The 125,635-nt window shown below is 48.5% G+C and overlaps 4 protein-coding genes and 1 long non-coding RNA gene across 7 annotated transcripts; 2 read left to right on the top strand and 3 right to left on the bottom strand.

Moving 5' to 3' along the window:
- Positions 1-5,147: 5,147 nt before the first annotated feature.
- Positions 5,148-18,187, top strand: ZNF514 (zinc finger protein 514). 2 transcript variants are annotated; one of them, XM_020876865.2, is made up of 5 exons: positions 5,148-9,982; positions 10,751-10,839; positions 13,471-13,597; positions 13,899-13,994; positions 16,317-18,187. In XM_020876865.2, exons 1-5 carry the CDS (start codon positions 9,856-9,858, stop codon positions 17,300-17,302), a joined length of 1,425 nt encoding a protein of 474 aa, XP_020732524.2. In that variant the 5' UTR covers positions 5,148-9,855; the 3' UTR covers positions 17,303-18,187. The 2 variants fall into 2 exon arrangements, with proteins under 2 accessions (XP_020732524.2, XP_070330299.1); XM_070474198.1 differs by lacking the exon at positions 13,899-13,994 and having other exon boundaries at positions 5,149-9,982.
- A 6,808-nt stretch (positions 18,188-24,995) lies between these two features.
- On the bottom strand, positions 24,996-28,608 carry LOC139037494 (uncharacterized). The gene is made up of 2 exons (XR_011490355.1): positions 28,484-28,608; positions 24,996-25,368 (listed from the first exon to the last, which is right to left on the bottom strand). It is a non-coding gene; the product is annotated as an uncharacterized lncRNA (long non-coding RNA).
- An 80-nt stretch (positions 28,609-28,688) lies between these two features.
- MRPS5 (mitochondrial ribosomal protein S5) lies at positions 28,689-51,905 on the top strand. Its single transcript, XM_070474257.1, has 12 exons — positions 28,689-28,916; positions 32,489-32,569; positions 34,548-34,685; positions 37,824-37,949; positions 39,237-39,470; positions 41,154-41,188; positions 42,713-42,803; positions 44,041-44,087; positions 44,533-44,590; positions 44,898-44,960; positions 47,762-47,898; positions 50,142-51,905. Exons 1-12 carry the CDS (start codon positions 28,859-28,861, stop codon positions 50,364-50,366), a joined length of 1,293 nt encoding a protein of 430 aa, XP_070330358.1. The 5' UTR covers positions 28,689-28,858; the 3' UTR covers positions 50,367-51,905.
- Positions 49,046-66,247, bottom strand: LOC110126875 (myelin and lymphocyte protein-like). 2 transcript variants are annotated; one of them, XM_020876792.2, is made up of 4 exons: positions 66,125-66,247; positions 56,902-57,069; positions 55,732-55,854; positions 49,046-49,675 (listed from the first exon to the last, which is right to left on the bottom strand). In XM_020876792.2, exons 1-4 carry the CDS (start codon positions 66,215-66,217, stop codon positions 49,628-49,630), a joined length of 432 nt encoding a protein of 143 aa, XP_020732451.2. In that variant the 5' UTR covers positions 66,218-66,247; the 3' UTR covers positions 49,046-49,627. The 2 variants fall into 2 exon arrangements, with proteins under 2 accessions (XP_020732451.2, XP_020732442.2); XM_020876783.2 differs by lacking the exon at positions 49,046-49,675 and adding an exon at positions 52,286-52,874.
- Positions 66,248-96,002: 29,755 nt separating this feature from the next.
- Positions 96,003-117,632, bottom strand: MAL (mal, T cell differentiation protein). Its single transcript, XM_020876760.2, has 4 exons — positions 117,423-117,632; positions 102,974-103,141; positions 101,550-101,675; positions 96,003-96,560 (listed from the first exon to the last, which is right to left on the bottom strand). The coding sequence occupies exons 1-4, from the start codon at positions 117,513-117,515 to the stop codon at positions 96,486-96,488; spliced, it is 462 nt and encodes a 153-aa protein (XP_020732419.1). The 5' UTR covers positions 117,516-117,632; the 3' UTR covers positions 96,003-96,485.
- Positions 117,633-125,635: the final 8,003 nt, after the last annotated feature.

The raw sequence follows: 125,635 nt of genomic DNA, 5'->3' as shown, positions 1-125,635 counted from the left end.
ACCAAGATCAAACCAGCCTTGTTGGGCTTCTCGTTTTCTCTTCCGCTGGGCTAGTCCCTCTCTTACTTTCTGGAGAGATTTTTGTACCACCCCTGAATGGTCGATATAGAAACAGCATTCTTCTCCCAGTGCTGCACATAATCCTCCTTGTTGCAGAAACAACAAATCAAAACCTCTCCTATTCTGTAACACTACTTCAGCCAAGGAGCTCAAGGATTCTTGGCAGTTGGTGGGGACCAAACCCACTACCGTCAGCCGCCAGCATGCACAAATCAAAGGTCAGTACTGGCCACCATGTCCCTTTGGGGGCCACGTTGGAGCTAGAATTAAGCATTTCTCCAGTCTCAGGATTGTAGATCACCCAAGTCAGGTTAGCCGGCTGATGGGGGTTGTGGCTGGTTGCTCCTGGGCCGATGAAAACTGTTACCAGCAGGAGAGTTAAGAGGGCTCTTGTTGTACGAGTTTCAGTTTCAAAGGATTTGACAGGTGAGGTCTTGCCTCTCATTCTGCTTGCGCTTTCTCCTGCTCTTCGGGGGTGGCTTGCCGCACGTGATTGTAGTGAACCTAGGGCCCGATCCCGTCGACCTTAACAGCAGTAGGAGTGGTAAGGAGAACAACATAAGGGCCTTTCCATCTAGGTTCTAATGCTTTAGATTGGTGTCGTTTTACCCAAACCCAATCACCCGGGCCAATATTATGTGAGGGGATGGTCCCCTTGCTTGTTCCCTCGTGTATCTCTTGAATTAATTTCCAAACATGGCTATGCACCTTACTTAATGCCATCAGTGTTTGCTGTAATTGTCTCAAGGTAGGGGGTGGTAGGCATTTTCCCTCGAATATAGGACACACAGGAGGGGGTCTTCCATACAGAATCTCAAAAGGGGTAAGATTCAGCTTATAAGGGGTGTTACGCGCTCGAAGGAGCGTGAAGGAAAGGAGGGTCACTTAGTCCCCGCCAGTCTCTATTGTCAACTTTGTCAAAGTTTCTTTTAGGGTCCAATTCATTTTCTCAACCTGTCCTGAGCTCTGGGGATTATATTTACAATGTAACTTCTATTTTGTCCCCAGAGCTTGGTCCAGCCCTTGTACAATCTGGCTCACAAAGGCAGGTCCGTTATCAGAGCCCATAGTCACTGGCAGCCCGTACCTAGGCACTATCTCTTCTAAGATCTTTTTAGCAACCACTGTTGCTGTCTCCCCCTTAGTGGGGAAGGCTTTTACCCACCCCGAGAAGGTATCTACCAGAACCAACAGATAGCGATACCCGTACTTGCCTGGTCTTACCTTAGTGAAATCTATCTCCCAGTGTTTCCCTGGCTCTTTCCCTCAGTACCTCGTTCCAGTGTGCTGCCTTTTCTCTGTCTTCATCAGCTGGCACGCTTTGTAAGCCTGGATTATCTCTCGTACAGTTACATTTTGTCGAGGGAACCTCAGGCAGGCCATCTGGAGAAGTGTCAAGGTCTTTTTTACTTCCAAGTGTGTAGTTGTGTGAGGTGTTCACATAGGTGACGACCCAGGATGGCAGGCAATATCAGGTTGTTGTTTTGATCTCGGTACCATCCATCTTTGTCATCCTTCTGGAGGGTGGTATCCTCGTTGATCCAAACGAGGTCAGGGAGGGAATAGTCGGGGACTGGCGGCAGAGTCTCCATACCAGGAGGTGGAAGTCCCATGGCTAATATGGGGGCGGCGTAGTCCCGGCTGGCCGCTTCTCGAGCGGCCGCATCAGCAGCCCGATTGCCCCGTGCCCTAGGGTCTTCTTTCTGGTGACTGGGGACATGTATAATTGCTACTGCCCGGGGCAGTTGAACAGCTTTTAGGAGCCTGCAGATCTCAGGCAAATTCTTGGCTTCTTTTCCCTCTGCTGTTCTAAATCCCCTTCCCTGGTATATCGGACCTTGAATATGGACAGTGCTAAAACCATATCGGCTGTCCGTAAAGATGGTGACTCTCTTCCCTTTTGCTTGCTCCAGAGCCTGTATTAGGGCAATCAACTCTGCTTTTTGTGCAGACGTGTTTGGGGTAAGTGTCTCAGCCCATATTGTCTGTCCTGAATCATCAACTATAGCGGCTCCCGCCTTCTTTTGTCCATCTTTTACATAGCTGCTCCCATCAGTGAACCATACTAGCTCCCTGTTGTTTAGCAGCACATCAGTTAAGTCTTTTCGAGCCGCCAGGGCCTCAGCCAGTATCTCACTGCAATCATGGAGAGGGCGGTCTTTCTTTGGGTTAGGTAGAAGCATGGCTGGATTCAGGAAGCAAGGGGTCTGAAAACGCACCCATGGGGCATCAAGCAGCAGAGCCTGGTAATGTGTCAAATGGGCATTGGAGATCCACTTACCCGGCGGCTGCTTTAAAACCCGTTCGATGGCGTGGGGGGGTGTAAACCCAGAGTTGCTGTCCATATGTCAACTTGTCGGCGTCGTGGATGAGGAGGGCAGTGGCTGCAATGATGCGGAGGCAAGGGGCCACCCAGAGGCCACCGGGTCCAATCGCTTTGAAAGGTATGCCACCGGCCGCTTCCATGGTCCCCATTGTTGCATCAAGACCCCCTTTCCTATTCCTTGCTTTTCATCTACAAACAGCTGGAATGGCTTATTTGGGTTAGGCAGGGCAAGGGTTGGGGCTTCTAGTAGGGCCCGTCTGAGTGTCTGGAAAGCCTGTTTCATTGGCTCAGTCTAAGTCCAGTTTGGGGTCTCTTTACTTCCCTCATACAAGGGCCGGGCCTTCTCAGCAAACCCCATGATCCACAGTCTACAATATCTAACAGTCCCTAAAAACTCTCTCACCTGGCGGGGGGTCTTGGGCTCTGGTATCTGCAATATTGTTTCCTTCATAGCCTGAGTTAGCCACCTTTGCCCCTGCCTGATCTTATACCCCAAATAGGTGACCTCTTGCCAGGATATTTGCGCCTTCTTTGCCCTAGCACGATATCCCAAGGTGCCTAGAGCCTGTAAGAGGTCACCGGTGGCACGGCTGCATGCCTCCTCTGTGGTTCCAGCCAACATAAGGTCATCCACATATTGCAGCAGGATGACCTCTGGGTGGCAAGTCCGATATTCATAGAGGTCCTCACTCAAAGCCTCATTAAACAAAATAGGGGAGTTTTTGAACCCTTGTGGGAGGCGGGTCTAAGTTAGTTGTACTACTGGTTGGCCTTCCCCCTCAGTCCACTCAAAGGCAAATATCTCCTGGCTCTGGGATGCCAGGGGTAGGCTGAAAAAAGCATCTTTCAAGTCCAACACAGTGTACCAAGTGTACTCAGGCAACAGACTGCTCAGGAGGGTATACGGGTTGGGGGCAGTAGGGTGTATGTCACTCACCCACTTGTTGATTTCTCATAGGTCCTGGACAGGTCTGTAATCCGTACTCCCTGGCTTCTTCACCGGTAGTAAGGGGGTGTTCCAAGGGATTGGCACCGCTTGAGAATTCTGGCATCCATGAGCCATCGAATGTGGGGAGTGATCCCCCGCCGAGCCTCCTGGCTCATAGGGTATTGCCTCACCCTCACAGGAGTTGGCTCAGCTTTTAGTTCGATGACGACCAGATGGCTCTGTTTGGCCAGTCCCATTCCTGCTGTTTCTGCCCATGCCAATGGGTATTTGTGGACCCACAGTTGTATAGCTGGTGCTATAACCTCTGAGGGCTTAGGCACAAAAAGTCTGTATTCATCTCTTAAAGCTAGAGACAAGACATGTATCGGCTGTCCAAGTCCATCCGTGACTGACATTCCCCCAGGGTCAAAATGGATCTGAGCATTAACTTTAGTCAACAAGTCTCTTCCAAGTAGAGGGGCTGGGCATTCTGGTATCACCAAAAATGAATGGGACACCTGGTGGGTCCCCAGATTTACTTTCCGTTCCGTGGTCTAACAATATCTTTTTGTCCCCGTGGCTCCCTGCACCAAGCTGGTTTTCTTAGACATTGAATCCAGTTTTTGATTTAAAACAGAGTGTTGGGCGCCAGTATCTACCATGAAGCCAACGGGTTTCCCCTCCACATGTATGGTTACCCAGGACTCGGGGAGGGGTGCCGAGTCTTGACTCCCCTAGTCACTGTCTTCCCCCACATATAGAACTCGAGTTCCAGGGGAGATTCCCTCTCTCTGGGTTGTTCCTTTCTTCGGGTCCCTCTTAGGGCACTCGTTTTTCCAGTGCTCCCGTTCTTTGCAGTAAGCGCACTGATCTTTAGGGCCTGCCTTTTTGGTCTCTCTTTTTCTCCCGTCTGGGGGTCTCGAGGCTCCCTCAGTTCTGTTTCGGCCTTCATCCCTGCAAAAAGAATCTGGGCCAGCTCCCTCTGGTTCTTCCGGTTCTCCTTCGCCCTATGCTCCCTATCTTCTTTCCTGATCTTCTCGGCTAGTTCCCTTTCCTCCCGACGAAGTCGTTCTTCCCTTTCTTCTGGGGTCTCCCTATTATTAAATACCTTTTCAGCTGCTTTCAGTAAGTCTTGTATTGTCTGTTCTCCTAACCCCTCTATCTTTTGTAATTTCCTCCTAATATCTGGGGCTGCCTGATTCACAAACGCTAGTAGAACTGCAGCGCGTGACTCCTCAGCCTGGGGGTCCATAGGTGTATACTGCCTAAAGGCTTCCATCAGCCTCTCTAGGAAGGCTGCCGGGCTCTCCGCGGGCTCTTGCCTTACTAAATTTACCTTTGCCAAATTTGTCGGCTTCCTAGCATAGACAGACACATCGGGAAAAAAGGGGCCAGACCCCGAAGGTTCCCATTTCAGGGCCCTACCAGGGTCACTGTTCCCAGCTCGGAGGGAGTTCCTTCAGCAGAAATAGCCTTCCACTCCTGGGTTCACCCGTGAACCGCCAATCCTCCCTATGTTCCTACATATCTCCTTCTTCCGGGCCTCGGGTTTCCCTTTCCCTCCTGATCACGGGGGGTGTTCGTCTTCCCCTTTCCGAAAGAGCGTCTGCCTGGAGAAGGGCATACGGACGGAGCCCTAATTTCTGCCCATAGTCATCAGGTTCGGAAAGAGGATTCCTGAACAATGCACTTGTATTGGGAATTTATTCTACTCGACCAGGCCTCCCGCTCACCAAGGGTGTGAGGCGAAGGCCCGATACCCAGTTCTCTCGGGTATGTAGATTAAGAAAGCAGGAGCCGTGGAACTATTTGAGTGCCTTAGTCGTTGCACAGAAGTTTTCTTGTTGGGGGCGGGCACCCTAAGGGTTTCTAGCCCGTCCCGTGACCCCCTTATCCTTTCATGGGAGTCTTCCAATGGCAGGCGCCCTATCGGCTCTTAAGTGCCTGTCCCGTGCCCACACAGACTTGTTTTTATTTGGCCAGATTCTCGGTTTAGAATACGAGAAAAAAGAAAAGAGTTTCACCCTCTTGGGCTCCTGTTTCTGGGGCTGACTTGTTGGGAGGCCTTCAGAATCTGCCAGGGAGTAGCCCTGGCCGGGACTCATCAGTTGCCCTGACAACTGTCTGCCTGTTCACTGAAACTCTCAGAAACAGAAATGAGGCTCCAAGGCTTTATAGGAGGAAGTAGACAACGACACACCAGAGAACAACGAGACAGGAGACAATGCCAGCAGTCATACAGACGCGAAAGGGCGTAGAAAAACACATAGACAGACACACATCAGCCGACAACACAGAACTGGGGGGCAGGACCCACTGAGTCTCCCTATCCTCTGGAACAAGGGTCACCTTACCGAATGGTGTCCACTGTTCCCCAGATTCGGGCTTAGGAGAGGAGGTCTCCTTCCCGCAGAGCCAGCTTCCATCCAGCATGCTCGCTGGCCTCGGCTTCACGCCGGCTGGAACGGCCAATCCGTTCCCTCATGGAAAGCTTTCCCTCACGCCAGATACCTTCCTGCCTTTTAGCAGGGCCTCGGATTTACACTGGACTTTTCCAGACCTGCCTGAGCACCGGTGCTATTACCTGTCCTTTTTCCCCTTTGTTCCAAAGAGCGTTCTTCCCTGGTCAAGGGATCCCGGACGAGCCCCCAAATGTTCTGCCCATAGTCCGAGTCCCCGGTTGGGAAAGAAGACTCCTCGAAACAATGCAACTTGTAATAGGGGAATTTATTACTGACTCGAGCCAGGGCCTCCCGCCCTCACCAAGGGTGTGAGGATGAAAAGGCCCCGAACCCCAGTTCTCTCGGGTATTTATTAGGTCAAAAAAAGCAGCAGGTAGTTGGCGCAAGCGGATTGGTTACACAGCGGGTAGTTGGCGCAAGCGGATTGGTTACACAGTTGCAAGGCAATTTTTGTTGGCCCAACATGGGGCTTTCAGCTTTCCCCTGATAGGTTCCCTTTTTCTTGCTAGGCACATGTTGATTGGCTAGCTCCAGGAGAAAGGCCTGATAATTATGTTACCCCAGGAAACTAGGCCCACTCCTAATCTAGGCTGCCTGTCATGGCGTTAGCCATGACAGCCTCACAAGAAGAACCCAGGATATATGTGTATTTGATTGGGCAGCAGTGCGGACTCCGACATTTTGAGCATACAGGAGCCTGACTTCCATGGTACTACTGGAAGGACCCTCGTTGGAGACATCGTAGGGATTCTCAACTGTAGCTGCATGCCAGAATCTCCTGACGAGCTTTAACATATTGATGCCCGGGACTCCCTCTGAGGAGTGAGAGTTTGAAAAGATCTGCAAGTGATCCTCAGTTCAGTTCAGTTGCCCAGTCAAGTCTGACTCTTTGCGACCCCATGGACTGCAGCACACCAGGCTTCCCTATCCATCATCAACTCCCAGAGTTTACTCAGATTCATGTCCACCCAGTCGGTGATGCCATCCAACCATCTCATCCTCTCCTCCCCTTCTCCTCCTGCTTTCACTCTTTCCCAGCATCAGGGTCTTTTCCAATCAGTCAGTTCTTTGCATCAGGTGGCCAAAGTATTGAAGTTTCAACTTCAGCATCAGTCCTTCCAATGAATATTCAGGACTGATTTCCTTTAGGATTGACTGGTTGGATTTCTTTGTAGTCCAAGGGACTCTCAAGAGTCTTCTCCAACACCACAGTTCAAAAGCATCAATACTTCGGCGCTCAACTTTCTTTACAGTCCAGCTCTCACATCCATACATAACCACTGGAAAAACCATAGCCTTGACTAGATGGACCTTTGTTGGTAAAGTAATGTCTCTGCTTTTTAATATGCTGTCTAGGTTGGTCATAACTTTCCTTCCAAGGAGTAAGCGTCTTTTAATTTCATGGCTGCAATCACCATCTGCAGTGATTTTGGAGCCCAGAAAAATAAAGTCAGCCACTGTTTCTGCATTTCCCCATCTATTTGCCATGAAGTGATGGGACCAGATGCCATGATCTTAGTTTTCTGAATGCTGAGCTTTAAGCCAATTTTTTCACTTTCCTCTTTCACCAAGAGGCTCTTTAGTTCTTCTTCACTTTCTGCCATAAGGGTGGGATCATCTGCATATCTGAGGTTATTGATATTTCTCCTGGCAATCTTGATTGCAGCTTGTGCTTCCTCTAGCCCAGTTTCTCATGATGTACTCTGCATATAAGTTAAATAAGCAGGGTGACAATATACAGCCTTGATGTGGATGTACTCCTTTCCCTATTTGGAACCAGTCTGTTGTTCCATGTCCAGTTCTAACTGTTGCTTCCTGACCTGCATGCAGGTTTCTCAAGAGGCAGGTCAGGTGGTCTGGTATTCCCATCTCTTGAAGAATTTTCCACAGTTTATTGTGATCCACACAGTCAAAGGCTTTGGCATAATCAATAAAGCAGAAATAGATGTTTTTCTGGAACTCTTGCTTTTTCAATGATCCAGTGGATTTTGGCAATTTGATCTCTGGTTCCTCTGCCTTTTCTAAAACCAGCTTGAACATCTGGAAGTTCATGGTTCATGTATTGCTGAAGCCTGGCTTGGAGAATTTAAAGCATCACTTTACTAGCGTGTGAGATGAGTGCAGTTGTGTGGTAGTTTGAGCATTTTTGGCATTGCCTTTCTTTGGATTGGAATGAAAACTGGCCTTTTCCAGTCCTGTGGCCACTGCTGAGTTTTCCAAATTAATTACCTTTTTACTTTTCTTTAAGAAGAAAGCAACTTAGCCAGAGAGTATAGGACCAGTAAAGGTATAGACTAGAGGATAAAAGTGCAAAGAATCAGTAGCATTTGAAGCAGTTCAATTTCTGGTTATGTCAGCCACCATTGAGAGGACACTCTTCTCATGTGTTCATACCCTCACCTTTTTTGGTTCCAGAGCATAGGAGAGAACAGAAACTTCTGTGCCAGCCATGGTTTCCAGGCAGCCCTGCCCGCCTTTCCTCACTCTGGCTCCGGAGAAGGAGGGCTTACTTGCTGGCACTTGCTGAACCATCTTGGCCATCTGTGTCACCAGAAGTGCTGGCAGAAAGGCGAAACATTAAAAGAGCAAGAACGGAGAAAAGGCCTTTTGCCTCGATAGGTTATTTGTCCCAACTGTAGGGTGTAGTTAGAGACGAGGCAGTGAAGAAAGGAAGATGACCTCAACGGAGACAGGTTACCATTATTCAGGCTAGGAGGGGCGGCAGTCGGTCTAACGACCAGGCTGAGCATGTGCAGGATCAGGGAGGCTTCATATTTAAGGGGAGGTTTTGCAGAAGCGATATGGGAAGATTTAGTTAGGCGGATGAACAGGGGTGGGAGGTCCCGGGAGGACGCAGTCTGCCCGGAGTATCGGGGTGGGACTTAGAGTTCAGTTTTGTCAGTAAAGTCAGGTGGTTCAGCAAGGGCCCTTGAGGTCTTTATTTTCTTTTCTAGGCCCGAGGACTCCTTCACCAACCTCTCAGTCCTCAAAAGTCTCCTCTGGTTGGAGTGCCTCCGGAGAACCATCGTTTTAATATCCAGATCATTTCTCTCCTTCTCTTAGGTCTGAAATGATCCTCGCTTCTAGAGGAGGAAGGAGTCCAAAGTCCTCTCTTTGAGTTCACCCTTCGCTGAACTTAAACTTGGGGGGAGGCGGACGGGGAGCAGTGGGAGAAAGACGGAGAGGTAGGGAACAGACTGTCAGGATCTCCTGGACACTTTATAAGAAATTCACATGTCCGGAGAGCCTCCTAGAAATTCTTATTTGTCAGGTTCGGGGTTTAGGCCAGGATTCTTTTCTTTTTTTAAACTCCAGTGGCTTCTGTTGAACTGCTCCAAACCCGGCTGTTGGGCCCAGTTACTAAAGGCACTTCCAATACGGAGGTTGCTTCCGGGGGTGGGGGGGGGGGGGCAGAGTGAAACCTCTGTCCAGGTAGCTGGTGCGCACTTGCCCAGCCTGCAATCGCCAGAGCAGAGCACCCAAGGTCCCCAAGCCGCCAGTGCGCAGGCGCCGCTCGTTCGACGCCCCCCACCCCCCACCTCCGCAGACCCGCCTCCGACGCTTGTTCTGGGGACCCCAGCGTGCCGGCCTTCCTCTCGCGCAGGCTCAGGACGGGTCTCGCGAGGCGGGGCTGGAAACTGGGTGTTGCTTGGATCTCTGTGGGTTCAGCTACTCCTGGTGCGCAGGCCAGCCATGGGCATTGCGCCCTGAGCCAGAGAAAGTGCGAAGTGTCTGTCCGTCTGCCCTCCTGCGAGAGGCCTGGAACTGGGCGCAGAGTTGCAGGGCCGATCGGTTCCCTGTGAGCTCTCCAGAAGCGATTCTAGACGAGGGCGGGGCACCGAGATCTCAGGTGTGGCTGTGGCCATTTCCTGGTGGTCTCCGTGGGAGCTGGGTCCTAGAGTTCGGTCTCCAGAAGGAGGCGGCGGCCGGTCCTCTGAGGTGCCTGGGAGTGCAAGAGGGGATAGAGCATCGCTTCCCGCAGCCACAGCCGCCTTGCGCTCAGCTGGGACGCCAGTCCGGGTTTGACAGCCCTGCTCTGGCTCCTGCGGATCGGCTGGGCGTTGCTGCGCGAAGTGGGGATGCCCGGTGTCATCCGGCTCGCTCCCCACTCCCTGAGCCCCGGGAGGATCGCAGGGCCGCCGCCGAGTGACAGAGATTTGGACCTAGTGAAAGGACTAGCCCCAGCTATGGACTCCAGAGCTTCAGGTTTGGCTCTCGGTGCCGCGGGCCGGAACTCTCCTGGGGAGTTAGTGCTGGTCTCGGAGGAGAAGGAGAACCATGGGGTGGGGGCAGGGAGCCCACTGGCGGGCAGAGCCTGTCCTTGGGATTTCCCAGGCAACGATATTGGAGTGGGTTGCCATTTCCTTTTCCGGACCCAGGGGTTGAACCCGAGTCTCCTGCATTGGCAGGCGGATTCTTTAGCACTGAACCACCTGGGAAGCCCTGGCCTTATAATAAAACGGCTCTTAAAAGACGCTTCAGAGACCTAATGACGCTTTAAAACACTCAGGATAGCTCTCAGGAAGCCCTGGCCTCTGCACTACTTCCCAAGGAGAAGGGTAGAGGTGTGACTTCCGCAAAGTCCCATGTCTTTATGTGGTCTTGTCCTAGGCCTTATTTTGTCTTGTTAACCTGTCTTATTCCCTCAGGTGACATTTAAAGTTCCTTGAAGTTCTTCTTCATGTTTGTATTTTCAAAAGGCCTAATATAGGACCTGCATATTGGAGGCCCATTGACCACAAAGGAGTGGCCAGACTGTGGTCCCCCTCCGGCAACCTGCAGCTTGTTGTGGCCTGTGGACAAGTGGGGGCCTCACGCAGCAGTGAGCACAGGCAGCCTGTGGCCTGTCCCCCAGCTGCCTTAGGTCCAGCCTTATCCCCGGAAACCATGGGGGCGACGCGCTGGCCTGGGGAGTCTAGGGGCTGTAAATCTCATGGGGGCTAGCCTTCCTCATGGCTCCTTTTACCTTCCTAGTTCTCCCTTCTCGGGAGCCTGCTTTTCCTCCGGAGAGATGCCTGGGAGAAAAGGGAACAGCCAGCTTATTCCTGAAAGCCAGACCTCAGGTGAGTTGGGGTTCTCTTTAAGTTTCTCTCAAATGCCTGAACTATGGAGAGTTCTGCCTCCTTTTCTCTGGAGCCTCCTCGTTTGCCAGAGGGACCTGGCCCCAGTTCCTGCTCTGCAGGAGGCTGAGCCCATCAAGGCTGTTGCTGGCCTCCTTGCCCCAGGGCCCTCTGCCCAGGGAGACTGGGCCCCTGTGCACGAGTTGTCTTCCTGGATTAGTGTGGGGACCCACTGAAGACCCTGCCTTGGGACTGGGGGGCCTTTCATGTGTCCTGGTTTTGCTGTCTGGGTGCAGCTCCCAGTCCAGTGTTCTTGGCTCTTGGCTCTGCCCTCCAGAAGTGCCTTCATTTTGCAGTATCTCCCTTGGTTGCATATGAAGATGATACTGGAGAATAAACTTTTTTTTGAGGGCTAAGCAGCTTTTTTATCCTGAGTAGTTTGATGGCCCAAAGATTGTTTCAAGTCTTGCACCTTAAGTGTGACTCTTAAAAACCTGACCAGCTTTTTGTGCATTTGCTTCTATTAGCTCCGTATATATTAGCTTTCCCCACAGTTGTTATTGAAATATGCTCCTCTCTTTAGACTTAATTGTGGAGCTTCTGGCAAAATCTTACTTTTAGTCACTCTGACAAATTTGGTCCCACTGAGAGGATTTACTGGGAGCCATCTGAAATTATTAAGAGGCTTAAACAAAAGGTCTGACAATCACACTCATGACTTAGTCCTTGCCATTAGGCTGGGTTTTAATTATCTTTTGTTATGCAAAAGCTGTATGTATTTTGTCTTTGACCAGTTGGAAATGAGAATTCATTAAATCTCCAACCTTGCAAGTCCTGGTATTTCTGGGACACTTTCTTCTTCTTCTTTTAAAACATTAAAAAAAAATTTTTTTTTTTTTTTGGCTATGCCATGTGGCATGTGGGATCTTAGTTCCTCAACCAGGGATTGAACCCACTTCCCCTGAATTGGAAGCCCAGAGTCTTAACCACTGGACAGCCAGGGAAGTCCCTCTGGACACTTTCTCTTTGCCTTAGATTTTTATCTTGCAAATCAGCGAACTCTTAGACTAATTTGTGTGTGTGTGTGTGTCATACTTTTGTCAAATGTAGCCAGTGACAACCAGCTCATACTATTGATGTTTCCTTCGTCTCATCACAGCACCAGCTCATCTTGCATTGTTCCTCTTTCAAGTTATTGCATCAAGTGTTACCACACAGTTCACCACCAAATTACATGGGTTGTTGTTTTGCCAATGTTTTCTACTGCCCAGCCCTGAAGCCACTATCACATATTTTGGGCTATTTTATTATGGCAGAACTTCACCTGGAGTACCAGCTCTTTTAATGAGTCAGTTGAGGCTAGTTATGCTGTGATAACAACAGCAAATCCTGAGAGGCTTACAGCAACAACGGTTTGTTTCTTGTCCATGTTACATGCAAGCTATGGTTTTGCCCCACATCTTCACTCTGGGATCATTTGCCATTCTCAGAGCAGCAATTGTCGAAGCTGACTGTGAAAGCTTTTGCTCATAAGTAGCTCATGTCACTTGCTTCACATTCCAAATGTGAAAGTGAATGAGTTGACTACACCTGAGTCAGTGGGGTAGGAAAATCAATTCTGTAGGGAGGGCCAATGAATATTTTGCACAAATAGTACAATCTATCATTTGGGCCCCTAAGGTAGTGAGTTTTCCACATTTGATTATTTTAGACTGCCTTTAATATAAAATTATTAGTTTGGCTTATTCTGTGGAATCAGTATCTAAATGGGATTTGACTTTCAAACATTTTGAGGGGAAAGTAAAAGGAGTTTATACTACCTTCGCTTATTTGCTTTTTAGTTCATAGTTTATGGTTATTGTACAATGTAAGTCGAGTATTGTCGTTATAGAGGCTGACAGGATAGTTCTGGCTGGGACCCATAGAATGGTTATACCTTGTGAGGCCCTGAGATCTGGGGTTCTCACTCTCAACTTTACACATTTAGGAACTGAAAAATGATTAGGCTTTTTGGGGAGATAATTTATATTAATCAGACTCACAAAAGACTTACTAATTCACTGTAAGGCCACTTGACATCCTTTCACTGAACTGTGTGCTGGCAGCTGTTAGGGGATACGTTGTTCTAAACCCCAAATGATTTTATTTGGCCTTAGTAAGAATTATCATCGAAATCCTAGGCCACAAGTTTCAAAAATACTTAATTAGAAGACTATTGACACTATGATATGCTCAGAATGCAGAGTTTATCAGTTTGTTATTTTTAATAGATTCTATTTAAATGTCACTAAATTATAAGCCATTCTGAAAACTGAGGAAATGGATTGTATATATTTCTGTCACGTAAGTGGAGTGTCTCTAAAGGTTTGATTCTCCTGAGGCCCTGATTATATTTCTAAGCAGTTTGATGTTGAGATCTGTGGGTACTGCATGGGATATCGAGTAGTAAGGATGACATAGTCCCTGGAGCAGCTTAAAATATTTTTCAGATGATAAAACCTGGCATTGCGATAGCCGGGAACTCTTGGAATCCCTTCTTGTACACCCTAAGGTTCTATTCAGACACCTGTCTCCTCTTCTCCCAGGGCCATGAGTGTGCTCCCCGAGTGTGCAAGATTGTCTTCTGTGTTTCAGGACCTGTTGACATTTGAGGATGTGGCTGTGGAATTCACCTGGTGGGAGTGGGGTCAGTTGGACCCTGCTCAGAAGGACCTGTACCGGGAGGTGATGCTGGAGAATTTCAAGAACCTGGCCTCCCTGGGTAAGCTCAGCTCCTCCAAGGCCCAGAGCCTGACCATCAGGCCATCTTTAGTTCCTTGGTGTTAAAAGCTAGGGTGTCTGGGCCTGTTGGCTGACTTTTGCCCTGAAATTCCAGAATTAGACATTTATTTTCTCTTGGGGGCCAGGAGATTCAGTATTTCTCCTTGTTCCTAGGAGAGTCCTGCTGTATGCGAGATCAGAGTAAGAAGCTTCATGACTTCACCATGCTTAGTTGCAGGCTGTCCACAAGGCTTGGCCTCTTCTATACCCATACCATGATTCTTTTCCTTCTCTACCACCAGGGTTTCCAGTGTCCAAACCATATATGATCCGCCAGTTGGAGGAAGGGGAAGAGCCCTGTATTTTAGAGAGAGAAATCTCAACAGGTGTTCACTCAGGTGAGAGTCAGGCCAAAACAACAGTACACATCATAAGGGCCAACTGTGACTGGAAAGTTCCTTTAAACCCTTGGTCAGGGGCCTCTTCTTTGAGAAGGTGCGGTCACTTACCAGGAGCCCTTTTCTTTGAGAAGGTGAAGTCACTTGCCAAGAGCCCTCCACTCCAGTCTTTTGAATACCTGTAGGCTTCCATAATGTTTTCTAGTATGAAAAGATGTTCATTTTCTTCTCTAGTGTTTATGTGTCCTTTGTTTATTTCTTGCGAGTAATGTGGATAAGAAATAAACATCTGCCCATCTCTACCCACCCTTCAGGGTCCTTGGGACTATGCGTCATCACTAGATGTCACACGATCAGTGTTAGATGGAATCTAAGGACCAATAGTTGTTAAGTCCTGTATCAGCAGGGATAACAGAGTTAGCAGCAGATCAAACAGAACAGTTAAGTAGCCCAGAAATTAAAGGGCTACTGGCAAGGACATCCTGACAGATGACATCAGGAAGACCAAGGTGAGGACACTTCAGGCTTGGTTGAGTTGTAACTACAACAGAGGGGGTTCTAAGAACAAAGACCACTTCTTACCAGCTCTTGATGGCATCTCTTTGAATTCCTAGGTGACTTGAGACCTTGGGGTGGTAGGCTCCACCCCTTGGGGCAAAATTCTGGACACAAAGCTCTCCTGCCTGCCATGTGCAGCCCAAGCATACTGCAGGAGGTGACAGTCTGTATCCATGTCCATCTCTGAAACAGAATCAGCCTCAGGCCAGAGCTGAAGCTCCCCAAAGCAGGGCTCAAATCCTGAGAGTGCAGGCTGGGCCTCAAGACTGTCCAGAAGAGGAGAGACAGGGAAGATGCTGATCTCTGTATTGGTACTCTCTTGATCGTGTTTCCTTCCAGAATGAGGGCAAGGGTGTGACATCTGGATCTAGTCTCATCATCAGTATCTGTCTGTTTATAGTGTTCTACAAATATGGTGTGTTTCAGAACCTCTACGGGAGCTTGTTAAACGTTCAGGTCCTCAGGACCCCACAAGACCGACTGGCTCAAAATCTGGCCTGTGGGGGCCCTGCTTAGGCACTGACAGTCATTTCTCTCTTCAGAAGGGTCACTGTTATCACATTACTTTCTATTGTTGCTGAAACAAATTGTCACAGACTTAGTGGCTTTGATCAACACAAGTTTATTATCTCATAGTTCACAACTCAGAATCAAGTATTGGTCTCACACTGTTGAAACCAAGATATCAGCATGGCCGAGTTCCTTTCTGGAGTGTCTAGGGACAGTCTATTTCCTGTTCATCTCTGTTGTTGGTGGAACCAATTCGTGACAAGGATCAGACTGAGTTTCTTGTTTTCTTGCTGGCTATAAACTGAGGAGCATTCCCAGCTTCTAAAGACTGCTACATTACTTGGCCCATGGGGCCCTTCCTCCATCTTCAGAGCCAGAAGTGATGGGTCAAATCTTTCTCACACTACATCGCTCTGACTCAGCCAGGAACTGGTCTCTGATTTTGAGAACTCATGTGATTAGACTGGGCCCACCTAAATGACTCATGATAATCTCCCAGCCTCAGGGTCTGTGCCCTTAATCATATCTGCAAAGTCTCTTCTGCCATGTAAAGTAACATGTTTATGTGTTCCTGGGATTTGAATATATAAATATGTTCAGATGGACTTGGACATCTTTGGGGGATAATTATTCTGCTGTCACAGTTACATGCAATAATAGATGTTAAATGTATACAGTATTTATATTATAATATGTACATAATACGTAATAATGTGTGGTGTGGACTGAGGTGTTGAGGGAAGATTTTGTGGAGGGCATCTTCCTATCCTCCTCTCATCTTTACAGTCTTTGGATTTACCTTGTGTTACTGTTGTTCAGTAGCTAAGTCATGTCCGACTGCAACCCCATGGACTATAGCCGTCAAGGCTCCTCTCTGTCCATGGGATTTCCCAGGCAAGAATACTGGAGTGAGTTGCCATTTCCTTCTCCAGAGGACCTTCCTGCCCAGGGATTGAACCTGCATCTCCTTCACTTCAGGCTGATTCTTTACCACTGAGCCACCAGGGAAGCCCTTACCTTGTGTACTGGAGTCCCAACGCTGTTCTCTCAGGTTTTTCTAATCTCAAGTTACCTGCTTATCTTATTCCTGGCACTTCCAAAATGTTCTTCAGACATACACCATTCTTGGAAGAGACTGTACACCTCTTTTAGCTATTATTTTAAAGGTTAATTATCTTACATCTATCATAGGACTTTACTTCCTCTTGGCACATAGAACAGGTAATACCAGCCTGTCTTTTTTGTTTTTTCCAGACTGGGAGAGAAGGCCTCAAGCCAAGGAAGCTATGCTAAGTCAAGGACTTTCCAAAGAAGAATTATTGCAGAGAGCATCAGTGGAGAAACATATTAGAGATGAACTCAGGTCCTCCAAACTGAAAGCAACCTGTGGTTGGGATGACCAGGTAGAGATGCATCCAAAAAAACAGGAGAGATATCTGAAAGAAATGTCACTCACTCACAAACCTCCTCCCACCCTTAAGAGAGGTCATGAATGGAGTGAATTTGGGACCGGTTCAGGTTTAAGATCAGTCCCTATTAACCAACACTGTGTTCCCACAGGAGAAGGATACTATAAATGTGATACAGCATTCAGACAGACTTCAGGGAGAAGTACCTCTCGGAGAACTCAACCAGGGAAGAAATCTTGCAAATGCAATGGATGTGGGAAGTTGTTCCATTTCCAGTCAGAACTTCGGCGCCATCAGAGATGTCACACTGGGGAAAAGCCGTATGAGTGCAGTGAATGTGGAAGAGCCTTTGGTCATATTTCATCCCTTATTAAACATCAGAGAACTCACACTGGGGAAAAGCCCTATGAATGCAGTGAATGTGGGAGAGCCTTCAGCCAGAGCTCCTCTCTTGTTCTACATTACAGATTTCATACAGGAGAGAAACCCTACAAATGTGATGAATGTGGAAGGGCCTTTGGCCATACTTCATCCCTTACTAAACATCAGAGAACTCACACTGGGGAAAAGCCCTATGAGTGCAGAGAATGTGGGAGAGCCTTCAGCCAGAGCTCCTCTCTCATTGTACACTACAGATTCCATACAGGAGAGAAACCCTACAAATGTAATAGGTGTGGGAGAGCCTTCAGCCAGAGCTCATCTCTCACTCAGCATTATAGACACCATACTGGAGAGAAGCCCTACAAATGTAATGAGTGTGGAAGAGCCTTTGCTCACACTGCCTCCCTTATTAAACATCAGAAAAGTCATGCTGGGGAAAAAGCCCTATGAATTCAGCCAATGCAGGAAGGTTTTCAGCTGGAAAACATACACCACTAAACCTCAGAGGATATACTGAATTATATATTAGAAAGAGATCCTAGGAGTGCAGCGAATGTGGGAAGACCTTTGGTCAGAGGACACATTTTGCTCAACATCAGACAGGACACACCAAACCGAAGCTCTATTAAGAGGAGGTGGGCTTTCATCATACCACCTCCCTTATCAAACACAAGAGAATTCAAACCAGTAAGAAACTATGTGAATATAATGGATTTGGAAAGGCTTTAGTTAGTGGGTCACACATTCAACATCAGTTTATTATTTTTAAGATTTTTTTTTGGATATGAACCATTTTTGGAGTCTTTATTGAATTTGTTACACTATTGTTTCTGTTTTATGTTTTGGTTTTCTGGCCATGAGGCATGTGGGATCTTAACTCCCAGACCAGGGATCAAACCCACACCCCCTGCTTTGGAATGTGAAGTCTTAACCACCTGGACCACCAGGGAAGTCTCCATACACGGGAGAATGTATACTTCGGAGAAGCCTCATCAGTGTAATGTGTATAGCACAGCCTTCAGTTACATATTGTTTCAAAAGCAAACAAAAATCCCCAAAACATCTCCAGATAACTCATACATATTTTACATTAGTAACAGCTTACGTTTTCTTTCAAAGGGCAAAGTGAAGTGAAAGTCGCTCAGTCGTGTCCGACTCTTTGTGACCCCATGGACTATATAGTCCATGGAATTCTCCAGGCCAGAATACTGGAGTGTTACCCACTTTCCCTTCTTCAGGGGATGTTCCCAACCCAGGGATTGAACCCAGGTCTCCTGCACTGCAGGCGGATTCTTTACCAACTGAGCCACAAGGGAAGCCCCATATATATATATATATATATATATATATATACCCTCCCCCCCCCCCCCCCCCAGTGTCCTTCTCTAACCCTCATTCAGGTCACTTTATATGCCTGGCTGCCTGCAACTTTGTAGCTGGTTTTTGCCTAACATAGTCCCTTTCTCTTGTGTATCTCTGGCCATGTTAATCATTCTCATCAGTGGGCATCTATCCTGCCTCCCCGTTCTGCCCCCAAAGCCTGTTTTGCCTATAGGATAAAGGCTCACCTCTCAGTTTGACATTCAATGCCCTCTTCAATCTGCCCTAACCTCCTGCTGTTCCTGACAAGAAGCTCCACTTCAGACAAAGTAGCTTGCTTGCCACACCTCAAACATGTGTCCACACTTCCCAGCCTGGGCTGTTCTGCCTAAGCTGTTCCACCAGCCTGGAATGCGCTCTCCACTGTCTAAAGCCTGGTGATCAGTCAGAACCCTATTCAAATGTCCCTTCATTGGCAAAGAATTCTCTTGAATACCAATGGGAATTCTCTTACTCATTTCCAATTGTAAAAGCATCTATTTTTCCATAAGTATTATTTTTAATTACTGATTTCTGCTTGTTCTGGATCTTCATTGCTGCACACAGGCTTTCTCTAGTTCTAGAGAGTGGGGGCTACTCTCTAGTTGCGATGCACAGGCCTCACACTGTGGTGGCTTCTTATTGTGCAGCATAGGGTCTAGGGGTATGGGCTTCAGTGGTTGCAGCATGACAGCTCGGTAGCTGCGCTATGAGGGCTCCAGGGCATGCAGGCTTCAGTGGTTGCAGCGCTTGGGCTCAGTAGTTGTGGCTCTCAAACCTGAGAGCGTGCACGCTTCAGTAGTTGCAGCGCTTGGGCTCAGTAGTTGTTGACTCTAGAGCATGGGCTTAGTAGTTGTGGTGCACGGGCTTAGTTGGCATGAGGCATCTTCTCATTTCAGTCCCCTATAATGAAAAGAACATCCTTTTTGGGTGTATATGAAAAGGACATCTTTTTTGGGTGTTAGTTCTAGAAGGTCTTGTAGGTCTTCATAGAACCATTCAACTTGAGCTTCTTCAGCATTACTGGTTGGGGCATAGACTTGGATTACCATGATACTGAATAGTTTGCCTTGGAAACAAACAGAGATCATCCTGTCATTTTTGAGAATGCATCCAAGTTCTGTATTTCAGACTCTTTTGTTGACTATGATGGCTACTTCATTTCTTCTAAGAAATTCTTGCCCACAGTAGTAGATATAACGGTCATCTCAGTTAAATTCACCCATTCCAGTCCATTTTAGTTCACTGATTCCTAAAATGCTGACGTTCACTCTTGTCATCCATCTCCTGTTTCAATCATCGAAAAAGCAAGAGTTCCAGAAAAACTATTTTTGCTTTATTGTCTATGCCAAAGCCTTTGACTATGTGGATCACAACAAACTGGAAAATTCTGAAAAGAGATGGGAACACCAGGCCACCTGACCTGCCTCTTGAGAAATCTGTATGCAGGTCAGGAAGCAACAGTTAGAACTGGACATGGAACAACAGACTGGTTCCAAATAGTATATTTGACATGTATATTGTCACCCTGCTTATTTAACTTATATGCAGAGTACATCATGAGAAACTCTGGGCTGGAGGAAGCACAAGCTGGAATCAAGATTGCTGGGAAAAATATCAATAACCTCAGATATGCAGATGATACCACCCTTATGGCAGAAAGTGAAGAAGAACTAAAGAGCCTCTTGATGAAAGTGAAAGAGGACAGTGAAAAAGTTGGCTTAAAGCTCAACATTCAGAAAGCTAAGATCATGGCATCTGGTCTCATCACTTTATGGCAAATAGATGGGGAAACAGTGACAGACTTTATTTTGGGGGGCTCCAAAATTACTGCAGATGGTGACTGCAGCCATGAAATTAAAAGACGCTTACTCTTTGGAAGAAAAGTTATGACCAACCTAGACAGCATATTGAAAAGCAGAGACATTACTTTGCCAACAAAGGTCTGTTTAGTCAAGGCTATGGTTTTTCCAGTGGTCATGTATGGACGTGAGAGTTGGACTGTAAAGAAAGCTGAGTGCCGAAGAATTGATGCTTTTGAACTGTGGTGTTGGAGAAGACTCTTGAGAGTCCCTTGGACAGCAAGGAGATCCACCAGTCCATCCTAAAGGAAATCAGTCCTGAATATTCATTGGAAGGACTGATGTTGAAGCTGACACTACAATACTTTGGCTACCTGAGTGAAGAACTGACTCATTTGGACCTGAACATCATTTGATCCTGATGCTGGGAAAGATTGAAGGCGGGAGGAGAAGGGGAGGATGAGGTGGTTGGATGGTATTACTGACTCAATGGATATGAGTTTGAGTAAACTCTGGGAGTTGGTAATGGACAGGGAGGCCGGGCGTGCTGCAGTCCATGGGGTCATAGAGTTGGACACGGCTGAGCGACTGAACTGGAATCTTCTTGGACCAGGGATCAAACCTGTGTCCCCTGCACTGGCAGGCAGATTCCCATCCACTGTGTTACCAGGGAAGTCCTCCATCATATTTGAAAGTGAAAGATATCTCGACTTGGAATAGTTCTTATCACTGTCTTAATCTATTTAAATCATTGGTTGTTTATTATCTTGCCATTTTCTTGTCTCCTGAACCAGATTATTGGCTGTTTCAGGTCATTTCTCATACTTCCTCTCAGAAATGAGCACCCAATAGATGCTTACTGTTGCTGCTGCTGCGTCACTTCAGTTGTGTCCGATTCTGTGTGACCCCATAGATGGCAGACCACCAGGCACCCCCCCCCCCAACCCCTGGGATTCTCCAGGCAAGAACACTGGAGTGGGTTGCCATTTCCTTCTCCAGTGCATGAAAGTGAGAAGTGAAAGTGAAGTCGCTCAGTCGTGTCTGACTCTTCGAGACCTCATGGACTGCAGCCTACCAGGCTCCTCCATCCATGGGATTTTCCAGGCAAGAGTACTGGAGTGGGTTGCCATTGCCTTCTCCGAGATGCTTACTAATCATATTTTAACTTGAAAAACAACTTGTATTGCCCACATTTTCTTGGTACTCTGACTACAAATTTTTGTACTAGATAAAAATCTTTCCTTCTAGAAAACTACTAATTAAATATTTTCTTAAAAAAAATACAATATTGTTTCCTGTAATTATTTTTCAAATTCAAGTATAGGTTAGCATTGTTCTGCATTCTGTGGGTGGCTTGTTGGATTTGTCCATGAAAATTTATTGCAGTTTTATTTATAAATTCTCATTCCAACTATCCAGTGTTGGGCTAAACTCCACAGGTTAAGGATATAGTCCCCCTCAGGACTGGGAGAGAGGGACACTAGGAAAGTCACAGGTCAGTTTGTTTAAGATCATTTGTCCCGTAGATGATAATGGAAGAGCCACTGGCTTTAATTCTTCATAGTGTCATTTGGTGAGACTAGACTGTTCATATATATTTATCATGGTGATCTGCCAATGGATGGCATACCCAGAAGTTGGTAAGATTTAGAGCAGTGGCAACTATTTAGGATAATCTAAGAATGGGAAGATCACCTGGGGGAGGAAATGGCACCCCACTCCAGTATTCTTGCCTGGAGAACCCTATGGACAGAGGGGCCATCCATGTAGTTGCAAAGAGTCAGACATGACTGAGTGTGTGAGCATGATATAAGCATGAAAAATGGTGTTAGAATGAGTATGCTCTGACCTAACAAAGAGGAAAGGAAAGAGAAAACAGGTCATTATGGATGGATGACAACTAGGGATCAATAGAAATGAGAAGAATAACTGGCCAAGCAGATGAAAAATACAACAGGACTTATTTGGGTTCTTTTTTTTTTTTTTTTTTGAAGTACAGTTGATTTACAGTATCGTGGTAGGCAAAACAGGGCTTTGCCACAGGTCTCGGTCTGACATCTTGGGCAGAAGCTATCCCTTATCTGAAGTCATCAATTTATTCCGAAGGTCTTCGGTCAGCTGGTCTAGAGACCAGCTGCTTTAGAGCATCTTGGAAAATCCTCAGTTTGAAGTCCTCTGCTGGAATAGGCTTCCAGTTGTGTCAATTCTGAGACTCTTTAGTTGTAAAATATGTTCGGAAGAATTGACACCCTGGAGTTTCACTGCTGCATTAGTTAACAATATCTGATAAGGTTCTATACAGTAACGCTCAAGAGCAGTTTTCCTCTGCTGTCTTACACAAAAATCTCATGGTTGAGGATCACAAAGAGCCTATTTAGGAGGAGGCTGTGGGAAGCTGTCCTCAACCTATTGATGACAGGACAGGGTATACATGAATCCCCTGTAATATTTTGCCATGTCTGCATGATTTAGTATTGGAAGTGGAATCTCCAAATAACTGTTCAGTTCTTAGACAACTGATGTATTCCCAAGGGAGTGAACCATATACCCACAAGGTGCTTATGAGAGTACCCTTGGCCAGGGAGCTAAAGGGTTCTGAGATTTTTGGTAATGTTAATAATGTCACTGATTTCTGTAAAGTGTGTGCCTTGACCACTCAATATAAAAAATGGGATGTCCTAGGTTGGAAACAAAAAATCAAGCTGTTTTTAGGAAGGACTATAGCTTTTTCATTTTGGAGAAGGAAATGGCAATCCATTCCAGTGTTCTTGCCTGGAGAATCCCAGGGACGGGGAAGCCTGGTGGGCTGCCATCTATGGGGTCACACAGAGTTGGACATGACTGAAGTGATACAGCAGCAGCAGCAGCATAGCTTTTCATGGCAATTAGATGCTTCAGTCCATCATTAAAACAGACATTAAGAAGTAAAACACTCGTGGGACCTACCCAGGAGAGGACTGGCAGATGGACTTCACCCAGATGCCAGTTTCTCAAGGGTATAAATACCTATTAGTCATGATAGATACATTCACAGGATGGATTGAAGGCTTTCCCACCCAGACTGAGAGGCTGAGGAAGTGGTTAAAAAAAAAACTGCTCCATGAAATCATTCTGAGATTTGGTCTTCCCAGGTCATTACAAAGTGACAATGGGACATCACTTACTTCTAAGGTCCTCCAAGGGGTCTCTAAAGCATTGGGCATTACTTCTTATCCCCATTGTGCCTGAAGGCCTCAGTCTTCAGGAAAAGTAGGAAGAGCCAACTAATCCTTAAAATCAGCAATAAAAACCATAACCCAGGAGACCTCCCTGGGACGGAAGCAGGCTTTCCCAGGAGCTCTCCTCCGCACCCGTATTGCCCCTAAGGAACAGGCTGGCCTGAGTCCTTACGAGATGCTGTACGGGAGACCTTTTGTTTATGTCGGTGACCTCTTCCTAGAGCCAGAGGTTCGGACCCTCCAGTCTTATGCCATGGCCGTTCGGCAATTCCAACAGGATATACGCTTGTGGGGTATGAACCAGGACCCAAAAGACTCTAAAAGACTCGCCACTATATGCTTCAGGGACTCCAGTCCTAATTAAAGTCTGGAAAGATGGGTCCCCAAAGGCTCAACTCCAGCCCACATGCAAGGGCCCCTACCCTGTAATACTTCCTTCCCCCACAGCAGTCTAGATGCCAGGACACAACTCCTGGATTCACTACTCATGAGTCAAGCCAAGGAAGAAAACTGAAGAGGATACTTGATACACCTGTGAGCCCCTGGGAGGTCTCAGATACCTATTCAGGACTACAAATGAGTGCCATTCTAATGAACACCCCCAAAATCAAGTTTCTTGGGGTAGGATTTCTCAGGATAGCTCTAAAGAGCCAACACAGCTTGGTAGGGGTTGTACCCCAAAATAGACAGGAGATAGATCTGATCCCTGAGCAAGGAGGGACCTGGTCCATCTTGAATGAGACGTGTTGTTTCTGGGTAAATACCTCCAGCTAAGTTAAAGCAAGTCTCACAATCTCAAGAAAACATGCAGATCTACAGGATCTCAAAGAATGAGCTGGAGAGATCTTGGGGTGGCTACAATCTCTCTTTGGGGGATCCTTCTCCTGGCAATGGGGAATTTGGCATTGGCTAATGCCCATACTAATCCCTGTTATCACCATATTGATGCTGCTTATGGTTGTTCCATGTATTATCAATTGTCTAACTTGTTTTGTCTCTGCCCAGGTCAACAAGCTACAACATGCAGTGCCAGTTCAACAAGAATATATAAAACTACAGTCGACCATGGAAAATGTCACTCACCCTTAGGTGAACAGCGCTATAAGGACTCTGAGGCTTGAGATTTGCAAGAGGGGGAGGCCCAATGCCCCTCGCTGTCCCAGTTCAGCAGGAAGTAGTCAGAGAGACCTCAACACCACTACTCCCAAAGAATTGGGCCTCCCCTCTCTTGAGCGGGGAATGTAAGGTAGTTAGAATAGGAAAAAGGAGTCCCAAATAGCAGTGGCTAGAAGACAAAGAAAGGAAAAAGCCCGTGAAAGTACAACAAAGGAAGAAGGTCCAAGGACCAAGAGAGAACTTCAGGTGAAGCAAACAGCCCTCCAGGATAGCCCAATTTACATAGGGCAGGCTCAGGGGAAGAAGAAAAAACAGAAAAAGAGGAGCCAAAATTGAGCCGTACTTCTTTTGGGTTGGCCCGCCCTCACGCCTTGGGGATGTATTTTCCTTTGCTTGCCAAATAAAACTGAGCTGTAACCAAAAAAAAAAAAAAGAAGAAGAAGAAATAAAACACATTCGAATTTCATGAAAGGTAGATGCTGGATAAAATCCATCTGAAGGTGTTCAGGGATCTTTGAGGCCTTGGTTGCTGGCCATGGTCCACATTTATTTATTTATTTATTTATTACTTTTTTTCATGGTCCACATTTAGTTCTTCAAAGATTATGTTTACAGGTGTCACATGACCTAAAAATAACTTGTTAAAAGTTTGTTTTTTAAAGTTTATTGATCAACGTCAATTTAAGATAGTAACCAATTTGTCTGTATCATAAAGGATAGTTTTAAGGGGGGAAAAAAATTTTAGCTGATATCCATCTGAAATCATCTGGCGCCACCAAGTGGCCATCTTGGGAGCGCCAGCAACGACCTGAGTGAAAGTTGCCTGCGCGCTCAGTCCTGTTTGACTCTCTCAATTTCACGGACTGTAGCCCACCAGGCTCCTCTGTCCATGAAATTCTCCAGGCAAGAAAACTGGCGTGGGTTTCCATTTCCTCTTCCAGGGCATCTTCCCGATCCGGGGATCGAACCCGCATCTCCTTTGTCTCTGCCTGGGCAGGTGGATTCTTTCCCATCGTGCCATCTGGGAAGCCCATGAGTGAAGGTTACATTTTTAAAAAAACATTCTTCTTTTTCAGAATCAGAGGATAAATGCTGATATTTCATAATGGTCTCTCTGAATTCCTCCAGAGATTAGCCCTTTGAGGGTTCAGGTTAACCTCACCTAGGTTAAGGCAGTTTGTTTGACATCATGATCTGCGCATTTCCTTTCACCTCCATATTATATTTTTCACGTGAACTGAGGCCATTATAAGAGCTACTTCTCTAGGCAACAGGAGGGACTCAAGTTCTTTAGCTTGTAGTTCATTTTAAAATTACTTTTTTATTTGGCTGTGCTGGGTCTTAGTTGCGGCATGTGGGATCCCTCACCAGGGGTCAAACCCATGTCTCCTGCATTGGCAGGCATTCTTTACCGCTGAACCACCAGGAAGCCCACAGAAGCAACTCAACTGTTCATCGGCAGATGAATAAACAATGCAGTGCACAGTGGAACATTATGCTGCGCTGTGCTTAGCTGTTTCAGTCGGGTCTGACTCTCTGTGACCCACAGACTGTAGCCCACCAGGCTCCTCTGTCCATGGAGTTCACCAGGCAAGAATACTGGAGTGGGTTACTGTGCCCTCCTCCAGGGGATCTTCCCGACCCAGGAATAGAACCTGTATCTCCAGCGTCTCCTGCATTGTATGCAGGTTCTTTACCCACTGAGCCACCTGAGAAGCCCCACAGTGGAATATTATCTGGCCTTAAAAAAGGAAGGAAATTCTAACACATGCTACACATGGATGGACCTTGAGGACATAATGCTAAGTGAAATAAACCAGTCACAAGGACAAACACTGTATAATTCCACTTATATGAGACAATTAATCCAATTCATAGAGACAAAGAATAGAATGGTGCTTGCTAGAGACTGCAGAGAAAAAGGAATGGTGAATTACTGCCTAATAGGTACAAAGTTTCTGTTTTTCAAGATGAAAAGAGTTCTGGAGATGAATCATAGGGATGGCCACAGAACAGTGTGAATGGACTCAATGCTTCTGATGTGTTCACTTAAAAATGGTTACGATAGTAAATTTTACATTATGCATATTTTGTAACAAAATTTTTTAAATGTCAAAAATGTACATGAGTGTTCATAGCAGCTTTGTTTGAAATAGCCAAAATCTTAAGATAAACTATATACGTATTCTATAATGATGAATGGTTAAACCAAAAGGAAGAAACTATTGACGCATTTAACAACTTGGAAAGACATCAAGGGTATTATGCTGAGTGAAAAAAACTCGTCTCCAAAGGACATGTAACTAATTCCATTTACATAACATTCCCAAAATGACAAAATTTTAAACATGGAGAACATATTAGTGGTTGCCAAGGGTTAGGGATGGTGGAGGAAGACAGAAGAGGGAGAAAGTGACTCTTAAGAGAAAGCACGAGGGATCTTCGTGATGACAGTTCTACCATGATTGTGGTGGTTACCGAAATCCACATGTGATAAAAACTGTATAGAACTACACACACACCCACCTCCACAAATGCATGCAAACTGATAGAATCCAAATGAATTGTGAATTTTATCAATATGTACAGGGGTTTTGATACTGTATTATGGTTGACCCTTGAACAACATGGGTTTGGACTGCATGGACCCACTTATACGCACAATTTCTCAATAAATATTGTCGTACTACATGATATGCTTCCTTGGTGGCTCAGTGGTAAAGAATCTGCCTGCCAGATGTGGGTTTGATCCCTGGGTCGGGAAGATCCCGTGGAGAAGGAAATGACAACCTGCTTCAGTATTCTTGCCTGGGAAATCCCATAGACAGAGGAGCCTGGCAGGCTACAGTCCATGGGGTCACAAAAGAATGGGACATGACTTAGCAACTAAACAACAAAAACATGATAGGCAATTGGCTAAATCCATGGCTACGGAACCATGAATTCAGAATACCGACTATGGGACCTGAGCACCCATGGATTTTGGTACCCATGGAAGGTCCTAAAGCCCATCGTCTGTGGCTACTGAGGGACGACTATAGAAGATGCTACCGTTGGAAACAACTGGGTCAAAGGTACAGGAGCCCTTTCTGTACTATTTCTGCAGCTCCCTATAAATCTATCATTATTTTAAAATAAAAGAAAAAACAAACCAGAACCCGAATGCTTGGCGATGGGCCAAATTCCCCAGCAACCTGAGCTGTCCCTCATGAACTGGGTGCCGTCTACTCTTGAGTGCCATGACCATGGCCTGTACTTTTGCTGTATTATCTTCTCCCTTCAACCCCCACCTACAGCTTCACGGTAATTTCCATGCGACTCATTGCCTGAAGAACAAAACTCTTGGGTTCTGCAAGGTATGTAGGCATGGCCTAAAAGGACACAGCCGCACCACATTCCACTTTGGGAAAGCGCTGAGAAACAGAGAAGGAGGAAAATCCTCTCAGTGGACAGAACTTTGAGCAGCGCACTTTGTTCTTCATTTTGCCTGATCAGGTGTATAGATCCATACTTTTTCATGGACCATGGCTAATGGCTTGGTTGGATGATCAGGTACTTGAAAGGAATGCGATTAGAAAATTCAAGGAGTTGTGGGGAAGAGGATATGGACAGACTTCTCTAATTTAGCACAGAATGTGAACTTGATTATGTTCCATATGAATGCTTACCAAATAGGAGGATTTTAATGAGGTGGACAGAATAACCAACCTGAGAATGTCGGTCTGCTTCCTCCCCCAGCCAAATGGACTCAAGAGCAATGCACTAGGGATGGAAGTTATGTTTGAGCTCAACGACACAGACTTTCACTTACTAGGGCCAATATGGCTATAGCCAGCGTTCAATATTCTAAGAGCAGAGACCAACACTGAGCCCCCCATATGACAGAACACCCCGAAGGATCAGTCAGCTACCTTACTGCAGACTGACTACATCGGGCCAGTTCTACTCAGGAAGGAGCAGCCCCTTGTTCTGACGCTCTGGATACGGATTCGTCTTCATCGCCCGCAATGCCTCTACCAAAACAGGCGACTATCCAGAGCGTTACTGGAGTTGGGTATGAACGGCTTTTTTATTCTTCCGTGTGCACCACTCCCCGCTTCGACCTTCACTTAGACCCGATCCGTGCTGGTCTGTACCTCTCATTTCGGTTTGGGAAGAGTTCACAGCTTCATTCAGAGAGAGGATTATGTCAGCGGTGCGCGCGCCCGCCGCTCTGGAGATCCGGAGAGTCCCGCGGGGAGACGGCGGCCAGCCCCGCCCCCCAGACGGCCAGCCCAAGCCCCGCCCCTGGGTCCTAACGCGAAGACCCCCGCTGGGGCTGTCCGCGGCGAGGCCGGATTCATCCCACCCGCTGCCTGTGTGGACACCGCCTCACCCGGGCTTGCGCTGCAGCGCGGCCCCCGGACCTTGGGTACTCAGTCTCGGGCCGAGGTCCGCGGCCGTTGGATGAAGAGCAGTCACGACAGGCGGTAGGAAGGCTGCTCGGCCGGAGGCGCTCGGGGGCCTCCGCCATGGCGGCTGCGGTACGCGCTGCGGGCTTCCTCCATGCTCTGTGTGGCGCTTCGGCAGGTGAGAGCCTGGACGCTGGGAGCTGGAGCTTTGAGCCGAGCGGGAGCGGGGGTGCGGGTGGGGGCGGCTCTCCCGGGGCCTGCACTCGCCCGGGCGAGAAAAAGCAAGAAGCCGCAGCTCCTGGCCCCTCGCGCCGGGTTGCCGGCTCACTGGGGTCTGCTTTGTGACCTTGCGTGCGTTCGCACCCTTTCTGGGTCTCAGGGCCTGGGTGTGTAAAGCGAGGATGGACTGGACGCGGTCCAGGGTCCTTTCCAGTTCACCACACGGCTCGTGCATGCTCGGCTAAGTGAGGAGGATAGTAGCAAGGCAGCATAGCCTTCCCCGCGGGCGCGACTTTCGAGTAGATCGAGGCAAGAGAAGCTCGAAAGGGAAATAGGCTGTCCTCCAGTTTGAGTAGGATAGGATTAGTGTCAGTTATTTTAGATTTCGGGCTGATCAATGCTCTTTGTTAAAAAGAAGGATGTTGGTATTGTCCCCCACCCCATGTTCGTTGTTTGCAGCCCGAGGAGAGGCAGCCTACTATCCTCCAGCGCAACGTGTATCTCTAGGAACCAGTATAGGATTGACCTGACCTCTGATTGCTCTATTTTATTATAAACCTGCAGTCCAGCATTCGTAATTCTGAAGTGTAAAGATCTGTGAAAATCGAAAAGTTCTTTTTTGTAACTTGTTTTGTTAGGAAACTTGACCTGAAATCCTTTGTCGGAAAATCTGACCTGAGAAATATTTTTACTTTTGTTTATGTTTGTGACCACCTCCTCTTTTTTCAAAGCCCTGTTCAAATAGCACCTAGCATCTGCAGCTTTCTTCCATGAGTTCTTAGGTGTAGCAGGGTCTATCTTAAACTCTTTATGCTTTTTTCCTTTATCTTCACAATGTCTTTATGAGATAGATACCTTTACATTCCCATTTTACAGATTAGGGAATTAGGACACACAGGTTGAGAAACTTGTTCAAGGTTAGAGTGGAAGGACGTCAGGTTTTTGCAGCCATACCACCTGGTTCCAGAGCCTTTTTCTTTCTTTTTCTAGTGTATAACTTTTTTTTTTTTTTTTTGATAGTGGTTTTATTGGGATGTAACTTACACACCATATGACTCACCTTCTCAAACTATACATCTCAGTGGTTTTTAGTATATTTACAGAGCTGTGGGAAAAAGATCTTCATGACCCAGATAATCACGATGATGTGATCACTCACCTAAAGCCAGACATCCTGGAATGTGAAGTTAAATGGGCCTTAGGACGATTATTACAAACAAAGCTAGTGGAGGTGATGGAATTCCAGTTGATTTATTTCAAATCCTAAAAGGTGATACTATGAAAGTGCTGCACTCAGTATGCCAGCAAATTTGGAAAACTCAGCAGTGGCCACAGGATTGGAAAAGCTCACTTTTCATTCCAGTCCCATAGAATGCTCAAACTACTGCACAGTTGGACTCATCTCACATGCTAGTAAAGTAATGCTCAAAATTCTCCAAGCCAGGCTTCAGCAATATGTGAACTGTTAACTTCCAGATGTTCAAGCTGGTTTTAGAAAAGGCAGAGGAACCAGAGATCAAATTGCCAACATCTGCTGGATCATCAAAAAAGCAAAAGACTGTTTTATTGACTGTGCCAAAGCCTTTGACTGTGTGGATCACAATAAACTGTGGAAAATTCTGAAAGAGATGGGAATACCAGACCACCTGACCTGCCTCTTGAGAAATCTGTATGCAGTTCAAGAAGCAACAGGTAGAACTGGACATGGAACAACAGACTGGTTCTAAATAGTATATTTGACATGTATATTGTCACCCTGCTTATTTAACTTATATGCAGAGTACATCATGAGAAACTCTGGGCTGGAGGAAGCACAGGCTGGAATCAAGATTGCCGGGAACAATATCAATGACCTCAGATATGCAGATGATACCCCCTTATGGCAGAAAGTGAAGAACTAAAGAGCCTCTTGATGAAAGTGAAAGAGGACAGTGAAAAAGTTGGCTAAAAGCTCAACATTCAGAAAACTAAGATCATGGCATCCGGACCTATCACTTTATGGCAAATAGATGGGGAAACAGTGGCTGACTTTATTTTTCTGGGCTCCAAGATCACTGCAGATGGTGACTGCAGCCAATGAAATTAAAAGACGCTTACTCCTTGGAAGGAAGGTTATGACCAACCTAGACAGCTTATTAAAAAGCAGAGACATTACTTTGCCAACAAAGGTCCGTCTAGTCAAGGCTATGGTTTTTCCAGTGGTCATGTATGGACGTGAGAGTTGGACTGTAAAGAAAGCTGAGTGCTGAAGAATTGATGCTTTTGAACTGTGGTGTTGGAGAAGACTCTTGAGAGTCCCTTGGACTGCAAGGAGGTCCAACCAGTCCATCCTGAGGGAAATCAGTCATGGGTGTTCATTGGAAGGACTGATGTTGAAGCTGAAACTCCAGTACTCTGGCCACTTGATGCGAAGAACTGACTCATTTGAAAAGGCCCTGATGCTGGGAAAGATTGAAGGCAGGAGGAGAAGGGGATGACAGAGGATAAGATGGTTGGATGGCATCATCAACTCAATGGACATGAGTTTGGGTGGACTCCGGCAGTTGGTCATGGACAGGGAGGCTTGGCGTGCTGCGGTCCACGGGGTTGCAAAGAGTGTGACACGACTGAGCAACTGAATTGACTGACTGACTGACAGAGCTGTGTAACCGTCCCCATAATCAATTTTAAAACATTTTAATCACCTCAAAAAGAACCTTAGCTATCATCCCCCCCAGTTCCCTATTCTTCCAGCCCCTGGAAACCACTAATCTACTTTTTTTCTTTATAGTTTACATGTTTTGTATATGTCATATAAATAAAATCATGTAATACATGATCTTTTATGACTGTCTTTTTTCATTTAGCATAGTGTTTTTCAGATTTGTCCATGTTGTAGCATAAATCAGTACTTCCTCTTTATGGCAGAATAACGTTTTATTTTGTGTATGTACATTTTTGTTTATCCATTCATCACTTGAGCGTGTGGGTTGTTTGTACCTTTTGGCTATTATGTTTAGTGTTGCTGTAAGTATTTGTGCGCAGTTTTGTGTGTCTATTTTTACTTCTCACATGTATTTACCTGGGAGTGGAATTGCTTGATAGAACAGAGACTGCATGTTTCACTTTTTGAGGAACTGCTACACTGTGTTCTAAGGTAGCTGTACCTTTTTACATTCCCACCAGCATGAGGATTTTTATTTCTCTACATCCTTGTCAATATTATTGATTTTCTGTCTTTTTAACTATTGTGATCTTAGTAGATGTGATGTGGTATAAATTCGTAGTTTTGATTTGTGCCTCCCTGATGGTTAACAAATGCCTTTTTTTGAGCATGTGTGAGGCTTGGTAACAGGTCGGGTGAGAGTGTGAGGCAGCCAGTGTGGTGTGATGTCAGCTTCTTGGGCAAGGCGTCATGGTGCCCAGAAACTCTGCATTTACTTGTTCTGGTTCTTTAATACTGTAGATATTGCTGTTCCTTAGGTGTTAAAAATGTTCCTTTTCATGTAGAAATATATCTTAACCTGTGTTTTTTTTTTTTTTAATTTACAGGTCATTTATGGTCCAGGCAGCTTTACCTAAACACCTTTCCAGCAGCTTCCATCTGGGCGTTGAAGGCTGTTCCCAGCAGTGGTGAGATTATTTATCTAACTCCCTTTTCTTCTAAGATCCGATGTTAAGAGTACTTTGTGTAGTTTCCAAAATGTAAATGAATGAAGTACATTCTTTGTAATAGAAATGGGTGAGGTCCAAAGAGTAGTTTTCAAATTTTTAATGATAATGGCTGTTATAATTCAAGGCTCTAAAACATAATAGCCACCATTTATTGAGTGATGATTTGTGTGCCAGGCTAGTAGTATGTTATCTTGGGTTAATCCTCACAGCAGTTTTTAGTGACGGAGTTGTTATTCCCATTTTACAGATGCTAAAGGGAGTCTCTTAGAGGCTGAGTGGCGTGCTTAAGGTCACACAGCCAGTAATGGCAGGACTGGGTCCTGAGGTGTTTTGAGCATTGTGACGCCTCCTCGGGACACAGTGTTTGCAGAAGGTTTTTGTCTTTTCCTGACAGTGCCAGGCGCCCTCTTCACTCCCTTCCCAAAAAGGACGGAAAGCAGCGCTTGCTGAGCCCATGCTGTGCCTTCTTGTTGTTGTGTCTGGGTCTCTGTGACCACGTGGACTGTAGCCCGCCAGGCTCCTCTGTGCATGGGATTTCCCAGGCAAGAATACCGGAGTGGGTTGCCGTTCCTTCTCCAGGGGTCTTCCTGACCCAGGCGTTGGCCTCCCATCTCCTGCGTTGGCAGGCAGGTTCCTTACAGCTGAGCAGGCCTGGGAACATCATGTTGTGCTTACGGCCAGGTAAATCCTGCCTCTTCCGCACGGCCTCTGCTTAGGGCAGGGCTGAAATCTCCTTGTGTCTTCTCCGTGCTGGACTCGACCGTTGGTCTTCTTCCTTTCATCTTGTGAAGCCTGCAGTTGAGGTGCCTTTGTGCTTGTTCAGGTGGTCGGCACAGGAGTCTGGGGTGCCTGGCTCTGCCTACATTTGCTTCTTTGTTATTCACGTGATGCGTTCAGTCATAAACTACTTACCCTGCCCTTGACTCTGAGCCAGGCAGTGTCCCAGCCGGAGCCGATGTGGGGCCTAGAGAAGGGTTCTGTGAGGAAGGCCAGAGAGGAGCCCTCTTGCTGGGGGGCCAGCCCCACAGGAGGCTCTGGGGTGAGGAAGGTAATGACTGGTGGAATGAAGACACACTTCTCCTCCACCTTTTCTGCCTGTGCCACCGTGACCAAATGACGCCCTCAGTCTCCTTGTGTGTAAAATCAGGAGAGTAGTTCCTGCCTTGGAGATTGTTATCTTACAATACTACGCTTCCAAGGAATACCACGAGATTTATACCTTAAGCCATTTCCCTTTGCTAGGCCATCTCAGCTTCCAGTGACACTTTGTTTTAACTTTATTATTTTGGTTATATTATATTTGGTTATATTTCCAAATAGATAGTGTATATTGTTCTTTTCCCTGTTAACATCGTTATGCTAATTAAAGATTTAACTGAGCCCCACATCTGCTTTTTCTGAGCATAGATACAAGCACAGTTTTGATAAGATCTAAGTCCCATGGACAGAGGAGCCTGGTGGGCTACAGTCCACGGGGTTGCAAGAGTTGGATATGAGTGAGTGACTGAGCTGAGCTGAGTATTTCAAGGATTGCAGCATTAAACAGCAAGAATAAATTAACGTGTACTTGGTATTTTGTTGAAGATTGAGGGGGGTTACAAGAAAAACTAAAATGTGTCCAACGTAATGGGATTTAGAGTGATTATTGAAGACCTGAATTTATTTAAAATGAAAAGCCAGTAGTTTCTATTTACTTTTAATTGAACCATTTACTTAGTAAGCTGACAGGTCCGGCGAGATCTCCCTGTGTCATCTGAGCCAGCGTCCAAAAGTTTGCTTTTATTTTTTAAAGAAAGACTGTCCTCAAAATATGATTCTTAAAAGTTCAGCATTTTACTGACTTGTTTTTATCAGTCAGAGTTAATTTGACGGCGCTGGCAGTGTTTCTGCACAGGCGTGGAGCATCTAACGAAGTTTTGCTCTTGTCTACCTACAGGCCCTTTGTCATCTGCAGGAGCCAGAGACCGCCGCCATTTTGCCAGCTTGGCCCGCGTGCTACAGACACAGTGCTGCCTTTCTGCTCCCAGCAGTTTGGCGGCCCAACAGCACAGATCCTATAGTTTCTTCACTAAACGTACGTAGTCTGGCCACAAACTTCCCATTTCATGAAACAGGAAAATAAAAGGTGCTTTGGTTTCTTAATTTTTCTTCTTTTTCTTCTCCTTAAACGAATTTACACTTCAGGTGTTAATATATACAGGCATACCTCGTTTTATTGCTCTTTGCTTTATTGTGTTTTGAGGATATTGCATTTTTTGCACATTTAAGATTTGTGGCAACCCTGTGTTGAAAAAATATGTCTGCACCATTTTTTCCAACACTCTCTGCTCACTTTGTGTCTCTGTGTCATATTCTGGTAATTCTTGCAATATTTCAAACTTTTTAGTTATTATTATATTTGATATGGTGATATGAGATCAGTGATCTTTGATGTTGCTACTTTGACTTGCTAAAGATGAACATTTTTAGCAGTAGAATACTTTTTAAATTAAAGTATATGCTGTTTTAGGCATAATGTTTTAGACATAATGCTTTTAGACATAATGCTATTGTGTGCTAAAGACTATGGTATAGTGTAAACATAACTTTTGTATGCACTTGGAGACCAAATATTTGTGAAACTCACTTGATTGTGCTAGTTGCTTTGTTGCAGTGGTCTGGGGCCAAATCCAGATTGTTCTTGTTGTATTGATCAGTTGCTTAGTCATGTCCGGTGATCCCATGGACTGCAGCATGCCAGGCTTCCCTGTCCTTCACCATCTCCCAGAGCTTGCTCAAAATCATGTCCATTGAGTCGGTGATGCCATCCAACAATTTCATCCTCTGTCGTCCCCTTCTCCTCCCGCCTTCAGTCTTTTCTAGCGTCAGGGTCTTTTCCAGTGAGTCAGTTCTTTGCATTAAGTGGCCAGAGTATTGGAACTTCAGCTTCAGCATCAGTCCTTCCAATGAATATTCAGGACTGATCTCCTTTAGGATGGACTGGTTTGATCTCCTTGCAGTCCAAAGTACTCTCAAGAGTCTTCTCCAACACCACAGTTCAAAAGCATCAGTTCTTTGGCGTTCAGCCTTCTTTATGGTTCAACTCTCACATCCATACATGACTACTGGAAAAACCACAGCTTTGACTGGATGGACCTTTGTTGGCAAAGTAATGTCTCTGCTTTTTAATATGCTGTCTAGGTTGGTCATAGCTTTTCTTCCAAGGAACAAGTGTCTTTTAATTTCATGGCTGCAGTCACCATCTGCAGTGATTTTGGAGCCCCCCCAAATAAAGTCTGTCACTGTTTGCATTGTTTCCCCATCTATGTTCCATGAAGTGATGGGATTGGATGCCATCATCTTCGTTTTTTGAATGTTGAGTTTTAAGCCAACTTTTTCTCTCTCCTCTTTCACCTTCATCAAGAGGCTCTTTAGTTCCTCTTTGGTTCCTGCCATAAGGGTGGTGTCATCTGCATGTCCAAGTTTATTGATACTTCTCCCAGCAAACTTGATTCCAGCTTGTGCTTCATCCAGCCCGACATTTTGCATGATGTCCTCTGCATATAAGTTAAATAAGCAGGGTGACAGTATACAGCTTTGATGTACTGCTTTTCCAATTTGCAACCAGTCCATTATTCCATGTCCTGTTCTTACTGTTGCTTCTTAACCTGCATACAGGTTTCTCAGGAGGCAGGTAAGGCGGTCTGGTGTTTCCATCTCTTGAAGAATTTTCCACAGTTTGTTGTAATCCACATAGTCAAAGGCTTTGGCACAGTCACTTAAGCAGAAGCAGGCGTTTTTCTGGAATCCAGATTTATCTCCATTAAAAGTGCTTGCACTGTGAGCTTTCAAGTTTTTTATGGCATTTATAGATACCATCTTTTTTAAGGAATAAAGAAAGAAACTCAGTGTTTAGTGAGAGTTTAGTTTGAGATTGGTAATTTTATTTCAAACCTGTGGTTCTCTTAAATGAATCAGTGTCCATCTAAAGTTTGAGTTTATCTCTTTGCTTTGATCAGGAATACACAGAGCAGCATGTGATGCGGAAACTGACCTATTTTTCTGAGCTTCAGTTACAAAGATTAGTTCTAACGTGTATCTTGAAAAACAGGGTACTGTATAGACACAGAATATTAAAAAATACTGTAAATCCAAAACATTTTCCCCTTTTCATGTTATCAAACCAAAGGATCAAAGTGTAAGGCCTTTCAGGAAGTAAGCAGGTAGAACCTTTAAAGCCAACGGGCTCATAAGAAAGGTAAGATGAAGATACTCATTTGACTTCTGGAATGTGCTTAGTATTTCAGGCATGTAGATATATGTGTCTTAGATTTTTTACTAGTACAATGTTTGTATAGCTCTGATTCTTTATTAAATTGGTAATGGAATAATTGGTCGTCATAAAATCAGTTGGTGATAACGTGAAAGGCAGAGTCCTTGTGAAGGCAATTTAAATCTAATAAACAATGTGGCTATACCAATAAAATTAAGTAGTCAGAAGTACAGAATCTGAATGTTCTACAAGTACAGAGGGGAAAATACTCTCTGCAATGTATGGTAGGAAAGATTGGGGGAGCTCAGAAGTTCACAGATGGAAACAAATCAGTGGTGTCAGGGTCTGTACATTAAAGTAAAAGATAATCATCTAAGAAATACACAGAGGCATGTGCACGAATTAACTGTCAGACCCCACACATGCTCATTCTTTCCCAAGTATTGGTTAGGTTTTCATTAGAGTTGAAGATGAATTTGGGCATCTTGTTTTGAAGGATATACAGAAATATAGGGCATTTTCAGAATAGAGCAAACAAATAAATGATTAAGATTTATGAGTTCAGATTGCAGAGTTGGCTTTTTGGGCTGAGAGACTGTATTGGGAAGGCTAGTTATTGATTATGTCAACAGTTACAGTGGAGGCAAGAGGGCAGAGAAGAGCCCTGTCACATAGGTGATAAACTGTTCAGGAAACACATCTGTAGGAAAGTAACTGGGATGTAAATGTTGGTTGTCTTTTGTGCTGGGGAGGCCGTATTTTGTAAAAGGAGTAGCATCAAATCTTGGGCTTTTCAAATGGAAATCATTTGGAATGTGCAGAGGCTGTTTTAATTTTGCTTTCATTGCCATAATGATGCAAGTGACCCACCTTCTTCCAGCCCTTTTTGCTCAACAGGAATAAATCACTAGGCCCTGAATCACTGCTTGAGGAAATTCTGTAACACCTGTCTCCTTACAGTGACAGCAGATGAGCTGTGGAAAGGTGCTCTAGCAGAAACTGGTGCCGGAGCAAGAAAAGGAAGAGGCAAAAGAACCAAGAAGAAAAGAAGGAAGGATTTGAACAGGGGTCAGATCATCGGTGAAGGTAAACTTAAAACAGCTATTGTGCTTTCTAAGATTTTTTTTTCTCTGCAAAATTTTACAGATGTTTTACGAACTAGAAGCATCAAAACAATTCTAATGAGGGGCATTAGGAAATTTGGTTTTAGAGTCCAGCCAAATGGCTTACTGCCCCATGATTCAGGGGAAGGAAAATCCCGTAGAAAGAGATTCATCCCACACGCCTCGAGTACCCTTGTGTGGCACCTGCTCTGAAAGGCCCTGGGCTCGGAGAGTTTACAGTTCAGTGGTAGGAAATCAGAGTTAGCGAACTTCTCTGCTGAGGGTCGGGAAGTGAGTGTCTTCAGCCTTGTGGCGAACTTCTCTGCTGAGGGTCGGGAAGTGAGTGTCTTCAGCCTTGTGAGCCGCATGGTCTCTCTCCAGCCATTCCACTCTGCTCTTGTAGCGGAGGAGCAGCTACAGGTAATACGTAACTGAATGGGCACAGCTGTGTTCCGGTAAAACTTTATTTACAAAAACAAATGTGTGGGAGTCTCAGTGCGCGGACTGGGGCTCCCCTGAATTGAAAGTGAGGAGTCTTAATTGCTCGACTGCCAGGGAAGTCCCTTGATGCCTTTTTTATTGTCCTCAATTCCAGTTGCCTCCACTAAGGAAACCACTGATTTCATTTTGATGTGTTTCCTTCTTCTGACATTTATTTTTTTTTTTAATTTGAACTTTTTATTTTGTATTGGGTTATAGCTGATTAACAATCCTTCTGACATTTCTAATGCTTTTGTATACATAAAAACCCTAAGAGGAATATACATTTTCTTTTAAAAATAATTAGATTATATCACATGGTACATGTTCTCTTAGACTTCACTTTTTTTTTTCACTCAATAATAGGCCTTAGAAATTATTCCGTATCAGAACCTACAGGGCAGCCTTATTCTTTGCGTTTAATGCAGCATATTTCATAGGTTGGATATGCCATAGTTCATTTTGCTGTTTCAATATTGCTAGACAGTTAGATTGTTTCTCTTTTTGGCCTTTACAAGTAACACCTCAGTGGACATCCTTGTCCAAGCACACATATGCTTCATAACCGAGTGGCAGTGTTTCTCTAGGCAGTACCGTTAAATGGAATTATTGACTGTTACAATGGGTATGTTTAAAATTTTAGTAGACGGTGCCAAGTGGCCTGTAAAGTGAGTATGTTAGTTTAAGCTCCCACAGCAGTATCTGTCTGTATGCCCATTGCCTGGCATTTTAATACTCGAGAAATGAATGCTTTTAAAAGAATTATTTCTGTGTGTTTTTAAACCTTCAGGGCGTCGTGGCTTCCTATGGCCTGGTCTGAATGCCCCACTTATGAAAAGCGGAGCTATACAGACTATCACTCAAAGAAGCAAGGAAGAGCAAGAAAAGGTGCAGGCTGATATGGTACAACAGAGAGAAGAGTGGGACCGGAAGAGGAAGATGAAGGTTAAACGGGAGCGAGGATGGAGCGGAAACTCATGGGGCGGTGTCAGTCTTGGCCCCCCTGACCCTGGTCCCAATGGAGGTAACAGAGTCCTGGTTTCACTAACATTGTGATGGAGAGGGCACTCCTAGGTTCTGGAATTCTTTAATACGGTTCTATTTACTCCTCTGTTTAGATTGCCCTTTTCTAAAACAAGGATTTGAATATCACTGGAATAACTTCACATTGTTAACCAGCTGTATTTGATGAACCACTAGAGGCCTGTAAACCAAGAGGTACTCCACAGATAGGATGCAAAGCGCTGGGCTCTGGCATCTCCCTTGTGTGGCTTCCCAGAGCCTTCGAGCGTGGCGGTGTGCATTACGCTGCTCCGAGTCGCCCATAGCATGCAGCTCCCCAAGTGCTGTTGGTCATGGGGTATGGAGTAACATGCCTTGGGAGTGCTGTTTTGATAACAGAAGAAACCAAATAATTGTCGTTAAGCTTCCTAAAAGAACACATGAGATAAAAGTTGATAATATTTATCAGATGAAATTAGAAAACAAAGTCATCTCCCCCACTGTTTCCTGAGTATGTAAAGAAGTTAAAATCATCTGAAAAATTTGTTCTTGTCTGTGAACAGGAGATGAGAAAGTAGGCAAGAGTTTGGCTGCTTTCTTAAGTTTGGCTTAAAGAGGAGAGGAGAGGTTGAGATGGAGAGACTCAGGCTAGCACACGGAGGGCTTAGAAGAATGCTTCCATCGGGAGAATGGCGATAAGGCGGGGAGAGGGAAAAAAACCCATGAACTTAAGTCCCTCCTAGGGGCCCAGATTTAGCCTGTAGATAAACGGGTGTACTTGTGACAGAAGAAAGGGCAGTGGACAGAGTCAGGTGAGCTGTGTTTTGACAGTGAGTGTCGTCTCTCCGGAGGCTTCATTGAGTCTTTGAGAAGGAGATGGGAACGTGGGCGAGTGTGGCCACCAGAGTGTGTTGATGAAACCATAACGTATCTGGGACTGGCCTCAAGAGTTACCCAGTGAAGTGGGAATTGGACCGAATTTAGAGGAAAGGAGGTTGACGTGAGTTGATGATCACTGAAGCCAGCTCATGGTACGTAAACTTAGATTTTGCTGGTTGTTTTGTTGTCTATGAAGGTAAATTTCCTATAGTAAAGTCAAAATAAAAGAACAGGGAGTGTTTGAAATGGCTGCTGTGGTGAGAAGAGAGGGACCTAAGTAAAAGGATGTAGAAGGCCTGCAGACAGCAGAGAGGACCCAAGCGTGTGCCACGCGCTGACTTCTGTGCAGTAGCGCCCCGCAGGTCCGCTTGGGCAGACAGCAGCACTGACTGCATCCTGGATGGTGTGGTGGGCGGGAAGAGGTGAGCGAGTCGAGCACATGCACAGGACCTAGCGGAGGTGGTGGACGGTAGTGTCTTGACTGCGTGGGAGAGGCTGGAAGACCAGAGGGGTGATGGAGAAAGGGCGCAGTGGTCAGGAGTCTGGAGATGCTGGCCAGGCCCCAAGAACCATTGCCTCTGAGTCACCGCGTGAGAGCGGGAGGGGTAGGAGGATGCATTCAGGAAGATGGTGGCCGAGTTTATGAATTTAGGGGTGGAACAGTTTCTGGTAGTGATGAGGACCAGGGTGTGGCCTTGAGAGTGGCACCAAAATATCTGAGATTGTTAGTGAAAAGTCAGTGATGGTGCCAATGTTAAAAAATGCTGTCATACACTAATTACATGGACACATTTATCTATGTTCCTATTTTTTTTCCTCCCTGCAGAAACATATGATGATTTCGATACCAGGATACTTGAGGTAGGCATGCTGAACTAAATACCCAGTTAAGCCTTCAGAGAAGTGGGGATAGTAGATATTGAGGGGATGCAGCAAGAGGAACAGTGAAGAAAAGCCTTTGATGTGTGACTTTCTGACCTACAGGGCTGCTTTGTGTAAGGAAATGATGAAACTTCAGTTTCATTTCTCTTCCGACTCCTGCCCTTTTGGGGGGCTGCTCATCAGGGCCTCGTGGCAAGATGGCTTCTTGGTATTGTTGATATCAGAATTTGGAGATTGCATTAAATTTCCTCCTTCTTAAAGCAAAGGTTGCAGTAGCAATTTCTCTCGGAATCAGCTGTATCTGACACTTAGTTCAGGAAGCAGAGGTTGGGGGCAGACATGGGGAGGGGTAAAAGGCTTGGAGTTACTGTGAATGTCCAGCTCTTTCTGGGAAGAGGTTCTGCTGGACTGCTTATAGGCTCTTGAAACTGAAGTCTGTATCAGGTCAATTTCAGTCACTTTTTCCAGGGCATTTCCTAAAATCGTCAACTTCCCTTTGAGCTCACACTTGGTGTTAAATGCCATGTGGAATGTGTTGAGTTTGTGATTGATTGTGTACATTATTTCTTCAGTATCAATGGCATTCAAGTTTAAAATATATTTACAAGTACTTTATGTCTTTGGGTCCTGGTGTACCCCTTGTGGAAGTTAGTTCTTTCAAGAATTTTGTCCGTGGGAGTCATTTCCAGTGAGAGGATCCGCAAGAGTGGACTTGAGCTCCCTTTTTCTTAACTTCACTTTACGGGAAAGGGGCCACCATGTAAGCAGTTAACAGCTTGGTAGTTCTTGGTGAATTTATAAATATGCCCTCAAATGTAGATTTTTCTACAGTGCATGACAGTCAGGTATTTCAGAAGTTTCTGTCTTTCTCTTGAGTCTAATCCATAGAGATCCACTTCTGTGCTGATTATTTCTGAACCCTGCATTTTATCATTTATAAGATTCAAACTTTTTCATATTTTAGCATTTCTGCTATTGGGATGTGTCAGTCAAGTCAGTTACCAACTGTGTTAAAGTTTAATCAGCAACCTTTCTTTCTTGTGGTGCCTTCGTTAAAATAAGGTAGACTGTGTTTTATGGTTTCAAATCTCTTCAAAAGTTATCTCAGTCAGATCATCTAACCAGCTTGTAAAGTAAGAAGAGAAATCCTATTTCCATTTTACTCCTGAAGATGGAGGTTTCCTTTGGAGGAAGTGTGCTGTTTGTGCTTGTGGGAGTGAGCAACGATGTGTGTGTTCAGCGTGTGTGTGCGCGCGTGTGTGTATGTGTATGTGTGCGTGTGTGTGTGCGCGCGTGTATGTGTGCACGCGTGTGTGCACGTGTGTGTGCGCGCGTGTGCGCATGTGTGTGCGTGTGTATGTGTGTATGTGTGTGCGCACATGTGTGTGTATGTGTGTGCATGTGCTTGTGTGTGTGTGTGTGTGTGTGTGTGTGTAGGTTCCTCCGGTTCCCTACTGCAAAATTTCCTTAAGGGATGACATTTGTGAACATTTTGTCCTCGAGGTGAGAAATGTTTTCAACATGACGGCCAAAGAGGGCAGGAAGAGATCCGTCCGTGTCCTGGTCGCCGTGGGGAACGGCAGAGGAGCCGCAGGTGAGTCGGGGAGGACACGAGGAGCTGGCGGCGGGGGTGGACCGGCGTGGCCTGGGCGCAGCTCTGCACTCAGTGGCTTCAGGCTTTCCCCACTGCTTGTCTTTCAAGGTGGCTTAGGCTCACAGACCTTGTGGTGAACTCAAGCAATTCCTTAGAGGGAAAAGAAAGATCTTCCTATACCTGCTTTTTTCCATGAGGACAGTGAACGTTTTAAAAGGCTTAAGACACTGTTGTATTATGTATAATAGTAAAAAAAACTGGGAGTGGGGAGAGAGACAGTAAATATTCTACAATAGGGACATAGTTACCAGAAGAGTATAACCAAGCATTTTGATACTCTATCGCCATTAAACAATTATGGGAAATTACTTATAAAATAATCATTAGGTCAAACAGACAAACTAAAAACCACTTCATATAAGGCTATAATATAATCCAATTTTTAAAAAGTAGGCTTATATGCAAAGAAAAGCCTATAAGGATTGGAAGAGTATACACTGAAAAGGTTAAAAATGTTTAATTAGTATGTTTGCCAGTTCTTCACATTTCTTCTTGAGACTCTTCAGTAAAGTTTCCACCTTGAACACCTGTTTTTGAAATGTATACGTGAATGTGTGAAGGAAGGAAAGCTGGGAAACTGCCTCCTTACACCCACACTGACACTATAAAACAGGCGTTTGTGACGCCTGTAGGTAGTATGTTGCCACAGGAAACGACTCTTTAACAGTCAGTTTTCTTCCCAGGAATTCTTTGTTCCTATGCCACCGCATATCTCCTGTAATAATCTTATTCATTATTGTGGCTGTCCTGGGTCTTTGTTGCTGACTTTGGGCTTTTCTCTAGCTGTGTTGAACAAGGTGCTCAGTTGCAGAGCGTGAGCTCCTCATTGCAGCGGCTCCCCTGTTGCAGAGCGTGGGCTCCTCATTGCAGCGGCTCCCCTGTTGCAGAGCGTGGGCTCCAGGAGCGGAGCGCTCGTGCTTGTGCCTCCCGGGCTGTAGAAAACTGGCTCAGCAGGTGTGGTTCGCGGGCTCAGTTGCTCCACCACCTGTGGGGTCTTCCCAGATCAGGGGCCGAACCTGTTCTTCTGCAGGCAGATTATTTACCACGGAGCCACCGGAGAAGCCCAACAGCGAGCTTCTTGTACATGTCATTTGTTGTACTTTTGCAAGTATGTTGATAGGGGAAATTTCTTGCAGTGAAATTGCTACCTCAAATATTTTTACTTTTTCTTTTAAAGGTTTTGCCATTGGGAAAGCCACTGAACGGGCAGATGCTTTCAGAAAAGTATGTACATTTTTTTCTTTGTTAACAGTAAAAGATCAGTAATGTCTGTGCTAGACTTCGTGGGAACCACAGAAAAATACTTACTGTCAAATGTTACTGATCTCATAAGAGGCAATTTCAGAAGGGCCTGTATTCTTGCATCATTTCTATTAGCCTTGTGATTGTTTACCAGAACTATGAGACAGCGGGGAAACTGAACAGAATGTTAAACAATATTAAGGAATTATTGATTGGGTTTGGGTTTGGGGTTTTTTTTTTTTGGTGTGATAGTGATGTTATATTTTTTTTTCAAAATTAAATCCTTGACTTTTGGAAGCATCTACTGAAATTTTGCTGTAAATTTGCAGTTTTCCATAATAAATATTTTATAAAAGGTATTTTTTGAATCTCTGAGAAAATGTAAATTCCAACAAGAGATTTAAGAAAATTATTTTCCTTCTTTCAGGCAAAGAACAGAGCCGTTCACTATTTGCATTACATAGAACGATATGAAGACCATACCAGTGAGTGTCAATCTTTTCTTTTAAAATTTTCAGGCTTATACTTCTTTCTTTATGTGTGGTAATATATCTCTGTGGGTATTTTTGTGTTTCTTTGCATGTTACTACCTTCTTTCATATAAATATATAAAAATGTAGAAACAAACTTACTCTCACGAGAAGATTAGTAGTGAGTGAAATCAGAGCTGGTTGCCTGTCCTTGGCCGGCGCGTGGTGGCTGCGTAGGGCCATGTTGCTTGCTTTGCGTTATTGGCGAGGGTGTTAAAGCTGTGCCCCTAACCCTTCTTGTGTTTCTGTTTTTACCCTCCAGTATACCATGATATTTCATTAACATTTAAAAGGACACATATCAAGATGAAGAAACAACCCAGAGGTAACTAAAAAAATTCTTACGATGTGCTAGAGGTAAAGCAGAGAAACTGTACCAGTTTCATCCTGCCCCCTGTTTTTGCTCACCTTTGCCTGAACTTATTTTGAAAACACTAAAATGGACAGGCCTAAGTTAGATTTAAGTAGATTGAGGTTTTTGGGGAAGTAAAAAGCAGTCAGCCTTGGGACTTCCCTCAGGCTTCTAATGCAGCAGGTCCAGGTTCAATCCCCATTTGGGGAACTGAGATCCCACATACTGCAAATCATGACAGAAAAATAAATGAATTAAATGTATAATTCAATGATTTTTTTTTTTTTAAGTAGTCAACCTACTTAGACTCACATGATTATAAACACATTCCAGGGGTAACTGTAGGTGGGAAGAGCACTTAATGAATAGGAAACAGCAACTGAGTGAGTAGTTGAGTTTGTAGTGGGAGCATTGGTTCAGTCAGTTCAATCGTGTCTGACTCTTTGCAACCCCGTGGACTGCAGCACGCCAGGCCTCCCTGTCCATCACCACTCCTGGAGTTTACTCTGTCCTTTGAGTCGGTGATGCCATCCAGCCATCTCTTCCTCTGTCGTCCCCTTATCCTCCCGCCTTCAATCTTTCCCAGCATCAGGGTCTTTTCAAATAAGTCAGTTCTTCGCATCAGGTGGCCAAAGTATTGGAGTTTCAGCTTCAGCATCAGTCCTTCCCATGAATATTCAGGGCTGATTTCCTTTAGGATGGACTGGTTGGGTCTCCTTGCAGTTCACGGGACTCTCAAGAGTCTTCTCCAACACCATAGTTCAAAACCATCAGTTCTTTAAAAGCATTGGTTGCTCCTAGAGAATTCATGGTGGATGCTACAGATGGTTGTTTTCTAACAGCGTATCCAGTTCCATTCATTTGCTCTCAGCAAGGGTGAACTGAACAGCTTTGGTGAGTCTGGTGCTGCACCAGGCTCTGAGGATCTGGAGATGGGCCTTCGTCCTGTCTTGGGAAGAGCAGGCAGGCAGAGATTAGGGTCATGGCTCTATGCCATTTATGCCCGGTGGACTCAGGCAGTAGAATTCTTAAACATTCTGATGTGTTTCACCTGTGGTTCTATAGTAAAAATGGTTTTGTATAACTCTAGGTAATATCTTAAAAAGTCTGGTTCAGAAGATAGAACATACACAGTATTTAAATTTTTCATGCCAAAGCTTCTAATACAACTTTGCTAGAGCCATGGCATGGAAATAAGAAAGAAAAAAAGTCAAATACAGTACCAGTTATATTAGTGCACCTGAACTTGGCTTCTGCTTCAAAATCATAAGTAATCATTCATATGCCAGATAATAAAAACATTTATCATTAGAAAAAGTATTGAGTTGAACACTTGGACATTAAGGTTTAGACCTGTGCTATCCCATTTGGCTTTTGGGTACTTGAAAGGTGGCTTCTGGGAATCCCTGTGTCAGATACCACCAGATTTCAGAGCCTCCATATTAAAAAAAAAAAAAAAGAATAAGGAATGGCTAAAAAATATTATGGTATTGAGGACATGTTGAAATGATAATGTTTTGGACATACTGGATTAAAAACAGTTTTACCTCCTTTAAAAAAATCTTTTAAAACTATATCTGCAAGATCATTTGAAAACATATATATGGCTTGCATTTGTGGCTTGTGTAATGTTTTTGTTAGACATGTTACTTTGGATACATCTTTATCTAAATGATTTTTGAAAGACTGCTGGTTGTAATTGCAGAAGTTACTCTTTTTTTTAATCCTCACTGTCTTCTGATTAAAGCTGCTCAGCTTTAAGGTATGTGCTGAGTTTTATGCCTGGCTAATCAGAGTGCTAGAGAACTTCCCAAGTGGTACAGTGGTAAAGAATCTGCCTGCCAATGCAGAAGCCACAGCAAATGCGGGTTCAGTCGCTGGGTCCAGAAGATACCCGGGAGGAGGAAATGGCAGCCCACTCCAGTGTTCTTGCCTGGAGAAGCCCATGGACAGAGGAGCCTGACAGGCTGCAGTCCATGGGGTCATGAAGAGTTGGACACGACTGAGCAACTAACCAGCAACACCATGGGAAGGGATTACAGGTAGACAAGAGGAGGGTGAGTGGCTGGGGAGGAAACCGCCGAAGATTTAGAGGCCAGCCTGGAGGTGAGAAGGGCGGGCCAGTAACTAGGAGGCAGTCTGAGGGAGGGTGTGTTACTGAAGCCAGGAGTTTCTCCAGAAGGAGGAAGTGGATGATTCAATGCAGCTGACCATTCAAGGAGGGTGAGAACAGATGTCTGGTGGGCCTTAGGTAAGATGGGCATGGGGTGCCTTAACTTCAGGCATCTCTGTTAATCTTAAGAGCCCTATTTTTTGTCCATGTGTTTAACAAACTTACAGGTATTTTAAAATTAATCAGTTCATTAGCTTTTGGCTGTGCTGGGTCTTTGCTGCTCCTCAGCGGCTTTCTCTAGCTGCTGTGTGCGCACAGGCAGTTGTGGGGCACGGGCTTAATTGCTCCGAGGCACGTGGGATCTTCCTGGACCAGAGATCACAGCCATGTCCCCTGCACTAGCAGGCAGATTCTTAACCACTGAGCCAGCAGGGACGTCCAGAAACACATATATTATTTATTTAGTCCGTATAACATCTCATTTAAATCAGAGTCATCCTTGAAGTTCAGTAAGTTGTGAAGGGTCACCCAGCTGGGAAGTGATGAAGCCAGAATGTGGACCATCTAAACCCAGAGCTGGAAGCCATGGGAAGCCAGCAGGTGGCGCCACCTGCATAGTGGGCGAGCAGGCAGGCGTTTGACTTGATTTTCCTCTTTCTAGGCTATGGCCTCCGCTGCCACCGAGCCATCACTACCATCTGCCGGCTCATTGGCATCAAAGACATGTACGCCAAGGTCTCTGGCTCCGTCAACATGCTCAACCTCACCCGGGGCCTCTTCCAGGGGCTCTCTCGCCAGGTAGGTCAACCCTGCGCTCAGAAACTGAGGAGCCAGTTTGTATTTCAGCGGTGTGCTCTGAGACCAGCATCTCCTGGGCCGTCCTGGAGTTGCTCTTGGGCCACCTGAGGACCAGGCATTCTTTGTCTGTGGGTGCATCAGGTTAGTTAATCCAACTGAAGAGGTAATTCATGAGGGTTATCCTTTAAAAAAAAAACTGCATGGGTTTTTGAAGTTTTAAAATTAAGTATTTTTAAAAGCCAGTAATTATAACCTTTTATTATGGAATGAATATGTGCTTGTTTGAGAACTCCAACAACATAAAAATGTTAACTAAAAAGGGAAAGTCCTCTCCTAATCCTGTCCTTTCAGTGGGAACCAGGGTGAAGGCTCCGGGCACCTCCACTCGAGAGCGGTCTCCAGTCCGTTTGATGTCACCTGCATCGGTCGTTCAGGGGGACATCTGAGTCAGCGTGAACTATGTACTCAATAGTTGAGGTTTTCTCTCCACATAGATGGGGCCTCCAGGCCCCTGCCCAACTCACCCCCGCAGCCTGGGCTGGGCTCGCAGTCACACCAGCGGCAGGGAGGAAGGTCTGTCATCGCAGGGGCCCCTCCCCCAGCTCTGCGGGGCTGGCTTGTCCCTTGAAAGAAAGGCCGGGTGGCCCTCAGCAGAGCTGAGTGAGCAGAAAGACAGCCGGGTTCAAGAGGCATTCACGGACCTCCGTTTGCTCAGACTTTGGCAGGCTCTCTGACAGACTGCGCTGGCTGTTTCTGAATAAAGTGATCCATGGAGTAATTGTAGCAGTCACTGTTTAAAATGGGAAAACTAATTGAAAGAAAAGTTTTGCCTAAAAGAACTTTTTTGATCAGCTGTGTCTTAGTACTATCTAAAAACATCTTTCAAAAGCACTTCTAAATTTAAACTTACTTTTAGAGACTTAATTGTTTGATGTAACTTAAAACATTTGTTTTTAGGTTATATTTATGGTCAGGTAGACCTGTTCTTTTATGTGATGTTTTGTGTGTAGTACTTCGAATCTTTGGCTACAGTGACTACGTATCATCTCTTCTAAGACGGCATCAGCTATAAGAAGCTGCATTATGCTACTCAAAAAATGACACCAGTGTAAGCGACACACCACCAATTATAAGACACTCCAATTTATTTATTTATGAATTAGCTCTTCTCTCTTCCAGTTTCAAATATATGCAGAATTAGAATAGTACAGGGTGTACTATCCTCACGGCATGTTAGATATTTTAATATATTATCTGTAAACCATCTATTGAGTTTACTCACTGTGTCCGGACTTTTATAGCTACCCTCTGTTACGAATCCTCACGGCTGTTACACACCAACAGTTAGCTGCTCATGCACCCCAGTCAACCCCAGTCATTGTGAACCAAATCTCAGACATCAGTTTAACTCACTCACAAGTATTTCATCATGTATCTCTAAAAGATAAGGATTAAAAAGTACCAGACAGTATTACCATCATGCCTAAAAAATTACCAGTAACTCAATATCAAACCTCTAGTCAGTGTTCATAGAAATGTATCCATTTGTCAGATTAAAAAAATTTTTTATATAGTTTATTTGAATTAGATGGCAGAAAAGAGCAATACGTTTAAAATCTTTGCTGTGTCTTTTACATCACTTTGAATCTGGAAGTTCCGTTTTTCTTTTTTCTCTTAGTTTTCTGTTGTTGAAGAAACCAGGTTGTCTGTCCCAGTCTGGTGCTGGATATCAGGATGCTTGACATCCTGTCTCCCTGCATGTCCTGTAAATCGGCAGCTAGAACAGGGGCATGATGAGATTCGAGTTCAGTCTGGGGCACGGCATGGCACATGACTGGGAGGTTGATGAAGACAGGAGACCAGAGGCCAAGGCCCTTTCTTCATGCCCCTTGGGGGTGGGGAGGTGGGGTGGGATGATTCTGCACCCAGTAGGTCACCATTAGTATAGCCGCAGGAAGTTCCTGCTCTTAAAGACTTCAGATTTTTTTGTGTTTTGTGTTTGTTGTTTTTTTTTAAAGTAAAATCTTACTTTCAATCACGCTTACATAAATTCAGTTAGCTAATAAACTTGATATTACATTACCTGGGCTATGTTTCCTGCTGTAATAATCACCTTCAGTTAATGAACTCTTAAGAGTTGCTCCATTTTAATCAGCCAGACGGTTCTGCCATGTCAGAGGCCGACACCATTAGACCAGCCTCACAGACCTAACCTGGTGTTCCCTCCGTTTGGTTGTGCCCAGGAAACCCACCAACAGCTGGCTGATAAGAAGAGTCTCCATGTTGTGGAATTCCGGGAGGAATGTGGCCCTCTGCCCATCGTGGTTGCCTCACCACAGGGGGCCTTGAGAAAGGATCCGGAGCCGGAAGATGAGGTTCCAGACATCAAATTGGACTGGGACGATGTCAAGGCTGAGCAGGGAATGAAGCGCTCTGTGTGGTCAGGTTTAAAGAGAGCTGCCACGTAGGCCTCCCTCCTGCCTGGGCCAGCCTGGCACTGGGTGCTTCCAGCACCTGGGAGAGACTCATCCTCTCACACTTTAGATTGTCTTTTTTTAAAAAAAGGAAAAAGGAAAGGCCAACCTTACATTTGTTTATTTACAAATAATAAATAATGCAGATGTAATTGATGGAGCATGTCATACATACCAGTCACTGTGATAGGAACTTTACATAGGTGTCTTAGTTAAAAACTACTTCAAATATTTATTTAAACTAGTAAAAATCAAATGAACTGGGGAGGCAGAGCTCCTTGTCTGACCTGATGAAAAATAATGTGCAGTCAACTTGCAGTTACTTGACTGTAACACACAATTGGAAAGCAGAGGAAAATATGCAAACTTATTTCTTTTTGACTCTAGAAGTTCTCTTTTTAGTAAACCTCTTTGTGTCTGGGTTTTGGTGGTTGCTCTCGGGATTAACAGTTCAGCGGTAAAGAATCTGCCAGGAGTGCGGGAGCTGTAGGAGTTGCCGGTTTAATCCCTGGGTTGGGAAGATCCCCTGGAGGAGGGCCTGACGGCCCACTCCAGGATTCCTGCCTGGAGAATCCCAGGCACAGAGGAGCCTTGGCAGGCTACAGTCCACAGAGTGGCACAGAGGTGGACAGGACTGAGGCGACTTAGTGCGCACACACTAGGTATTACATTATACCTACATCACTTACTGGTGATGACCTTGTGCTGGTTTGAGTGAAGTATACAAACCTTGCCTCTCTTCAAATCCCCTTTCTCCTCTGTTTCTATAATTGCTTTAATTTCCTCTGCCTGCATCGAGAGGTCCCAGCACACAGCAGGTGCTCCGTCGTCACCCAGTCTCTCTGGTCTGAGGACCTTCTGCTGTTGCTCAGCTTCTCCCATGCCCTCCTCGCCAGGCCACGTGGGTTTCCTGGGAGCACTGCACTTAGCAGGGAGGACTGCCCACGGGCCAGACTTGTACCTGCAGATACTTGCTAAACAGCTGGATGCAGGCAGAGCTGAGCAGTGAGACGCACCAGCAGGAAGACTGGACCAAGGTTTGCTAGGGGTAGGGAGGAGAGTGGTCTGGGTGAAGGAAAACAGGAAGGGCATTTTTTGAGGCTTCCCATCCTCATTACATCCAGTGCGAAGAAGATGCAAATCAAATGCCCAATGAAAGTGCACATAAAAATGACTCAGAATATGAGGAATGAGAAAGTCATGTCAGAGAATCTTCTGCAGACTTGGGACTAACGAGGCTTTAGTGTTACTGGCAACTGAACAGGGAAAAGAGAGAAAGCATGTCACAGCTTCTTTATAAAGAGAATGACTGAAGTTTCAAAACCTTGAGAAGACTTGGGAAATTCAACTAAGCCTGCAGTTTCTTTTTTGTTGTTGTTGGGGTTGAACATGAGTCTGTGTTAGCATCATGGGTGCTTTATGAAAAAAATGAAACTTTCTCGGTCAACACTTGGTTGCAAATTTTGTTAAACATGTGACAAACTTCCTATCATTTCTTTGTATTTAAAATTTTCAATATAAGCCCCGATCAAATCTTTTGCTCCTAATTTACTGCAACATTTAAAAAAATTTATTTGGCTGTGCTGGGTCTTAGTTGTGGCATGTGGGATCTAGTTACCTGAACAGGGATTGAACCTGGGTCCCCTGCATTGAGAATGTGAAGTGTTAGTCCCTGGACTACCAGAGAAGTCCCTACTGTAACATTTTAACTGAAGTTTTAAGTAGACTCAGTGAAAGTGGCCTTTTTTGGTACAGTTACTCTGGAATAACAAACAGCTGTCATCTGAACTGCCCTTTGATGCTGCTTCTGAGATTTGGTCTAAGCAAGGATTCCTTAGAAAGCAAGCTGACATGATGGTGTTGCTCACATGGGAGAATAAAAAAAAAAAAACAAACAAGAAATAGCCCCATGAGAGGATTGACCATGAAGGCACTTTATAAATTTTTGAAGAGTTTATCATGTTTTATCCTGCACATCTATAAATATTTGCTGGGAGCATTTTATTCTCTATGACAACTAGAATATCCTTGAAGATGTAAGGTATCCATGAAGAGCTAGAAACATGCTGCAAGATTGATACTCAAAAGAGCCCATGGACAATAGCAATCGACAGCAACAAAGACTCAGTCCAGGGACCAGTGGGGGATCCTTGTTTTGTGGTCTTTCAGATCACAGTCCCCACTTCCCACTCCACCACCCCCTTCAATAGGAAATGACCCTAGAAAGACTTCTCAACTCTTGGAGGCTAACAAGCCCTTTACCCTGACACGAAGGTACATGAACAGTCAACATAGCACCCACAGAGAATGTCGCTTTTTGTTTTCTTTTTCCACCATCAAGAGCAATTCTGCATCCTCAAATGTTATGCTGGAAGGCAGCCTGATTAGTGACCATTGTCTGTGTTTTCAGGAATGTTCTCTGTTCCTGTAGGAAACCTTGCATCTGATTAAAGAAAACACGGCATGGACCATGTACAGCAGTGTGACTATGATTGAAAACACCTGAAACCAAGAAAAATAACCATTACTGGGGGTGCCTGGTGAGAGGGCAAGTCCTGGGCCTTCCAAGCTGGGCTGGCGGCTTGCATGACACTTGGCCCTGAAGTGTGTGGCTGCTGTTGCTTCCCATCACTCACACAGTCATCCTTACCTGCAGAGGCCAGGTGTAGCCCAGAACGCTCTAGGCAGCGACTCCAGGTGACCTATTGCATCTCCTGACCTTAGCATGCAAAGTCAGCCATCTGCCATCACACATCTCCATTTGGTGCCACCCAGTTGGAAACGAGGGCCCTCAAGACCCCTCCAAAGATACTTGCAGGCGAATATCCCCTGCTCTTCATGGAAAACTCCCTTCCTGCACACCAGGGCCACCCGAGTCTGCCAGCTGTGATTCCAGCAGCCTTGGCTCAGAGAATATGACCGTGTGGGTTTGGTGGCTCTGCTTAAGATCTCATTGCTGCCTGGACATCCTCAGACCCCCACTAGAATTTTACGCTAAGATCCTGAATTTCACAAGCATAGGCCAGGAAGCCAGGACACAGGAAGTGAGGGACTGGCATGGGGAGAAGGAATTTTGAGCTTTTGCTGAAAGGAGGGGGCTTACTGAGAAAGCTGCTGGAAGCAGAGGCTGAGAAATGTGGCAGACGGTCACACTGTGCCTGGTCAAGGCCCTGACCTGCCATGTTTTCACCGGGGCACCGTCTATCCTATCATCCAGCTCGGAGTGGCTGGCCCTGAGGGCTGCCTGCCCACAAGCAAACATCTGCATCTGGCTTGACCTAGGGTGTGGGGTCAAGAGTTTCCAGCTGCTGGGGTTGGGATGAGGGAGGTACTGATGGGTTCTCTACTGTGGGGGGTGAAGAAACAGTCCCTTGAAGGTGATGGAGGAGGCGGATGACCCTCCCAGGGGAAGGAGAAACAACCAGGTGCTGCGTTGCTGTAGTTGGGAGCCATCTTGGGAGATGAGCTAATATGGGGGAGGCTCCCGCACTGTGGGACAGTTGAGGGGGTCCCAGGGACCATGAGGGGCCCCTGCTCATGGAACTGGGGAGCGGCTGGGAGCTGAGGGGAGTGTGTGGCTTCCCCCGGGCAGGGGATGGGCCCCTGGGGACGGGCAGACAGGCTTCCAGGCTCTCTGCCCGAGGCCCCTCCCTCTGGGCGCAGGAAGGGCACCCACACTAACCCCTCCCCAGAGCCCAGTGGCACCCCCCGCCCCCGCCGTGGATTTCATTTCAACCTCTGCTGTTCAGTCACTCAGGTGTGTCCGGCTCTGTGACCCCATCGGCTGCAGTACGCCAAGCTGCCTTGTCCTTCACCACCTCCTGTTTGCTCAAGTTTGCGTCCACTGAGTCAGTGATGCTGTCTAACCATCTCATCGTCTGCTGCCCTCTGACCTACGCTTCCCAAATGGTGTGCGGGGGCACAGCTTTGGCACCCAGGATGGTCATGTTGTGGCCTGTCGTCACATTTGACCTCAGGGTTTCCTAGAAGTCTAAGTAAGGAGTAACATTTCTTCAACTTTTAAGCAGTGTTCATGGTTAGAAACACATCTGATATGAATCAGCATGCTGATGCAAGCCTACACCAGCACAACCCTGGAAAAGAGTTCTGGGAAACAATGCATTCTCATTCCTTGCCATTCTTTCTTTTTAATTTATGCCTTTTTAATTGGAGGGTAATTGCTTTACAATATTGTGTTGGTTTCCGTCATACATCAACTTGAATCAGCTGTAGGTTATACATATGTCCCCTCTCTCTTGAATTCCCTGTCATTCTGATCCATTTCAGCAACGAGAAAATTAAGTCATGAACTCATGGCCCACTAAGGGGTCTTGTCCCCACAGTTCCTTTTAGAGCTTAGGGACCTGCAGGCAAGGTGCCCCCGGGACACAGTCTCACCCCATCTATTCTCCTAATGGGGTGAGGGAGGTTCCAGCCCCTGTCCTACCCATTGCTACCTGGGAAGTCTTGGGAGGAAGGGGTTTAATAGCTCTCTCATCCTCCAGGGAAACAAAAAGAGTTGCTGTCTCATTTTATAGGTGAGCAAACTGAGGTTCAGAGGCACAGGAGACTTGCAGAAAGAGGGAGTGTGAAGTTCACACCGTCTTACTGCACAGGTTCTCAGAGCTGTCAGGAAGGAGGCGCCTTTGACAAGAGACAAAGGTCTAATCCCAGAAGCAGACACCCACAGCTGGAGGCCTGGACGTGCTGTGCCTGGAGATGCCTCCCCGCAGCCCCCGAGCCAGGGCCTGGGAGCCACTGGCAGCTCAGTTTCCCGTCCCTGGTCTCAACGCTGTCCCCGCCCTGACCGTGAACTTCCCGGGGAGGACCTCAGGGACAGCCTGGAACCCAGGTGGCCAGACTCTGCTCACACTTGTGCTAAGAGCGTGGGTGACAGAGCAGTCGGCCTGGACCCCAGGCTCCCCCAGTTCCTGGTCACCCCAGGGGGACTTGTGCACGCTCCTGGGGCCTGGTTCCCCATCTGTGAAATGGGTGTGATAACAGCACCTGCATCCTCGGGCTGCTTTGAGGGGAAAATGAGATGGTTCACAGGAGCTCCGACAGTGCAGGCCCTCACGGTCACGCCCCCTCCCGCATCTGCCCCCTGAAAGCCTGCCCAGGCTCAGACCCCTGGCCAACCCGGGCCCGGGCACTGCAGCACTGACTGCCCGAGGGGATCTGGGCGCATCAGTTCCCTCCTCTGGGGCTTTGTTTTTCCAGAAATCGGGGGGGAAGCTTTACATGGTTGAGAATTACGTGAACTAAGAACCTCCAGGGAGGACTCAGGAACCCTTCTGCTCAGAGCCCCCATCAGTGGGCAGTGGGAGCTGTGAACACTGAGGTTGAACTGAGGACTCACCACAGCGGAGATGTTTTCACTGTAGTGTTGGTATATGTCGTCTTGCAGGCCGATAGTGACCAGAGTTTCCAGGGCAGAAGCGCTGAAGTAAAACAGGGCGGCGAGGCAATGGTAGGCTGTGTCCTGCAGGTCAGAAAGGGCCGTCAGAGAGGCGGGGTGCCCGTGCTGCTGTGGGCAGCTGTGGCCCCAGAGGGCCCATTGACCCCACCTGTCCCTGCCTGGCCAGGCCCCTCTGTTACCCCTTCCCCGCCCCAACCTCCGATCCAGCCCCAGCCCCCTCCTCACAAGGACTGATTAACTAACCAGGGCTGCTCACTGGTTTGGGAGGCAGAGTGAGGACCTTAAAGGAGGAGGGGCTTTCACCTGAGATGAGATCTAGTAAGGGCCGGAGAGGGCCTCTTGGATTGTTGGAAACTGGTTTTGGACATGGGCTGTGTTATCCGTGGTCACAGTCCGGAGTTTGGGTGCGGTCTTGGCGCCAGTGCAGAGGGAGAAGGTTAGGCCGTGTCCATTGTTTTGCTGTTCATTTTGGGGGGTAGTCTAGTGGGGCTCCAGGTATGGTTAAAAGGAAAAACGTACTAGAACGGGGCTTTGAGTGGTTGTGAATGGAGGGGGTTTCTAAGTCTAGGCTGGAGGCCTTGGGAGAGTACGGGGCCTGGCTAAGGGCCCCACCCCCGTCCAGAGGAGGTCAGGGCAGGTGACCCAGGTATAAGTTCCCCCCTTCACGGGCCTCAGGCAGAATTCATGCGAAGAGCGATCACAGGCCATCCCTCTTCCCCGCCCGGTTCCTTCTGGTGACCCCGCGTTAGAGGCGGGGACAGGAGCGGGGCAGTGAGCACTCCTCACACGGGCAGCAGGACCGCCCTGCCCCTCCCGGAGGTGAAAGCCGGTCCCGCTGGGCGGTGGGAGATGCCGACCGACCCCTGGCAGGTGCGGGAGGGACAGGGAGGGATGTCAGGCTGCTGGTTTCCAGGAGAGGGGAGATCGCAGAGGAGAAGGCAGAGCAGCCCCTGGAGAACCAGGCGGGGACAGTCAGCCTCCTGTGTGGGAGCCCTGGGCTGCTGTGGGCCGCTCGGCCTTGGAGGGCTCCTCACCCAGCACTGGAAAAGCCCGCCCCCCAGGGGAGTGTCCATCACTACCCGCTGCCCCCAGACACGCAGGGCGACTCACCAGGGTGATCCAGAAACTCCAGTTCTTATGGGCACCAACAATATAGAGGCAAAGCAGGAGAGTGGTGACTATGAAGCAGGACACAGACACGAACAGGACCCAGCCCTGGACCAGGGGGACAGGCACCTGGGCCAAGAGGATGAGGATCCACACCAGCCCCCCAGAGACCTGCGGGGGGGGGGAGAAGGGGCGAGGGTCGGACCAGGAGAGCCCAGGCCCAGAGTCTACAATGGAGAGCCGGGCCCTTTACAAATGTTAACCCACTTCATCCTCATACTGAACCATTTGTGAGATGGGCAAACTGAGTCATATACAAGGTAAAAATTCATTAGCAAGAGAAAGGATTTATGCCATCCAGTTTTATCATTAGAAGAGCTAATTCTGAGGTTATATCCTTCCTAACTTTTGGATGGCAGAAAGCAAAGAGGAACTAAAGAGACTCTTGATGAAGGTAAAAGAGGAGAGTGAAAAAGCTGGCTTAAAACTCCACATTCAAAAAACTAAGATCATGGCATCTGGTCCCATCACTTCATGGCAAATAGATGTGGAAACAATGGAAACTGTTGTAGATTTTGTTTTCTTGGGCTCCAAAATCCCGTGACTGCAGCCGTGAAATTAAAAGATGCTTGCTCCTTGGAAGAAAAATTATGACAAACCTGGACAGCATATTAAAAAGCAGAGACATCACTTTGCTGACAAAGGCCCATATAGTCAAAGCTGTGGTTTTCCCAGTCGTCATGTACAGATGTGAGAGCTGGACCATAAAGAAAGCTGAGTGCCAAACAATTGATGCTTTTGAACTATGCTGCTAGAGAAGACTATTGAGAGTCTCTTGGACAGAAAGATCCAACCAGTCTATCCTAACGGAGATCAACCCTGAATACTCATTGAAAGGACTGATGCTGAAGCTCCAATATTTTAGCTACCTGATGCAAAGAGCCAACTCATTGGAAAAGACCCTGATGCTGGAAAGATTGAAGTCAGGAGGAGAAGGGGATGACAGAGGATGAGATGGTTGGATGGCATCGTTGACTCAATGGACATGAGTTTGAGCAAACTCCGGGAGATGGTGAAGGACAGGGAACCCTTGCGTGTTGCAGTCCATAGGGTCACAGAATCAGACATGACTGAGCAACTGAATAACAGCAAGTATTTTTGATATAAAAATATCCTTTCTTTTATAAAATGGTAGTGACTAGTTGATCCTTTTGGTCTTTACTTTGCAAAATGAATTAGTTACACTATGTTATTAGCATTAAAAAAAATTGGCCCCTAAATGTCCAAGTCCAGGACCCAAGAGGGCCTGGTAGGACAGGCATGAGAGAAGTACTCTCTCCTCGTCATTATCCAGAAGACACCCTGCTTAGCGTCCTCAGGGTCGGGGAGCCCCCAGGATGGTAAGGACAGACATAGGGGTCGTGACCTCAGTGCCCCAGTCCAGCTCCCCCTGTGGAAAAGGCACAACCGCGCTGGGAGTCTCTGCACCTGCCTCCCCTTCTCCTGGTCCATCTCCATTCCAGTGAAGTCACCTCAGCCTCTCCCAGCATCCCTAGCCAGAAAAGGCCTGGGCTGGGACACAGGTGGATACAGCTTTGCAGTCAGAGGGTCCAAGGAGCTGCAGAACTTGGCACCATCCTCCTGAGGGTCTGCGGGCTGAGGATGGGAACTCTTGCCCCTCTCGTTATCCAGAAGACACTCTGCTTGGTGTCCTTAGGGTCAGTGAGCTCCAGGAGCGTACGGACAGATGTAGAGGTCATGACCTCAGATCCACAAAGCCAGGGGCTTGTAGACGGGCTTGCCCTCGTTTGGACGGACCTTCTTCTCTCCCTGTGCCCACTGGCTTTACCCAGCAGGATACAGAAGAATAAGGAGGTTTCATGAAAAATATGAATGTCAGCCATAAGAGACAAAAATCCTTGGACGCTTAGATCAGACAGGAGTGGGTTCTGTGCAAGAAAAACAGGAGATCTGGTGGGAGGCACCCAGGGGGCCAGCCGTGCGGCGAGCTCACAACAGCGCGCGTGCCGCAGTGAGCAGAGCGCCCTCAGCCAACGGCACTGCTCTGCAGGGCCTCAGGTTCTCTCTTTGGGAATGGGTGTGGTTGTCAGTTTTACCCTTTTTCTGCCCTTGTGGTCGAGGATTCTCTTCTGATTCACACACATTAGCCAGGTGGGAGATAAACGCCAGTCCCTTTCCTGTGGACGCAGGCTGAGAACTAGTGTCTCAGAGAGCCCCGTGCATGCCAGGGGCATGGGCAGCCTTGCATCAGGCAGCGGACAGACCCCGCCTGGCCTGCAGTGCAGGAGAGGGTGCTCTCAGAGTGGGCTTCCAGGTCAGCTGCGTACGGAGGACTCAGCCGCACCGGCACCCGCACCAAAGGGGCACCATGAACGGAGACCACGGAGGGGCTGGTCTGTCTTAGGGAGGAGTCCTCAGACGTGAGAGCTGGTTGGGTGGTCCCCTTCTGGCCAGGTCCCTCGATCAGCAGTGTCTGGCTTATCAACAGGCATCTGGAGGACACGATGGAGGCTGTGGGAGATTGGCGGCAAGGTTTTGTGCCAGCAGGTGCCCTCGCCCTGAAACAGTGCGCTGCCAGACAGTGATAAACTGACACGATGACAAATCATGTTTGAAAAGTTAAACCAGGCCCAGTGGTAACTGCTCCTATGCCTTCTGGCAGATATAGCAATTTGTTATTAGTATGTGCTCAGAATTCACAAAGCTTTCCCCAGGGTCCTGGCACCATGCTGGTGCCACCCTGAAGGCACAAGACAGGAAGGGCAGCCACAGCATCCTCTGCTGCTTGGTCACCACCCCTGGTCAGGCTGGCCAGAGCGGCTCCCAGCAGAGGACATACCCACTTCTGCCCTCCGTTCCCCCCTTTGGTGAGAAGAGTCTTTGGGACGCCCCTATTGAGATAGGCTATCTGAGTGGTACTTGACCCCAGAGACAAGTTAAATGTTCCCTCAACAGCCTCACCCACTCCCAAATCTACTCAACGTCCTGCCTGAGAAGGGCATCTAAAGAAAAGGTGGATCATCCTTAATGCCCCTGCCCCCTCCCCGCTTGCCTCCTTTCAGCACACACTAGCCAGGTGATCTCAGACCATGCATTTGAGGTATTAATAAATTAATAATTGCACCTGATTGCTACTGAACAGTAACTGTGTGCATCACTTTGTTTATATGACGTTCATTTATTCCTCACAGCATCCCACAGGTTTATACTGTCATGTCCCCATTTTATTGATGCAAAAACTGAGGCACAGTTGCCTGCTCACATCCTCACAGCTGCTGAGTGCCAGCTTCGACAGGGTGGCTGTGGAGCCCAGGTCAGGACCTCTGTGTGTGTGTGACAGTCACACAGCGTGACGCAAGAGCAGTTCACCATGACACCGCCCTCGTATGTAGGGTCGGCTTGAGAAATGGCCAGAGAAGTCACACTGGTGGAGAGGAGGCTGGCTGCCCCATGAGCCTTGCTCCTGCTCCCAGCGGTCCTGCCGCCCTGGGGCTGGTGAACTGCAGAGGAATTGCCCCTCCCCCAGCCCCCCCTGGTTCAGCATGCCCTGTTCTGTGACCCCACTTCTGGCAACAGCTGCGTGGTGTGTGTGGCTCACAGACAGGCTTACACCACCGGGTTGTGCCTGCCTTCCTCTTCCTGTGACGACCCTGCAGCCTTCAGAGGTCAGGGGCTCCAGGGTAGGGGTGCAGACCTGGGGGAGAGCGGCCACGCTGCACCCAAGATAGCACTCTTCCCTGCTCCTGGGCGGTGTCCTGGTCTTGGGAGGGGAGTGGTGTCCACCCTGCTGACCTGGAGGCTGAAGGTCTGGCACCTGCAACTCCCAGGCTATTGGGAAGTCAGGTATGGGAATACAGACTGGGAGTAGAAGCAACAACTCACTGGACCACAGATTTAAAAAACTGATCAAGCCTTTCACACCCGTTGGACTAGAAGAAAATTACGAAGTCTGACTCTACCAAGTGAGGCAAGGTCTGGGAACAACGGAGACTTTGATAAGCTGCTGGTGGGAGTCGGGAGGGTTATACAGTATGGGACCCTTCTTTCTAAAAGAATGCAAAGCAAGCCAGAGTCTTAGAAGGGACCTGAGCAAGCAAGGGTCCTGAGCTTAATTAATATTTATTAGCTTCCTGGTAACGCCACTCCTGGGCTGTGTAAGGTAGAATAACCCTTTTGAACAGTGATGTGCTAACATCTGGGAATAGGAGGATGTGCAACCCCTATGCCCCAGCAAGTCAAATCTCTGTGTGTTCCTGAAAGAAATTCCCAACATACAAGTACAGGGAATACAAGAATGTTCTTTGGCAGTGCCGTCTGTTATCAAAATGAAGCAGATTGGAAATCACCCAAATACCCATCAACAGAAGATGGATAAAGAGTGTCAAGATGTATTAATCTCAGAACAAGGCTGCATGAAAAGCCTGTTGCAGAAGGATACGTACAGGGCAACAAAACTTTCATAAAGTGAGAAAACATAAAACCACACCATGTGTAGTCATAGGTAGTTAGGGGTGCAGTCAAGTTTTAACCCTGAACACACATTCAGCCCTGGGCTGGTTCTGTAGCTGGAAGGAGAAGAGACAGTAATAAGCAGAAGATCCAGGGGGCTTGGATGTCATCTGAAAGTTATATTTCCTTAATACTGAGAGGAACATTAAGATTTGACAAAGTTGAGTGATAATTACATGGGTATTCATTAAAGTATTATATATAGTGTAGTGTTAGTCACTCAGTCGTGTCCGATCTTTGCAACCCCATGGACTGTAGCCCACCAGGCTTCTCTTTCCATGGAATTCTCCAGGCAAGAATACTGGAGTGGCTTACCATTTCCTTCTCCAAAAATATCATATATACTTTTCTGTAATATTTGAAATAGTTCTTAAGTTTTAAGAGGCTGAAGTGGAGGGGTCTCCCTGGTGGCTCAGTGGTAAAGAATCCCCCTGCCAATACAGGAGAGGCCAGTTTGATCCCTGGCCTGGGAAGATCCCCCGTGGCCCAGCGCACTTAAGTCCGTGGGCCACTGTTGAGCCTGTGCTCCGGGGCCCATGTGGCTGAGGCCCACGCGCCCTCGAGCCTGTGCTCTGCGAGGAGAGAAGGTGCCCACACCCCACAGGGGGAGCAAGCCCACTCTCCATAACTAGAGAGAAGCCTGCACAGCAACGACGGCCCAGCACAGCCAAAGTGAATAAATTATTTAAAGAAGCAAATTGACGGGGAATTGGCACAACAGGAAATGAACCATTTCACCTTGACCAGTTCAGTGGTATTTAATACATTCATGATGTGCAGTCCACCATCTCTAGCTCTAAAACATTTTATCACCCCAAAAGGAAACACCATGCCCATTAAACTGCTCCCCATTTCTCTCTCTTCTCAGGCCCTAGGAAACCACTAATTTGTGTTCTGTGTCTACAGATTTATCTATTCTGTGCCTTTCATGTAAATGGGATCCCGTACCATGTGACCTTTCATGTCTGGCTTCTCAGCATAGCGTTTTCAGATTTATTAACTCTGTAGTATGGATCAGTGCTTCATTCCTTTCTATGGCTGAGTAATATTCCAATGCATGGAATATCACAATTTCTTTATTAATTCACCCACTGATGGGACACTTGGGCTATTCCTACCTGTTAGTTATTGTGAATGGAGCTGCTATAAACATGCATGTTTATGAACCTATTCAGGTCTCTGTATTCAATTCTTTTGGTCTTAAATGTAGGTTTGGAATTGCTGGGTCATGTGGTAATTATTATTAGTTTTTAAAATTTTAATTAAATATTTTAATTTCATGTTGGAGGATGGTTGATTAACAAAGTTGTGTTAGTTTCAAGTGTACAGCAAAGTGATTCATCTATACATACACATGTACCTGTTCTTTTTCAAATTCTTTTCCAACTGAGGTTATTAAATATATTGAGCACAGTTCCCTGTGCTATACAGTAGGTCCTTGTTGGTTATCTATTTAAAATATAGCAGTGTGTACATGTCAATCCCAAACTTCCAATCTATCCCTGCCCCCCACCCGTCCCCCGGGTAGCCGCCGTATTGTATTCTCTGTGAGTCTGTTTCTGTTATAAATAAGTTCATTTGTATAATTTTTAAAAGACTTGCATATAAGCAGTATCATATGATATCTGTCTGACTTACTTCGCTTAGTATGATAATCTCCAGATCCACTGATGTTGCTGCAATTGGCATTATTTCATTCTCTTAAATGGCTGAGTAATATTCCATTGCATGTATGTGCCACATCTTCTTTATGGATTCATCTGTCAGTGGACATTTAGATTGCTTTCATTTCTCGGCTATATTAAACTGTGCTGCAAAGAACACTGGGGTGGATATTTCCTTTCAGACCGTGTTTTTCTCCAGATATACACCCAGGAGTGGGATTGCAGTATCATATGGTAGCTTTATCTTAATGTTTTAAGGAATCTCCATACTACTGTTCTCTATAGTGGTTGTACCGATTTACATTTCCACCAACAGTGTAGGACATGTTTCCTTCTCTCCACACCCTCTCCATTATTGTCGTAGATTTTTGTGATGACGGCTGGTAATTATTTCTGAGGAATTACCAAACTGTATTTCATAGCAGTTGAACAAATTTACATTCCCACCAGCAGAGTCTGAGGGTCCCAATCTCTCCACATCCTAGCCAGTACTTATTTTCCAGTTTTTTGACAACAGTAGTCCTAATTTCATGTGAAGTAGTAGCTCGTTGTTGTTTTTAACATCTTACTAATTTAATTTTCATCGCTGTGCAGGCTTTCTCTGGTTGCGGGCAGCGGGGCCCCTCTCCACGTGCAGTGCGCAGGCTTCTCACTGCAGGGGTTTCTCTAGTTGAGGAGCACGGCTCCAGGGCCTGCGGGCTCAGTAGTTGTTGCACAGCGGGTCAGTAGTCTCGAGGCTTTGATTTCACTTTCCTAATGATTAATGACGATGAGTATCTTTTCACATGCTCATTGACCATTTGCATGTCTTCTTTGGAGTACTGTGTATTCAAGTCTTTTGTCCATTTTCTTAACTGGGTTGTGTATGTTTTGTTGTTGAAACAGTTCATAATTAAAAAAACATAAACAACCCTCCCAGATTGGCCAGCTGCTTCTTAGGCCCTTTAGTTCTCTACTCTTTCCACACATCAAAACACATACAGCTTTGTATGTGCACAACTTGTACAGACGAAAATATGAAGAATGGGCATCTGCTTTCTTTTCTGCCCTCCCAGGCACCCTATGAGCCCATCCCCAATTCAAGGAGGAAGTAAAAAATTTGAGATGACACTGAGGCATCCAGGGCCCTCCGGAAGTGGGAGGGAGGTGAGCCAGAAAGCAGGGGAGGAGAAAAAAATTCCTTCTAAGACAGGTGTGAAAGGAGTATTTGGGGCAAAGGAGACATTTCTCCTAGAAGCCCCTACTATCTGCAGGCATCAAAATGACTCATTTCAGGTAGCCCATAGATCTGAGATTTCCTACACCTGGTTTTCTACTTTTACTTGTTGATTTAGTGGGGATCCTCCTCATCACCAAAGACTCCCCCCAGCAGGCTGGGCTCGTCCTTCACTCCAGAGCACTCCACCCACTAAGCGGTGATGACAAAGGAGGCAGAGGGCGCTGGGAGGCTGTCCCTTCTGTGACGCCAGGATCCCCCTACCCCAGCACACACACCTGCCGCCACCTGCGCCAGACCTTGTCCGGGTGCACCAGAGTCTTCTGCATGAAGCCCAGCTAACACACACTCTCGTGACTCTTGTTATAATGCTCCCCAAACAGTTACAAAGGTAGATCAAGCCACTCATCAGGGCAACCTACGAGATACTAGCAAGTCCTTTTGTTGCTTAAAAAATCTCTCTGCCCCACCACACCTCACCTTTAGCCAGCGTCCTTTGTATATACAGTAGGCTCTGAAGGAACCACCCATTCACTGCTTATTCCCTGGTCATAGGTTCTACAGGATCATTTCCAGAAACCCAGCCTCGAGCAAGCACAGGCTCAGTGCTGAGTGAAAGCACAGAGATGAGTGGTCTGGGAAGGAATATTCTAGTGGATACCAGTCCTTTCCACTCTGGGCCTGAGTGTCCCCACCTACAAATGGTGTGGCTAGGTCTAGAGGTGTCCAGGGTTTCTCCTAGATGCCAGTTCCTCCACAGGGGTGCAACCAGGCTACCCTTCTGCCATCTCCCCCAACCCTCCATGGAAGACAGAACCTGCTCCCTTTTCTGTTCACATCTCCTTGACAAGAAGCTGGGGACCCGTTTCTAAACAGGTTTGGACGTTTTCTTTTCCAACAGACTCTCCAGGTGGCCATTTCTGCGGTGGGGGTGCAGGGAAATGCCTCTCATAGCTTCTGGCGTTAAAGCCACAGAAGAAATACAGCCTGCCTACCACCCCACACCCATCCCCGCCTCCCTGCACCGCCTTTAGGCGAGGCCCTGGGAAGTTTAGGCTGAGTCCCCCAGGGAGCACTTCACAGGAGCCCAGAGCAGGAAGCGCTTTCCTGCAGCCTCGAAGCCTCCGGTTGAGGCTGTGCGGCTCCAGTGTAAGGAGGGACCAACCGCAGGGGCAGGAGTCCTTGGATGCTCAAGGTCAGCCAAGTCAGGGCCCGACTCTCACAGGCCCCTCTCCCTCCCTCCATCCCTCACACTGGGCACAATGACTGTGGCGAGCAAATGACGGCCGGTTTTATCATTTCCAGATTGCCACAATTCGTTCACTCACCAGAAACGTCCAAGAGAACATAATCCGGATTCGGTTGCTCCTACAACACCAACCCTATCTCCACACCTCTTTTGGTAATATTTAATTTTTCTTTTGCCAATTTTTATATTTTTTTAAACAAAATCCTAACCATGGAGAGAATTGGGCGCCTCTACAAGGACGTCGATCGCCAAGAAGCCCATGGGAAGCAAGTTGGGAGCGAAGCTTTGGTACCGGCGCGCTGCCGGTGGACCCGGGCCAGCTTCCGACCACTGAGCCGTGTGAATTTGGTTTCTCCACCTAAGCCCCGGTGACGGTCTTCCCGTCGTCGTGGGCTAGAAGGGGCCGGAAGACTGCATGTGGCGGCGGGGAAGAGACAGTCCTCACCGGCCTTTTCTATCCCACCCAGTGGTCCCGGACCAGTGCGGCTCCGGGACGGGCGGGCGGGCAGAGCGCGCGGCACTGCCCACCCCCTCCCACCCCGCCCTCCCTGGCGCATAGCTACTCACAAACTCGAAGACGAAGAGCAGGTCGGGGAAGGTGGTGAAGACCGCGGAACCCCTGGGCAGCCAGTGGCCGCCCGAAGCCGTTCCGGTGGCCATGCAGGCGCGCGGGTGTCCGCCTCGGGATCAGAGGCGCGCGTCTCTGGCTCCGCGCTGACCGAGCACGTGCTCGGGGAGCCCGGTGACCCGGGTGCAGCCGCGCGGCTGGAGGCCGGGATTTCGGGGCCAAGGAAAGAGGAGCCCCAGGCTGCTGCCGGCGGGGCCCTGCCACCGCCCTAGACCGTCGGGCTTCGCCCTGAACCACCCGGGAATAAGGGCGGGGACTTGGCTCCTGCGTCCCAGGTCTGCGCTCCACCTCCAAACCCGAGCCTAACAAAACCACTTCGGCTAGGCGCTTTGCACACTTTGAGTCTTCGCAAGTGATGATCGTCATCCCTTAAGAAATCATCTCTGTCAGAAAGCAGCACTCAAAACTCCTTGTCTTCGCACTCCTCCAGTCATGCTCCAGCTGTTCTTAAGGTGAACTACTTTCGTCTTTCTGCTGGGTGAGTTAGTACTTGGGACCTCTGGTTCCAGGCTCCGGGGTGGGGGGGGAGGGGCTAGTTCCCAGGCCTGCCCACAGCTGCAGGGGTGGTGCTGAGACTCGCTCTGGCTTCCCATCCCCTTTCTCTGAGCCCTAGGAGCCAGCACCGGGAACCCTGCCCCTCGTGGGTGGGCCCCGCACTCTTGCTGGAGCTGATGTGCGATGGATTAAGGGCAGCCACAGTGGCCTTGAACCTTGGAGCAGGGAGGGAGCCAGCACTGCCCAGCGCTTGCTAAGTGCCCAGCACCCCATAGGTTCTGTGTTCACATGACCTCATTTGATCCTGGGATGAGAGTGCAGGGAGACCCGAGACCACCCACCAGCCCAGCCTGGCTTGGGCTCGGGGTTCAGGGAGCTTGTGGAAGAAGGGACCCTTGCGGAGTGAGCAGTGGTTACCTGGAGAGAGGAGGCAGCCTTCCCTACGGAGGAGCAGCAGGCACGGAGCCTTGGAGGACGGTCAGGCCCTGCTCCTCACGCTGCGAGGCTGCCGAATAAATATGGGAATCCCTGAGGGGGTCAGAGCCACTCTGCCGGGCGGGGGAAGAGCCGAGGCATCCAGGGCAGAAGGAAACAGGCACAGAAGGGTTCTGGGAGAGGACAGGGAGGACAGCCTGAGCAAGAAAAGGGGGGCAAGGTGCGCCTGGAGAGTCCTGCAGGCTGGAAAGGCTCTGGGGAGCTGAGTGGCTCTTGGGGCAGAGCTGAAAGGCCAAGGGCAGGCTGGGCTCAGGAGGAAAGAGGCAAAATTTTGTATATGTTGTTGTTGTTCAGTCGCTAAGTTGTGTCCAACTGTTTGCAACTCCAGGGACTACAGCACGCCAGGCCTCCCTGTCCCTCACCATCTCCCAGAGATTGCCAAGTTCCTGTTCGCTGAATAGGTGATGCATCCAACCATCTCATCCTCTGTCGCTCTCTTGTGGATGTTAATGAGCCTCATCATAAAATCAGAACTTTAAAAATTGGTGTTAGTTGCCTTGAAGATAAACCTAAAGAAACACAGGCCATGGCGGTTTGAATTCTGGATGTAGAAAAAGAAAAACTTAAGAGTTTTCTCCTCTTCTCATATAAGATTAAAAATACTTCCCCTTCTTTTGTCTTTAAAAGTAACTACATCAAACTAAATAGTATAAAGCTTATCTCAACTTAGTCTTGTCCCCCCATTCAGCCCTGAGACCAATCTCACTCAATCTCTCTGTCCCAAAGAGGGGCGGGACCCTATAGCCCTGCAGCAGAATTTGCCATCTGCCCAGCAAGTTGCACCTGGAATCTGACCCAAATCAAAGGCGGATCTGAGCTTACCAGGTAGCGCTGGTGGTAAAGAACCTGCCTGCCAGGGCAGGAGACACAGGAGATGAGGATTCGATTCCTGGGTTGGAAAGTTCCTCTGGAGAAGTGGCAACCCACTCCAGTATTCTTGCCTGAAAAATCTCATGGACAGAGGAGCCTGGTGGGCTACAGTCCATGGGGCTGCAAAGGGTGGGACTGAAGCGGCTGAAGCGACTTAGCACCCAATGCATGGAGCACCATGCTTCCAAAGGATGATGTGTGTACATCACCACTGCCTCACTTTGAACTAAAGGGGTCCTCATGACCTTGCAATCCTAGGGAAGGAAACAGTTTCAAAAAGAAACTAGAATTTTCATCAGCAGATAAAATCTCTCAGCCCAGGAGAAACCCACCCTTGGTGGATTCAGTCCTCCGGGGTTCACCCCATTGTGCATAGAGTATCATCGGCTAGTACCTTGTCAGGATGTGAACCAAGGCCACATCCTCCCCACCCTGGCCCTTAGGGGGCAGTGGGCTTACTCTTCCCTTCCCTCCCCACCTCAGTCACCCAGCTAGCCTGCTGTGGACGTTCCATCCTGGGTGGCTTCCTGGGACTGTGGGGTGAATGAGGTCCACCCAGCTCAAACATAGTACAGAGGCAGCAGCCCCTTCGGGTTTGGACTGGGGTCAGCCATGGTCACTGAGGTTCTGAGCAGCTGCCTTCAGCCCAGAAGGTTCCATTTCTTCCCCAAGAAAAGCTCAGGCCTCGGGTCCAGCACCTCCAGCTCAGAGGGCCTGGGTCCTCTCACCCTCCGCACACCTGCATCCAGCTAGTGTCCGAGTCCTGGCCCAGGGAGGTGGTGAGGGCAAGCATGACCACCCGCGCCTCTCCTGACCCCTGGGCTCCCCACCCCCACGTTCTCCTCACTCTTTTCCTGCCCCTCCATCTACAGGAGCCCCTCCCTGCCCCCAGGCCCCTCCTGCAAACCAGCCGAGGCCCAGCTCAGTCAATCTTTCTGTGCCTCTCTGGATCTCTCTTGTAGTTCATGCAATAGGTTTGCATCTGTCTTCCCAGGACACTGTGTGGGAGTGCGCGTACCTAGTTGTGCAAACAATGAGGGATCCTTTTTGCTCAGCTAATTCCCTGGGCTCACTGTTTTACACATGTTCTCTCATTAATCGCTCTACAATTCTACTTGGAACACAATTTTTAAATGATGGTAAAATCACTCAATACTCACCATCTTCACCACTTTTACATGCACAGTTCAGCGCAGTCCATTCACACTGTTTGCAGCCATCAGCACGATCCATCCCTGTACTCGCTTCCTCTTGCGAAACTGCATCTCCTTACCTACTAAGCAATAAATCCCCGTTCTCTCACCTCAGTCCTGGCAATCACTGTTGTATTTACTGTTTCTAACTTTGATTATTCTAAGTACATCATACAAATAGAATCAAGCAGTATTTATCCCTGTCCATTGGACTTACTTCCCTTTGCATAATGTCCTTTAGGGTCATTTGTGCTATTACTTGTATCAGAATTTCCTTCCGTTTTAAGACTGAATAGTATTTCATCATACACATAGACCACATTTTCCTTGTCTACTTATCTTTAGATTGAGACTTCAGTTGTGCTATGAATAGTTCTGCTACAAGCGTGGGTGTACAAATATTTTTGTGAGACCCTGATTTCAATTCTCTTAGGAATATACCAAGAAGAGAACTTGCTAGGTTGTATGGTCATTCTAATTTTAATTGTTTCAAGAACCCACCATATTGTTTTCCATAGCAGCTGAACTATTTTACATTCCCATCTACAATGTGTAAGGGTTTCAATTTCTTCACATCTTTGCCAACACTTTTTATTTTCTGCTTTTTTAAAAAATACTAGCCATTCTATTGGATGTGAGGTGGTCTCTCTTCATAATTTTCATTTGCATTTTCTTAATGAAAATTATGTTGAGCATCTTTTTATGTGCTTATTAGCCATTTATACATCTCCTTGGATAATGTCTATTCAAGTCCTTTGTTCTTTTTCTTTTTTTGGCTGCACTGCATGGTAGGTGGGATCTTAGTTCCCCAATCAGGGATAGGATCCACACCCCCTGGAGTGGAAGTGCAGAGTCTTAACCACTGGACCACCAGGGAAGTCTCTATTCATTTTTGAATCAACTTGTTTGCTTTTTCATAGTCAAGTTTCCACAGGCCTGTATATTCTGGATACTAATACCTTGTCATTTATATGATTTGCAGACATTTCCCACTGTTCTTTAGGTTGCCTTTAGACTCTGTGAATAGAGTTGCTTGATGGACAAATATGAGAAACTTTCATCAAATCCAATTTGTGTTTTTTCCTTTTAATACTTGTGCCTTTGGTTCCTATCTAAGACTTCATTCCCAAATCCTTGTTTGATGCTTCTGGCATTTGTTTTCTTCTAAGAGGTTTATGTTTTACATTTAGATTCAAAAATATATAGGACACTTACCACTATGGTCCAGAAGACAAGTTTCAGTCAGTATAAAAGGATTCAAGTCATACAAAGTGTATTTCTGATCAAATGTTTTAAATTAGAAATCAATAATATCTGAAAAATCAAAATATTTTCCAAATACTGTAAATAACACGAGGATGTGAGAAAATTAAATGGGGCAAATTAGAAAATATTTTGGATTAACTAGACTATAAAGCTGGCCTTCCCTGGTGGTTCAGATGGTAAAGAATCTGCCTACAATGTGGGAGACCTGGGTTCAATCCTCGGGTTGGGAAGATCCCCTGGAGGAGGGCATGGCAACCCACTCCAGTATTCTTGCCTGGAGAATCCCCATGGACAGTGGAATAGAGTTGGACACGACTGAGTGACTCAGCACAGCACACAGCAGAGACTAGAAAGTTACAGAAATTGAGATGTATGATATTGGCATCAATAGAGACACATAGATCAAAGGAAGAGAATGCAGTGTATAAAAATACATCCACCAAATGTGATCAGTTGAGTTTCAACAAAGATATAAAGTCAATTCAGTGAAAAAAAGATATAACCAACAGTTTCGGAATAGTTGGATCAGTTCAGTTCAGTCGCTCAGTCCTCTCCGATTCTTTGTGACCCCTTGGACTGCAGCACGTCAGGCTTCCCTGTCAATCACCAACTCCTAGGGCTTGCTCAAACTCTTGTCCATTGAGTCGATGATGCCATCCAGCCATCTCATCCTCTGCCGTCCCCTTCTCCTCCTGCCTTCAGTCTTTCCCAGCATTAGGGGCTTTTCTAATGAGTGGACTCTCCGCATCAGGTGGCCAAAGCATTGGAGCTTTAGCTTCAGCATCAGTCCTTCCAATGAGCACCCAGGACTGGATGTTAGGATGGACTGGTTGGATCTCCTTGCAGTCCAAGGGACTCTCAAGAGTCTTCTCCAACACCACAGTTCAAAAGCGTCAATTCTTTGGCACTCAGCTTTCTTTATAGTCCAATTCTCACATCCATACATGACTACTGGAAAAACCATAGCTTTGACTAGATGGACCTTTGTCAGCAAAGCAATGTCTCTGCTTTTTAATATGCTACCTAGTTGGTCATAGCTTTTCTTCCAAAGAACAAGTGTTTTTTAATTTCATGGCTACAGTCACCATCTGCGGTGATTTAGGAGCCCCCCAAAATAAAGTCTGTCACTGTTTTCCTTATTTTCCCATCTATTTGCCATGAAGTGATGGGACTGGATGCCATGATCTTCCTTTTTTGAATGCTGAAAAACCAGCTTTTAAACCAGCTTTTAAACCAGCTTTTTCACTCTCTTCTTTCACTTTCATCAAGGCTCTTCCCTTTCTGCCTTAGGGGTGGTGTCATCTGCATATCTGAGGTTATAGATATTTCTCCCTGCAATCTTGATTCCAGCTTGTGCTTCATCCAGCCTGGCATTTTGCATGATGTACTCTGCATTTAAGTTTAATAAGCAGGGTGACAATATACAGCCTTGACATACTCCTTTCCCAATTTGGAACAAGTCTGCTGCTTTTTGGCCTGCATACAGATTTCTCAGGAGGCAGGTAAGGTGGTCTGATATTTCCATCTCTTGAAGAATTTTCTACAGTTTGTTGTGATCCACATAGTCAAAGGCTTTGGTATAGTCAATGAAGCAGAAGTAGATGTTTTTCTGGAACTCTCTTGCTTTTTCAATGATGCAGCGGATGTTGGCAATTTGATCTCTGGTTCCTCTGCCTTTTCTAAATCCAGCTTGAACATCTGGAAGTTCACAGTTCACGTCCTGTTGGAGAATTTTGAGCATTACTTTGCTAGCATGTGAGATGAGTGCAATTGTGCGGTAGTTTGAACATTCTTTGGCATTTCCTTTCTTTGGGATTGGAATGAAAACTGACCTTTTCCAGTCCTGTGGCCACTGCTGAGTTTTCCAAATTTGCTGGCATATTGGGTGCAGTACTTTCACAGCATCATCTTTTAGGATTTGAAATAGTTCAACTGTAATTCCATCACCTCCACTAGTTTTGTTTGTAGTGATGCTTCTTAAGGCCCACTTGACATTGCACTCCAGGATGTCTGGCTCTAGGTGAGTGATCACACCATTGTGGTCATCTAGATCATGAAAATCTTTTTTTGTACAGTTCTTCTGTGTATTCTTGCCACCTCTTCTTAATATCTTCTGCTTCTATTAGGTTCATTCCATTTCTGTCCTTTATTGAGCCCATCTTTGCATGAAATGTTCCCTTGGTATCTCTAATTTTCTTGAAGAGATCTCTAGTCTTCCCCATTCTATTATTTTCCTCTATTTCTTTGCATTGATCACTGAGGAAAGTCTTCTTATGTCTCCTTGCTACTCTTTGGAACTCTGCATACCCAAAGATGGGTATATCTTTCCTTTTCTCCTTTACCTTTAGCTTCTCTTCTTTTCTCAGCTATTTGTAAGGCCTCCTGAGACAACCATTTTGCCTTTTTGCATTTCTTTTTCTTGGGGATGGTTTTGATCACTGCCTCCTATACAAGGTCACGAACCTCTGTCCATAGTTCTTCAGGCACTCTGTCTATCAGATCTAATGCCTTGAATCTATTTGTCACTTTCACTGTATAATTGTAAGGAATTTGATTTAGGTCATACCTGAATGGTCTAGTGGTTTTCCCTACTTTCTTCAATATAAACCTGAAGTTTGCAATAAGGAGTTCTTGATCTGAGCCACAGTTAGCTCTCACTCTTGTTTTTGCTGACTATATAGAGCTTCTCCATCTTTGGCTGCAAAGAATAAATCAACAAAAGGGTCCGAAATGCTGTACTTGGATGCAATCTCAAAAATGACAGAATGATCTCTGTTCATTTCCAAGACATACCATTCAATATCACAATAATCCAAGTCTATACCCCAACCAGTAATGCTGAAGAAGCTGAAGCTGAATGGTTCTATGAAGACCTTCCAAAACTAAAACCCAAAAAAGATGTCCGTTTCATCATAGGGGACTGGAATGCAAAAGTAGGAAGTCAAGAGATACCAGGTGTAACAGGTAAATTTGGCCTTGGAGTACAAAATGAAGCAGGGCAAAGGCTAACGGAGTTTTGCCCAGAGAAGGCACTGGTGATAGCAACACCCTCTTCCAACAATAGTTGGATGTCCGTATACAAAAAATGAACTTTGATTCATATTCCAAACCATATACAAAAACTAACTGAAAATATTTCCTAGACTTATTTGTAAAACCCAAATCCAAAATTTGTAGATGGAAACAGAGGAACAATCTGTGACCATGGGTTAGGCAAAGATTTCTCAGATATAATATCAAAGGCATGATCCATGAAATACTGGTAAATTAAGCTGCATCAAATTTAAGAATTTTATCTCCTCAAAGACTGTTGAGGATGTGAAAAAGATAAGCCACAGACTGGAGAAAATATTCACAAATCACTCATCTAATAAAGGACTTGTACTCAGATGCATATAGAATTATGAAAACTCGCAGTAAGAAGACAATCCCATAAAAAATGGACAGGACACATAAACAGACACCTCACCAAAGAAGATATAGCACTGGTAAACATGCTTGAAAAGATGTTTATTAAGAATTGTTTAGTTGCTAAGTTGTGTCCAACTATTTGCAACCCCATGGATTATATAGCTCACCAGACTCCTCTGTCCATGGGATATTCCAGGCAAGAATACTGGAGTGGGTTGCTTATTTCCTTTTCCAGGGGATCTTCCCGACCGAGGGATCGAACCCACGTTTCCTGGATTGGCATCATTGGCAGGCAGATTCTTTACCACTGAGCCACCAGGGAAGCCCTTATCAATAATTAGGGAAATGCAAATAAAAACCACTAAGATACCACTATGCCCCAATTAGGATGTCCCAAATTAAGATTTAACATCAAATGTTGGTGAGCATCTGGGACAACTGAAACTGTTGTACGTTGCTAATGGGAATGCAGAATAGCACACCCACTTTGGAAGTAATTTGACAGCTTAAATGTCAAAGATACACTTACAACTTGGCCATTCTCCCTCTAGGCGTGTATTCAAGGGAAAGCAAGCCTTACCAAGACTTGAGTATAAATGTTCATAGAAGCTTTATTCATAATAGGCAAAACCTGGACCAATACAGGTATATGTCAACAGGTGAAAGTATACACGCCCTGGACTATGTCCACATGAGGATTACTGCTCCGAGATAAGCAGGATACATACCCAACATGGATGCATCTCAAAATAACCATGTTGAGTAAAACAAGCCGGACAAGATTTATCTCATTGTATGATTCCTTTTTTGTAATAATCTATAAAGTGCAAGTTAATGTATAGTAACAGAAAGTAGACCAATGGTTGCCTGGGGATAGGAGAGGGTGGGGAGAGGTGGGAGGGAGGGATGACACAAGGGTTTGAGCAACTTTTGAGAACAACAGGTATGTTTATTATCTTGACTGTGGTGATGATTTCACTGTACATGCAACGTCAACATTTTCCAAAGTGTATACTTTAAACAGGTGCCCTTTGTTATTGAAACGTCATTAAAATGGTTAAAACTTATAGTTATGAGACTTCCCTGGTAGTCCAGTGGTCAGGAATCTGGCTGCCAATGCAGGGGACACGGGTTTGATCCCTGGTTTGGGAAGCTTCCGCACGCTGCAGAGCAAGTAAGCCCTGGGCCACAGCTACTGAGCCTGAGCTCTCGAGCCCCGCTGTGCAACAAGAGAAGCCACGGCAACCGGAAGCCCATGCACCACAACTGGAGAGAGCCCACGCGCAGCAGCAAAGACCAAGCTCAGCCAAAACTAAAAATAAAAATAAATTTAAAAAATTATAGGTACAACCACCAGGGGGCAGGCAGAGCTCCCCCAATAGCCCCCGTTCTGTTTACTGAGTGAGGCAGTACCTGCTACCCTGTAGAAATTGATCATTCTAGTAGAAAGTCATCTCTCTCCTCAAAGAAATATTGTGCAGCTGGAAATGCTTGCCTACTACACAGGTAAATCATTCCAACTTGGACTGCTGGATGTGGGATTCCTAGGAGCTATAATCACCTACTAGCGTCCCAGTTCAAGTTAAACATATTCCAGATTTGTGCTACCAAGACTAGTCTTGAAAGAATCCCATTTGCCTCTCTTCCTCTCATGCAGGGTTTGCAAACGGTGATTAGGTGGCATTGGAAAGCTTCAGAAGGTTCTTTCTTTGATTAGTGATGCAAAGAGAGAGCCTATGGACTAAGGGGCAGAAAGAAAAAAAACCTTTTCTTGTTCAACTGATGGAAGACTCAGTCCAACCTCTGCCATATGGTCAATGAGGAAGTCAGAAAAAGCCAGCTGTGTGGGCTGGGGCCGCTCTTACTTCTCAGGGTCTCTGTTTCCTCCCGTCTAAAACAAGGAGATACGGCTTCCCTGGTGGTCCAGTGGTTAAGAATTCGCCTTCCAGTGCTGGGGCCGTGGGTTCGATCTCTGGTCGGGGCACTAAGATCCCACATTCTGAGGGCCACCAAAGCCCATGCGCTGCCACTGCGGAAGCCACGTGCTCTGGACTAGCATGCCACAACTAGTGCGAAGCCTGCACCCGCAAGGACAGTCCCACGTGCTGCAGCTAAAAGCCAACGCGGCCAAAAATAAACGGACACATAGTTTTAGAATAAAGTAAGTTAAAAATTAAAACCTAAAAGAAGGGGATAGACCAAGCGGCTCATTAACTGGGCTGAGACTGCTGCTCGAGGCTCATGGGGAAGAGTTTCTGACACTCAGCAGGCACAGCCCCGGGTCCCCGGCCGCTCACTCCGGAGACTGACACACCCGTGAGACCCTCGCTGGCAGCGCTGCCTGAGTAAGCAGCGGCAGTCCTGAGCTCAAGTTTCTCTTTGGACAGTGGTGATTTCTTAGAAAATTGTCCTGCCTCTGGGGGGATCCGTAGGGGCCCACACAGCAGGGTGGTAGTATTTTTGTCTCATCTCATTCCTGGGGATGAGCTCAGTGTCTGGTAAACTTAAACTAGGAGTCCCTCTCTTTGGGAGCATCGCAGATACAAGCAAACCATCAGGGTAAGATTTTTCATCTTACAAATGGAGCTGTTGCTATGGAAGTGGTGATGACCTCTGGTTCATAGGAGCTCAGTTACTAAGATTCATGTTAACAAATACTCTTTTAAAAAAAGAACTAATTTATTTGTTTGTGGCTGTGCTGGGAGGTCATTGCTGTGAGGGCCCTTCTCGAGCTGCAGCGAGCGGGGTTATTCTAACTGGGGTGCACAGGCTTCTCAGCGCAGTGGCTGCTCTCCTTGCAGAGCTCCAGAGCGCAGCCTCAGCAGCTGTGGCGCATGGGCCTGGCTGCTCTATAGCACATGGGATCTTCCCAGACCAGGGATCAGTCTCTTGCACCGGCAGGTGGAGTCTTCACCATGAGCCCCCAGCAAACACTCTCAAAAGCATGTCATCCTGAAGGCCGGGGAGAGAGGCCAGTACACGTTCCGTCTGCCTCCTGAGCCGGGTCTGGGACACGTCTTCTGGGGCAGCTGCCAGGGAGCGTCATGGGTGAGGGGGATTGCCGTCCACACAGCCAGGGTCATTCCTTGAAGCCCATGAGCCCTCAGGAAACCCAAGTGTGTCCTTTTAAAGGGGACTTTAACCTCAGGCCCTCTGCCAATGCTGGGACCACAGCAGTCCTCAGAAGAGACCCCCACGGCCGTGCCCCTTCCTGAAGTCCCGCCTGGTGACGTGCTCTCCAGCCATCTACGTCTTCCTGAACCTGTCCTGCCCTTTCCAGAGGCCCCATGGGGATGTGAGTAGCACTCCCCTTCTGAGTCCCAAGCTGCTAGTGGGGAGCAAGACTTCCCTCCAACCTCCAGCTGTCCTCACCCACCACCCTGGGGGTTTTATTCCTGTTTACTGTAAGCCTACCAGCTGTGAGCAGGCTTCCAAGAGCCCTCACCCTCTGCTCCCAGGGGTGGCGAGAGCCTCCCTCCTACCCAGAGCCTTCTTGGTAGCCCTCCTTGGCAGCTTCTGCCCAAAGCTGGCGGCCTCCAACAGAGCAAGAAACCGCTCCCACCACCGGGTCCCATCCAGTCCCTCCTTCCCTTCTACCGAGATAAAAAGATCCTGAAGGAATTCCTGTTACTAAGCTGCACAGCAGGAAGGCAGCTTCCAAAGAAGCTGCTCCAAAGTGCTAGGGCAGGAAGGGTATTTCAGGATTTGGGAATGGAGATACTCGGAGACCAAACGGCAAAGCTTCTGAGAGTGGACACAAGAGCAGCGATCTGAGCACGTGTCACGTCAGCTTTAGCAGAACAGAGCACTGGCTGGCAGGAGGGAGAACAAGAAGACCTGAGCTTCCCTTGAGAAGGTCGGAGGGATGATTTTTCAGAAGCTCAGCAGGACAAATAGGATTTCCCAGCTGGAGCGAGGGGGACTTGCAAAAGCTGTGAGAACAGGGTGGAGGTTCCAGACAGTTCAGGAGGGACTTCCCGGATGGTCCAGTGTGCTCCCAATGTTGGGAGCTGCGCTTCAATCCCTGGTCAGGGAACTAGATCCCACATGCTGCAACTAAGAGTTTGCATGCTGCAACTAATGATCCCGTGTGTGTGTGTTCAGTCACTTAATTGTGTCCAACTCTGGGACTCTATGGACTGTAGCCCATCAGTCTCCTCTGTTCATGGAATTTCCCAGGCAAGAATACTGGAGCGTGTTGCCATTTCCTACTCCGGAGATCTTCCCGACCCAGGGATCAAACCCGGGTCTCTTGCATCTCCTGCATTGGCGGGCGGGTTCTTTACCATTCGTGCCACCTGGGAAGTCCAATGATCCCACGCTCACTCAGTCGTGTCCAACTCTGACCCCGTGGACTGCAGTCTGCCAGGCTCCTCTGTCCATGGAACTCTCCAGGCAGCAATACTGGAGTGGGTTGCCGAATGATCCCATATGCCCCAACAGAGTTGGAAGATCCTGCATGCCACAACCTAGATCCGGCATAGCTAAATAAGTGAATAAATATGTATTTTTGAAAAAAAAAGATAGTTCAGGAAAATACAGCCTTTTACTTACACACATGTGTGCAAATGTATACACATACACACTCACGCACTAGACTTCTGCATACTCTCAAATGGCAGCTTTGTCAGGGCTTCTGTGTCCTGGGATTCATAGGAACAAAGTCTGCCCTCCCCTCAGCAGGAAGCCAGGTGGGGCTTCCAGTGGTCAGGACATCTGATGTGAGCCTGTGAGCCTGCACTCACTAGGCCTCTCTGAATTAACCGCTCGGTCACACCTAGAGAGGGGCCTTGAGTCTGTCTCGGCAGCGGGGCTTGTTCCCAGCGCGTTTGGGGCCTCAGGGCTCTGAGGCTGCTAGTGCTCAGAAGCTGGGTGTGCTGAGAAACCCCTAAGAGTGTGAGTCACTCAGAATGTGAGTTGGGCAGAGAGGCGTCCTCTCGGACGGCCGCCAGGGTGCCTCCCCCTCCTGCAGGGGTCTAATAGCTCCCTCCCTTCCTACCAAGCCCTCACTGTCACAGACTGGTGTGGCTCAAATCCCTGATGGCATCTGGCCAGTGGGGCACCCCAGGGGTGGAGCTGGGGGGGATGGCTGCTGGTCACACAGCTGCTCCTTAGCTCAAAGGCCATTGCTGGTTCTTGGGAGACCCTCTCCCCTCGAATCCCCAGCCTTTCCATGGATGAAGATCTCTATTTAGAATCTGGAAAAATAAAAAATAAAAACCATATACTGGCTCCTTCCCCAAGGTATATCTAAGAATAGATGTAGTTCTATTGATTGCTGATAGAGAAAATAAAAACCAATAGAAAGCTGCTCTGAGTTTGGTTATGTTTTTAAATGATGCTTGCTAGCATCACAAACACATCTACACATATCTGGAAAAAAAAAAAACCCTGAAGGGCATGTAGGAGCTTGAATTACAGATGATGCTCAGATCCAGTCCCCAGCGTCCTCAGGGTGTTTTATAGGTTTATAAAATCAGAAAGTCCCCCAGCTCTCTAGGAGAGCTGGACTTGGCAGTGTGCATACTCGCGCGCACTCACGCACACACTCACACATTCCTGCTTCACTCCAGCTAGAGCTGGCTCTAGAGGATCAGGCTGTAAGGTGTCCAGGTGATCTCTGAGACCCTCTGTGAAACTCCAGGTTTCAGTGATAATGATACTGAGGTCAGAGCCTTCCAAAAAGGGTGTGAGATATATGTATACACAAACACCCACAATGGAATACTACTCAGCCATAAAAAGAAATGAAGTAATGCCAATTGCAGCAACAGGGATGGCCTTAGAGATTATCATATTAAGTGAAGTAAATCAGACAGAGAAAGACAAATATCATATGGTATCACTTATATGTAGGAGCTAAACAAATGATATAAGTGAACTTATTTACAAAACAGAAATAGACTCACAGAGATAGAAAACAAATGTATGGTTATCAGAGAGGACAGTAGAGGGTAGGTGGGGTAGATAAATTACGAGTTTGGTCTTGACATATTCACACTACTATGTATAAAGTAGGCAAACAACAAGGACCAATTGTCTAGCACAGGGAACTATATGCAATGTCTTGTAATAACTTATAATGGAAAAGAATCTGAAAAAGTATATATTGGGTTAGCCTAATAGTTCAAGTTTGTTCGGGTTTTTTGTAACATCTTATGGAGACTTTTTGCCCAACTCCACATATATACAGACACACACACACACATGTGTACACACACACACAAATGTGTGTATATGTGTATACACATACACAAATGCATATATAATGGGATCACTGTGCTGTACTTCTGAAGCTAACTCAACATTCGTAGATTAACTCTACTTCTCTTAGAAGTGGTTAAAAATGGACTTCACCGGTGCTGCAGTGGACAAGAATCCGCCTGCCAATTCAAGGGACATGGGTCTGATTCCTGGTCCGGGAAGATACCTCATGCCACGGAGCAGCCAAGTGTGTGTGCCTCAACTACGGAGCCTGTGCTCTAGAGCCCGAGAGCCACAGCTGCTGAGCCCACATTCCGCGGCTCCTGAGGCCCGCCTGCCCTGGAGCCCGTGCCCTGCAACAGGAGAAGCCACCGCAATGAGAAGCCCGCACACCACAGTGAAGAGGAGCCCCGCTCTCTGCAGCTAGAGAAAGCCCACGCGCAGCATTGGAGACCCAGTGCAACTAAAAATAAACCTTTAAAAGTGGTTAGAAAATGGTAACTCTCTAATCAGCTTCTTAAAAGTACAGATTCTTGCATCAACCCTGGGGCAAATGGATGAGAATCTCCAGGGCTTGGGCCCAGGGCTGTATTTCTTTAAAGCTTCCCAAGTCTGGGCAACACACAAAAAGACAACTCTATCAACCCCACATGTGCATCCAAAGAAAAATCCCAAATAAATATGGCTTACATAAAGAACATTACAGCATTAGTGTGTTGGCTCCTGCTGGAATTATTCCTCTTTCTGTGTACAGCTTTGCTTTGATTCCTTTGCTGTCTGGGAGCAAAGTTTCAAGACAACAAGACACGGAGCCGAAGGACCGCTCATCCCTAGCCATCTCTGTACCCAAGGCGCAATGTCCCCTGAGCCTGAATGTCCTGGACTCCAGCCTTGGTGGCACCCTCGGTCCAGGGGTGGACAGGGAGGGCTTTGGCCACAATGCACAGCCAGGTCTCAAGGGCAGGACTGAGGGTGGGGCTGGGGTGTTCCCAGTGCTAGCTTTCTGAAAGCAGAGATCACAGGTCTGGAGCATAGCCTACCTTGGCTCCTTCCTCCTTCAGAACATGGAGAATGAAACTGTCCTCTAAACAACAAGCAAGCCTGATCTTCAAAGACTGGTCGGAAATGGAAAGTGTGCAGACCTGCACCGTGCTGCTACGCGCACTTCACAGATCCCGGTGAAGCTAGCCTGAGAACATGAGCCCTGATTTATTCTCTCTGTCTGAGCCCCTGAGAAGGGGAAGTCATCACATGGTGGGGTTAGGGTGTCCAGGAGGCTGCCAGAACAATGGCTTCTGAATTGGTTCAACACTAGTCTATCAGTTTAATTGAGTAGTGCGTGCTTAATTTAGTTGCTTCGGTAGTGTCTCTTTGTAACAAGTAACAGCTTAAAAGGGAAAACCCTGGGATTGCTCCAAGAGAGGCCCAAAACTCTGATCAAAGTTACACACACTCTTGAAAAGAATCTCTTGGCAAACTAGGAGGAAAGAGAATTTCCTTAATGTGATTCATCGTACAGACCAGAGTAAACCTGTAACTTAAGGGTGAAGCCTTAGAAACATTCCTTCCATTTAAGTATGAAATAGGACATGCATGCCCACTCCTCCACCTTTAGTTATGTCTCTGGGGTTGACCCAGCCTTCATTTGTAGTGGACATGATCCTCCTACATAGTCCAAGAAGATCAATGGACAAACTCTTAGAGCAAATACAAGGGAGGCTTAGGATGGCCAGATACAGGCAACCCCATAGGAAATTGTCAAGTGGCCAGCGTCCCAGAATGACCAGTAACATAGAAGAGATTCTAGCCATGATACCAACACAAATTATAAGGAACACAAGAACACACATAACAGACAACGTGCAAAATTCCTAAGGGGGAAACAATAAATCTCTGCTGAAAGATAGAAACAGCTCAACCAAATGGAGACATGCCTTTCAGGGGTTGGAACACTCTGTAGGCAATTGTGTCCATAGATCTGGAGGTGAGATAAAGGGAGGTGATAAATGGACTACGGCGTCCTTGCCACGGGTGTGAGTGATTTCTTCAAGGAAGAATGTGGACACAGAGCAGAAAGCAAGGTAGCTTCACGTGGAATGTTGCAGGTCGCCAAGCCAGAGAAATGGATGGGAGACAGGACAGTGTGAAGTCGCTGCAGCCCAGGACAGAAGCAGTGTCAGAGCAAGGAGGCCCAATGGGAGGTCGAGGAAGACTGGGCTTGACCCCAGGTCAGCTATGTTCAGTAAGGAGGAGTTAACTACTGACCTGCAAAGGAGTAGCTTTCTCGGGATAGATAATGATGTTGTGATTCCTTCACCAAACAGCCCACCCATATTACCCTTCAGTGACCCTCCAGGGGATTCCCCATTTGAACTTCTAGACCACATTTTAGAACTGCCGAGCAGCTTTTAGACCTCCTTATAGATGTGAGCTATCACACAAATAAAACTTCAAGTGTAGATTAATTTAACCAAACATTTTAAAAAGAAAATAATACCAATCCTGCACAACTCAGAAAATGGGAGAGAAAACTTCTCAACTTATTCTATGGGACAGGCCTTACCCTAATATTCAAACTAGACAAACACATTGCAAGACTATTATAGAACGACAAACCTTATAAGCCAAGACACAAAAGACACAAAATCTTTGGCAAATATTAGAAGGTTGAATTCAACAAAAAGCATTTTTCTACAAATCCATTAAAAATGCATCATGACCAAATGGAGCTTATTCTACAATGTGAAGTTAGTTTAACATTTAAAACTCAACTGGTGTAATTCCCCATGTTAACAGACTAAAGAAAAACCATTTGATTATCTCAACAGATGATGAAAAAGCATTTGACAAATCTGACTAAATTCAGCAAACTTTCATGATTAAATCTCTCAGAAGATAAAAAACAGAAACTTTAACAATTTTAACCTGACAAAAACCATCTGTGAGATACCTCCAACAAGTACCTTGTTTAGTAGTGAAAGACAGGATGCTTTCTCTCTGAGATTGGAGACAAAGCAAGAATACTCACTCTCACTACAACTGTCCAGTGTTTCAGTGGAGGTCCTAGACAGGGTCGTAAGGCGAGGAAAATAAATGAAAGGCATCCAAATTGGAAAGGAAAAAATAAAGTGTCTTTACTCACAGACGATATGATTGTATCTGTATAAAATCCTACAGAATTTATGAAAAACTACTAGAATTATTAAATGAGTTTAGCAAGGTCATACACGATCAGTATAGAAAAATCAATTCCATTTCCACATATAGCACCAAGCATTTAAAAGTGAAAATGTCATTTACAGTAGCATAAAAAGGAAGGATATTAACAATGTGTGTAAGATCACGAAAAAATAGTTGCTGAGAAGTTAAAGAAGATTAAATAAATGGAGAGATATGCCACATTTAAAGATTAAAAGACTCATGCTGTTAAGATGTCAGTTTTCCCAAAACTGATCTGTAGATTCAGTGCAATCCCAATCATAGACTCATTAGGTAGAAAATTGATATGGAAATGTAAAAGATCTAGAAGAGTCAAGAAATTTTGAAAAAGAAGAAAAAAGAGGGCTTACAATAGCTGATTTCAAGGCTTATTATAATAAGTACAACAGTGTGATATTGACTAAAAGACACAAATCAAGGGGTACACAAAAGAGAATCCAGAAATAGACCTACACATATATTGTGAAACCATTTTTGACAAATATGGCCAACTGATTTTGACCAAGGCTCCAAGGTAATTCAATGAGGAAAAGGATAGCCTTTTCAACACGTAGTGCTGGAAGCCTTGGATATTTGTACTGAAGAAGGAATTCATAGGGCCTGGACTCCATCTGAGGCCTGTCCATGCTGATCATGCTCGGCCACTTCTCCAGTGGACTCTAAACTCTCTGCTTAGTGCCTGTGGGAACGACAATGGAAGGATAAGACCCCCTCCGGACAGGGGAACCTTGAAGGTCGTATCCAGGTTACTCATCGCCTAAGAGGAAACAGACACTAATCACCCCTGCCTCCGGACAGTATCTATCAGAATGTAAGCACAGGCTTATCGGTTATTAACTTGTTGGAATGTAACCACGGGCTTATTGATTATTAACTGTTTGAACACATAACACATGAATGATGGGGTTATTGTGATTGCATTTACCCTTCCTTTGTAAGCACCAGGGGATTGGGGTGGTGGGTTTAGACACATACACATGGGGTATAAAAGATTTTCACAAATGCTGGTCGGGGTCCTTGGCTAAGAGGAGACTCTGCCTTGGGCCCGCCGGTGTAATAAACTGCACTCCACTATCTGCACTCTGTCCTGAGTGAGTTTGTTTCCCGGAAAGCGTGGCTATAACAGTACAGGAAAAAAATATCAACCTTACTTTAAGCTACACACAAAAATTAACTCAAAATGAAACATAGATCTAAACATAAAAGTTAGATCAATAGAATTTCTAGAAGATATTGTAGGAAAAAGAATCTTCAAAACTTTCGGGTAGGCGCGCGACCGGGACAGTCGGCGTCGCCACGGGCCGCTCCTTGAGTTCGAAGCTCGCGGCCAAGAGGGGTCGGTAGGGGAGAGGGGGACTGTAGCGCTACCCCACCCCCGCTCCGGTGCGCGCTTGCCGCGCAGTCTGCGCACTGGAGAAGAGCGCGATTATCCGCGTGACTCATCCAGCTCGGGTCCGTCATACGCACGCAGGAGCCCTGGTCTAGTCCCCGAGCGCCAGTGCGGGCATTTGGCCTGGCCTCGCATAGTCCTTCTTGGGCTCGTCTGCCCGGGTGGGGGTTGGGAGTAGAAGGGAGGTGGGTGCCCTCACCTGCGTGGCGAGGACCCGGAGACTGAGAAAGCGGGAGGGGTGTTCCCCGTCTGAAAAAGGCGGAAAGAGGCCGGAATGGGAAATGGAGCTACGGCTTTGATAGCTGAAGGAGCGAGGAAGGGACTGAAAGAGATTTCGCTATGTGAGGTGGGGGGAGGGGAGGGGCGTGAGGCGCGGGGACACCTTTCAACCGGGAATCTCAAAGCACTTTGCAAAGCACGCAACTCTCCACTTTATGGATGAGAAAACCGAGTCATAAAGAGGTGAAGTGGCGAGGTAAAGGTCAAACGGCAACTCGTTCCCTTGGCTCAGGCTCTAGAGCGGCCAGACCCACCGAAAGGGGCTCGGCTGGAAAGTGGCCCGGTGCCAGAACGTGGAACGATGCGGTGGGACCCGGGTGCTGGAACAGGGCCCACGGAGCTCGCGGCAGCCGTCCCTGCCCACCAGGAAGAGAAGAGGAAACGGCAATCGTTATTTCAGTCTTATAACTCGGCCTCCCCACCCCCACTCCCCCTTGGTTTGTGATCAGTAATTTTCCAGCCGGGAAATGTTTTTCGCCGTCATCTTCTCTGCAAACAGTGCCTTTTATTTAAAAAAAAAAAAAAAAAACGTGAGTGTGGTGTTCGGTATCGCTTTCTAAACGTAGGCTTGCGAGGTGTTTTGTTTGGATTCAGGCGCGCCTTGGGCTCAGACCGCCCTCTGCACCAAGCCCCCTGGTCTGTAAAGGCGGCCGGGTGTCAGCCCAGGAGAGAAGAGGGAGGAGATGCAGAAGGATCGAAGCCCCAGCCCTGGGCAGTAAAAAAAAAACAAAAACAAAACAAAACACTTTCGGGTAGGCAAAGACTGAGGTGTCTTAGAAACACAAACAGCACAAAAGATACATTGGTAAATCAGTCTTCATAAACATAAAATCTGCTTTTCAAAAGACAGTATTAAGAAAACAAAAAGCCAAACCACAAACTGGGAGGATAAATTCACAAAGGTCTTGTATCTGCCAAATGTCTTGTATCCAGCTTCAGCCATGTATTCCTCAAGGATATGTACAATTATCGTTGTTGTTGCTCAGCTGTGTCTGACTTTTTGAGACCATGGACTGTAGCCTGCCAGACTCCTCTGTCCGTGGGATTTCCCAGGCCAGAGTACTGGAGTGGGCTGCCACTTTCTTCTCCAGGGGATCTTTCTGACTTAGGGATCGAACCTGTGTCTCTTGTTTGGAAGGTGGATTCTTTACCACAGAGCCACCAAGAAAGCCATATGTACAATTGCCTCTCATTAATTCTGGTTCTGTATTGTGAGTTGACCCACTTGCTGATATTTACCTGTAACCCCCAAATCAACCCTCATGGCACTTCTACAGTCGTTTGTGGACATGTGCAGACTACTTAGGAACTTGATTTGCCTGATATACAATTTTTGGCTGAGGTTGAACAGGGTGATGCTCTGCCTTCAGGTTTCAGCCCTTGTCCTGATATCAAGCATCCTTTTCATGGTCCATTTAGTGCCATGTGTTTTGCATTTTTGTGCTTTGTGTTGGTGATTTTGCTTTTTCAAATAGTGCCCAAGCATAATGCTGGCTGCTATTGATTAAGTACCAAAAAGCTGCAATGTGCCTTACAGAAAAAACGCCTGTGTTAATAAGGTTCATTTAAGAATAAATTAGAGTGCTGTTGACTATGAGTTCAATGTGAATGAATCAACAAATTACATTAAACAAGATACCTTTAAATAGAAACAGATAGAACGAATGATGTATTTGCCAGCTGGTGAAATGTAGTGACCACAGGCTTACAGAACCCGATCCTATAATTACCCTAGGAGAAGTAGTTCATTATTTACTAAGCCAGTGTCTGTGGTGGCTTTACCAAAGTAACTACTGCAAATAATGAGATTCAAATATGTATCCGATTGTGTGTGTGTGTGTGTGAAGCATTGTCCTATTGCATTAAAGATTTCAGAGTTGCAACTTCTTTCATGTTGGCAGGGAAATAATTTTCAATAAAGGTGGGACTGCTTTACAGGTTCGGGGCTATGGAGGGCGGTGTGTTCCTGGAGGTGTGGCGCAGGCGCACTGCTCCCGGAACCTCAGCCTGATGGGCGGGGCAGCGTCTGTGCACACGGCCCACTACCGCCACCTTGGGTTGGCTGTGGGGCGCAGCTTCTCCTCAAGGTGGCTGCCGGTCAGGGTGTCGGTGATGTGTTAGGTGCCAGGCATCTGCACACGGCTCCCTGTAAGCCACTGAAACTAGGTTTCACACAGAAGAAGAGGTTAGACCTTGTCCTATCACCTACTGCTGCTGCTAAGTCGCTTCAGTCGTGTCCGACTCTGTGCGACCGCATAGACGGCAGCCCACCAGGCTCCGCCGTCCCTGGGATTCTCCAGGCAAGAACACTGGAGTGGGTTGCCATTTCCTTCTCCAACGCAGGAAAGTGAAAAATGAAAGTGAAGTCGCTCAGTCGTGTCCAACTCTTAACGACCCCATGGACTGCAGCCTAACGGGCTCCTCCGTCCATGGGATTTTCCAGGCAAGAGTACTGGGGTGGGGTGCCTATCACCTAAATTCCAGCTTATTTGTCTTGGGGAGCTCATAGGTTGGTAGTGCCCACTGTCGTGCTCTAAGCGGCTCAGCTCTGAACGGGCCTGGAGCCTACTCTCCCGAAAGTCTGGCTGTGAAGGGGAAGAGCAGAGTGGGCGGAGAGCTTTGGGGTCTTTTTGGTTTGATCGGGGCTGTTGCTGGTTTCTTGTATTTGGGTCTTGCTGTTATTCTGTGGCTCCATCGGTGTTGACCTTGGTCTTGTTTGGAGGGGCGGGACCCGAGCAGGAGCTGAGGTGTAAACCAGTAAGGAGCAGGTGGTGGCTGAAGGGTGTGGGCCGCAAGGGATGCTGGGAGGGGGGCGGGGCTTGGGCGGGGGAAGGCCCCGCCCCATCCCTCCCCGCCCCCCGCCCCACCACTTCCTAGGGCTCAAGAGGATGGTGGTAGGTTTGTATTATGGGAAGGACCAGGAGAAAGCAAGGAACCCAGCGAGGGCAAGCAAGCGGGAGATTCCTCTAAACTTCTTCCCTTTTTCCTTCTCCTCCTCCCTTTTTATAAGTAGGAGGTGAGGTCACTCGCTGTGCTGGAGTGGGTAACCAATAGGGACGTGAGAAGAGACCTGAGTCTCAAATTTATTTCAATTCGTGGATGAGCTTCCATGGCTGGCTGAGGCCCTGGTGTCTCTGGAGCCAGGCAGGTCGGCGGGACCCAAGAACACATCTGCTGGCGTGGCTGTGAAAGTACAAGGACCTTGTAGCCGTCCTGGTCCAGCTGGTGCTTCTCCCCGCTCCTCAAGATTGGGGGTTTGAGGGGGTGTCCACTCCCTGGGGGTCTGTTCTCTCATGCCGACTGGAAGAGCAGTCTCCTTGAGGGAAGCGTATCCCGGGTGGGAAGGACAGGGTCCTGGTGCCCACACATACTCTCTGGTAGCACAATGATAAAATAATCCTCCCGCCAGTGCAAGAGATGGGGGAGCCTTGGGTTTGATCCCTGGGTCAGGAAGCTCCTCTGATGAAGGAAATGGCAACCTACTTCAGTATTCTTGCCTGGAAAATTCCATAGACAGAGGAGCCTGGTGGGCTACAGTTTATGGGGTAGCAAAGAGTCAGACACGACCAAGACACATGTATGCATGTGCTGAAATGCAAGCATCTTCAGGGGACACTGGCCCTTTGAAACTCCAAAGGTGAACGGGGGCATCTGAGAACCTGTATGTAGCTGGGGGAGTTGGGGAGACCCATCCTGGAGGGGACATGGGACTGTGGGGGGTGGAACATTTCTGCAGGGGTGGTTCCCCTGCCTGGGCGCTGGCTCAACCTGCCTGGTTCAGGACTGGTCTCAGCCTCTTAGCAGTGACCTCAGCGGGCTGTGATCCAGAGTCTGTACAGTGGAAGTGGTAATAGCATTTTCCTGGTAGGATCGCTGTGAGATGACAGTGGAGAATGGGTGGGAAGCCCTTAGCTTCAGTCCCATTGAGAACGCATGCCGGCCACTGGGGCCCCTAGTGTTTGACACAGGAATGACAGAGCTGGGCAGGTGAGGGGCAGGATGGGCCATACGGTGACCACGGGGCAGCTTTCTCACCCATCACCCCTCCCCACCTGCCTGGTGGTGAGGCCAGAAACCCCTGTTCCTTCCAGTACAGCTAGGGGGCTGTGCATACAGGACACCCTGTGGGGAGACCCTCTGAGAGGGTCAGGGACCCTCCCTCGGAATCAAAGGCTGGAAACCCACCTGACTCAGGTGAGTAGGGTGAAGGGCAGGCTGCCCTATCTGAACATCTAAGCGACAAGGCCAGCTCCCCAGGCAAGCTGTCTCAGGGTGCATTCTGATCACTGTTTGCCCAAGGCAGGGTGCAGGCTGAGACTGGAGGCCCCTGCCCCACTTTCAGGAGCCAGGGCTTGGCTAAAATATGTGGTCTGTCTACCTGCACTCCCCCTGCCTGCCAGCCCTTCCTGGCCTGGGTGATAGGAGTGAGTCACAGGAGGGGCCCTCGGGGCCTGTGCCTCCCTCTGCCACTGGCCCTTGGCGAGTCCCTTGGTCCTTCTAGCCTCACTGTGTCCTGTTGTGGGCTGGTTCTGCAGAGAAGCAACCAGTCAGGGCGTCTGCTTGGGCGAGGTGCTTGCTGGCTTAAAAAGCAGAGGCTGGGGGCGCAGAACAAAGGACACCCGAAAGTTGGAGCTGGCTGGGTGTGGGGACACATTGTCATCACACAGACACTCATGGTGCATGGTAGGAAGATAAGTGATCTGTACCTGATTCTCAGGGACGGCCATGCCCTCTACCAGCTGCTGCTGGACGTGGTCTTAGGTGATCCACGAGGTTGTCATCAGTTCTCACCCCAGAGACTGAAGGCCTCGGGGTCTGCTAGTGGCCCCAGAGCCTGGGCGCTGTCCCCTGCACTCACAGGGATGGCTCTTCTTGACCTCTGGCTCTGCCTTCAGTGCAGGTTGCTAACTTAGCTCCTCCCTGTCTGTCCTGCCTCAGTGCCCTTGGCAGAAAGCAGTGGAGGCACCCTAAAAGAGGAAGGTGGAATGCCCTCAGTGTCCTGTCCACAGTCAGTTAGGTTGTTCCTGTGTCTTGGCTCCTGCCATGAACAGGTGGGTGCCGGTATTTCTCTGAGACAGTGATTATCTATGCTAAGGGAAGTTAAATCAGAGAAGAACACATCTGTATCATCTCACTTATATGTGGAAACTAACAGGGAAAGAAAAGGAAATAGTAGAGATCAGATTTATGGTTGCCAGCAGTTGCGGGGGTAGAGGTGGGAGAACTGGGTGAAAATGGTCAAAGGTAGAAATTTCCAGTTAAGAGATAAATAAGTCCTAAGCATGTATTGTACAGCATAATGATGATAGATGACAGTACACTTCTGTATATCTGAAAGTCATTAAGAGAGTAAATCTTAGAAGTTCTCATCCCCAGGAGAAAAGATTGTGTTAACTGTGTGAGTAGATAGATGTTAATTAAGATGTTAATTAAACTAATCGTGGTAGCATTTCACGGCATATAGAGAGAGCAGTCATTATGCTGCACACTTTAAACTTCTCCAGTGTTGTATGTCGACTGTATCTTAATAAAACTAGAAGGGAGAAGCGGCGGGCAGCGGAGGCAGGAAACAAGGTGGACAGCCGGCGGAGGAGGGTGACCGGTGAGGCCTGTGGCCGAGTGCAGCTCCAGCGCCAACTCATTGGGTGCACTGGGCCAGTCTCTTGGCTTCTGCAGCCTCCCACTGAGGCTTCTGAGGTCTGGCTACTCATGCCAGGGCGACTGAGGGACTGAAGGGTCTGGTCAGATGACTCTGACCCTTTCTGGCCTTCCCAGTGCCCCTCGCTTAGTGGTCAGAGGGCTCTGGCAGAAGTGACTTCCTTCCCAAGGGATTAAAATCTGGTTTACTATGTTAACCAAAATTTGGGGAATGAAGACTTAATTGGAAAAATGTGTGTTAGTTGCTTAGTTGTGTCTAACTCTTTGCGACCCCTTGGACTCTAGCCCACCAGGCTCCTCTATCCATAGGATTCTCTAGAAAAGAAGACTGGAGTGGGTAGCCATCCCCTTCTCCATGGGATCTTCCCAACCCAGGGATTGAACCCTGGTCTTCTGCATCGCAGGCAGATTCTTTACTGTCTGAGCCACGGGTGAATTGGGAAAAAGAGGCATTTATTTGTTGTTTATTTTATTTTTTAGGACTGAAGCCCAGGAGACCCAGATTCAAGAAGCAGTTGAATTGTGTTGCACCACAAAATGGAGAGAACTTATAAAGGAAAGCCCACAAGGCCACAGTTTAGTTACGTGAGCTGTTGATCAAGAATTGTAATTGGAGCTGGCAAGAAGTAAGGATCAGCTGGAGTCGGAAATGATTGTGTAGTTAGAAGGGGAACAACCTTGAGTCCACAGGTTTGCAGCTGGCGGATTCTGTTTAAAAACAACTGGTGTCCTTGGTTTGATACAGTTCAGAAACAAGTTGAAGTCGTCAGTGGTGCAAGGCTGTGTCTGAGACCAGATCCTTGATGGCCATGGGCCCTATTTAGTACGCTTGAACTGTGATTACTTCCTTATGATTTCAATCTGTCATAAACTAGGTGAAGCTATTTTAAAGTGCATCATTACTGACTGAATGTTCACTTTTGTGGGGAAAAGCAAAAGTATCAACCCAAATTTATGACAATGTCGGGGGAACATGGTTAATTAATAAACACAATGCCAATAAGCATCATCTGCCCTGGTTAGAAACACGATCATTCTAGATCTTTCCCTCCTTTGTGCCCATCATGATGAGCCCAGCTGGCACTTCCCTCAGCCTTCCTGAACCAAGTCCTTGAATCCTTCCAACAACCTGTGAGGCAAGACGAATATTCCCGTTCTGCAGGCAAGGGCCGTGAGGCTGAGTAAGAGGCCATAGTCGTGTGCTGGCTCAGGGTCTGTGCCGTAAGCCACTGTCTTCCATGGGATCACTGTTCACCAAAGCCTGGTCAGGTCTATACCACTCTCCCCGCCTAGCCTGTCTGTCCACCCCTCTTCTCTTACCACCCCCTCTACTGCCCAGACCCACAGCATCTCTCAACAAGTATCCCTCTTCCCCCACCTCCTCCACCACTGCCCAGACCCATAGCATCTCTCACCAGGAGAGCTGCCACTGTCCAGTGGGTACTCACCTTCAGGGCCATGCCTTGGCTCTCCTAACCTCCGGAGATCTCACCTCTTCCCCCTCACCTGGCTGGATCACCGGCCTGGCTCTGCCTGGAGAAGCCTCCCTGCCTCCAGGTGCTCCCGTCTCAGACACACCTCCTTGGCAGGCTGGGCTTCCCCCTGGGTTCCCCGACACTCCCTGTGTGGTTTGGAACCTTCACTATGGTCGGTCAATGCTGTGGGTTTGAGGGACTTGCCTGGCAGCTCTGCACCCCCTGATCCTATGAGATGTGGCGCATGACAGGTGACACCCGGGGTGTGGAGCTAGGTCCTTGGGACTCGAGTCACACCTGCTTCATCTGTGACCTTGGGTAAATCCTTTAACCTCTCCGTGTGTAGAGTCCTCATCTGAATAGTGTCCACCACACAGGGTTGTCGTGAGGACTAAGTGAGTGAATAAAGAGCTTCAAGCAGCAGAGGGCACCCAGTGTTGTTGGCACGTCTTGTCCCATCGTATCCCTGGGTGCCTGCCTCCTTCCAGGCTCTCCTTGACTGCAAATCAACTGAAGGACATCTTGGAAGTTGAACTCCCTGCATGTATCAAACCTCCCTGGGTACTATGTAGAGAGCCTGGCACTCTTATTGTGCCAGGTCACCTGTGAGAGAAGAGAGAGGTCACAGCTAGAAGCCCTGGCATGTGCCTTCAGAACCCCAGTTCTTAGAAGCTGCCAAGACCATATGATGGAGACAGAACAAAGCCCATGGATCATGCGGTGAGAGCGGGGAAAATCACTTTACATCTTTTTCTAGAGTCACGCTATTTCAAATGCCTTGGGCAGATGCCCATGTGTGCAGGAACACTTGGCACGGCCGCAGGCGCTTTGTGCCCTCAGAGGCCCCATTGTGACCCCAAGCTGCCTCGAGCAATTCCGTGAACAACAATCCCTTGTGTGGGCCTGAAGGCTGCACCAGCCCACAGCCCACGGCTGGCAGTGGGAACCCTCTGTCCCGCTAAGGTCACCATGAAGAGGCCTTCAATCCGTCATTTGGGGTGTTGTGGGGATTCTGAGATTCTCGAGAGTCCCTTGGACTGCAAGGAGGTCAAACCTTTCCTAAAGGAAATCAACCCTGAATATTCATTGGAGGAACTGATGCTGAAGCTGAAGCTCCAATACTGTGGCCACCTGATGTGAAGAGCTGACTCACTGGAAAAGGCCCTGATGCTGGGAAAGACTGAAGGCAGGAGAAGGAGGCAACAGAGGATGAGATGGTTGGACAGCATCACCAGCTCAAGGACATGAATTTGAGCAAGCTCTGGGAGATAGTGGAGGGCAGAGGAGCATGGCATGCTGCAGTCCATGGGTCGCAAAGAGTCAGATATGACTTAGCGACTGAACAACAGCAACCACAAACCAGGCATGTAATGTGAATCTCAACTCCTCGAAACCGTGTCCTCTCCAGAAGGGCAGATCTGTTGCGACTGACTGCGCAGAAGGGGGTGGGGGAGGGGAAGGGTATTAGAAGATAGTTCCCAGAGGGGAACTATATGTGGCTGAAGCCCCTCTCAGGCCACCTGCTCTCCATAAGAAACACCTTCAGGATGTCCCCCAGAGTCCCCAAGAAACGCGGGGTCTACAAGACTGGAGTCACAGGTGGAAGCCTCCAGACTGTCCGGGTGGGATGTGATCCAGAGCAGCCTCTCCTTCCTTTGGTTTGTGATGCAACCCTCACCCACGTTTATAGTCACCATGGCTTGTTCTGTGTTGCCAGCTTTGGCTCTCGGTCATGTACAAACATTGGCTTCTTCTTACCCCTTTCTCAGGTCCGTGGAGGGTCTTAGCCCTTTGTTCTATGAACTTAAAGACACCCAAGGTGTCAGCTGGACTGGGGTCCTTGGCTTCATGGGGGCTGCAGCGTGGAGCTCGGTAGTTGCCTGAACGGGCCTGGCCCTGACTGTGGAGCTCAGAGCAGGCAGCCCTTTCCGGAAGCGCACTGTCCCCAGGACCTGGGCTCAGCTGCGTGGCCTCCTGCAGACCCCGACGGTGGTCCAGGGCTGCCCTGTGCCCGATGTCACCCCCATCTGATGTCCTCTGCCCACCGGCCTCAGGTCCACCACAAGGTCTTGTCTCATTGGCGCTTCCTGAGAAGCGAGAGGACAGACCTTCGTGGGGACAGGTCTGGGCTCCTGAGGGCAGGGGGTGACTGCGGAGCTTCAGGGACAGAGGAAGCCAGCCCCGCCAGCTCCAGTTCTCACCAGCCGAGTGCACCCATCCCCTGCCTGTGAAAGGACAGCCGTGGCCCGCTGGGAGGACAGCAGCAGCCTCTCTATACGGCAGGTGCCTGGCCCAAGGCAAGAGCCTTATTACACCCATTGCAAAGAGGAGGCAAATCAAAAGTGCAATGAAACTGCAAGTGATAAAAATGACTCAGGATAGGAGGAATGAGAAAGTCATGTCAGAGAATCTTCTGCAAAGCTTGTAACTAGTGAGGGTTTAGAGTTAGACAACTGGCAACTGAAAAGGAAATAGCATGTCAAAGTTCCTTTAAATTGGGTAATTGAAAAAGCATTCAGCTAAGCCTCTGGTATCTCTTTCTTTTTTGCTGGGGTTGAATATGAGCTTCTCTTAGCATCTTGGCTCATCATGAGAAAAATGAGATTTCCCTCAGTCAACACTTAATTGGAAATTTTGTTAAATATGTGACAAACTTCGGATCATTTCTTAATCTGTATTTGTATTTTTCAGGATATAGCTCCTATGTCCTTTTGTTCCTAATGCTATAAAATTTTAACTTAAATGGGCCCAGTGAAAATGACCTTTTCTGGTACCATTACCCTGGGATAACAGCTCCTGAAGCCACCCCTGAGACCCAGTTTAGTCACAGGTCCCTATACCAGAAGGGGAGTAAGAGGTCAACCTGTTAAACTTCTGCTTGAGGTCTGACTCTTTGTTCTGCGTGCCCACTCAGAAGTGATTGTCCAGCCTCTGCCCCTTGGCCTCCACGCTGGGACCTGACCAGTCTCTGAGGCACCTGTCGTGGTGTCCCAGCTCGGGAACATCATTAACATCTCTGATTGAAGTGATAATGGCGCATTTCATCACAGGAGCTGAGCTTTCAGTATTTCTAGCTGAGGGCCCTCCTTCCTCATCATCCTCTTTCCTTCTGACCCAGACAACTCATGCCCAGCATGGTACTGACACTTGTCATCATGCTTCCTTTCGCATGGCAGCCCAGTCCCCTTTATCTCTATGGAGTGGCCCAAGGAAATTCTAAATGCAGTTTCTAATTCGCATTCCTAATGGGCATAGAACACAGAACATTGTTGTTTACTCGCCAAGTTGTGTCCTAATCTTTTGGACCCTATGAACCGTAGCTTGGCAGGCTCCTCTGTCCATTGGATTTTCCAGGCAAGAATGCTGGAATGGGTTGCCATTTCCTTCTCCAAGGGATTTTCCTGACCCAGGGGTTGAACTCGTGTCTTCTGCCTTGGCAGGAGGACTTTTTACCACTGAGTCACCAGGGAAACCTGACATAGAACATACTGCCCGGAAAATTTCTGATCAGTTTCGTATAGAGTGAGAAGAAACTTCAGCCTGTTTTCTTTTGGTGTAAGGACTTTCTGACCGAGCACAGACCCCTCTGTTTTGTAGGAAAAAGAAGGGGTCCCCCAGGCTGATACTTGGTGAGTTTCTAGAAAGAGTGAAGCCATCTGACCTCCCTGTTAGCTGGGGAGAATGGGATACCCTCTCTGGGCTCTCGGAGATGCAGGGGCCAGGCACACACAGCTGTCATTGGAACTGCCCTTTGCAGCTGCCTCTGAAATTTGATCTAACCCAACAAGTCCTCAGAAAGTAGGCTGACATGATGGTGTTCCCGTGCTGGAGAATTAAAAAATAAAACACTCCCACAAAAGTATTGAACATAAAGACACTTTATAAAGTATTTCGAGGATTTATCCTGTCCCACCGTGGACATCTGCGAATATTTGCTGAACGACTTTTATTCCCCAAGATAGGTAGATTATCCTTGAAGATGCAGAATATCCATGAAGATGGAGAAACCTGCTGCAAGATGGACACTCAGAAGCGCCTGAGGAAAATTCTAGTAGGCAGTCCTCACGATCCGGTCCAGGGGCCAGCAGTCCAGTGTCACGGTCTCTCAGGTCAGTCCTCACTCCCCACCCCACTGCCCCCTTTCAAACAGGAAACGATCTTGGAAAGACAGCTCGACAGTTGGAGGATAAACGTAGCAAGCCCCCTTAATCTGACATGAAGGTATACAGGAGAATAAACCTCTCTCTTTATCCGTTCTCAAGAACATTCTGTATGCTAAAGTGTTATGCTGGAAGGCTGGCCGATCGGCAAACACCCTCTCGGTGTTCAGTTAAGTTCTGCAGCTCTAGGAAGACTTCCATCTGATTAAGGAAAACATGGCATGGACCACGTACAGCAGAGTGGCTACATATGAAAACACCTGCAACCGAGATAAATGACAATTAACTGGCTGTTCACGGGAGGAGTTTGGAAAGCCACGGGCTGTCCACGCTGGGCTGGCTGCTCTCGTGGTGCTCTGGGTTGGCAGCCCTGGAGCGTGTGGACGCCCCTGCTTCCCATCACACATGCAGGTGTGCTCTGTGTGGAGCCCTGAGCACAGACTCCAGGTGACCTCACTGAAAGGTCACGCTGACTGTCCCCGCTGAAAAGTACCAGATAAGTCCCAGGGACAGACATCCACCAATTAGCAGCCCGTTGCCAGGCAGACTGATGGACGCGAAGGTGCCAAGACTCCGGCCAATCAAGAAAAACCGACACGGGACAAAAGGCCAATCAGCACCCTAGAGCCTGACTCCAACCATATTCGAAAAGGTCCCGCTGCTTCCGTATCCACCAGGGTATATAGGTGCCTCCCCGCTTCCCGCAGGTTGCAGACCCCTGCTTCTCCCCCGCCCGTGCCTGGGAGCTCTGCCTGGGAGCGATTGCCCAATAAAGCCTATTAATACTCTGGCGCTTTCTTTGTCTTGCCGCGGCGTTCTTACACTCACGACTCGTTGGACTTGCGTGCCTGCACATGTCATCACGTCAGCGCTGCCTAACTAGAAACGAGAGCCCCCAGAGACCCCTCCAGTGATAACTGCAGGCGAATATGCCCTGCTCTTCATGGATAACTTTCTTCCTGCTCACCAGTAGGACCAGAGTCCACCAGCTGTGATCCCAGCGGTCTTGGCCAAGAGAGTTTGAACACATGGGTTTGCCACCTGGATATCTTCTAACCCCGACTGGAATCTTATTCAGAGGGAGCCAGGCCATAGGAAGTGAGGGGCTGGGATGGGGAGGAGGGATTTTTGAGCTTTTGGCAAAAGGAGGGGGCTTACTGAGAGAGCTGCTGGGAGCAGAGGCCAGGAAATGCAGCAGAAAGGTCACTCCGTGCCCTTTCAAGGCCCCAATCCACTGTGTTCGCTTGGGGAGTATCACCCAGCTCTGGGTGGCTGGCCCCCAGAGGTTTCCTTCCCCTTAGCAAATACCTGCACCTGGCTTGTGACCCTGGATGTGAGGATCAAGAGTTTCCAACCCAGGCACAGCATCCTACTGGCTGCAGTCCCGTGACTTGAAAATCCTCATAAAACCAGCAGTCATGGTGCCCCTCTCGCCCTGCCGCCACACCTGGGCGAGCCCTCACCCTCATTGCCAGGGGCGGCGAGTAACTTGAGTTATTTAATAACCAGGCAAGAGAATCCATCTGGGAATCAGACACCCTGTCCAAAGGGGGCAGTCACACATGAGTAGGAAGCCCCTCAGAAGAGGCCTCTGCCTATCAGGAGGAGCAGTGTACCAGGTGGGGGACTCAGGGCCCAACAGAGACCCTGGCAGAAGCCCCTCAGAAGAGGCCTCTGCCTATCAGGAGGAGCAGTGTACCAGCTGGGGGACTCAGGGCCCAACAGAGACCCTGGCAGAAGCCCCTCAGAAGAGGCCTCTGCCTATCAGGAGGAGCAGTGTACCAGGTGGGGGACTCAGGGCCCAACAGAGACCCTGGCAGAAGCCCCTCAGAAGAGGCCTCTGCCTATCAGGAGGAGCAGTGTACCAGGTGTGGGACTCAGGGCCCAACAGAGACCCTGGCAGAAGCTCCTCAGAAGAGGCCTCTGCCTATCAGGAGGAGCAGTGTACCAGGTGGGGGACTCAGGGCCCAACAGAGACCCTGGCAGAAGCTCCTCAGAAGAGGCCTCTGCCTATCAGGAGGAGCAGTGTACCAGGTGTGGGACTCAGGGCCCAACAGAGACCCTGGCAGAAGCTCCTCAGAAGAGGCCTCTGCCTATCAGGAGGAGCAGTGTACCAGGTGTGGGACTCAGGGCCCAACAGAGACCCTGGCAGAAGCTCCTCAGAAGAGGCCTCTGCCTATCAGGAGGAGCAGTGTACCAGGTGGGGGACTCAGGGCCCAACAGAGACCCTGGCAGAAGCCCCTCAGAAGAGGCCTCTGCCTATCAGGAGGAGCAGTGTACCAGGTGGGGGACTCAGGGCCCAACAGAGACCCTGGCAGAAGCTCCTCAGAAGAGGCCTCTGCCTATCAGGAGGAGCAGTGTACCAGGTGTGGGACTCAGGGCCCAACAGAGACCCTGGCAGAAGCTCCTCAGAAGAGGAGCAAGAAGACAGACCCTCATTTTAAAGGGAGGCCAAGAGACGGCACACCGGGGGGAGAGAGCCAGGACCAGCAGTGGACGTGAACTCAGATCCTCAGAAACCCCTCCCCGTGAGCAATGGCCATTGCTGTCCACCACGGTTAAGACCCCGGAACCACCAGATTTCTCCGGAAATTTCCAGCTACTTTCAGGCCACTCTCACCAATCCTCGGGATCCCTGTGGTGCAGCCTCTCTGCTGCCAGCCCAGGAGAGAGCGGGAAGCTGAGCTCCTGAGGAAGGTGTGGAGAAGAGAGTGAGGGGTGGTCAGATGCTCGAGAATCGAGGCCAGGTGCGCGGGGGAGAGGTCTTGACATGCCTTCTCACATCCTCGGACCACCCCCCCACCTCCGCCGCCACCCCACCCTAGGTTGTGGGAAGGGCCTGTGCGGTCCGGGCAGGGTCTGGGGTTAAATCCTGAGCCTGTATTCATGATCCCTTCTCCCGCGGGCTTGGACACGATTGATATTTTGAATACAAAGATGTGACTTTACATGAAAACTGGCTCATATTCCCCCTGGTTGGTGGGGGAGGGGCGTGTGTTCAGCTCAGCGTGTCCGCCCTTAGGCAGCACTTAGATTCCTGATTCTGCCCCGGTGACTTTGCCAGAGTCTCCTCATGGCTCTCCAACTGAGCTCGCAAAGATATGGGGACATGATCAGTCACGGAACGGATAAATAGATGATGCTGGTGTAGTCATCAGTGGAACAGTAAACAGCAAAGAGAACAAACCTCTGCTTCCCCGCCCAGCGATGTGGAACAGCCTCACAAGCCTGATCTGGGGAGAGAAGCCGGACATGGGGGAAGGCAAACAGCTCATGAAGACCCAAAGCAGGTGAAGTGGACCCCAGAAGCCAGACATCAGGACAGGGTTTATCCTGAGTGAAGGGGCATGGTGGGGCAGGGCACGAAGGGACTTCTGGGAGCTGCTTATTATGTTCTGTTTCTTAGTCTGGATGTTTGTTACATGGAGGGTTGTGAACTATGAATAATGGATGGATTACAGAAATTCATCAAGCTGTACCCCTGTGTCCTCACCTCTCTAGAAGCCTATTTGTGCTGTTATTTAGTTGCTAAGTCGTGTCTGACTCTTTTGTGACCCCGTGGACTGAAGCCCACTCGGCTCCTCTGTCCATGGGATTTCCCAGGCAAGAATACTGGAGTGGGTTGCCGTCGTTTCCTTCTCCAGGGGATCTTCCCCACCCAGGGATCAAACCTACATGTCCTGCATTGGCAGGTGGATTCTTTATGGCTGAGTCACCAGGAAAACTCAAGATATCTATGCTGTATTTTGATAGAAAGTAAAAAAGTCAGAACATGGTGGAGCCCAGTGGTTTTCAACTAGAGATTAGACCAGTGGACAGGGTTATTAACTCACCCCACTTGGATTGGTCAGTCAAGTGCTGACCCGTTATCCACATTCCATCTAGGTTTCACTGCCCTTGTCTGCAGTAATTCTACAGAAATGGTTGTCAGATGCCTTGCTGATGTCTGTTCAGAGAGAAGGCTTCTGGGGTTGGGTTGGGGGTGGTACCTGTGGTTTTTCTAGTGAGGGGGCAATGAAACAGTCATCTGAAGGTGATGGAGGAGGCGAATGACTGTCTCCCAAGGGAAAGAGAACCTGCTGTGATTCTGTTTAGAATCCAGCCATCTTGGGAGATGAACTAATATGGGGGAGGCTCCCACACTTTGGGACAGTTCAGGGGGTCCCAGGGGCCATGAGGGGCCCCTGCTCATGGAACTGGGGAGTGGCTGGGAGCTGAGGGGAGTGTGTGGCTTCCCCGGGGCAGGGGATGGGCCCCTGGGGACGGGCAGACAGGCTTCGAGGCTCTCTGCCCGAGGCCCCGGGGAAGGGGATGGGCCCCTGGGGACGGGCAGACAGGCTTCCAGGCTCTCTGCCCGAGGCCCCTCCCTCTGGGCGCAGGAAGGGCACCCACACTAACCCCCTCCCCAGAGCCCAGCGGCACCCACCCTGGGGGCTTTCTTTGAGCCTCTGTTCTGCCTTTCCCCACAGGGGTGGGGGTAGCACAGCTTTGGCACTGGGGGAGGGCATGTCGTGGTCTGTCATCACATCTGACCTTGGGATTTCCTTAATTCATAGGGTGCTGATGAGAAATCTGGGCGCTGTTTCTAAAGCTTTCTCTTAGTTTTTAAATAATATCCACAGTTAGAAATGTATCTGATGTAATGAGTCAGCATACTGGGGCAAGCCCACACATGCATAACTCTGGAAAAGAGTTTTATGAAATGATATATTCTCTTATTCCCTGTCATCCTGACCCATCCCAGCAACAAGAAGATTCAGATTATGACCGCACAGCCTGCCAGAGGGTCTGGCTTCTCAGGTGGAGGACGTTCCTTTCAGAGCTCAGAGACTTGCAGGCAAGGTGCCCCCCAGATATACAGTCTCATCCAGTCTGTCCTCCTAATGGGGTGAATGAAGGTGGTTTCAGCCCCTGTTCCACCCATTGCTCACTGGGAATCTTCAGGGGGGTAAATAAGGTCGTCCACAGGGGCTCATATACTGCCCGGCCCCGCGGTCACGTGCCCTCCTGCGCCTGCCTTCTTGAAGCCTGCCCGACCTGGGCAATACGGCATTGACTGGCGGTCACGGGAGCCCGGGCACACCAGTTCCCTCCTCCAGGGCTCTGTTTCTTCAGAAATGAGGGGGAGGTTTTAATTGAAATCTAGTGAACTAAAAAATAACAGGGAGGCCTGGGCAGCCTTCCACTCAGTACCTTTGACAGTGGGCAGCGGGAGCTGTGTGAACAGGGCACCTTGACGGTGGACTCACCACAGCAGAGATGTTTTCATGGTAAAATTTATAGTAGAAGCCTTCTTGCAGCTGGATGGTGGCCAGAGCTTCCAGGACAGAGGCGCCAAAGTAAAACAGGGCGGCGACAGAGTGGTAGGCTGCATCCTGTGGGGTCAGAGAGAGCCATCAGAGAGACGGGGAGGCCAGCTGGGAGACCGGGGGAGCCTGTGGTCCCAGCAGGGCCTGTCCACCCCACCTGACCCTGCCTGGCCTGGGCCACCGCCCCACCCCGTTGCTTAGAGACCCTGGTCTAGGGGCAGAGTAAGGACTTCAGTGGAGGAGGGGGTGCTGCTTTCCCGTGAGGTGGGATCTAGTCGTGGGTCGGGGAGCGGCCCTTTCTGCGTGCAACTGGTAGAAATCAGTTCTGGGCCCGAGAAGTGTCAGCTGTGGTCACAGTCCCCAGCTTGGAAGTGGCCTCGGTGGTCAATTCAGAAAGAAGACTCAGGCCAATTGTACTGTTGTTTTGTTGTTAGCTTTTTCCTTGAAGGATGACCAGGGATGGGGGCTCCAGTTATGTTTAAAAGCAAAACAAAGCACCTTCCCTGGTATCACAGTGGGTAGGAATCAACTGACATGCAGGAGACACGGTTCGATCCTTGGTCTGGGAAGACTTCACATGCTGTGGGGCAGCTAAGCCCGTGTGCCGCAGCTCCTGAGCCCGAGCTCGAGAGCCCGGGAGCCACAACCAGAGAAGCCGCTGCAGTGAGAAGCCGGGCACCACGACGGAGAGAGCCCCCGCTCACGTCGACTGGGGCAAGCCCGAGCAAAGCAGCCAAGACCCAGCACAGCCAAATAAACAAACAAATTATGTTTTTGCAATAAAGCACTAGAGCAGGCTTTTGAGTAGTTATGATTTTCAGGGGGTTTCTAAGTCTAGGCTGGAGGCCTTTGGAGAGTACGGGGCCTGGCTAACAGCCCCACCCCTGTCCAGGGGAGGTCAGGGCAGGTGACCCAGGTGTCAGTTCCCCCCTTCACGGGCCTCAGGCAGAATTCATGTGAAGAGCGATCACAGGCCATCCCTCTTCCCCGCCTGGTTCCTCTCTGGTGACCCCGCGTTAGAGGCGGGGACAGGATGGGACAGCAGGACTCCCACCGGCTCCCCGGCCCCTCCTGGAGGTGAAAGCCGGTCCCGCTGGGCGGTGGGAGACGCCGACCGACCCCTGGCAGGTGCGGGAGGAACAGGGAGGGATGTCAGGCTGCTGGTTTCCAGGAGAGGGGTGATCACAGAGAAGGCAGAGCCCCCGGAGAACCAGGCGGGGACAGTCAGCCTCCTGTGCGGGAGCCCTGGGCTGCTGTGGGCCGCTCGGCCTTGGAGGGCTCCTCACCCAGCACTGGAAAAGCCCGCCCCCCAGGGGAGTGTCCATCACTACCCCCTGCCCCCAGACCCGCAGGGCTGGACTCACCAGGGTGATCCATGAGGTTCTGTTGCCATGGGCGCCAATTACATACAAGAAGGTCAGGATGGTGGTGGCTACAAAGCAAAATACTGATGCGAACATGACCCAGCCCTGGATTAGGGGAATAGGCACGTGGGACGAGGAGATCAGGATCCACACCAGCCCCCCAAAGACCTGCAGAGGGAGAGGGAGAAGGGGTGACAGTCAGACCAGGAGAGCCCAGGCCCAGGAAGGGCCAGACTCCGAGGTCACGCTGGGGAACCAGGGGCACTTCACAAATATTAACTCAGTTCATCCTCACAGTGTCCCAGGTGTGGTCCTGACCCATTTGTGAGAAACAAAGGCATACGTGACTTAAAAATGTTATCCCTAGAAAGGATTTATACCATCCAGTTTTATCAGTAAAGGGCAAATTCTGAGATTATATCTTTCCTAGTATTTTTTATAGAAAAATATCCCTTCAGTCGTCGGGGGAAGGCTATGCTGTGCAGTCTGTGAGCCAGGAACTGAACCCAGGGCCTAACCACTGGACTGCCATGGAACTCCCCCAGATATCCTTTCTCTTGTAAAATGGTAGTGACCAGCAGATTCTGTTGGTCTTGGCCAAACAAATTAGCCACACTATATCGTTAGCATTTAATAAAAAACTTGATCTTGAAATCCCCAAGTCTCAGAAGTTCTCTGACTGTTGGAGGAGGGGTTAGAGTGGGGAGGCCCAGGTCAGCCTGATCTAAGGTTTCCTAGGACAGGCATGAGACAAACACTCCTCCCTGCCGTCATTATCCAGAAGACACCCTGCTTAGCGTCCTCAAGGCTGGGGAGCCCCCAGGATGGTAAGGACAGACATAGGGGTCGTGACCTCAGTGCCCCAGTCCAGCTCCCCCTGTGGACAAGGCACAACCGTGCTGGGAGTCTCTGCACCTGCCTCCCCTTCTCCTGGTCCGTCTCCATTCCAGTGAAGTCACCTCAGCCTCTCCCAGCATCCCTAGCCAGAAAAGGCCTGGGCTGGGACACAGGTGGACAGGGCTTTGCAGTCAGAGGCTCCAAGGAGCTGCAGAGCTTGGCACCATCCTTCTGAGGGTCTGGGGGTTGAAGACAGGCCCCCTCCTATCCCTGCAGCCCCTGTGGTGTGACTGCACATGGCCACACCTTGACCCTGTCTCCCTGAACCTACTGCCTGCTCGCTGGGTAAGAGGCAGCACTTCCTCACAGGTGTTCTCTGAGCCTCTTAGCTGAGAAGCACCAGGGGACCATCACATTTGGGTAAAAAAATCAGTGCAGTGAAGAATCTGCAGTGATCAAAGCCAAGGTGGGCCCGGTGAATCAGATGAAGGCAGCTCTCACCGGAAACTTCCTCTTGCCCTAACTGAGACCTAGTGGGACACACTTTCCAATAATCAGTGGAGCAAATTCCACCAAATAAAACCTCCCAGATTGCCGTAGAGTAAGACGTGTGTGTACATTCATCCATAATTGCCTTGAAGATCAAACAGGCTGCTAGGCCTTTTTCACAGGATCCGGGACAGAAGGATGTGAGCGTGCTGATGGATGAGATGGACTTGGACTTGGAAGGCATGAGAGCTTGGCATGGAGAAGAGGGTGGATGTGGCATGCCCAACACATGAGCAGGGGCCTGCAGGCACGTAATGTGGGAGGGCATCCCCACCAAATCCACTGGAGGAGGCCCCGTAGCATGGAACTCTTGGGCCCCAGCTTCCTCCACTGCAAATGGCACTTTGGGTGGTATGAACTGCCTGAAACTGTGTGCATGCGTGTGAAGCTTCTGGCCCTGTGCCTGGCATCACCCAGACAGGGGGAAGACTGCTCACCCAGGATGCCAGCAGCCCAGGGCATACAGACCCCGAGTCAGTCAGTGACAACTCAGGATGATTACCAGCCCTGAGTGGGCAGAGTAGCACCAACTGGGACAAGGCCCCAGGAGGTTTGAAGGGAGAGGTGGACTTGGCTGATTTCGTTTGTTTTTAATCACTCGGTGATGTCCGACTCTTTGTAACCCTGCCAGGCTTCTCTGCCATGGATTCTCTAGGCAAAAATACTGGAATGGGTTGCCATTTCCTTCTCCAGGAGATCTTCCCGACCCAGGGATCAAACCCACATCTCCACCTCTCCTGCACTGGCAGACAGATTCTTTACTGTGCCTGGCCAAGTGGTCAGGACGAGGCTTTCCAGGGGAGGAATGAGCAGCTGACCGGCCCAGAGGCTGCTGGAGCAGCAAGGATGGCTTAGGAAGGCAAGAGGCTGGGGCACAGGGGTGGGAGGAGTTGCAGCTGGAGGCAGTGTGACCTCCACACGGGACTAGTTGCTGGGCCACCTCAAAGGCTTCCCTGGCCCCACTCAGTGGAAAACCGAGATTCAGCATAAATCATGTGGCTGAGCCAGTGCCGGGCCACACTCCACCTACAAAGTTTGCAGAGAGCAAACAGCAAGCTGAAGCCCACACCCAGGAGATAAGGCGTCCAGGGAAGGGAGCAGCCCACCCCACCCTGGCCTCAGGACCCCACCGGCCAAATATTTGTCAAGAGCGAAGGGGTAGGTGAGGGTTCAAGCACTTCTCCTCCTAAAGGAAACCCGGAGGGGGCCCCCAGCACCCAGGAAGCACACTGAGAGGCAATGGTTCTGAAACGTCAGTCACGCCAGTGGGGACATGGCCCCAGTTTCCAGTCATCCCTGTCACCAGGCCAGCTTCCTGCCGCCCCTGGCCTGCACCCTGGACATCATCCTCCATAACAGAGGTGGTGAAGCTGGCAGGGGTGGTCTCAGACGAATGTCTCTAAGCTGAGTGGCCTGGGTGTCACCAGGGTTGAGCTCTCCCTCTGGGTCCCGGATCCCCATGCTGGAAAATGGATGTGGCGCCTGGGCTAAGGCATGGTCCTTAACTATCAGTCTACACTGCCTGGGCCACCTCCAAAACCCCAGTGCCTGGGCCTCATGCCCAGGAGAGGAGCAGAGTTCCAGGACAAGAAGCAGACATCCCAAACTCTTTGCAAAGGCTTTGGAATGTGTTTCCGTAACACAATCGGTCCATGGATGATGTTCCGGTAACTCCCGTCAAACCAGAAGAAATGGCTTCTATCTCTAGTATCTAGCGATGCTGGCCAAGATGCCGCTCCGGTCCCAAGTGGCTCCAGTACAAAGTTTCCTTTCCTCTTCTTAAGCTTCCATCCCTGTTTGGCCCTGAACGTGGGAGTCACTAGTCCTTGGGTGTCCTCTGGATGTAAGGACATGGCCTGTGTGTGTGAATGGAATAGAGCTGGGATCTGAGCCACTCTGGTGTTTTAGGACTGGAGACTGCTGTCTTTCATTCTGTCTGGGTTTAGATGCTGAGCGGAGGTGAAGTGCTGTAAGAACCAAGGGTATTGTACAAAACTAGACAAAAAATTGCCAAAAAGTTTTTGTTGGTTGTTCACCTCCATCAAACAATTTTTGTGAATAAAATTTCTTCAGCAGGTGGTCTTGGGGAGGGCTCTCATGTGAATTCAGAGTAGGTCCTTTCTCTCTCTTTTTTTTTTTTGCCACACTGCAAAGCATGTGGGATCTTAGTTCTCCGAACAGGGATCGAACCTGTGGCCCCTGCATTGGGAGCTCAGGGTCCCAACTGCTGGACCACCAGAGAACTCCTCTGTCTTTTCATTTCTGAATTAATCAAGAGGAGGCAGGCGGAAGTGGTTAAGGGTGTAGATTTCGGAATCCCTGAGTTTGAATCAGCTCTCACACATTTTGCTGGTGACTGGTTGTCCCTGGGTTGATTCCTTCCTCTCTGGTCCCTATCTGAAAAACAGTGACAGCAGCAGTGCCCACCCCATGGAGCTGGGGTGAAATGGGTCTATACCTACAGGAGGCAGCCCACAATAAGTGCCCTAGATACTGTCACAACTGGCATATGATGGGGGGAAGCCTCACCTGTAACCACGTGCAAACCCCAGTCAGTCAGGATGGCAACACATACTTATCCCTGCTAGACCTCCCTGGGACCCAGAATTTTAAAATAAAAATAAAATTCCAAAAGCATCAAAAAGTGAAAACCCCACCATCTCCCAGAAATCAAAAGTTGGGGGAAATTTGTCCACTTCTGCAAAAGGGAACAGTAAGGACATAAAAAGATGAGAAAGCCTTCCTTCAAACAATGAGCTTTGGTTACAAGAGAGGGAAAAGGATTCCATCGGCACATTCTTGAGACTGGCAGACCGTCTCCATCGCTTGTGCAAGGCTGAGAGCTCTGGGTCCACAATTGTCCAGTGTTTTCACTGCAGGACTCGGATCACTGAGGACAAGGCAGAAGAATTGCTCAAATTCTCTGAATATTTTTCTGGGGTTCCATTTTACTCTGTCGAGGCCACCACAAGCAGGCACTCTTCCAATAACGAGGCAAGTCGTTTTCCAAAGAGGACGTCCCACGAAGGTTGTTCCCACACACACCGAGTAGTGTGGTCCCCGGGGGCTCCGTGTCAGGATTCCCAAGCTCCCAGGGCAGGGGGTGGTCCAGAAGGCATGCGTGAACAGGAGCCTGTGCCTCTAACTCTGGGGGGTTACAGGGAACTGGCCGCAGAACACAGCCCGCTGGGCCCTCCAGGCCCTCAGGTGCTCTCCCAGGAACAGCAACTCCAACTGGTGTTTCTGGAAGTGTCTGTACTCTTGGAACTCTTTTGGCAGTCAGGGATCATTGCGATGCCAGGCGGGCCTGTGAGGGTGGCCTGACCGGTAGAGGAGCCATGTTCCTGGAGAAGTAGCAGTCCCAACTCTAAGTCTTGGTTGACTGAAAAGAGCAATCATTCCGTGAGGTGGAGTTGAGGGCATTTTCCTGTGTGTGTGTGTGTGTGTGTGTGTGCACACGCGTGTGTGTGTGTAGAGGCTGGCTAAGGATGAACTACTGCAAAGAAGTACAGTTTGGCCACCTGATGCGAAGAGCCAACTCATTGGAAAAGACCCTGATGCTGGGAAAGATTGAGGGCAGGTGGAGAAGGGGAAGACAGAGGATGAGATGGTTGGATGGCATCACTGACTCAGTGGGCATGAGTTTGAGCGAACTCAGAGAGATAGTGAAGAACAGGGAAGCCTGGCGTGCTGCAGTCCATGGGGTCGCAGAGAGCTGGCCACGCCCGAGCGACTGAACAGCAACAGCCGCTGCAGAGAAGGGAATAGTCACCAAGTCAAGAGGAAAGGAGCATCGACCGGCAGGAGGCGGCCCGGGAAAGGGAGGTCAGAGCACTGAAGCCTCCCCCAGGAACCAAGAAAACTTCTGAGGGGGAGGCTGGGGTCTCCTCCAGTTCTGAAAGGCAGAGAGAGCGGGAAGCAAGCCCTAGTTCTGATATGAGCCGCTCCACCCTTGTATTGAGGGACTGGGCTCCCAGCAAGTCTAAGGAAAGCCGTCTTTCACTCGCTCACTTCCTCAGTCACCCACTCATTCATTCATTCACTTGTGCATTTAGCAGACACAGCAAAGTGCACGGAGGGCAGGTGCACCCAGGGAGACAGACTTCATTCAGAGCCACACTCGTACCTGGAGCCCGCCTCTCCCTTCCTGTCCCGTCTCCTCCAGTCCTACCACCGAGCCCCACCTGAGCAGCTCTGGGGCCACGAAGGGCAGAGCCAGGTCCTGGTGAAAGTGTCGGCGTCCCAGTGAAGATGACCAGCTAAGCACTGCTGCCTAGGACAGGGACAGAGCCCAGACATTTGCACAAGGCCCCCTCCTCTGACCCTGTGAGGTGTCTGGGGCAGGTCAGAGACTCTCTGTGTGGGGACCCTTTCCTCCTCTGAGGCTACTGTGATGGGGAGCACCAGCAGAGGTGCTAAGGCTTCGTGACTCAGTTTACTTTCCAGGTGCTCTGCCCTTTGGCCCCTTTGTCAGCAGGCTCGCCCTTTCTGGGGGACCCGTTATGACATCATCCTCCCCATATAGACTTAGATAGTGTCCCTTTTGCTTCCCAGCTGGCTCAGGTGGTGAAGAATCCAGCTGCCAGTGCAAGAGATGCAGGAGACTCGGGTTCAGTCCCTGGACTGGGAAGATCCTCTAGAGAAGGACATGGTAACCAACCCCAACATTCTTGCCTGGAGAATCCCACGGCAGAGGAGGCTGGCGGGCTACAGCCCATGGGGTCATAAAGAGGTGGACACCACTGAGCATACAGGCATGCACTGCTGCTGCTGCTAAGTCGCTTCCGTCGTGACCAACTCTGTGCGACGCCATAGACGGGTCTCTTTAATCTGAGGATGAGGCCAGGACTCAGGGCGCCTTGAGTCTGTTGGTGAGGAGATGGATAGAGGTTTGGGATTCAGAGATAGGCTGTGAGCTCAGGTCCGTAGCTGATGTTAACAGGACGAGTGTGTCCAGGCCGGAGTCCCTCCTCCCGCGAGTCGCAGGGAAATCCCCTCCGCCCCGGTACCCACCCCCTTCTCTCTCCATGGCACCGGTCACAAGCATGAGGGGGTGCTTCTCCCCCTCCTTCCTGCTCCTCTCTTCTTGCCTCTCCCCTCCTAGCCTGACTGCATTCTAACAGGAACCAAGGCTCCAGTGTGGAATTTCAGGTCGGCTGAGACTGGCTGTGTGGCCCTTCTTCCCACCACCCATCAATGGGTGACGGCTGGTGACAAGGCTTTTCTTCTGGTTCCCACAGATGTTTTTAGGTCCTAGGACCTTGGTGTATTAAAATGATTCAACACAGGGGTTGTTTTGCCCCAGTGTGAGCACAATATTAATCACATAGTGGGACGGACAGAGTCCCTTGGACTGCAAGGAGATCAAACCAGTTAACCCTAAGGGAAATCAACCCTGAATACTCATTGGAAGGACTGATGCTGAAGACGGAGCTCCAACACTTTGGCCACCTGGACTCATCGGAAAAGACCCTGATGCTGGGAAAGACTGAAGGCAAAAGGAGAAGAGGGCGGCCGAGGATGAGATGATTGGATGGCATCACTGATGCAATGGACATGCACTTGGGCGAACTCGGGGAGATGGTGAGGGACAGAAAGGGTTGATGTGCTGCAGTTCACGGGGTCGCAAAGAGTCGGATACGGCTCAGAACTGAACAACAACAAGGGAGGGACAGGGAGCCTGGGAATCGAGGCGGAGAGTTGAGGCTGCTACATTACCCTAGAACTAGTTACACCACTACAGGCTGCCCACCCGGAAGCTACCAGGAAGCTCAGCTTCCCACCAGAATGCAGGAGGCAAGTCAGAGTCCCGTGACGCGCAGAGTACCAGGGCCCTGCCCTATGCGCCGTGGACAGTCTGGAAGCTGTGAGGAGCTGGCCCACGTCTCCCTAAGGCACTGCCTCGGGGCCCAGGGGTGTCAGTCACTTGGTGTCCTCACATCCCTCAGCATCCAGAAAGAACACCCTCTGGGGCATCTCCTCAATGCCTACCCCAGGGGCCCCGGTCCAAAGCACCAAGTCCAGGTGCCAAGTGAGAGCCACAAGGAAGCCCAGCTAGGCTTGTCGGAGGGGCGGGAGCTGGGGCCCAGCACTGAATCCAGGAAGAGCCAGCCCCCAGCCAGGTGCAGGCTGGCCCCATCCCACTTCGAGGCCAGCCCCAGGTAGCCCAGTCCCCACACCCGGCCCCGCCCTCAGACAATGTGTCCTGAGTCCAGAGCAAAGCCCTTGGATAAAGAAGACGTGGCACACATATACAATGGAATATCGCTCAGCTATATAAAAGCACAAAATAATGCCATTTGTAACAACATGGATGGAACTAGAGAATCTCATACTGAGTGAAGTAAGTCAGAAAGAGAAAGACAAATCCCACATGATATCACTTATGTGGATGTGCGCTAAGTCACTCAGTCCTGTCCGACTCTTTGCCACCCTATGGACTGCAGCTGGCCAGGCTCCTCTGTCCATGGGATTCTCCAGGCAAGAATACTGGAGTGGGTTGCCGTGCCCTCTTCCAGGGGATCTTCCCAACCCAGGGGTCGAACATATATTTCCAGCATTGGCAGGCAGGTTCTTCACTACTAGCGGCGCCTGGGAAGCTCTGATATCACTTATACATGAAACCTAAAATATGGTACAAATGAACCTAGCTACAAAACAGAAACAGACTCACAGACACAGTGATCAGACTCGTTTCCAAAGGTGAGAGGAGGAAGGTGAGGGATGGACAGGGAGTTCGCGGTTAGTAGATACAAACTTCTGCATTTAGCATGGATGAACAACAAGGTTCTCCTGCATAGCACAGGGAACTATATCCAGTCTCCTGGGATAAACCATAATGGAAAAGAATATTAAAAACAGAATGCAAACCTATGGTTGATTCATATCGATGTTTGGTAGAAACCACTGCAATACCATGAGGCAATTATCCTTCAATTAAAAATAAACAAATTAAAATAAATAAATAAAAACAGTGTGTACACGTGTAAACCTGAGTCACTTTGCTGTACAGTAGAGATTGCCACAACACTGCAAATCAACTCTTCTTCAATTAACAAAAAAGCCAAGCCCCTCCCACAGCGGCCCAGAGCCAAGCCATTCCGACTGCGGCCCTGCATCGCAGGCAGCGTGACCCTCCTCCATGCTCCCACAGTGGCCCAGAGCCAAGCCATTCCGCAGGGGCGCAGAGCTGCATCGCAGGCAGCGTGACCCTCCTCCAGGCTCTCTGGCAGCCGGGGGGAAGGGGGCGGGGGCATGGAGGCTGTGGGTGCAAATAGCCAGCCTGACCCTGAGTGTGAGCTGTGCCTTTGCAGGGGCATCTGGAACCTGCCCCCTCTCTTCTGACAGCGCTCAGACAGAGAAGGGGGTCCCATCAGCGATGACTTGGGGTGACTTATGGCAAACTTAAAAGTAAACTTTTTCAAGGCAGCTTGGTCGTGATGACACATGCACGCACAGATCGGGGAGCTAAGCCACATCTTCACACTTAGCATTTTCCAGAAAACAGCTCAAAGTCACTGTTTCCTGATCAAAGTAGCCTTCCCGTTCTTGAAAAACTTGAAAAGTCACTTCTCAGCTCCAAGGACAAACCTCTGAGAGGCTTCTACCTCCCTCCCTTTAGAGAAGAAGAAAGGTGAAAACCCAGCTGTGCCCTTAACAGCTCCCGGGAGGGTCTGGCAACACAGGAGAGACCCAGGGCCAGGAGTCAGAGGGCACAGTCGGGGAAGCCAGGCTGCCCAGCACAGGCCAGCAGGGCCAGCCCCCCTCCCTGGTGACTGGAGGAGAGGTCCCTGGCTGGGGTAGCAGGAAAATCAACCCAGGAGCAGAGAGGTACTTGCCAGGAACCCAGGGGAGCCTCAGGGCACCCGGCTCCCCGCCCAAGCCTTTCACTGTCCCCCCTTAAGCATTCAGGGTGTAGACTGGCCTCCCAAGGATGGCTCCAAACCCAGCTGGGTCACTGGGGGCCATGCAGTGGGTATCAAATGCAGATTCTTGGACCTGCCCAGGAACTAGTGGCTCAGAACCTCCAGGGTATTTTTAACAACAAGGCCTTAGGCGGGTGTGGGCTCCCCAATATCTCTGAACTGTCCCTTAACCCTCTGGGGGAGTTGGGGGAGAAGAGGGAAACAGGCCTCACCCAGGGCTGCCAGGTGGGCAGAATGCTCCCTTTTGCTGTAGTCAAAATCTGTCAAGGGTGTTGGGGCGAATTCAGGACCTGCTGTCACTGCAAGGAGGCCCATCCTGGAGATGGAGCTCCCAGGCGAGTGCCTCCCCTCTCTGAGCCTGTTATCCCCCCAGCTGTAAAAATTCCACGTTTCTGGGATTCTACAGCTCTCATTCCCTAGGGGTCTCCAGGCTGCCTTTCCCGTGGAGCCAGAATGCCAACCTCCCATTAGAAAACTGCTTTGTTATCCTGCCCCCACCCTAGCCCCACTGTCTAGTTCCCGTTCGGTGGGTCTGCCTTTCCCCAGACAGGTGAAGCTCCAGGGTAAGTGCCAGGACTTTTCTCTGCTGTGCTTAGTCGCTCAGTCATGTCCAACTCTTTGTGACCCCATGGACTGTAGACCGTTAGGCTCCTCTGTCCACGGGGATTCTCCAGGCAAGAACACTGGAGTAGGTTGCCATGCCCTCCTACAGGGGATCTTCCCAACCCAGGGATCGAACTCAGGTCTCCTGCATTGCAGGCGGATTCTTTACCATCTGAGCCATCAAGGAGCCTGGGAATACTGGAGTGGGTAGCCTGTCCCTTCTCCAGGGGATCTTCGTGACCCAGGGATCAACCCGGGGTCTCCTGCATTGCAGGTGGATTCTTTACCAGCTGAGCCACCAAGCAGTCCTGAGGACTTTTCTGGTCACCGTCAAATAATAAAAGCCCCCAGTCACTTTGGGTCCCTGAGAGTCTCACTTTAGTGTTAATAACTACTATGTTCAGGCTTCCCTGCAATGCGGGAGACCTGGGTTTGATCCCTGGGTTGGGAAGATCCCCTGGAGAAGGGAATGGCTACCCACTCCAGCATTCTTGCCTGCAGAATCCCATGGACAGAGGAGCCTGGCAGGCTGCAGTCCACGGGTCACAGAGTCGACACGACTGAGCAACCAAGCGCACGTGCAGCACACGTTCGGTCCAGCGTCGGCGCAGCCAGTGGTTCCTGGTGGTTCCCCACCTTCACCCCTAAAACTGCACACCACAGGCTTTGCCCCTCACCACTTGACCTTCTCTGAGTCCTCGGGCTCCTGAGGTGTGCAGGGGGGGTGGGGGCAGCAGCATGCCTGGAGATGTGGGTGGCGGCCCCAGCACACTCTCCATACAAATGTTGTCTTAACGTCCTCTAGCTCTGCCTCTAGCAGGCTGGGGAGGAAGGAGTTGGGGGAAAGATTATTACATAACCTGTTCTCAGGCAACCCCTCCAAAGGTTTTGAAAGGGAGGTGTCTCTCTCAACACTTTGTGAAAGAAGTTTCCTTTGGGGACCCTGGCTGGAGCTTGAGACAAAAGCATCCTATGTTAACATCCTGTTTTCTGAACATGTCCCAGTGTCATGAAGCCCCTGGCTTAGGCGAGGGCAGTGGCGGGGCGGGGGAAGGGAAACCAGAGCCTTGGCTCCAAAAGGAAAAATTCCCTTGGTGGGGTGAGGGGGGACAGGCCAGAGCAAAGCCCTGGGTGGAGCTGTTGGGGGCGGGGGGACATTTGACATTCCACCTGCGCTTGAAGGGGGGTGTACACCTGTGGCCCACTGCCTGCTGCAGCAGCAGGGCCTTGGTGGCTCTGGGGCACTTATGGAGACAGGGTCTTGCCACAGCCTTCAGAGGTCAGGAACCCAAGGGTAGGGGTGCAGGCCTAGGGAAGAGCTGCCTTGCTCCACCCAAGCCACCACCCTTCCCTGCTCCTGGGCAGTTTCCTAGTCTTGGGGAGCTCAGCAGAGCTCCACCCTGCAGACCTGGAGGCTGAAAGTTTGACTGCGGCGCCTCCCAGGCTACTGGGAGGTCAAGCATGAGAATATGGACTGTGAGTAATCAACAACTTGCTGGACCACAGATTTAAAAAATAATCAAGCCTTTCACACCCATTGGACTAGCAGAAAATTACAAAGTCTGACTCTACCAAGTGAGGCAAGATGAGGCACAATGGGGACTTTGATAAGCTGCTGGTGGGAGTCAGGAGGGTTATACAGTATGGAGACCTTCTTTCTAAAGGAATGCAAAGTCAGCCGGAGTCTTGGAAGAGGCCTGAGCAAGAAGGGGTCCTGAGCTTAATTAAGCTTCATCAGCTTCCTGGTAACCTTACTTATGAGTTGGAGTAACCATTTTGGACATCAGTGTGCTAACATTTGGGAAAATAGGGTATGCAATCCCTATGACCCAGCGAGTCAAATCTCTTTGTGTTCTCAAAAGAAATTCCCCAAAGTACAGGAGCAAACTCAAGAATGTTCTTTGGCAGTGCCGTCTGCTATATCACATTTGGAAATTACCCAAATGCCCATCAATAAAAGACCGAATAAAGAGTGTCAGTGTGTATAAACCTTAGAACAAGGTTGTATGAAACCCATGTTGAAGAAGGATGTGTGCCATCCTTTCTATAAAGCAGGAAAACATGAAACCACACAGGTGTAATCATAGATAGTTAGGGGTGCAGTAAAAGTCTAACACTGAACACATGTTCAGCCCAGAGGTGGTCCTGAGGCTGAACGGAAGAGAGTGAGATAATAGCAGAATATCCAGGCGGCTTAGATGTCATCTGAAAGCTCTATTTCCTTACTACTAAGAGTAAATAAGGAAAAATATTAAGATATAAAAACGTTGAGTGATAATTACATGAATGCCTATTAAAGTATGTATACTTTTCTGTCATTTTTTGAAATAGTTCTCAATTGTTAAAAAGTGAAAATGCAGTTGGCACAACAGAAAACTAACCATTTAAAATTGACCTGTTCAATAGCATTTAATACCTTCATGATATCGTGCGCTCACCACCTCTATCTAACTTCAAAACATTTTCATCATCCCCAAAGGAAACTCCATACCCATTAAGTTGCTCCACATTTCTCTCTCTTCTCAGCCCCTGGCAAACCACCAATTTGTGCTCTGTCTCTAGAGATTTACTCATTCTGGACATTTCATATAAGTGGAATCAAATACTTTTGTATCTGGCTTCTTTTACTTAGCATAGTGTTTTCAGGTTTATCAAACTGTATCAGTACTTGATTCTTTTCTACAGTTGAATAATATTCCACTGCATAGAATATCACAATTCGTTTATCCATTCACCCCTTGATGGGACATTTGGGCTGTTTCCATTGGTTGACTATTGTGAATACTGCCTCTATGAGTACACATGTTCACACACCTATTCAAGTCGGGCCAAGAGGAGGAAGGTGTGCCAGAGTCTTTTGTATTAAGCCCAATGAACACATTTTTAAAAAATTTATTTATTTACCCATGCTATATGGCTTTTGGCATCTTAGTTCCCCAATCAGGGGTTGAACCCTGGCTCCTGGCAGTAGAAGGGCGAATTCTTAACCACTGAACCACCAAGGAATTCTCAACACATTTTCTTATGCTTCCTGTTATAATGCTCCCCAAACAACTACAAAGGCAGAGTTAAAAAACTCATTAGGGCAACTCAAGAGATACTAGCAAGTCCTGTGGCTTAAAAATCTTTCTGCCCCATCAACACCTCACCTTTAGCCTTCATCACTTACAATCACCAAATTCTCTCGCTATAAATACAGTAGCCTCTGAAGGGACAACCTATTGCTTACTATACATGCTCATTTTCAGCCTAAGTGCTGAATAGAAGCACAGAGATGAGCCATCTGGGGAAGGAGTTTTCCAGTGAATGCAAACCCCTTCCACTTTGGGACTGGGTGTCCCCACCTACAAATGGTGTGGCTGTGCTTAGAGGTGTCTAGAGCTTCTTCTTGATGTCACTTCCTGGATTCTGGCTAGCACCAGGATTTCAAGTTACCCTGTCTACATGCAGGTTTGGGCTCAGGTTCAGTGGGACGGTGCCACCAGGCAACCTTGACCACTTCAGCCGTCTCCCCCGTGGGCGCTCCCCCCACGCCCCATGGGTAACAGAACCTGCTGGGTTTGCTGTTCATGCCTTCCCCAGCCAAGCAGGAGGTAAGAAGCTGGGGTCCCCTTTTTAAACAGGCTGGATGTCTTCTTTACCAGCTAACACTCCAGGCAGCCACTACTGCGGTGGGGGTGCAGGGACAAGAGTCTCCTGGCTCATGGAACCGCACCCGGGAAAGAAGTACAGCCTGCCCCTTCCCAGGTGAGAGCCTGGGACCCTGGGGAGCTTAGGCTGAGGGTGGTCTGAAGCCTCCCCACAGAGAGCACTTTCCAGGAGCCCTGAGGAGGAAGCGCTTTCCCACAGTCTCCCGTTGGGGCTTCAGTGTAAGGAGGGACCAATAGCAGGTGCAGAAGTCCTTGGATGCTCAAGGTCAGCCAAGTCAGGGCCCGGCTTTCAGGTTCCTCCTCCTTCCCCCGCTCCCCACACTGTGCACAATGACTGTGGCTGAGCAGTCACAGCCTGTGGGGTTATTTCCAGATCAAAGTGGTGGCCAACTCCTTCACTCACCAGAAACGTTCAAGAGAAAACAACCCAGATTCGGCTCCTCCTATGACATTAACCCCATCTCCACCCTTAGCTAGGTAATACGCAGGTGTCTTTTGCTGATTTTTAAATTTTAAAACAAAATCCTAACCCTGGGGAGAGCTGGGTGCCTCTACAAGGACGCCGATCGCCAATAAGCCCATGAGAAGCAGGTTGGGAGCGCAGCTTTGGACCCGGAGCGCTCCCAATGGACCCGGGCCAGCTTCCGACATTTGATCCGTGTTGCGAGTTTGGTTTTTCCACCCAACTCTCGGAGACGGTTTATCTTGGGCTAGAAGGGGCCAAAGTAGCATCGCGGGGTGGGGGTTGGGTAGAGCCTTTCCTTCCCCGGCTACCCGAGGCTCACGGACCCTCGCGGCTTGCGGCAGAGGAGAGCGCACTCCACGACCCATCCCGTCTTGCCTTCCCCGGCGCCGGCGCCGGCGCCGGGCGCGCCAGCCACTCACAAATTCAAAGATGAAGAGCAGGTCCGGGAAGGTGGTGAAGACAGCGAAACCGCTAGGCAGGCTGCTGACGCCGGACGCCGCTGAGGGGGCCATGCTGGCGGGTTGGCGACGGCCTCGGAACCGGACGGGACGAGCGCAGCTCTGACTCTGCGCTGACCGCTCTCTCGCTTGGCGGAGCCCAGTGGCCCGGGCGCCCCCGCGCGCGGGTTAAGAGCAGGGGCGCCCTGGCCGAAGAGGGAGGAGCCCCGGCCGCCGCCGCCCGGTCCCCGCCCGATACCGCAGGGTGCGCCCCAAGGGCCCTGCCCAGCGCCGTGGGCGCAGCCCTGAAACACTCCGAGGCTGAGACTGGGGTTTGACTCCTGAACCCCACGTCTGGGCGCCACCTTCCATCGGAAGCCGAATAGCCATTCGGTGAGGCGCTTTACACTCTGCAGGTGATCGGCATTTCTTAAGAATGAACACCATCAACAGCTAGGCTCCCCAAACTCCGCAGGCACCGTGGCAGCTCTTGGATCAGCATGGCGCAAACTGTTCTTAAGTTGGGGCTCTTTTATCTTTCTGCCGGGTGCGTTAATATGCATCCAAGTTCACCGTGGGACTAGGTCCCTGCCTTGCAGGGATGTGCTGAGACCAGGTACGGCCACCCATGCCTTCTCCCTGCGCCCTCAGACCCTGGAGCCTGAAACTCTGCACCACCCTGATCCGCACCACTCGGCGCTGGAACTGCTGGGCGTGGATTAAGGGCAATCACACCTGCCTTGAACCTTGGACGGTGGAGGGAGCCAGCACTGCTGAGGGCCTGCTAAGTGCCCAGCACCCTGTAGACTCTGCCCACGTGACCTCATTTAATCTCAAGAAGCCTTTCCAGCGGGTGTCACCCACCTCCAGGCTCAGAGTGGAGAAGGAACATGCCCAGGCCACATAGAGGGCAAGTGGGCCTCTTGACTGGAGACGGCTGACTGTCCCCACTGCCTCTGTGCCCCTTGCATAAAACCCACACACTTGAAAACTGCATCTGTGAGTCTGCCTCTTTTTTTGTTATATTAACCAGTTTGTTGTATATTTTTAGATTTCATATATGAATATCACACAGTATTTGCTTTTACCTGCCTGACATTTCATTGAGTCTAGTGTCCTCCAAGTCCATCCATGTTGTTGCAAATGGCGTTTTTATTCTTTTTCATGGCTTAGTAGTGTTCCATTGTGTATGTGTGTGTGTATCTGTGTATCTCACATCTTCTTTATCCATTCATCTGTTAATGGACATTTAGGTTACTTCTATACCTGGGCGATTGCAAATAATGCTGCTATGAACATCGGGGTGCATGTATCTTTTCAAAGGAGTGGTTTGGTTTTCTCTGACATATACCCAGGTGTGCTGAGTCAGATGATAGTTCCAATTTTAGTATATTCAGAACCTCCATACTATTTTCCAAAGTGGCTGCATCATCAATTTACATTCCCACCAACAGTGTACGGGGGTTCTCTTTTCTCCACATCCTTGCCAACATGAATTGGAAGTATTAATATTGTTAAAGATTCAATACAACCCCTATCAAAATACTAATGGCATTTTTTGCAGAACTAAAGCAAATAATTTTAAAATGTGTTCAGTTCAGTTCAGTTCAGTCACTCAGTCGTGTCCGACTCTTTGGGACCCCATGAATTGCAGCACGCCAGGCCTCCCTGTCCATCACAAACTCCCAGAGTTTACTCAAACTCACACCCATCGAGTTGGTGATGCCATCCAGCCATCTCATCCTCTGTCGTCCCCTTCTCCTCCTGCCCCCAATTGCTCCCAGCATCAGGGTCTTTTCCAACGAGTCAACTCTTTGCATGAGGTGGCCAAAGTATTGGAGTTTCAGCTTCAACATCAGTCCTTCCAATGAACACCCAAGACTGATCTCCTTTAGGATGGACTGGTTGGATCTCCTTGCAGTCCGAGGGAGTCTCAAGAGTCTTCTCCAACACCACAGTTCAAAAGCATCAATTTTTCAGCACTCAGCTTTCTTCACAGTCCAACTCTCACATCCATACATGACCACTGGAAAAACCATAGCCTTGACTAGACGGACCTTTGTTGTGCAAAATAATGTCTCTGCTTTTTAATATGCTATCTAGGTTGGCCATAACTTTCCTTCCAAGGAGTAAGCGTCTTTTAATTTCATGGCTGCAGTCACCATCTGCAGTGATTTTGGAGCCCCCCAAAATAAAGTCAGCCACTGTTTCCACTGTTTCCCCATCTATTTCCCATGAAGTGATGGGACCAGATGCCATGATCTTAGTTTTCTGAATGTTGAGTTTTAAGCCAACTTTTTCACTCTCCTCTTTCACTTTCATCAAGAGGCTCTTTAGTTCTTCTTCACTTTCTGCCATAAGGGTGGTGTCATCTGCATATCTGAGGTTATTGATATTTCTCCCGGCAATCTGGATTCCAGCTTGTGCTTCTTCCAGTCCAAAACACAAAAGACCCCGAATAACCAGAGTGATCCTGAGAAAGAACAGAACTGGAGGAATCACTCGTCCTGACTTCAGACTGAACTACAAAGCTAGTCGTTAAAATAGTGTGGTGCTGGCATAGAAACAGGCACATAGGTCAATGGAGCAGACTAGAGAGCCCAGAAATAAACCCATGCATTTACGGTCAATTAATCTAGGATGAAGGGAGCAAGAATATACAGTGGAGAAAAGACAGTCTCTTCAATAAGTGGTGCTAGGAAAACTGGACAGCCATATATACAAGAATGAATTAGTACATTCTACTATACCGTATTCAAAACTCAAAATGGATTAAAGACCTAGACGTAAGACAGGAAACCATAAAACTCCTAGAGGAAAACATAGGCAGAATATTCTTTGAAAGAAATTGTAGCAGTACTTTTTTGGATCTCTCTCCTAAAGCAACGGAAATAATAGCAAAAGTAAACAAATGGGACCTAATTAAACTTGAAAGCTTTGGCCCAGCAAAAACAACCATCGACAAATGAAAAGGCAAACCACTGAATGAGAAAAATGTTTGCAAATGATAAAAGGAGTTAATATCCAACATATCTAAACAGCTCCTATAACTCAATGTAAAAAAAAAAAAACCAATTTAAAAATGGGTTGAAGAATTGAATATACATTTTCCCAAAGAGGCAATGGCCAACAGGCAAGATGCTCAACATAATCAGGGAAATGCAAATCAAAACCATGGTGAGGTCTTGCCTCATACCTTCCAGAATGGCTATTATCGAAAAGAAGACAAATAACAAATGCTGGCAAGGGTGTGGATCCCTGCCTTTCTGAAGCTCACCCTAGAGCACAGGGGAGAGAGGTCAGTCAAACACTGCATGTTAAATGTGTAAAGGGTTTGGTGCTGGAAGGAAAGTGCAGGGAGACCCAAGCGCACCCACCAGCCCAGCCTGGCTTGGGCTCGGGGTCCAGGCAGCTTGTGGAAGAAGGGACTCTTGAGGAGTGAGCAGTGGTTACTTGGAGGAAGGAGGCAGCCTTCCCTACGGAGGAGCAGCAGGCACGGAGCCCTGGAGGACGGTCAGGCCCTGCTCCTCACGCTGCGAGGCTGCCGGATAAATATGGGAATCCCTGAGGGGGTCAGAGCCACTCTGCTGGGGGAGCAGGGGGAAGATCTGTGGCATCCAAAGCAGAAGGAAACAGGCGCAGACGGGTTCTGGGAGAAGAAGACGGGGAGAGTGAGGAGAGCCTGAGCAGGAAGGGGGGAAAAGGGTGTGCCAGGCCACGTGCGAGGCATCCATGGGTCCTGGAGGCTGGAAAGGCTCTGATCTCTGGGGAGCAGAGTGGCTCCTGGGGCAGAGCTGGAAAGGCCAAGGGCAGGCTGGGCTCAGGAGGAAAGAGGCAAAACTTGAAGAGCATAAAGCACGCCTCAAGCTTAGTCATTTCTCTCCTGTTCAGTCCTGAGACTGCTGCATGCTCAAGCTGAGTCGCTTCAGTTGTGTCCGAGCGTCTGCAACCCCAAGGACTGTAGCCTCCCAGGTTCGTTTGCCCATGGGATTCTCCAGGCAGGAATACTGGAGTGGGTTGCCATGCCCTCCTCCGGGGAATTTCCCAAACCAGGGATCAAACCCAGGTCTCTCATGTCTCTTGCCTTGGCATGCAGGTTATTTACTGCTAGCATCACCTGGGAAACCCAGCCCTGAGACTAATCCGACTCAACCTCTCCGCCCTGGAGAGGGGTGGCACCCTCACCTCTGCACGACAGCTCACCCCCTGACCAGCGAGTTGTGACTTAAGAATCTGGCCTAAGTCACCCAAAACATCAGGAAGCACTCGATGCACGGGGAGGGCTGGGCCGGGGGCCCCCTGATGCCGACTCACCCTCCGAGCAGGTTGGGGCAGAGCGGCTGCTCCCTGTTAAGCGTGTCTCTTCCAGGTTTCACGCTGTGGTTTGCCCCACAGCATGCATTTCAGACTCTGAGGAGTTGTTGAGTAAACATTAGAATTTCGCGGGTGCATCCTGGAACAGCCTCGATCGCAGGCATTTTGCTCCGACTCACACTTCTACCTGGACTTCCTCCTAAGGCCTCCCTATGGAAACTGACCTCTTCTGGACGACCAGTCACCCGCTCCTAGAGAAACCGCTTGACTGGAAGCCTTTGACCTCCCACCTACTGTGCTAGTGGGCCCTCTTTTGCTGTCTGTTCTCTGCATTTGTTTTCTCTTGGAAAAAATACACTTACTAATGTATATTAGTAAGGAAAGTTGTACTAATGCCCCCACCCATCTCTTCCAAATCAAGGCAACTGTTTCAGCTCCGTACATTATTTTTGGTTTTATTCTTTAAAATGTTGATTGATCGATTTAGCTGTCCAGGCCTTAGTTGCAGCACACAGGATCTTCACTCTTCTTTTTGGCATGCAGATTCTTTTAGTTGTGGCATGTGGGATCTAGTTCCCTGGCCAGAGGTTGAACCCTGGCCTGCTGATTTGGGAGGTGGAGTCTTAGCCACTGGACCAGCAGGGAAGTCCTGCATATCGCCCTTTAGGACTCATGAAGAGGCAGTCCTGAAACAGCGGCAGAAACTCTCTGAACTTCAGTTTCCACCTGGTGACCTGTTTATTCATTCAGTCTCGAACACACCCTCCAAGCCCCACGCCCACAATGTCTGAGCACAGGTGACCAGGCTGAGGAGGGAGGGATGTGAGAGTCTGCGTGGTGGAGGGGGTCCACTGTCCCTGGGAGCATCCCAAGTGCAGCCACGAGGGCCTTTGCCAAGGCCAGTGTGACTTCTCGTCCAGGGAAGAGAGGGGAGTCCAGCAGGTGCCCACGTCTCTTTACTCCTTGGAAGGCTTGGTCAGTGCCAAGCACTTGGGACAAAAACAGGGGCCCAGCGAACAGCTCGTAATTCTATGCGTTGGCGTAGGGACCCTGGAGATCTGGGACAGCATAAAATCAGAAAACATAATAAGACTGTAAAACTTTAGCCAAGCAGATTATGAAACTCGGTGCAGAAGAATGGCATGTCCTTTTGAGGAGTAGTAGCAACTTGCTTATTCAGCCCTTGGTTTTGTTATTTAGTTGTTAAGTCATGTCCAACTCTTTGTGACCCCATGGACCAGAACCCACCAGGCCCCTCTGTCCATGGGATTTCCCAGGCAAGAATACTGGAACGGGTTGCCATTTCCTCCTCCAGGGCATCTTCCCCACCCAGGGATCGAACCCTCATCTCCTGCATTAGCATGCAGATTCTTTACCCCTGCTAGGGAAGCCCATGACCCTCACCTCTCAATACCTAGTACTTGACACAGTGTCTGCAACATGGAAAGAGTGGTGAGGGCTTGTTGAAGGACAGGGAGGGAGGGTGGGGAAGGGAGGGAAGTGAGAAAGGAGGACGACGTTACACATGCCGGCGGGCTTCCGGAGAACCTGGGGCCCCTCAGGCTCCATGGTGCTGTGTCCCACTGGTTTCCTGAGCTTGCCAGGAAGTGTGTCCTTTGGGTAAACTGATTTCTATCACTATAAACCGACCAGTTCTTCCAGCTCTGGGGCTTAAAAAAAAGAAAGAAAGGGCTCTTGGCTGCCCCACTTCTTGGTCCATGACTCAGAAGAGCAGAGCTCTTGCAAGGAAGGGAGGGGAGCTTCACCTGGGTGATCGAGACAGAGGCTCCCGAGAGCTGCACCCAGAGGTCTGCAGGACATAGCTTGGCTGCCCAGAGTGGATAGCACCTCAGCCCCTAGGAGGAGGCTGGCTCTCATCCGACCAGCTCAGCTCTCTGAGGGCAGCAGACCTGACTGTGCAAAGCTACCATTGCACCACAGAAGGTGTTTCAGACCCCATAGCCTCATAGGCTCACCCCCTCCTAGGCAAAAGACTTTCTAGACCTCATCCATTTCCCAAACATCAATCCCCTCACCCCATCACCCCTCCGATCCATCATCTTCTATAAATCCCTTAAACATCAGAGGGACCCGGATCCTGGGATTACCAGGTTCTCTGAGGCAAGACGTCACCTCCCCTGTGCCCCTCTCCCCACCCCTGGTTAGTTAATGGGAAGGAGCAACTCCGTGAGAAACCCATTCTCAAGAAGACCTGTGACTACGTCCGCTCAGCACCAGACAAATTACCCAGACCCACAAGGGCTGTGTCCGTACCGTGGGATGCCATGCCATCTGTGCTGGAGAAGGACACTAGACATCCATGTGCAGACTGAGGAGCATGGCCAGGAAAGCCCATCATTTGGAGATGAAATGGGGAAGCTGCCGGCCAGTACCCTGGACGCAATCTTCTTTTAAGAAAGTATCTATTTGTAAATATGTAGATAAATGATTCCCTGGTAGGAGAGAAGCCACACTTTTCACAGTGGATCCCTCTGGGGACAAGAGTGATGGGTAAGGGGGTGGGGAGGCCGAGGGGAGGAGAGAGATGTCAATTTTTCATGAATAGTGGACATGGAACAGGGGGCTTCCCAAGTGGCACAGTGGTAAAGAATCCGCCTGCAATGCAGGAGACCTGGGTTCCACCCCTAGGTCGGGAAGCTCCCCTGGAGAAAGAAAATGGCAGCCCAGTTAAGTATTCTTGCCTGGAGAATTCCATGGACAGGGGAGGCTGGTGGACTACAGTCCATGGGGTCGAAAAGAGTCGGACATGACTGAGCATGCATGCTCGGACAAGGAACAGAGAGCTTGTCATTGGAAATCCGATTCAGGAAAGCATCTTGGCTCTAGCCTGCTGACCTGGGGAGGCTCTGCATTCTGCTCCACCAGGAGCTGGTGCCTGCAGCCCAGCCAGCTGGGGGCAGGAGACCCTGAACCTCAGAGCTCCCCACTTTCTCGGAAACGCCATCTTCTTTCTCTCCGCCCTCACATGGTCCTGCCCTCTAGTAGGCAGGCTAGAAGTGTGGCTAGACAGAGACGGCTGCGCGTCTGAGGCCGTGGATAGGGAGCTGTGGGGTCCCGCTGGTGAACAGCTCTGCTGTCTGCTTGCCTGGGCTGGTGTCGCAGTCCTCTTGCCCTGGGTTTCCTTCCTGCACAGAGGACCTGATCATTCACACTACCATCCAGGCATCTGGTTGTTCTGAACTGTGGCCTCTGGCTTTCTCTTCTGCAGAGCATCTTCCACAAAAATAGCCACATACAGGCTCCACTGGTGGCCCAGTGGTTAAGAATCCATCTTGCAATTCAAGGGACACTGGTTTGATCCCTGCTCTGAAAAGATCCCACATGCCTTGGAGCAACTAAGCCTGTGTACCAGAGCTACTGAGGCCGTGCTCTAAAACCCTTGAGTCACAAGTGCTGAGCCTGCATGCTGCAGCTACTGAAGCCTATGTGCCTAGAGCCCATGTTCTGCAACGAGAGAAGGCACCTCAATGAGAAACCCGTGCAATGCAACAAAGGGTACCCCCTCTCACCACAACTAGAGAAAGCCCTCCTGAGGCAAAGAAGACCCACCGCAGTCCAAAAAAAGGAAAAAGAGCCACGTAGTGCGTCAGGGTTGCACCCCTAATTTTATCACAATTATGGCCCTCTCTCTGGTCCCACGCTGAATATACGACAGACACTTTGGAGAACCCTCAGCTTGTTGAGAGTGAATTTGGTATATCTGGGTTAAAAAACTCTCTTCTGTTTACTCACTGAGCAACTTCAGATGAATGATTTGATTTCTGGGTCTTGCTTTGCTGGTCTACAGAACGAGCGTACTCCCCTCCCACTGGGGTCTTTGTGAATTCACTGAGATCATGCGTGTCATGCGCCCTTTGTGG

Source organism: Odocoileus virginianus, chromosome 2 (assembly GCF_023699985.2).
Source record: "Odocoileus virginianus isolate 20LAN1187 ecotype Illinois chromosome 2, Ovbor_1.2, whole genome shotgun sequence".
NCBI classification, from domain to species: Eukaryota; Metazoa; Chordata; class Mammalia; order Artiodactyla; family Cervidae; genus Odocoileus; species Odocoileus virginianus.
The sequence above is the reverse complement of the archived record's forward strand: the minus strand, read 5'-3'. Positions and strand labels throughout refer to the sequence as shown.

What these genes read in the sequence shown, in the direction of transcription:
- MAL (XM_020876760.2), bottom strand. Translation starts at nt 117,515, where the DNA reads ATGGCCCCCTCAGCGGCGTCCGGCGTCAGCAGCCTGCCTAGCGGTTTC. An exon ending in TGCTCTTCATCTTTGAATTT is followed by an intron (nt 103,142 to 117,422) that starts GTGAGTGGCTGG and finishes CTCCCTCTGCAG; the next exon opens with GTCTTTGGGGGGCTGGTGTG. An exon ending in GAACCTCATGGATCACCCTG is followed by an intron (nt 101,676 to 102,973) that starts GTGAGTCCAGCC and finishes CTGACCCCACAG; the next exon opens with GATGCAGCCTACCACTCTGT.
- ZNF514 (XM_020876865.2), top strand. Translation starts at nt 9,856, where the DNA reads ATGCCCGGTGTCATCCGGCTCGCTCCCCACTCCCTGAGCCCCGGGAGG. An exon ending in CAAGAACCTGGCCTCCCTGG is followed by an intron (nt 13,598 to 13,898) that starts GTAAGCTCAGCT and finishes CTCTACCACCAG; the next exon opens with GGTTTCCAGTGTCCAAACCA. An exon ending in CTCAACAGGTGTTCACTCAG is followed by an intron (nt 13,995 to 16,316) that starts GTGAGAGTCAGG and finishes TGTTTTTTCCAG; the next exon opens with ACTGGGAGAGAAGGCCTCAA.
- MRPS5 (XM_070474257.1), top strand. Translation starts at nt 28,859, where the DNA reads ATGGCGGCTGCGGTACGCGCTGCGGGCTTCCTCCATGCTCTGTGTGGC. An exon ending in TCTGTGTGGCGCTTCGGCAG is followed by an intron (nt 28,917 to 32,488) that starts GTGAGAGCCTGG and finishes TTTAATTTACAG; the next exon opens with GTCATTTATGGTCCAGGCAG. An exon ending in GGGCAGATGCTTTCAGAAAA is followed by an intron (nt 44,088 to 44,532) that starts GTATGTACATTT and finishes TCCTTCTTTCAG; the next exon opens with GCAAAGAACAGAGCCGTTCA.
- LOC110126875 (XM_020876783.2), bottom strand. Translation starts at nt 66,217, where the DNA reads ATGGCCACCGGAACGGCTTCGGGCGGCCACTGGCTGCCCAGGGGTTCC. An exon ending in GGAGTTTCTGGATCACCCTG is followed by an intron (nt 55,855 to 56,901) that starts GTGAGTCGCCCT and finishes TCTGACCTGCAG; the next exon opens with GACACAGCCTACCATTGCCT. An exon ending in GTGAAAACATCTCCGCTGTG is followed by an intron (nt 52,875 to 55,731) that starts GTGAGTCCTCAG and finishes TCTTGGTTTCAG; the next exon opens with GTGTTTTCAATCATAGTCAC.